The sequence below is a fragment of the Juglans regia genome, chromosome 11 (genome assembly GCF_001411555.2).
Source record: "Juglans regia cultivar Chandler chromosome 11, Walnut 2.0, whole genome shotgun sequence".
Lineage (NCBI taxonomy): Eukaryota > Viridiplantae > Streptophyta > Magnoliopsida > Fagales > Juglandaceae > Juglans > Juglans regia.
The window spans coordinates 32,149,606-32,271,439 of record NC_049911.1 but is presented as its reverse complement, the minus strand read 5'-3'; the positions used below and the strand labels follow the sequence as shown (position 1 = coordinate 32,271,439).

The 121,834-nt window shown below is 35.1% G+C and overlaps 8 protein-coding genes across 20 annotated transcripts; 5 read left to right on the top strand and 3 right to left on the bottom strand.

The window, feature by feature from the left end:
• The first annotated feature begins 5,763 nt into the window (after positions 1-5,763).
• On the top strand, positions 5,764-15,215 carry LOC108998895 (U-box domain-containing protein 35-like). 7 transcript variants are annotated; one of them, XR_001997397.2, is made up of 11 exons: positions 5,765-6,151; positions 7,174-7,434; positions 8,159-8,277; positions 8,363-8,484; positions 8,641-8,834; positions 9,701-10,008; positions 10,657-10,758; positions 12,497-12,925; positions 13,387-14,136; positions 14,610-14,909; positions 14,990-15,215. XR_001997397.2 is itself a non-coding variant. In XM_018975637.2 (10 exons), exons 2-10 carry the CDS (start codon positions 7,236-7,238, stop codon positions 14,790-14,792), a joined length of 2,406 nt encoding a protein of 801 aa, XP_018831182.1. In that variant the 5' UTR covers positions 5,764-6,151; positions 7,185-7,235; the 3' UTR covers positions 14,793-15,215. The 7 variants fall into 7 exon arrangements, 6 of the variants coding, with proteins under 6 accessions (XP_018831182.1, XP_035538849.1, XP_018831186.1 ...); XM_018975637.2 differs by having other exon boundaries at positions 5,764-6,151; positions 7,185-7,434; positions 14,610-15,215; XM_035682956.1 differs by having other exon boundaries at positions 14,610-15,215.
• A 1,363-nt stretch (positions 15,216-16,578) lies between these two features.
• Positions 16,579-19,045, bottom strand: LOC108998914 (putative kinase-like protein TMKL1). The gene is made up of 2 exons (XM_018975678.2): positions 18,105-19,045; positions 16,579-17,270 (listed from the first exon to the last, which is right to left on the bottom strand). The coding sequence occupies exons 1-2, from the start codon at positions 18,586-18,588 to the stop codon at positions 16,678-16,680; spliced, it is 1,077 nt and encodes a 358-aa protein (XP_018831223.1). The 5' UTR covers positions 18,589-19,045; the 3' UTR covers positions 16,579-16,677.
• Positions 19,046-24,847: 5,802 nt separating this feature from the next.
• Positions 24,848-29,842, bottom strand: LOC108998839 (acid phosphatase 1-like). Its single transcript, XM_018975553.2, has 3 exons — positions 29,105-29,842; positions 27,152-27,361; positions 24,848-25,268 (listed from the first exon to the last, which is right to left on the bottom strand). Exons 1-3 carry the CDS (start codon positions 29,515-29,517, stop codon positions 25,091-25,093), a joined length of 801 nt encoding a protein of 266 aa, XP_018831098.1. The 5' UTR covers positions 29,518-29,842; the 3' UTR covers positions 24,848-25,090.
• A 1,561-nt stretch (positions 29,843-31,403) lies between these two features.
• On the top strand, positions 31,404-34,913 carry LOC108998838 (subtilisin-like protease SBT4.3). Its single transcript, XM_018975550.2, has 10 exons — positions 31,404-31,526; positions 31,696-31,796; positions 31,906-32,003; positions 32,081-32,224; positions 32,315-32,417; positions 32,496-33,012; positions 33,131-33,453; positions 33,565-33,676; positions 33,812-34,025; positions 34,109-34,913. Exons 1-10 carry the CDS (start codon positions 31,449-31,451, stop codon positions 34,780-34,782), a joined length of 2,364 nt encoding a protein of 787 aa, XP_018831095.2. The 5' UTR covers positions 31,404-31,448; the 3' UTR covers positions 34,783-34,913.
• Positions 34,914-35,010: 97 nt separating this feature from the next.
• LOC108998836 (uncharacterized protein At3g06530) lies at positions 35,011-71,028 on the bottom strand. Of its 2 annotated transcripts, none has more exons than XM_018975545.2 (39): positions 70,720-71,028; positions 69,721-69,934; positions 69,513-69,608; positions 69,308-69,425; positions 69,061-69,234; positions 67,919-68,089; positions 65,667-65,722; positions 65,478-65,567; positions 65,242-65,390; positions 64,902-64,984; positions 64,672-64,800; positions 64,409-64,483; positions 64,000-64,168; positions 62,646-62,785; positions 62,435-62,527; positions 61,499-61,721; positions 61,149-61,246; positions 60,879-61,031; positions 60,591-60,747; positions 58,180-58,313; positions 57,902-57,983; positions 57,644-57,806; positions 56,343-56,418; positions 56,049-56,222; positions 55,892-55,957; positions 55,695-55,799; positions 55,411-55,500; positions 51,922-52,133; positions 51,593-51,803; positions 51,290-51,472; positions 50,430-50,525; positions 50,265-50,332; positions 49,827-50,175; positions 39,687-39,899; positions 38,325-39,011; positions 37,807-38,216; positions 37,103-37,343; positions 36,049-36,219; positions 35,011-35,511 (listed from the first exon to the last, which is right to left on the bottom strand). In XM_018975545.2, exons 1-39 carry the CDS (start codon positions 70,877-70,879, stop codon positions 35,281-35,283), a joined length of 6,510 nt encoding a protein of 2,169 aa, XP_018831090.1. In that variant the 5' UTR covers positions 70,880-71,028; the 3' UTR covers positions 35,011-35,280. The 2 variants fall into 2 exon arrangements, with proteins under 2 accessions (XP_018831090.1, XP_018831092.1); XM_018975547.2 differs by having other exon boundaries at positions 61,499-61,676.
• Positions 71,029-79,081: 8,053 nt separating this feature from the next.
• On the top strand, positions 79,082-84,748 carry LOC108998846 (WD repeat-containing protein WRAP73). Its single transcript, XM_018975567.2, has 6 exons — positions 79,082-79,483; positions 80,730-81,218; positions 81,617-81,838; positions 81,929-82,001; positions 83,155-83,265; positions 84,059-84,748. The coding sequence occupies exons 1-6, from the start codon at positions 79,367-79,369 to the stop codon at positions 84,427-84,429; spliced, it is 1,383 nt and encodes a 460-aa protein (XP_018831112.1). The 5' UTR covers positions 79,082-79,366; the 3' UTR covers positions 84,430-84,748.
• Positions 84,749-91,627: 6,879 nt separating this feature from the next.
• On the top strand, positions 91,628-105,902 carry LOC108998847 (putative lipase ROG1). Of its 6 annotated transcripts, none has more exons than XM_035682955.1 (11): positions 91,628-92,012; positions 93,499-93,558; positions 94,359-94,429; positions 94,599-94,841; positions 96,792-96,955; positions 97,077-97,132; positions 97,245-97,297; positions 97,387-97,507; positions 104,224-104,321; positions 105,329-105,455; positions 105,538-105,902. In XM_035682955.1, the coding sequence occupies exons 1-10, from the start codon at positions 91,925-91,927 to the stop codon at positions 105,398-105,400; spliced, it is 1,026 nt and encodes a 341-aa protein (XP_035538848.1). In that variant the 5' UTR covers positions 91,628-91,924; the 3' UTR covers positions 105,401-105,455; positions 105,538-105,902. The 6 variants fall into 6 exon arrangements, with proteins under 6 accessions (XP_035538848.1, XP_035538847.1, XP_018831119.1 ...); XM_035682954.1 differs by having other exon boundaries at positions 93,491-93,558; positions 105,553-105,902; XM_018975574.2 differs by having other exon boundaries at positions 93,491-93,558.
• A 1,010-nt stretch (positions 105,903-106,912) lies between these two features.
• LOC108998886 (ATP-dependent 6-phosphofructokinase 4, chloroplastic) lies at positions 106,913-120,231 on the top strand. The gene is made up of 14 exons (XM_018975625.2): positions 106,913-107,278; positions 107,553-107,599; positions 107,708-107,747; positions 107,891-107,953; positions 108,022-108,159; positions 108,629-108,787; positions 108,907-108,960; positions 109,062-109,130; positions 109,904-110,033; positions 110,181-110,221; positions 111,012-111,236; positions 112,134-112,182; positions 119,258-119,412; positions 119,722-120,231. Exons 1-14 carry the CDS (start codon positions 107,051-107,053, stop codon positions 119,887-119,889), a joined length of 1,566 nt encoding a protein of 521 aa, XP_018831170.1. The 5' UTR covers positions 106,913-107,050; the 3' UTR covers positions 119,890-120,231.
• Positions 120,232-121,834: the final 1,603 nt, after the last annotated feature.

Genomic DNA, 121,834 nt, shown 5'->3' with positions numbered 1-121,834 from the left:
GCTGTTTCATCCAAATTTGGACCAATATCCGGATTTTATACCTTGTTTTTTATTTTTTTAAATAAATATGTTTTTACCACTTTTAAAACGTTTTTTTAAAAAAATAAAAACTTTTCAACACTTTTTAAAAGGCTTCTTTATAGGCTTTTATGTCTATTATTTTTTATAGGCATTTTTTTATATAATGAATATTTTTTAAGCATTTTTTTAACCTTTTGTATTGCTTATTCAAAATTTTATAAAAATAAATAAATAATAATAGACATCAACATTCACACTACATTACATTGTTGTTTACAAGGAATAAATAGTGAAAAATTTAAAAGCAGCGGCAAAGAACTATGGAAGAACATTTGAAGTCGAGCCCTCTATCCCTTTTCATTGTGAGCTGTGGGAAACAAAGAACAGAAAATCAAGAAATTAGTAAAAGAATCATATCCCAACTGATATGCATATATATTAGAGAAAAAATGAGATAGTGAAAAAGCATAATAAGCACAATGGCAAGCCATGGAAGATGCATAACACTATCTTTCTCTTCATCTTTCACATCCCACAATTGTCTTCTCTAAAGCTCATCTCAGAGAAACAGAAAAAGAAATAATGGTGTGAAGAAATGAAGTTCATAGTTTGAGTCATGTGGACAGTTTTATCATGAATTTCACACAAAAATAATCATCTCAGTAGGTCATGAAGTTCACTTCTTGAGAACAGACAAGAGAAAAAAGAGATACCTGAATGAGACTAGAGACGAAGTGAGGCCTAATAAACTGGAATATGCATTGAGATTTCTTATCAGATTTCTCCAGACCCAGATCCAAACCAAAAAGAAGGAAAAAAAAGTTTAATGCACGCGATGGAGAAATAGAGAACTTCAGATTCTTGATATACAACATCCAAAGAAATGAATAGTAAGAAAAAAACTGAAATAAACTATAGGAAAAAAAATACAAACCCAAATCCAAACCAAAAAGGGAAAAAAAGTTTGATGAACAGAGCCCAACATCCAGAGATTAGAAGAAAAAAAAAACAAATAGAAAAAAACCCCCAAAACAAATCCAAACCAAAAGATTATCGAGAAATAGAAAGGACAGAACAAACAACCAAGAACAAATTCAAATCATTCACTATCAGCTATCTGAACGAGTCCGATATACAAGATATCTACGAGAACTTCAAAACCAAGACAAATAAAATCTATACTATGAAATTTCAAAAACCCCATAAAACGTTCAAATCTAGAATGACAACCAAGATTCACAAACCAAATGGTTATGGAGTCAAAACAAAAACGAAAACCCATATCTAATCAATCCATATCTACAAAAACAAACTCTCCCAGCAACCAAACACAAAGAACATGGAGAAATTTGAAGTGCATACAGACCTGCCAGAAAATGACAGGATTGGAAGTCTTCGCGAGAAGAGGCTTTTGGGTCTTCTTTGCAAAATCAAATCTTATCTTCTCGTTCTAGGATACAAAATTTGTAAATAAACAACAAAAAATATTTTTACTAGAAAAAAAAAACAAACACAAATACAAATCCAAACCCAAAGGAAGGAAAAAAAAGAAAAAGAAAAACATAAATAAGCCGACAAAAACTTAGATCTACAAGCATAGGAACTCAGATCTACAGAAACATTTTTGCTAGAAGATTTTAAAAATAAACTAACCCAAAAAGCAGATCTACAAACACAGAATCTCAAACCTACAAATACAAACTTAGAGAGAGAGAGAGAGAGAGAGAGGGGAAACTACCGAGTAAAGAGAAGAAAGTGACGTTAATAGACGATGGTCACTGCTAGTCACCGGTGGCGATGGATTTGATGAAGGATGCTTGGGTTTCGTTGGGGAGAGAGAGAGAGAGAGAGAGGAAGTGAGCGTCTGTTGTGAGATCGACGACCCAAACGAGAAAAGGGGAAACGTATGAGTTAAATACTACGAGTTATGCGTTTTAAATTTTAACGTTAAAGCCGGTTACGGATAAAACACAGGTTAAATACCGGATCTGTAACCTATCCAGGCGGATATAATAATTTTGTATCTGCTCGGATCATCCAGATTTCTAAATTTTTAATCGGATCGGAAAAAAAATCCGGTCCGAATGCACATCCTTAATATTGATCAACGTTTGACAGTAAGATAAGTAGGAATTAAGGGTTCTGAATGCGACGATATAAATGAAAGATGAAAAAGTGATGATCATAATCTAATTTATAGGGCGATAAAGTCGTGTACTTTATTTTCCATACATGGAACTCACATTTTGGTGGCCATGCAAACCCTAACATGACTACCCTAATCACCATATATATATATATATATATAATACGTGGCTGGCTATTGGCTAGCTTTCTTTGAAGGTTCTGAGGATTACCACCAATTAAAAAACAGCTGTCAATTAAGTACTTTGACATGATTAGATATAGAGAAATTTTATTTGTAATTTTTTGAGGATTGTATCTTCAGATTTTTTATTAAATTAAAAAAATATTATTTTATGAAAAATATTTTTATAATTTTAAAAAATTTTAAAAATAAAATTATTTAAATTTACATTTACATTACAATCTTCAAATAAGAATTATAGGTAACATTGTTCTAAATATATCGAACAATATTGACTTGAAAGTCTACATTGTACGTATATAGCAGTCAAGCACGAGTAGTACTAGTCTTTGAATTCAACAGTATTATTTATTCTATGGAACGAGGACCGATCGAGCTCATGTATTTAATTACTCGAGTATAGGTTTATTCATTAAATAAACCAGTAATTTAGATGAATCAATTGGGAAGAGACAAGTTTCTTAATATAATATGATACACCAAGTCCAAAATAAATTTGATCATAAACAACGATCGAGCGAGCAATGCCTTTGAAATGGAAAAGTCTCCTCTTGTCTCCGTCTCGTCGTCTTCTCGGAAACTCGTGCCTGCGTCGGATCAAACTCATCAGCTCCTAAAAGTTAACAAATTTCACATCAACTTTGTCGTTAAATTGATTAATGAAAAATGTTGAAAGAAATAGATACGTTTCGATCATCCATTCATTTTAATTTATTATTATTATTTTTTTAAATTTTAATATAAAATATAATAAATAATTTAATCTTTTTAAATTTAAAATAATAATAATATTTTATCATCTTAATTCAATTTAATTTAACTCAATTTAATATTTAAACACAGTTTAAACTGTGAATAAACATGTGGCTTTGAGGTCCTCTCAATTTGTGCCATTTAATTCGTTTATTATATTCTTTTATAAAAATTTTAAAAAATTATAATAATAAAATAATATAAGATATAAAATTTTCTGTTTGACCTAATATAAATTACTTACATCAGCCTACTGTTGATGTAAGCCTCAGCACACCAAGTGTTGTTGAGTTTAAAAAAAAAAAAAAAATATCACCACAGTGTGCGGAGAGTGCGGCTGATGCTCTTGACCTAAATGTGCAGAAAATGACATGAAACCAGAGTTAAAATTATAGTCCAATTGTCCAAAGGAACCTTTTGGGAAACATGAATCTGGGAATTGATATTGAGTTCACTTGCGGGAAGGTAAGTTTATATTCAGGTAGGAATAAATTTTCACAATCACTTTATACTTCATATTTTATGTTTTTTTTTAATTATTATTATTTTTATTAAATATTTATTATATAAATAATAAATATAAAATTTGAAATAATTTAAAAAGAATAAACTCAAAAAAAATATTAAAGAATCTAAAAATTAAAAAAAATATCGAGTATGAAGTGTGGTGAATGTTGTGTAGCAAAACTCTTTAATTAATGATATTGGTTTACTATTTTACCATCTAGTTATTTTTTTCTTGTTATTATTTGATTCTAGCTTAAAAATTTTAAAACATGACTTTTTTACATAATTTAAAAAAAAAGTTTAATCAATTAATATAATTTTGTAAATTAATTAAAAATAAATTCAATCAACTAATGTAATTATGTAAATTAATTAAAAATAAATTTAATTTTATAAAAATTGACTCAAAAAAATAAAAGAAGGTCAATTTTTATAAAATTAAATTTATTTTTAATTAATTTACATGATTTCTTTTGTTAATTCAATTTAATTTTTTCTAAATTATGTAAGAATGTCGTATAATTTTTAATACAAACTCAAAGAACAAAATAAAAAAATACTGAATAAAATAATAATAATAAAAAATATATAAGAATATCATTTCCCTTTAATACCACTAGCTAGGTATATTACAAAGGATTTGGACTTTGGGCAGCTAGCTGTCTGCATCTCCATTGACAAGGACGCATTCCCTTTAGCCAATCCTATCCTTCGGTCTTTGATTTTTTAAAACATACATATTTGCATGAATTAGAATAAATAATTTTTAGAAAAATGCTACCTGTTCATTCTATTTGTCCCCTCAATTTGATACCTTATATATTTTAATTTTTTTATTTGATAATTAAGGAAATAAATATTAGTGTATTGATTTTTTTTTTATTTTTTAAAATATTTTAAAATGATAAAAAAATATGAAAATAAATAAAAATAAAATTTTGAACTAACGGTAACACAGAGCGGTGTATTCTGAGCGGCAGATGATGCGAGAGAGATGCCTACTACGATAAATTAGTACTTATTATGGTGAGAATCGAGAAGGCCAATAAAAAAAAGGAAAAAAAATAGATAAATAATTTACATCCCTTAGCATTTTGTCAATAGAAATGATTTATACAATTTTTAAATAGATTAATCTCATACAAATTTTTGTAAAAAATCAGATCTTACCTTAAAAAAATGTAAAAAAAATTATTATTTATTAGGATAATCCATTTTTTTACAAAAAACACTTGTATAGAAATTGTTCATTTAAAATTTGAATCAAGCATTCCTCTCCCATCAAAGTTTTATAATCACACAACTTTTACGAGGCATTAAATTAGTCTGATATATGACCAAGTTTTACCGGTAATTTCAACGGTAGGGAACATAAATAATTGGTTGAAGAAAGGTATAGATGTATTTTACCTAAGAGAATATGCTACTTGTGTTAAAAGGAATTATGCGTTATTTTTTATATTTCATTTTCTCTCCAACATATCTTCCAAAGAAGGCTTAGTAATCAGATAATGAAAAGAGTTAATGACAACATTAGAGATTTTAATCAAAAGAATTCTATATATATATATATATATATATATATATAAAAGGGTTTTGTTATAGGTAAGTTATTATTCACTCACATACTTCATATTTGATAATTTTTTTCTTATTTTTTATAAAATATCAAGTGTTTATAATAAATAGCAGAAGATTTTTTTATAATATATTCAATTTTTCGAAAGATTTTCAAACCAAAAGTATATTCCTCTGAGTGGGACTACTCTGTCGTCTCACTCTTACCGTTGAGCTTACTGCCCAGTACTTTTTTTTTCATATTTTTATAATATATTTTAATATTTTTAAAAAATAAAAAAAATATATCAATACATTTAAAATTAATTCTTTAATCACTAAGTTAAAAATAAAAAAAAAAATTTTTTGACCAGCGGTCAAACAGTGAGCAAAATGAGAGGGCAAAATAGTTTTATTCTATTCCTCAAGCATCCCAAATGTTTCTAGAATGCGTAGCCTTGATTGATTCCACGGAAGTTTCACTGCAGTTTCTTTACATTCTTAAACATCTAGCGACCATGGATATGAGTCGAGTTTAATGTCATGGTGTCAGGTCTCAGTTCCCAAGGATGTACGTTCATGTACCCCACATCTCACGGTGCATGCAAAACAAATCAAGAAAATCCAAGCGTTGTGCTGGGTCAAAAATCAGATCAGATCGCATGAACTGCCAAAACACGTGATGTTAACAACTACTCCATTTTTTTTTGTAATCAGTTGTGAAAAATATATTTTTAATTATTTTATTTTAATTAAATTCCACGAATTATTAGGAAGTTTTTTTGCGATTAGTTTTCTTCAAGTCTAAATAGTTGAGAGTTAAATAGTCATTACCGTCTGGAAATGGGAAGATGGGGAATCTTGTTGGAAACAAAAGGAAGCCCAATCCTACAAGTTGTTGCTGGTAATTGGCAGAAATGAATTTCTTCTTGGGCAGTCTGTCACGTCATCTCAAATCTGGATTATCCAGTTACATCCATACAAGTATGTATGTTTGTTTATAAATGTGACGAAATTAGCTCCACTGTTTTTAATGTTTATATTTGTGAAATAACCGGTGACCGAAAATAGTGTTTGGACTTTTAAAATCGTTTTGAGGAGATGGATGGTGGTTGCGGTTTTAGTTTCTGTCCTGTTTTGAGGGTTTTAGCCGTTTCTGTATGTGTACTTTCTGGTTATTTTGTTTTGCATTCAACGTTTGTCATTTCATGGAATGTGGAATTGTGGATGCTAGTCCTTCTGGGTTTATAAAATTCTTCTTGTTCTATGAAGTTTGAGTAGTTTTTTCGTGGAATCTTTCTTCGGGGTTTAAAAATAGGAAAAAGAATCAAGACTGAACCTTAAACCTGTCTTTCCATATTTGGCTGCTATGTCATGAATTTTCATCTCTCTAGGCCATGCATAATAAGCTCTTGGGTTGTTGAATTTCTCTCGTTTTATCACGGAGTTTGAGTAGGAGAGCAGTGTTCTTTTGAAATTTCATCTCCGGGTTCTCGAAGTCAAGTATGTCACGGGAGAAATGCTCTCTCTCTCTCTCTCTCTCTCTCTCTCTCTCTGAAATTTGTGCTCTTTGAAATGGGGTATAAAGTATAAACGTAATAACATTCCATGTCTTAAACTTTTGTTTTCGAGCAATCATAGGTTTATAGCTTCTGGGTTTTATTTTGTCTGATGTCTTCTGTTTTTTATCTGCCGAGGAAAAAGTATATTTCAATTTTCGGTTCTTGGTTCTTACATTTATTTGCTGTTTCTATTCCAGCGACACGTTTTTTTGTGTGTTTCTTTTGTAAAATTTGTCTTTGACATACCATAGGGGCATTTGAAAAAACAAAAAGACAATTCATTTTACTCAACTGCAAATATCTCCGATGAGCAGTTTTTTTCTTTTTTTTAAGTAGATGTTCAGTTGTTAATCAATTTACAACGAAGGGAACCTTTATTCTTCAGGATTTTTTTCCAGTGCTAAAATTTTCTGAACACTTGCTTTTGATTTGATTCATGGCTAGGACTGCTGTAGGCTTTCCTTTGTTAAGTTGCAAAGAAACGTTTCTTAGCAAGGAGCACTGCCATGGATAAAAGCGAAATTGAAGCAGATGACAACCTTGCACCACTGCCTTCGTCATCTTTAGTTGTTGCAGTAGCCATCAACGGAAAAAGAAAAAGCAAATATGCAGTAAAATGGGCACTGGAGAAGTTTGTTCCTGAGGGAAAGGCTACCTTCAAGCTGATGCACGTCCGTGCAAGGATTAATTCAGTTCCCACACCTAGTAAGCTCTCTGCCTTTAAGTTTATATGTTCAGAGGATGGGGGAAATGTTATGTAGCATTTGAAAACTACAGAGGCATAAGAATTGTAGAAATCATTTAACTCAATGTAAGCGAAGCTTTTGATCAGTTTAAGTAAGTCATTAAAGTGATGCTTTTTTTTCCCACCTCGAAGGTTATTAACATGAGTAGAGTTCAGTGATTAACAATAACTGATATGAGTATCCATGTTACATTACAATAGATGCGGACATGCCTTTGTTTAGTTTTGATACGTTCATGTAAAATTTACAATTGCTTTTTGTCTGAAGGATAAATATAACTTCTTGATTGTATTTTTCTTTGGGATTTGAGGAAGAAGAAAGGGAAATTGCAAATATTCTTCAGGCAGTAAGCTAAGTTCTCAAGCGATTAGATGATTTTCCTGTCCTTCAAATTTACTTTCTCATGATGTAAACCTTTTGTTTTTTTTTAAGAAAGAGGACGAGACCCCAATTTTATTGAAGCCCTCACTTATGGTGAAGGAATAGAATTCCACCGTCAACCTAAAGATAAAAACATATATGAAAAACAAGGCTTATTATGTAAACTGACCCAGTATTTAACTTTCAACAGTGCAAACTTTAGAAGAACTACATTTTTCAATTTATTATGTGCAAGTAAAAGAAAAGAATCTATGGATTTCGCTTAGAAATTTTCTTCTGACTATATGACACTACCATTTCAGTGGGAACAATTCCAGTTTCACAAGTTCGGGATGAGGTGGCAGCAGCTTATATGAAGGATGTGGAGTGGCAAACAAGTGAAATGCTTCTTCCTTGCAAGAAGTTGTGCGCTCAGAAAAAGGTAATATATCTAGCATTATGACTTTTGAATTTGATCTAGAATAGATCCTGGAATAAGATCTTAACTTGCTTCGTTCTGGTTATAGGTGGAAGTGGATGTTCTAGTGATTGAATCTGATAATGTGGCAAATGCACTAGCAGAGGAGATTGCTAAGCTTGGTATCAACAAGTTGGTTATAGGAGCTTCATACCGTGGCTTATTTACACGGTACTTACTTCCCATGGTTTGCATCCTCTCTACTGTCAGCTTTTTATTTATAAGAAAAGATGGACATATCCCTCTAATGTTTTTGTCTATGTCTTTATAAACTCACTTATATTCATCTTGAGTGCTCTTATTACAAGATAACTTTAATGTTTGTAGGAAACTTAAAGGTCTAGCCTCGAAAATCTCAGTCCGCACTCCAAGATTCTGTACAGTCTATGCTATTTCAAAGGGAAAGTTGTCTTCTATACGCCCATCGAATATTGAAATGACTAGAAGCCTTAAAGATGACAGTAGCGAGGCAAGTTATTCTACCAGAAGTTCATCATGCTACACTTCCAGTTCACTGACAGGTATATGCACTTCACGCAAACTTCACATGGGGGAATAATCAACCATAAACAACAAATAGCCTTTAAGTTTCCGAAATTTCTCAGTTGGAGTCCAAGATTGAAGTGATCATAATTGAATTTAGACCTTTGCTTCAAGAATCTGTGAGTTGGAAAAAGATGTAGTAGTTTCACAAGAGCAAAGCATCATGCTTCCAAAATGATCTATTTTTACTGGTCATGCACCAGTGCAATGCGTGGAAAAAATGTTAATTTTTAATTATATTCTATTTTTAATTTTGTCTATAGCCTTATTTTGAAGTTGTTTGAATGTGGTATTGTTTTTTTTATCACTAATTACAATGAATTATATACATAGTAAAGGAAGCAAAATGTTATAGATGAAGGAAGACTCTTGGCCTTAAAAATTCCATGATATTTCAAATTAATTTTAAATATATTGTCTTTTCGCATAAAAATGGATGACATGAAAGAAGATGAAAGTTATAGATGAAACAATAGGAAGCATTCATGACCTTTAAAAATCTCTTACCTTTCAAATTATTTCAAATTTATACTCATTTAACACATGAATAGATGACGTTACTCTTTAGAACAAAGCTATTACTTCAAAAATTATATGTTATAGATTGTACAGATATTAAAAAAAAAAAACACTTATGTTTGTCCAATACTCAGAATAGGATGCCAGCAGTTCTAACTGGAATCTGGGATGCTTTTTGTCTATCTATTATAGAACTGAACTGTGGTAATCCATTGCTATTGCATGGGTTTTTTGTTTAGTTAATTAGATTCTTAGCTCCTAATAATATGACGATAAATTAGCAGATGAAAGTTGTGACGTCTCTTCTGTTTTCTGGCTTGCACAGACCTTGGTTCAGTTGCTTCCTACTCTCATGCTGGTTCTCCTTCCCTACTAATGCAGCAATTTCAAGCTCTTGCAACTATTAACCAGACCCTTCTTAAGACAGGAAAAAGTTCATTTGAAACCAGCCAGTCTTTAGATGTCGAGGAAGGGAAGGATGATATGAGTTCTTGTCCCACTAATGAAGATTCTGAGCATGCCATGCGTCAGGTCTCCATCTTCAAAAGCATGCCAACAGATAATCAGTCATGCATTTCTGATCAAGTTTCCGCCTCAGAAATGCTCACCGAGTATCCTTCATCTGAGACCCAGGTAGTCTTTTCTAATTTCTTTTGAATTTATATGGTGCTTGTGACTGCATCATACAAAAACTGTATTTTGGCATTGCTGACAAGTTACGTCTTTGAAAATGTTCATCTGATGGGGATGAACTTTGGATCTTGCTTGTGCTTTGGATGGAGATTATATTTTGCTTGTGCTTTGGATGGAGATTATATTTCTTTTGGACTTGAACTTGAACTTGTTCTGTGAAATAGCTTTAACATCACCAAAATGTTGGGACATACAAGTTTCATTAATGATTATAAAGGTCGTGCAAACTTTTTTTTAAATGCATGCATGCTGGAGTCATGAATTTATGAATATCTGAGGAATTATCGCTTTACCTATCTTTACCTGTGAGCTAGCAGAAGGCAGACGAAGATAGTCAATGTAACCGTGTGTGAATACTTTATGGTGATTGAGAAATGCACAATGCTCTCCATTGACCAATATGTAGTATTACAAAAAAGCATTTATCTAATCTTTGAGGGAAAAGTGTTTCAGCAAGGCTGGGTATAATATCCATATATCTGTACATGTATGAATGTGTATTGATTTCAGCATAGGTTGGCAAATTAATACAACAATCGTTTGTATTTCTGAAGTTTTATGTGGGTTTCCTTCCACTTATATGGACAGGAAAATATTAGTTTTGAGCTAGAAAAGCTAAGAACTGAACTCAGACATGCCCGAGGAATGTATGCAATGGCTCAAAGTGAGACAATTGATGCCTCCTTGAAGGTAAATGTTTGTTTTCTTTTATAGTTTTATTGACTTCACAATCCTTTAAACTGCTGTTTCTCTCTAGAGAATGATTTTCCAAGATCTTGGATTTTGACCAAATTGGTGAATTCTAGCAATGGATACTTGTTTGTGGTATTTTATTACTTCATCGTCTTCTCTTTCTCTGTCTTTCTTTCACCTTTCGTTAAAGATTCTAATTATGCAACCAGCTTATCTGCAAATATATAGAAAATAATGAGTTTCACAATGTTCAGCTATTTATGTAGGTGACCCCAACTAGTAAGGATTTAGAATTAAATAAGTTAAACTGAGTTGTTTTCCTCATTCAGGCTAATGGCTATCTGAAGTGAAATATAACACAATTTGGAACCAAACCTTGCCAGGACTTCCATCATGCCAGCACTCATAGCCTCCATTTGTTTTTTCCTTGCAATTCTAGAATTTCCAAATTGTTTGCATATATTGCAAATTATATCCTTTTACTTTGGGAATTGTTTGTGGAGCTTGCTTGACTGGACTCTATATGCATCAACACTATTAGTACCTATAGAAAGATGTCTGATGCAAGTCTGGGTCTACCTATCTAGCTTGCATGCAAATATACATAACCAATTATACCTTTCCTAATTTTTCTTTCTGCCAAAAAAAGCACCCTCATTGTCTCTGAATATGGTTGTAAGAGTTGGTCACGAGTCATATAGAATCAATGGATTCAGTGGCAATCTTCCTAGAAAACATATTATTATGATATTTCGGCTAATAAAGGGATCAAAATGGGCATAGTTTTCTTAAAAATAGATTGGAGGATTATGCACATAAATTCTTTTGGTTCTTTGCATTAATTCTGCATCATCAATCTTACTAATTGTTATACCTGTTCCTTCTCCTAGTGGTTATTGGCTATATGGAAAATGCTAGATGCCCCGCTAGGAGTTCCCGCTGGGTTCTAGCATTTTTTTATATGTATTATTTTTAGTTTTTTTTTTTTATATAAATATTTTTAATAATTTTAAATATTTAAAAAAAAATTACAATATTATTAAAAAATACTTTCTTAAACACAAAGTAGAATAAAAAATAATATTTATTCTACTTCGTGATTAAGGAAGTATTTTTTAATGATTTTTTTTTTTACTTTCTGATTAAGGAAGTATTTTTTAATAATATTTTAAATTTATTTTATTTTTTAAAAATATTTAAAAGTGTAAAAAAAATCTATATAAAAAATAAATTAAAAAAATACATAGAAAAGTACATGCTAAGCCCAACGGGGCTGTAGCATGACCATTTTAAATATTTAAAAAAACAAAAGTCATAATATTATTAAAAAATAATTTCTTAATCACGAAGTAAAATAAAAAATTATAAAAAATTACTTTTTTAATCACGAAGTATTTTTTAATGATTTTTTTTTTTTACTTTCTGATTAAGAAAGTATTTTCTTAATGATGCTTTAAATTTATTTTATTTTTTAAAAATATTTTAAAATATTAAAAGATCTATATAAAAAATTACTTCAACAAAACACATGTAAAATAATACTACACCCCCAGCAGGAGCCCCCAGCAGGGGCTGTAGCATCACCCTTGGCTATATTCTGGTTCACCATTATGGATGGGACCCAGTCTCTCCAATGGGCATTTCCAATTTTCTTATTTCCTGATTATCTCATTTCTTCCTCTCTCTAATGGACTTCACAAATGAAGTGACATGCTGCTGTTATTTCTTTGATCAGCTGATCAATCTGAATAAACACCGATTGGAGGAAGCAATGAAGCTCAAGGAGATCAATCTCAACGAGGAGATGGCCAAAGAATTAGCAAGACAAGAGAAAAAGAGGTATGAAGCTGCTGTAACAGAAGCCACATACGTGAGACAATGTGCTGAAAGAGAAGCTTCCCAACGTAAAGAAGCAGAGATGAAGGCTATTCATGATGCAAAAGAGAAAGAGAAACTTGAGAATGCTCTTGTGGGTCCAGTACAGCCATACAAAAAGATCACATGGGAAGAGATTGTGTCTGCCTCTTCATCCTTTTCTGAAGAACTTAAAATAGGGATGGGAGCATATGGAGCAGTTTATAAATGCAGTTTGCATCATACAACTGCCGCAGTGAAAGTTCTTCACTCTAAAGGGAGTCACATGACTAAGCAATTCCAGCAGGAGGTAAAACAAAATTGCTAGTAAAATGAAAAAAAGAAATGCTATTTCTTAATCACATACCTGCACACATATTATGTATATGTAAAGGTTTTCATTAAAAATTATTATTAAGATGTTTTGGGGCGTTAATTATTTATGTGCTCTACTGTACTCGAGCGATCTTCAGGGCTTCATAAAAGAAAGCTGTCCATTTCATATTGCTTTACTGTACTCGAGCGATCTTGTTCTCACTTTGCAATTCAATTGATTTCCAGTTTCTAATGGGCAGTCACTACTTCACCCAAGATAGAAAATAAAGGGAAATTTACAAACTTTCTTTGCTTCGTTCCTGTGTAATTAAGGGTCCAATTCATACTGTGCGCTGTGCAATTATTCTTCTAGGGTGTCAACTGAAAAAAGGGGGAATGTCGTGTTACTTTGACTGAAATATTGACTGAATTCTTTGTTTTTCTATTGGCTTTCAGCTTAAAATCTTGAGTGAAATTCATCATCCACATCTACTCCTCCTTCTTGGAGCATGTGTAGATCATGGTTGCCTCGTGTATGAGTACATGGAGAATGGTAGCTTGGAGGACAGGTTGCTCAGGAAAAATGGTACAACCCCTATCCCTTGGTTTGAGAGGTACCGAATAGCTTGGGAAGTAGCCTCAGTGCTTGCCTTTCTTCACAACTCAAAGCCAAAACCAATTATCCATCGCGATCTGAAACCGGCAAACATATTGCTTGACTACAACCTTGTAAGCAAGATCGGTGATGTTGGCCTTTCTACAATGCTTCGTTCAGATTCTACTTCTATGTCTACCTCATGCAAGGACACGGGGCCTGTTGGAACACTTTGCTACATAGATCCTGAGTATCAGAGAACTGGGTCAATCTCTCCAGAATCTGATGTCTATGCTTTTGGGATGGTGATTCTGCAGTTGCTGACTGCAAAGCCAGCAATGGCACTGGCCCATGTGGTGGAAACTGCTTTGAGTGATGGTCATTTACTGGAAATTTTGGACCAAGAGGCTGGGAATTGGCCAATTGAGGAGACAAAGGCATTGGCTGAACTGGGACTGAGCTGTGCTGAGATTCGACGTAGAGATAGACCTGATTTGAAAGATAAAGTACTTCCTGCACTGGAGAGATTGAAGGAGGTTGGAGAGAGGGCTCGAGACTCGATTCCCATAGTTCTATCCCCACCTAACCACTTCATCTGCCCAATTCTAAAGGTATGATTGTTTAATCTTCAATTAGCAATATGTATAGTTCCGTTCCTGTTTTGGGGAAACAAATATGCTAACCTTCTGGTGACTGAAAAGTAGCTATATCTAGGCAGAATACTGTCTACTAAACCTGGAAGCAACCTCATAGATGGAAAAAAAAGGGGACAATTTGAAAGAAATAGATGTTTCTCAACACACGCACACACAATGAAAGATGCATTCAAACATCGTCTATACGACCTCTTAATTTGATATTCACTAGGGCGTGCATAGATCTGGCTGGGAGAATACTTGTTAAAACAGTCCCCTTCCCAAATGCCTGCTTGGCTGCTTCTATTTTACGTTACCTTGAGGTTTATGCCATTTTTTTGGTTCCTCCAATCTCAATTTGGCATAGGGTCTTTTCATGTTTGCTTTTCACCATCTTCATGAGAGTCCCCTTACAATAATTTGGCAATGGTGTGTCATTTTTGTTACAGGAGGTGATGAATGACCCTTGTGTTGCTGCGGATGGTTACACTTATGACCGCGGAGCAATAGACCAATGGCTTGAAGTAAACAATAAATCGCCAATGACCAATATGCCATTGCCCAATAAGAATCTGATCCCAAATTTCACGCTTCTATCTGCGATTATGGAATGGAAGTCTAGAGACCAATAACATCTTCTATAAACTTGTCCGAATAACACTGAGATTTGCTGCAGAATTACTTGATTTTTCTGAGGTTGTCGAGTAGAGGAGTCCAGAGACACACGACATCTGCCTTGGTTTATAACGGTGCAATTTCTCAAAATAAGAGTTCTCTCACAGTTTCCAGGAAAGTATTCATGCTAACGCTTTCAATTGTTTCTTTGCAGAGTCCTTACTCCTTAGCAGAAAATAACATGTATTTATCTCAATCACGATAGTGCCCTCTTAGAACCTTAGAGCATTGAATGACACAGATGTTAGTATGCAGATGTTAGTGTGATCATGACGTTGTAGTTCTTACATGTTGATATTATGAGTGCATGTTTCGAAGGCAACTATCATTTCTTTACCAGGGTTTCATCTATCTTCGCCAGTGTTCAATCTGTCTTAGTTATCTCAAGAATATAAAAGACAGATTTAATTTATCTCACTCCCGATGGATTATTTCTTGGTTTCTTCCAATCAGGTGATTTCAGGATTAACCTCCACGTAAACCATCTTTTTCTTATCCTGTTTTTTCAGGAGGACGGTACTTATCCTGTTCGTCAACACAATTAAGAGGAAATAAAATGTTATTTATTATGATTTTAATTACAATCTTTTTCCATAATATTAACAAAATATCATAATTTCCTAAATAAAGAGTTATCTTTTTTGACCCAAAAAAAATCCCACTTTTGTCTGGGAAGCTTGAAAATCAGGAGTTCGGAATCTTTGGATACAGGTCAAATTAAAAAATTACAACACTGTCTATATATGATGCTTGTTGGAGGACACCTTACCCATTGCAGATTCCTCTAACGTCTGTCCCCAAGGCTAGTTTGTTTTCGGAGATGATATGAAATTAAAATTAAAAAATTGAATAAAATAATGTTAGAATATATTTTTTAATATTATTTTTATTTAAAAATTTAAAAAAATTGAATTATTTATTTTATTTTATATTAAAAATTGAAAAATTTGTAATAATTAGATAAGATGAAATGTTTTCTCAAAACAAACGAGACGTAAGTCTGTTCCTAAAGCATTACACTTAAACAATGAAAATATTCGGTGCGCATAGTTAGCTGACATATGATTGTTCCATTGACAACTTCAAAAGCAAGAATATCTGGAATGAAAAAAATCCACAGAGAGTCACTTAATGCTTTGATTGGTTGATTGGCCCCAGTGTTACAGAAGGTGCAGAAAGCACAGCTGACCAAAGTTATATCTCTTTTAATGGGTAGTTGTGGTTATTATGACATTAGTATAATCCCCTTCCCACCTCAGCGAGATCTTGATGTCTCCACAGCTAGACATTAGTATAAGACCATTCACACCCACCACCTCCTTTGCCAACTACACTCTTTGAGAGTTGAGAGAGAGAGAGAGAGAGAGAGAGAGGTATTTTGGTATTTGATTTCTTCGTAGGACCATACCTGTGAACTTTTTTTATATTCCACGAATAATCTGCCAAGTATTGGAATTATCTCTAAGGACAAAGTGCAACCCATGTTTTGAGAAAACCATGATAAAGCAATGTTGAGTCTGACACCGTCTTGAAATGGGCTACTAAACAAAGAGATAGACATCATACATAGAACTGCAAAATTACCCCCCGCTTCTAAGAGAAGCATTACCTAAGATTGAAATCTAACGAGCATAATCATCGATTCTATGATCCTTGTTGGATGGCCAAAATTTTCAACTATTTTGCTTTCGTTTATGTTTTTCCTATATACATCAATGCTGTCATCATTATCAATCACGTTGATTTTGGAGAAATTGATACCTCAACATGCATCCCAAAATCAACCTTTGCATTGACCTACCAGGGGTACCTAGTTTGATTCTCTGCTAAACGGCTAACTTCTTATTTTCCAATAGCTTCAAGCTTCCAGAGAACTTGCTTAATATTGGGCCGGAGAGAAGGAGAAGGAGAACAACAAGCCATAGCAAGCTGAAAGAGTTTGAGAATGCGTTCTTCAGTAACCCGGCTTCGATCCCCATTGTCGCTGCTGAGAAGTATTTCAGGACGAAATAAGTCTCCAATCCTATGTCCAAGGACAGCATTCCTCATGAAGTTGGGCAGATAAAAATCCTCATCAGGAGTTGGGTTCTCATTGATAGGCTCCCTCCCTGAAATTAGTTCAAGTAAGATCACCCCAAGGCTGTATATATCAGTCTCTTCGCTTGCATCTTTCATTTTGATCAGCTCTGGAGCCTTGTAACCCTCAGCTGCTGAAGCTTCAAGCATTTCTTGGCTAGCAGTAGCATTCAACAGAAGATGAAGGCCGAAGTCAGAGATGTAAGGATGGTAATTGCGATCCAAAAGTACGTTTTTTGACTTGAGGTTTCCATGGATTATGGGCTTCTGAAATCCTGTATGGAGATGTTCCAATCCCTTGGATATTCCCATTGAGATGCTATAAATAATGGCCCATGTTTGAGATTCACCATTTCCATCTGCCAATACGAAACAGAGGTGGGTCTGTTCAAAATTTTTGAATTTCAAATTAAAATATACATCACTCAGAAATTAACTCAGAAAATGATTGAGACTGTTTATGCAAGGAAAATACATTGTCCAACCAAGAAGAAAGTATACGTCAAAACAACGAAAAATGAAAGGATGACAGGGGACAAGGGGAACCAGCATTATCATCAACTCATTTTCAAGGGAAGAGGACATGAGAAACTGACAATGATCGGTACCGACATATAAATTATGCAGGAAAGATTCCAAATCTCTTTCCTTTTTATTTTTTTGGGTTAAAATGTGCATGATTCATCCAGAGAAAACAAATTCCATCTGGATTGAGGTAAGGACGTCTCATCAACACCCCCTTCTCTTTCCACACAAAAGAACAAAGAAAAAGCCCTCAATATAACGAAATTGACATCACCCTGATAATCCAAGGTATTAAGCTTAGAGAAGGTAAAATCAGGGGAATACGGGGACTGAAAATTGTAAAGAATCGTTTTCCAGGACACTGATTTGAAACTTGAGTCAGCCATTCGTTTTCAGTTTGATGAACTGCTCCTGTTTTATTTCCCCTTAATTTGCCTAATCTAAACCAGGGATTCGAGCAATCCAATAACTCAAATATCCGTTTATTGCAGGTTCTGTTTTTTAACCGTACAACATGGCTGAAAGCTTTATCGAACAGGATATGGGGCTTCAGTTCCCTCATATCCTCTAAATTTTACCTAAAAAGAAAATAAGTTTCTGACATCCAACTTTATTTCTTTCCTTTCCATCATTTTTATCAAAACCAAACCGAAAATGATATAGATTACCTCGAATGAATTCTGCCAAATTGCCGCGCCTGTAAAAGGGGTGAACAAGAAGCTTCTCTCCCCTCGTCCCTGCATAGAATCCCAGAAGAGGCACCAAGTTGGGATGCCTTACGCACCCCAGAAGCTGAATCACATCGTCAAATTCCATACCTCTAGCACTGCACACTGGCCTCAGAAACCTCAGCAGCCTCAACGTACTATTCTGCTGCATTAAGGCCTTGTACAGGGTGCCAAAGTTGGATTTTCCTATCACCTCCCCCGGAGCATCCAGTATGTCACTTATCGTTAGGTCCTGCCCGCCATGGAATTTTATCAAGTCCTCCGTCTGTGCCTCAACTCCCTGTTTCTGATCCATGTTTTCTATGTCTTCACGACCATTTTCTGCCGTTCTTTTGCGGTAAAAGAAGAAGAAAAGTACGAGAATCACCAACAAAGTTGTTGAAGTTAGTCCAAGAACTACTTTGATCATGTGGGTGTTCTTCATTCTACAAAAATTCTTGCTTTTGCGTGAGGCTAATGAGAAAACAGTGTGAAACAAAGCATTAGTAGATTCTTGGATTGTGAGATTGAGTAGGTAACAGGTAATTAAGATCCGGGTAGAGGGTGTCAGATCGGAAAGTGACAGAGAGAACGAAAATTCGACGCATTTATTGACGGGAAAAGATGTTCATACAGCTGGAAATACAGGATGAGAAGAAGAAGAAAGAACGGAACTTTGCCGGGGTGTGAACTGTGAACCCCGAAATTCTTCAGAACTATAAAATGAAAAACATGGTTGTCAATTAGTTACAGTTGGACTTTGAGATCCAAGGACGAGAGAGTCAGAGACACATTTTACTTTTGCAGTGAGGAGGTGAAAAACAAAAAAAAAAAAACAGAGCAAATATACGATTGCTGAGTGTAGTGGCTAATGAGACAGATCCGACCATGTGATGTTTCATCCAAATTGACTGTTTATGTTTTTGTTTATATTTCTTTGAATTTCTTCTTTCTCAGTAATTAAAGATTCATGATAGAAATGTGTGCTCCCTCTTTATTGGATACTTCGAGAGTACCACCTTCTTAATCACACAAACCTGGGTCCCACTTGAATAATTTATGATCAGATATCACGCTACATGAAACCTTGAATAATTACAAGTTCATAACCAACTCGTAGGGTTGTTTTTATTTTTTTTTTATTTTTTTATTTTTTATGATATTATTATATTACCTTATTTTGTCATTTTATTTTAACCGATTATATATTTAATTTTTTTATTTTACTTATTGATTAAAAAAGTGACTATTAATATATTGATGTATTTTTTTAATATCTAAATATGTTAAAAAAATAAAAAGAAAAAAAAATAAAATAAAATTTATACTAGTAAACACTTCCAACCGTTAAAGTGACGACATACTAACACTACTCCTTTTCTTTTCCTAGAAGTAATTTTTTTAATTATCATAAATACAAAGAAATGCATTTTGTATTGTTCTTATAAATTACAAACGATCTCCAATAAAATGTACTAATAACTGACACGTGTGTATATATTTATAACATACGTAACAAAATAATAATTATTCGTACATTTTATGAGTACAAAACTAGTACACTTTTTTTTTTTTTTTTGAAATAACAAAACTAGTACTGTGTTCGTATGTTGATTTTCATGAACTAATATTCTCTAACCTCATTATTTATAAGAGTTAAAAGCAATCCCTACTCTTTCTCCAACCCATCCCATGAACTGGATGGATATCAACAACCAATGATTTGTATCATTGTAATATTTTTAGATCTACAATGATTATATATACCATCTATAGTGGATATGGCATACTAATCTCTTCAAGAAGATTTCCATCATGATGTGAAAGGCTACTAATAATTGTCTTAGTGTTGACGAAAATATCATAATGGTGGGTGTCTTAATGGCCTCTAAGTGTAATTGTTATCAAAAGGGTCATATTGAGGACTTGAACCATGTGCTCTGCACGGGAGATTTCGCAAGACTCATTTGGCGTCTAGCGGCCACTCATCTAGGGGTTCATATGGCCTCTTTCTACACTTGGAATGATCAAATTAATTTTTGATTTCGTCGTGCGGGTATACACAGGTTAGAAGCATCTTTGGCCTTCTACCCTCTATTATTTCTTAAAAACTTTGGGAGAGGCGCTGTAAAGCCCAGTATGAAGATAAAGCTCATTCAAAAGAGTCGGTTTGGCACGCTATTAAACTTTGGCTCCGGCGCACCATGGACCAGATCATGAAAGTGTTTTCCCTCTCTGCCCAAGACATGGATATTTTGAACAGACTAGATATCCCAGTTTTATTCCCTAAGCCCAAGAGGGTCCGGGTGGTAAAATGGCACCGACCCCGTCAAAGCTGGGTAAAACTCAATACCGATGGTAGTAGTTTCGGGAACCCTGGCACCTCTGGCGCTGGGGGTGTTATTCGGGATGAGGATAGTAGATTACTTCTGGCTTATTCTGTTCCCTTGGATTTGGGTACCAACAATTTTGCTGAACTCAGAAGCTTATTGGAAGGTGTTCGCAGATGTCACGCGCTTGGATTTTATCGTGTCCAAATAGAGACTGACTCTCAACTGGTGGTTAATTGGATTGTAAAGAATAAGTGCCCCATTTGGTATTTGGAAGACTTCTGGGAGGATTTACAAGAACATCTTAATAGCCTGGAGTATACAGTGAATCACATTTTTCGTGAAGGTAATGTTGTGGCTGACTTTCTAGCTAAGTGTGGGGCGGAATGGTTGAACTCTGATTGAGCTGACATTCACATGCTGGGGCCTTCTCCGCATAGACAAGTTGGGTATGCCCTACCTGAGGATATCATAAGCTTAGTGCCAGGTTTGTTTTTCGTTATTTACTTGTCTCTCGTTGCTCTCACTTTACTTGCGTCTCTTTTTGTCTTGTGTACTTAGCTTTTTGCATGTGCCCCTCTTTGGCTTGTTCGGATGTAGGTTATGTATCTTATTTAAGGCCGTGTACTCTATATGGTTATATTGATTTTGATGCCTGGGTTCTTTTTTACTAGATTTAGCGCTTATGTAAATCCCAAGTGTTGTACTTGTAACCACGGTTTCCCTCCGCCACAAGTGAAAAAAATCAATAAAATTAGGATCCCGTCCTCTTTATAAAAAAAAAATATATAAATATATTTACATATATATATATATATATACCATCTATAGAAGAGGGTGTATTAATTTATAACTACTAATTATATAACTGTCCCTTAAGATGAAAATAAAAAGAGTTTCCAACCTTGGAAGTTTTGGCAATTTGGCATAAATAAAATTGAAGATGATGGCCATAACAAGAATGCACCATAGATAACTGTTTGGATACAGAAATACTTTTAACTCATCTCATTTTATAATTACAATTTTTTTAAATTTTTATATAAAATATAATAAACAATTAAATTTTTTCAAATCTTAAAATAATTATAATATTAAAATATAATATTCTAATAATATTTTATTTAACTCATCTTATTTTATCTTAGTGTCCAAATTAGCTCTAGATAATTCTTATTGTTCATAGTTCCCACTTTGGCTGCTTTTTAGGAGTAGAATTAGGGTGATTAGTCACGATCATGCACATTACAACTTCCACTAACACTTTTTTTTTCTCTCTCTTTTTTTTTTTTTTTACGTTGTTTTTGAAGGTTGGTGAGGATTTAAAGTATAAAAAAATCATGTTTTTTTTCTCCCCTTAAAACTATAACAATAAATAAATATAATCACTACGATATACCAAAAATTAGTATCCAAATTCTTGTCACGCAATTCCGTGATTTTGGAGATATTAATTTTTTTTTTTTTTTTGGTATTAAATTAAGAACCTGAATTTGTTTGCTTATAATTTATCTGTAAACATCACGATGCATGCATCGTTTTAGCTGACGATTATGAACATGAGTAGTTGTAAACGGTATTAATTATTATGATAATAATGTCAATTTTGTAATGGAAGATACAATTGACCAAACCAAATTTGATGGGAGGCGTGTGGACCCTAACCCTAACCCTAGCCACAACATGCGGCATGATGCATGATCGACTTGTCTCTCACAAAGTCTCAGTTCGGAATTTTAAGCAAAACGTACGTGTTTCCAGTTTCGACACGTACGTAAATATTCGACCTTTATCACTTCACATCACAACTTCCATTTGGGAAGCTGGAATACACCAAACGGCTAGCTCTAGTAAAGTAGTAACCTTCCGGCCAAGGCCCCCACTAGTACTGTCCGAACTCGGTCTCCGACCGATCTGATCAGGCCGGCCATTTTTATTAGCTTCGAAGCTGGTCAGCCGGAGTTGGAGGCATTTGAATTAGTTTGGCTGTGTGTAAAAGGAACAGTACCTAATGAAATGAGGCTACAATTGTGACACCAAGAAAATCAAAACACTAGCATTGTCTGGCAACCTGCAGATGGAGTACATGATATTGCATGGTGTCATTTATTTCCTGATCCGCTCCCACCCGGCCGGCACTACAAGAAAAATAGATTTTTGTGGCTATTTAATTGCGGTGAAAAGATTATTTGTGACTAAAACAGACTAATTATAATTATAAATAATCATTTCGTTAGAATTAACTGACCACAAATAAACAATTTTCTTATAGTGCCACCATGACCATCTTTGATATTGCCTCAAGCACTGATCTCTACCAATATCGTCGCCACTCTGATCTTATATTTTAGTTGATTAACGACATTATCTTGTTTACTATTCTCGTCATAATTACCAGTACTAATAATAATGGAGAATAACTTTAATAAAGATTTGGAGTAGCATGACCTTTTAATGGGGACCTTCCATATCAGTTTCTCACGACAGAATAATAACCTAAAGCCACATGCAGATCATGACCCATCCCATACTCGAAGATCCTCACTCTCTCTCGATTGCACATTAGTGCAAGCAGATAGAGGACAAAGAAAATCAATCAAGAATTATATATATATAGCTGTAATTGGAATAGATAGATAAGAGTAATTAACAAAAATGTACGTCATGAGGTTCAGATTCATATATATAATTCTGAGCTAGCTAGACTAATTTGTCAAGAGATCATGTGATCATCATCAATTATGCATGAGAATAGACATGATTTCAAGAAATTAGTATATATTGAATTCAGGAAGCACGTGGACTAAATGGAACATACAAAAATCTAATGTCATCCTGTCTCACAATATATATATATATTTTACGTACACACTTGAGATCAATTAATAATCCAATCACCTTTTTTTGGCCGATCACTTTATTTAAGATTACGCAACCAAATGCAAGAAGCATTTCAAAGAAATATCGTACCCACGCGAGCCCCACAACAGGGAGAAAAATGAAACATATCATGAATTATGAAAGGTTGTGTTTTTTATATTATATTTTTGTCACTTTTTGTTCTGCTTGTTTAGTACCCGGCCTTATTTATCAGGTATATATATATATATATATATATATATATATATATAGAAGAAAATAAAAGAACTCCATTTTCTCTTAAATATCATGCTAAAGGATTCAAACCAGTAAAGTCAGAGGTGGAATCCTAATCCCAGTCTGTCTAAATTTAAGAGAGACCAACATAGAAAATAATTATTAATAGAACTCATAAGACAGACTTTGGGGGGGCTTTAATGCAAAGGGACTAAGGAATGTATTTTTAGTCTTCATTAGTGGCAGAAAGTGCATGCATCAAAAGAACTAAAGAGAAATGGTCCGTATACAATGCTGTTAGGACGGGTAGAAAGAAAGGAAAGGAACCAATAGTCAAAAAGACTCGAGGTTGGTACCATAGACCGTTCCTCTTTAATAATTCAATCATCGGAAAAAGAATCTTCATGGCTGTACTCCCCTAAAATCCCATTGAACTTGAATACGTACAGCTTGATCCGGTGAGGATAAGGGTTAAAAGCCACAAAAATCACTTCCAAACAGAACGTGGGCAAAAAAGGCCTTAGCATGTGATCTTCTTTCTTGGTTTCCAGGAGAAAAAGGATAGAATTTACTACCTCCCATCTACCAATGGCACCTTCTAATCGGATTGTCAAATCGTGTTAACTGATCATGTTTATATCGTATCAAGGCATGCATATTATATTATATGAGTCAATCATAACCCGACTCATTAAGCTTATTGTGTCAAAATTTCAAACCCTAACATGACCCATTAATAACGGGTTCATAACCCGACCCATTAAGCTTATCATGTCAAAATTTCAAACCATAACATGACTCATTAATAACGGGTCATGTCGTGTGAATTCGTTTTGACCTGTTTATGTAAATGGATTGAACATACCCGAAATTAACTTGTTTGACATAGTTAAATTTAACATAATTTTATATAAATATTAAAATCACAATATCTATAAAAAAATATAAAACTAATTACAAATCCAAAATTACAATCCAAACAATAAAAATATTGAATTTCAAATTTCAAAAATTTTATTTTTAGATATAAGAGTATAATTGTAACTTTAACTTTCATAAACGGTCAAAACGGATTGGCCCGTTATCAACTTATTAAACAATCGTGTCTTAACGGATCAACACATTTTAACCCAAATCTGTTATTATCGTGTCGTGTTCATGTTAGATTAACGGGTTGTGTCACATATTGCCACCCATACCTTCAGTGTGTTTGGACTACTGGTACAAAAGACGTAAAATATGCGTAGGTATATGTATGATTGATTAAAAAAATATATATATTTATAATACGTGCACTCTTTTTGAAAAAAGTAAATGGTGTCAAAGCATGCAGGGAGTGTAATGAACATGGATTTACATCAAATTATAGCTTTCGCTGGGAAGAAATACCATCAATCGTCTAAGCCTAATTTGATCCCCCAATTTATACAGTTAGACATGAAGGGTTCGAAATGTACAGTTATATATAAAGGATTTGAAATTACAGTTACATGTAAAGGATTTGAAATGACTCTCCCCCCATCAGGGAATGTAATACATAGGATTTGGAAGCTTGAAAGAGCGGTTGGCTGTTGAGGAACCCAATAAATCGCTCCACTGGTCCCCAGAGTTCCCGAGAATCCTATATCCCTCTTTTACCATCTCGTTCCTCTTCTCCGACTTGTATATTGTGGCTAATTTTCCATGGTCCTCAGCGGCCCTGAAAATTTGAGAAACTTCAGATTCTGTGAAGATTATGACACCGGTAAAAAGTACTACACTGCCCTTAAAATAGAAAGTTTGAGTCCTTGACCATATGATCCACAAAGTAAACATAAAAATGGAAGATATCAAAGTAAGAATATTTTTCGTAGTTTTTCCTGTTTGCTATTCATCCCTCAAATATGAACATTATAGTCAGAAAGTATCAGCAATTGGATCCTTAACCAACAGAAGATACTAATCAAGATCTCGCATGGATATATAACCAATGATTGTAAGAGAACAGTGCAAGAGAAAAGACCAAACTTAAGAGAATACATTAACATTCTTAAAAAGAGGCGTTGGGTCTGTTTTACTCATACGATGCACAGTTTCAATCTGGAGTAGACTATAATCCATTCTACTACAATTTGGTCAAATAGGAGATGTAGCAAACTTTGACCAATATCCGACTATCAAATCTAAGATCAATAGCAATCCCCTGGCCTTTGGATCAAATTAAAAAGGGCTGGAGTCTGGCTAAGGCAGGTCAGGTTCAAATCTAGCATGCCCATTATTAGAATAAAATAACAGTAACCACCTTGGCAGACTTTGGAACAAAATGTTTAGCATCATCAATCATGTTATGAACCACAGGAAAGCAAATACTTAAAAAATTAAAAACATTCTGAAAATCATTCCAGTTTTGAATGCACTCAGAACCTAAAGTTGAACTAAGAGCTTTTGATTTCTAGTTTAGGGAAGTAGAATCATTAAAAATAATATTTCTTCCAAGATATTGTATAAATTTCATTCAAGATACATATACCAGAAGGAAGGGGACTGCATAGACATTGGTTCCAGCTCTGGACTACCTCATACACTGTAAATATAATCTTTCTGAAGAAAGCATATACAATGAGGATGTTAAAGAAACAAAGGAGGTTTCTGTATGAATGAATGGAGGGAAAAGTTAGTTTTGAACTCGACTTCTTAGTAAAGAAGAGGAAATCTGGTGTCCAGTCTGAAGCCAACTTCTGGGGGTTAAACAAACTTGGAATTCAAGAGCCAGCTAGACTAGAGGACATTCTATGGCATAGATTGAAACTTGAAAGAGAGTAATAAAGTTACTTAATCCATAGACAAAGAAGCTACTGCACTGACGAAAAATGGAAAGTGCCATTATAGGGCAGAAAATAATGACATTCACAAATAACTCATAATGGAAAGTGTCATTATAGGCATCATCCATCAGCCCTGTTTTCATACTGTTATGTAAAAATCAGGTAAGGTCATTATGCCTAATAAAAGTACAGTATATATCTCATTTGGTCTAGATAAACTGCTAGCTAGAATTGCAACTGTTTTTTTAATGCTAAGTAAAATTATTGCTCTAGATATCCCATTAGCTCAAATTGCTCAATACAATGATTTCTTATGTTCACTCAGAAAAAGCAACAAAAGCCCCCAAGTGTTAATAAGAAAACTTATTTTATTCTCCGTTCTTGTAAGCAATGGTATCATTTTTTTTTTTCACAGATCACCTAGCATGTATCCTTTAAACGCATGTATAGAAATCTCTTTAACCTAATATACATACAGTTATATGTCATAACTAAAATGCATTCAATATAAAATGGGATTTAACATTTCATGACTCTCGGCTAATAACAGGTGAGATGCTTCAATATACCCACACAAAAACACATAAGTACAAACATGCACATGCATTTGTTCTTAGATCTATGGAAAAATCTGAAAGGAAAATAAATATAGTATAGTTTCAAATAAATTCAATGGGTTAGGATCATAATTTAGCAGGCAGTTTATATATAGCAATAGCTGTTGCATCCTATCAAACATAACCACTTGCTTTTTTGTGTGCACAACGTTTCTCCTCACCTCAATATGAGCTTGTCCCAATTCTGAAATCCTGCATTATTCAAATTCCCAACAGTAATCTCCCTTTGCCTCTCACTGCGCCCAGTCAGCAAGAAAACCTTGAATCCTGAACCCAAAACCTCTTCATAGAGTTTCAAACTGGGTTCAATAGCAGGTGCCATCGCCTTCTCAACCCACTTATCAAACTCCACAGGATCAAAAACCTCCAAGCTGCAAAACCCAAATCAAATATCAATTACTTCTCATGCCAACCCATCACCACCTCAGATGTCAATTATTGCTCATAAAGGCCCATTAATAACAATACAAATAAATTCAGTTAATGCCCAAAGCCCAAATTACTAAAATCTAATCTTTACACCCTCCCCAACAAACATACAAACAAAAAAAGAGAAACTGGATTCGTTTCAATATAATGCAAACTCCACCTCTATAGGCTCTAGTTTTTACATATTTTGATTTCTATAATTCTCACAAATCAAACAACATTTAACAAATTTGATTGCACAATTTCCAAAAGATAGGTAAACCCCATCTTCCAAGAGATATCAAATAATAAGGGCAAAAACAAATCATAGCGGGAAAAATCAGCAAGATGCAACTGTGGCTGATTCATTCTCTTTTACAAATAATAGCATTCAATGGACTGTTGACTTCGTGAGAAATGTAAATGGTTGGGAAGCTAATGTTATTTCAGATTTTCTCAGCAGATTATATGAGTTGAAGATTGTCCAAGAAAGTGTAGATAAATTTTTGTGGATTCATGAAAGAAATTTCTGATTCTCAGTACACTCCTATTATAATGCTTTAACCTGCAAAGGTGTATGTGATTACCCCTGGAAAAGTATTTGGAAAGTTAAAGTGCCGAGTAAGGTAGCTTTCTTCTGTTGGCTGGTGTCTCATGACAAAATTCTGACAATAGAAAATCTAAGAAAGCGTGGTCTTTGTATTGTTGATTGGTGTTCTATGTGCAAGAAAGATAGCGAATCAGTTAATCACTTGTTTCTCCATTGCGGCTAATAGTTTGTGGAATGTCATTTTTGGAAGGATGGGTATTTCTTGGGTGATGCCAAAGGATGTGGTGAATTTACCAGCTTGTTGGAAGTATGCTGGGCAGAGTCTACCTATTGCAGCCATTTGGAAAATGATTCCTTCTTGCTTAATGTAGTGTTTATGGCTAGAAAAGAATGTGAGATGTTTTGAACACAAAGAATGGAACAAATTGGGGATTTTTTTTTTAAAACTCTATGTCTATGGGCTAAGGCTAATGTAATGAATGGTGATGATGTGTTGGAGTTAATCTATTTTTTTCTATCTTTTTAGTCACTGTGTATGTATTTCTTCTTGTACTTCTTGTGTATTCGGACTATTCGCATTCAAGGTAATAATATTCTTATTAATTATCAAAGAGGGGGGCGGAAAACAAATATCTATTATCCCAATAAATCTCTTTAATTAATTTGTGAATGGACGTGTAAAAGTGTTTAAACAAAAGGTAGAAGCTACAATTGTGGCCTATCATCTGGGAAGGTTTGTGGAGTGAGATGAAAATTTTATGTTTTGTTTTAAAGTTTATTATTATTATTTTGAGATTTGAAAAAGTTGAATTGAGTTTTGAAAAAATTAAATTGTTTATTATATTTTATATAGAGATTTAAAAAATGTATAATGATGTTAGGAAAATTTTATATCTCATCTCACCTCCAAATCCGCACATTAACCAAGAAAATAAGGTTTAGAAAATTAAAAAAAAATATTATTCTTATCATCCCCTCAATCAACCACACTGCAGGTGTCTGTGATTTTTATGGCTGTAATACACTGTTCTATTTTCTTTCCATTACTATTTAAGCAACCTAAGTTAAAAATAAAAATAAAAAAAAACCACTTTAGAATACGTGGATAACCATACAAATTGAAAAAAGAAGCAAGCTTTAAGAATCAGGATCATACCCATAGCCATGTTCAGCATAATACGGAAGATTCGAAAGCAAGGTCTCGTCAACATCGAAAACCCAAACATCCTTCCCATCCCCACTCAATTCCACACTTTTCGCGTAAACTCCTGCCTCCTTCGACACCCTCTGGATATCGATAGTGTACGCCCGGCCCTTTATGTAATCCTTCACATAGTCCGCACATTCCTGGGGAATTGTTTTCCAGGGGCTGAGATTGTTAGCCTCGACCGCGAATCTCCAACTGGTACACTGTAATTTGAGCTCCTCATCGAATTCCTTGAACTGATTCTCGATGTTCTCCTGGTATTCGAGGATCAAAGGCCTCGGAAGATGATGGGAATTAAGAGTTTCGTAAGAAAAAGCGAGGGAAAGCAGAGAGAAAAGAAGAAAGAATCTCAAGAAAGCCATCCTCGGGACGAAGAGAATTGATTATTTTCAAGATATGAAATTCTGGGTATCCGAGAAATCGATAGGATTTATTTGTAAAAGGGAATGCGTGAGGAAAACAAATTGAGAGGAGAACTCAATATATAAGCACATAAGAAAATACGTTTCTTCTGTAGGGAGAAGGGAGGAAAGGAAACTTGTTCGGAACAGTAAAAGCAAAGTTCTCTCTCCCTTGTCAGAGGAAGAGAGGAAGACGAGGTCGCGTGTGAGCAAAGCAACGAGGGAGTTTTCAAAGTCCGGTTTCATGTAAAAGTTGCATGTGTGATGTGTGTTTTGGGTTTAGGGGTTTCTGAAATGTGTTGAGTGCGCGATGAATAGTAGACTGATGTAAATATTTATTTTTGAATAAAATATTATATTTTTAATATTATTATTATTTTAAAATTTTAAAAAAAATAAATTATTTATAATAATTGTAAGAGTATTTAAAAAAATTATAATTATGAGATGAAATAGATTGAGAGTGTTTTTATATCTAAATAATAGTACCAAAAACAAAAGTCTACCACTGAATTTAAGCTATAATGTTAAAGTTTTCACAAATCTAACTAGTGAGATTAGATGAGATGATTTTAAATGAATTGAATAAAATATTATTTTTTAATATTATTATTATTTAAAAATTTAAAAAAAATTATAATGATGAAATGAAACTATCTTTATATCCAAACAGGACCTTAATAAAATATGTAAATATTCTAATTTATATTCCAACAAAAAGTCTTATTTTCGTTTTATTCTTAAACTAATCTTAACTTATCATTATAATTTTTTTAAATTTTAATGTAAAATATAATAAATAATTTGATTTTTTTAAATCTCAAAATAATAATAATAATAATATTAAAAAAATATATTTTAATAATATTTTATCATCTCAACTCAACTCAATTCATCATCTAAATACTGTCTTAAGATTACTTGGTATTTCTGACTCGGTCGTAGACTCGTAGGAAAGGCATTATCCACAACGGGATGTTATGTTTTGAAGTCTTGGCACAGCTGGTTGCACATAAGAGACACGTGGGTTTGTTTATTTATTTATTTTTATTGGCTTTTGATGACTGGCTATTTGATCTTGATCCAATTGATTCAGATGCTCCAGTTCGTTACCACCTAGTACAGATGAGAAATATCCAAATCTAGTTTCACTTGCCGGTGTCTGGGCGTCCCGACTAACCCGGGAGAAACAAATGGGTTTATTTCATTAGTAATAAATGCTAGATTGAACATAAATACCAAGGCAAGATTTGTACAGTCCATTGCCTATTGGCCTGCAAATGCAATGGCCACTGGGAAACCATGCAAGTCTTTAAAAAGACCTTTAACGTTCCTAAAATAAGAGGAGTTTCCAGAGCCGGCCAATGGATTATGAATGAAAGACAACATACGATGCATGTGTACTCTTGTGAACGTTTTATTTTTCATTAGCACCACTCCACTCCCCATTCTAAAAGTGAGAGGGAATAGGGAATATGTTTCCATATTAAAGAGAAGGAAGAAAAAGAGCGTGAGAGAGTAGAAACAAATTTCTCATCTCCACACTCTTTTGTTCTACAAATTAAAAGAAATCAGAGGTATTGGCTACTTGCTATTTGCCTATGTTGGAAATTGTCTTCCTCATTTCTTATTAAGCAAAACGAAAATATCTACCTACCAAGATTCAAGGCAACTCCCTTTCTTCTTTTAGTATTGAATAATGGAATGAGAATCACAAATTCATAAGCAACCAAAGGACAACATTAACATTCATGGAAGTGATGGGGATCCAAATGCTGTGGGAAAAGCCCTCCAATATTCATGTTCATTATAAATAACCTGAAATCTCATCCTCCATGAGACACCAAATTCACCTTCACCGGTCACTAAGGTCCCCAAGGAACCACACCAGAATGCCCAATCCACGACTACTCGCTCTTCTCTACCTCATAATAGCTTTTGTGATGCACTGCAATTCCCAAGAGCGGAAGGTACGCTTGAATTTCCTGTTGTGCTTATTCTAATAAGGTTTAGTGCTCTAAAATCGTACGCTTTTTAAGTTGAATTAGATGTATAGTTCGCATAATTTCACTAGATGCTTTTCACATGAGTGCATAGTGATTTGATGATCAACTCCTAGTTTCATGGTTTCAAATCCAGGTGCATGTTGTATACATGGGGGAAAAACCAAGGGGCAGAATTTTCGGGGCATCCACACCTTATGTCATGCACTGCTCCATGTTGGAAAAGGTTCTCGGAAGGTACTGCACAAATAATCGTTAGTATTCACTGGCTTCCATAATCGTTATAGCAAAGTAGTAGGGACTCATAATTAGGTGAATTTCTGGTTCTTGAAACTTTGAATTGCAGCACTGCAGCTGCAAAGGAGTCACTAATTTACAGTTATGGGAAGAGTTTTAATGGATTTGCCGCTAAACTAACAGATGAAGAAGTTGCAAGATTTGCGGGTGATATTGTCATGCATGTATTGAAGACCGATATGACTGTCTTAATTTGCATGAACTAAACTGGTGTTCCTTTGCAGAGATTGAAGAAGTGGTGTCAGTTTTTCCTAACACGATGTTTGAACTTCACACAACAAGATCATGGGACTTCTTGGGATTTACTCGATCCCATGTTCGACGTTCTCGAGGAGGACAAGACGTAATTGTTGGAATAATAGATTCGGGTAGAAATGTGGAACTCCAATATTTCTCTGTATTTCAGGCTCAGTTTTAAACTTAAAAAGGAAAGTTTTGAACTTACTGTTGTTCTACAGGAATCTGGCCAGAATCGGATAGCTTTAATGATAAAGGTTTTGGCCCTCCACCTGCAAAATGGAAAGGAACTTGCCAAACTAATGAAAACTTCACCTGCAACAAGTGATCAATCTGACTTCTTTGGCCTTCTTAAATCTCCTCTATAAATAATAGCTCATCAAAATTACTATTATCTTGCAGCAAAATCATTGGAGCTCGATACTATAACAGCCGAGATGTCTATTCTCCAGAAGACATCCAATCTCCAAGGGACTCACAGGGACATGGTACACATACTGCTGCAATTGCAGCGGGTATAAAGGTATCCGGAGCAAGTTACTATGGCTTGGCCATGGGGAATGCAAGGGGTGGAGCCCCAAATGCGAGACTATCTGTGTACAAAGTTTGTTGGTCTGGTGTTGGCTGCTATGCTGCAGATATCCTTGCAGCTTTCGATGATGCAATTGCTGATGGGGTCGATATCTTATCAATTTCTATTGGAGCACCATATGCATTTCAATATTGGGAAGACCCAGTAGCGATCGGATCTTTTCATGCAATGAAGCGGGGGATATTGACCTCAGCTTCTGCTGGAAATAATGGACCAGACCGAGCAGTGGTCCAAAACTACTCACCATGGTTACTAACTGTGGCAGCTAGCAGTATTGACAGGAGATTTGTGTCCCAATTGGTTCTTGGAAATGGACAGATATACACGGTGAAGTATTGTTCAGTAAACAACACTTTACTTTTGTCTCCTTTAAAATGGCCAAAAGCTTCAAGCTGACAAGTGCTTTTTTTTTTTTTTTTTTTGATGGTGAATCAACACATTATAGGGATCTGCTATAAATAGCTTTGATCTCAACGGGACCCTATTTCCTTTGACTTGGGGTGGAGATGCTACAAACTACTCTGCCAATTCCATCTCCGAAATCTCGAGTCACTGCTATCCCGGCACATTGGACTCCAAAAAGGTTGAGGGTAAAATTGTTCTATGTGAAGGGCGCTCAGATGGTTCTGCTATTATCATGGCAAATGGAGTGGGTGTCATAATGCCCAGTCGACCCATGGATAACTTAGCTGCTCCTTTCCCTCTGCCTTCCACACTCATCAGCACAGAAAACATTACTGAAGTATTCGATTACATAACATCTTCCAAGTAAGTAACCCCCTGAATCTTTTTTTCTAACACAATTGCTTATTAAGTTATATTTTTTTTTCATAATATTCAAAGTAATAACGATGATGATGATGATGACCATCTTCACAGTAATCCAGAAGCTACTATATTGGTAAGTGAGGAAGTAGAAGATACCGTGGCTCCCACAGCTGCCTACTTTTCATCTAGAGGTCCCAATCCGATTGCTCCCGACATTCTCAAGGTAAAGGAAAAGATATGAAGAAAAACTAGTAAACTGTAAATTTTTAGTTATTTATTTATTTTTTTATTTATCTATATATATATATATATATATAATATTTTCTGAATTGAGCTCTTGAATAATGATAATCATCAGCCTGATCTCTCTGCACCGGGTGTTAATATCGTTGCTGCTTGGCCTCCCATTGGACGTGCTTCAGTTTACGACCAGGATACCAGGAGTACCAAGTACTTTATAGACTCTGGAACATCAATTTCTTGCCCTCATGCTAGTGGAGCTGCAGCTCACGTGAAGGCTGCTCACCCAAGTTGGTCTCCTGCAGCAATCAAATCCGCACTCATGACCACAGGTAAGGTAATGAGAGAGGCTTTTTGTTTTTCATGTTTTGAGACATTGAGAGTCGTTTTAGCATTGTTGTTTTTTTCATTATAGCATACATGATGGACCCAGATAGGCACGAAAATGAAGAGGAATTCGCTTATGGATCTGGTCTCCTAAACCCTACGAAGGCTGTGAATCCTGGGCTGGTCTTCAATGCATCTACTAGTGATTATATCGATTTTCTCTGCCACCAAGGCTACAACACGACAACCCTAAGACTAGTCACAGGTGACCGCAGTGTCTGTGAAAGCACCAAACCTGGTAGGGGTTGGCATCTCAACTATCCTTCCTTCGCCTTAGCCATTGAAGATGGCCACAAGATCAGAGGCACTTTCAGAAGAACAGTGACAAACGTTGGCTCGCCAGACTCAACCTACTCTGCTTCCATAGATATACCAGATCCTCTGATCCACATCCACGTGAAACCGTCTGTTCTTTCGTTCTCTGCTGTTGGAGAAGAGAAAAGCTTCACTGTGAGGGTTAAAGGACCGTACCTATCACAAATGCCAATTATCTCAGGTTCTATTGTTTGGAGTGATGGTGTGCATGGGGTGAGAACGCCACTCGTAATTTACACAGTTCTCCCATCAGCATTATCCAACAGTCACTCACATCTAACAACAAAACCTTCGCCAACAAGTTCTTCAATATATCACAAAAGCAGAATCGTGAACCCAAAACGAGATCTGAGGCTATATCGCCCACATGTAGAAGTGGTACCATAAATAGATGCATCGTACCAATATCACCTCCCTGTTGTGCACTTTCATCTGTTGCAATGCAGTTCTGTAACAATTCGAGAATATTTACCATGTATATTCTTTAATAATCTATTTTCAAGTGTGCAGATTCGGGAAACTCAGTCCATTAAAAACTTTGTTTGTGATAGTTCAATAATAACAATAATAACTACAACTACGTAGAGTTTACTGATATAACAGTAGAGGGATTGCTTAAGGGATAAAAACTGCTTATATAGAACTGAAATAAGTATACATGAGGCAATTGCTGACAATAATTTCATTACAGGGCTTTTAACCTCTCAAGTAAATTCTCACTTCTCAAACCCGAGCTTGAGCTTGTTGGTTGTCCTCAGCCTCCAATAAAATCAAAATCTACAAAATTCTCTATTTTCCTAAGCAAAATCTACAATTTACAGCTTCCCTAGAAAAGTTCTACCAAAAGCAATGGCCTGAAAGCCCCATACTGCTACACCGAAAAGATCAGAGGTACTGCCGGAGGCTTTCACCACTCATGGACTCCATTTCCTTGAGAATCTCTTGTGCAAGAGATTTAACAGGTAGCTCTACATCCTCCAGCAATTCACCGAGGAAGGGGATGGTTTCAGCTACAAGTACTAGATACTCTTCTTTCAGTTTCTCCAGAAGATATTTAACAATTCTCAGGCCCAAAATTCGAGACCGCACTTTGTCACAACGAGTTTGCATCAAAACCTGCAACACAATTTGAAAAAGGAAAACTGAGAGAGAGAGAGAGAGAGAGAGACTGTTGTTCCAGGTAATTATGGAGATGAAGTCAGAGCCTCCAAGTTTACAAATTTTGTACTTCAAAAAATAATCCGACAACTAGGCAATATTTAAGGGAAATCTGCAGCCATTCGTCCTTCTCCAGCAAAAGAAAGGGAATTAGCAGGCGCAAGAACAATATCAATAACTAGTCAAAGGCATAACAATTATACTAATTTTGATAGGTAAAACTATAAAAGGCATGGCAATTATACAAATTTTGATAGGTAAAACATATAAAAGGCATGGCAATTATGGTTCAAAGGAATTACAGATATAAGATCACACAAGTTAGAGTAGACCTCTACCAGATTGTGAAATTAAAGACCCAAAAATTCTTGCATATAATCTTTAAACCCAATTATTTAAAGACCAATAACTATGGGTTCAAAAGCAAAAGGTTAATCCTTCTGGTGATAGGAATTGACAAATTGCTACAGCAAGAAAACTAGCTTGTAAACTTACTTCATGGTTCAAAGGTTTCCATAAAAGATCAGTCCCTGCAGTAACAGCCATTTGACCAACGCAAAGAACCAATAAGTCATCAACTTCCTTCACAGATGGTATGTTAGGATTCCCTTCGAGAGAAGCAGGTGGATCTATGATAAGCTGTGAGACAATGGGTTTCAACAGAACCTGCAAAATAGATGCCTAGATAAAATCAATACAAGGATATAACAAAGAACTAAAAAATATGTAAATCTTAAGAATGTAATTCCAGTAACTTCATATCTTTTTTTAATAAGTAAAAGATTTACAATATCTTAAGAATGAAATTCCCGTTACTTCTTCCGGTTTGCATCTTCATTTCAAACCGGTTTAGATAATGAGATGAGATGAAAATTCTGTGAATAGTAGTGAAATAATTTGAGTTAAGATGTGATGGACACCAAATATTGAGTTAATTTGAGTTCAAGATGTTTTATTGAGTTTTGGAAAATGAGTGAAAAATTTGAATACAAATATTATAAAGTTAAAAAATTATTTGAATATTATTTTTTTATTTGAAATTTGAAAAAGTTACTTGAACCACATGGAACCATGACCATGCAAGTCATTTTCCAGAAGAAGTGTGAAATCAAAACCCACATCCTAGCGGCTGGAAAAAAAACCTACTGAAAAGCATGTCACTTGAACTCGTGAACTGCAGTGAGTCTTGGTAATGGGAAAATCTAAGGTGCGGCTTGGATAGTGAGTTGAGGTGAGATGAAAGTTGAAAATTGAATAAAATATTGCTAGAATATTATTTTTTAATATTATTATTGTTTTGGGATTTGACAAATTTGAATTCTTTATTATATTTTGTGTGGAAATTTGGAAAAGTTGTAATGATTAGATGAGTTGAGATGAGTCTTGGATCCAAACCGGGCCCTTGCAATTAGATACAACACTACAGCAGTTATGTATCTATTAAAAGTGATATCTTTATTTGGAGAAGTAATATAAATAGCAGCTATTTATTTATTAAAAATATATTCCACGTTCTTAAAATTTCAGAGATAGTGGTAGAGTGACTAGCCTGAAAATTTGATTCAAGAAACTTAAGGCTCCCAGTATCATAGAGAAAGCATTTATGTAACGATGATATGACCAATGCCCTGAGATGCCAGTTGTTTTCCTCTTTCATATAATTGCCAGCTTCCTGAATCTTGGCCCTCTTTTTCTTCCGCATCAAACCAGAAGTTTTTGCATCTCCAACGTCAGTGAGATGACGTACACAACCCTCGAGCAAATATTTGTAGTAGGGAACAAATAAGGACCTGTGGCATAGATAAATAGGAATGAGATGATTGCTTATGTTAGCATAAGAGTTGCATACATGGATAAGAAGTTGAAATAATAATTGTCTTTTTAAGTGCAATCAAAGATTTTAATTGAAATAATTATTGTATGCCCCTCATACCATTGAAAGATGTAAGAGAACAAGCTAAAAGTCACAGAAAGATTTCAAGAATTTTTTTTTTTTTTTTATAAGATTTCAAGAAAATTTATCTCATATTAGTTCCGTATTTCACCCATATGGGTGGTTAACACCCAAAAATGACAGATTATTTGAACTTGGTACTCAGAAAGCTATCCTAAGTTTGTCCTCAAACAAATCAAGAGACAAAAAATTCAAACCAATAACATACAGATTGGTATATTAGTGGTGGGAAAGAAAAAAGAATAAGGAATAGAAACCATAAATAGAGTAGCAAGGACAAAAACAAGATGTCTACTCACCGATGATTTTCAGCAAGTTTATTCACGAGGCTGTAAAATGATATAGCCCTATCAATATTGATGCTTCCTGTATTTGCATTTTCCTCTACATCCGAGTCTGCCCACTCGATACTTCTAATAAAAAGAGGCTTGAACATGGTCTCAGTAAGTTTCATAGACAGAGAAATTGTTGCGTTGATGACACTTTTTTCTACAACATCTATATCCTGAATTGAAACAGGGTGTTGGCGGCGTAGATCGAGAGCAAGCAAGCAAAGGTCATAAATATTTGTATGGTATCCATAAATAGATGATCTATCCATCAAACGAACTAATTTTTCTAGCATTTCAAAACCAATTGCCAAGCTTGAATCTCCAGACTGAACAGCCTTAGAGTATATTTTTAGCAAAGGCGGAAGAACAAGTCGCACCTGGAAAAGAAAAAAAAAATCAGTTTTAAACAGATAAATGAACCGGAAACCAATTCAATGGGTTTTCAGATCAAAGAAAATACTAGATCTCTAATTAGGATGGCTTACCGGGATTTTCTCAGTGAGAAGCTTTCGGACGACATCAGCTTTCAATTTCAACTTTGGATCCGATCCTGATATGTATTCAGGACGAAGCACTAAGATTTCCATGATATCTCCAAGATATGGGTTTAAAAAACCACCCAGCTTGTCTACAACTGCCTCCAACGCGAGAAGAATAGACAGAGCAAGAGACTCCTTGGGAGTCGATACCGAAACAGGAGCATTGTCATCACCACATTTTGTTTTTAAATCTGAACGTGAAGAGACTTTGCCAGACATCTTTATGACATTGTCCATTATGCGAGGAAGCTCGGCTACTGACCTTGGCCCAAGCACATTTACCAAACCATTGATTGCACGAAGGCAGCCAGTGGATATGGCCAAGTTGTGTGAAGTAATACCTTTTGCAACACAGGTAAGGGACTTGCTAAAAATGGAATAATTAGCAGGAAACCTGCTGGCCAGGACTTCTAGTGCCAAAACAGCTGCCAGATTCAAGGAAGTATCTGAATCGTTGAGAGATTCATCAACTAAACGAATAATTTCGAAAGACATCTTTTCAAATGATTCAAGAGCAGTCTCATCCAAACGCAGCCAATTACTACTTGAGCTTGGGTTGAAGCCTCTTCTACCCTTACGCTTTGATTTAACCGAGTCATGACCCCTGATTGTTTCACATAGAAGCCCAAGAGCCTGCATTGAAGTAATACTCCATCTATGAAGTAACGAGATAACTATAGTGCACTTGAATGACTGAAGTCATCTAGGCCCATAGATCAAAATAAAGGATAATACTACCACTACTACACCAAAGCTCTTTTATCCAAACACAATCAAAGTATAGGTGCAAAATCGATACACTGTAATACTACCAGGGACACAGGAGTTTTATTATGGACCTACAGTAAACATTCTAAGCATTTATTCATGAAAATAAAAATTAAGAACCTCAAATACATTTTTTTAATAGGTAAAAACATTTCAGTCCTATTGTTGTCACTTTTGGTTACTATTTCTATCTTATTTTTTTCCATCTCATCGTCACAAGATCTACTTCAAATTAGAACCAACTTGAATTGTTTTACAATGGGTATCCCATTCTTTACAAACAGAAAAGGTAGCACGAACGCAAAACAAAGTCGCACTTGACTTTCAATTTATGTACTTGGAAATTGACACATTCAAATATTCAAAATGGTAAGAATGAAGAAAGAAAAAATTATATTTAGGCATGCAACTGATTTACAGTAAAGCATACTAAGTGCCCTCAGACCCCATAAGTCAACATTAATGATACTCTCCAAGCCTAGTTACAGATGCAAATCCTATTAAACTCATCATATACAAATGTCCCATCACAAGGTGTACCTTCCTTTTCACGTTTCCATCTGAATGGCCAAGCAATCTGATAATGCCTTTAAAGTATGCTGAAGGGATCATATGCATGGTAATGCACTTCAAGACAGCTCGCAGACACTCCTTTAATTCTTTCCTGATGACAACAATATATATTTCCTTCCGACTAGCATCCACAAGTTGTGAGAGAGAAACAACCTGTTCCATGAGCTCTCCTAGTGTTCTCTGCGAAATTAAAGCATCCATCATCATCATTGTAATTTTAAACTGCTTGCTACCATAGGTACCAACAACTAAAAAAATAGAAAAGGCTAAAAAAACTATATAGCAGCAGATATGGTTGAGACAGACGTCACAGTCTCAAATTGGCTCATTCAATCATATTCAGAACATATAAAAAACAAACTGTGTTGATCGCCCAACATGCAAAATAATTTCTCACCCAAAAATACAAAACATAAAGTGCACAAATCATCTAAATTTTGAAAACTATTCTCACGGCAATCCCAATACAGCCTACGCACCAAAACAGAAAAAGAAAGAAAAGGGATATCCACGAATATTATATGATCACCTTCAAGGAATGTTAGTCATAGACACCTTATCATCAAGAGTGCATCTAGATGCTTCAGCTTACCCAATAAGGGACTCATTTTGTACATATCCATGGAGTTCCATAAGCAACTGAAGAGTTAAGAACTGTGGCTTACAAATGAATTAGTTTTAGTTAGATCCCATTTGGGAAAGTAAGGTTTCCAAATATAGAATTTAAACTTTGAGTAAAGCACTATTATATCATTCCAGAAGCACAATTTCCTTTTTTTCCAATAAGCAACAAATTTACCAATGATAAAGAAGTACAAGTAGATTCGTTGGGGAGCGTAATCAGGTGTAGAAAACACCAACATAGAAGTTACATTCTAAGATTTAAAAGATCGAGAAAAAAGAAAAGTAGAACAGTTGCTGATGTAAAACTGTCGGAAAACTTTCCAGAGGAATCCTCTTGGACATATCTACTCTTTAAGTAAACCGGTGCGGGAGCCCTAGAACAATAGACCCCTTCCAGAGACTCACAAAAAGAGCAATTCTCAAATTTTTCTAGTCCTATTTTAGCCTCCAACACATTCTATCCTTGCATAAACTTGGAGTAATTAGAGAGCAAGACCAAGAAGGGATTAACTTTGAATCCCAATCTGTATTTGATCACAAAAATTGAGATTCAAGGTTAAGTGTTAAACGACCCTCTTTTCCTTTGATAGGTTAACCTTCTCATTCTTTGCCAAAATCCACCATAGTAAGAACTCAACTTCCATCCTACCCCACAAATAGGTTCCTTTATAAATTCTTGAACCTATTAGCCATAAAAATATAACTACTTAAATAAAAATCACATTTTATTTTCAAAATACTAATTGCTGTTCTTTGGGTGGGGGGGTTACACTTTAGATTTGAGGTAGGTTTGGGCTCTAGAGTTTGTTCGGCCAGTATACATTTTGGCAAAGTTTGTCTGTCAACAGCTGAATGTTTCAATCTGGTTCGAATCATGATTGCATCTGCAAACATTTTCCCGTGTTTTTCAGGTTTTAATAAACTCTTGTACCCCTAACTCATGCCAAACCCTTAGCTTATGAGGTATCTGACTTTTTCCTATTCTGCCTTTGTGACATCACCAGTCTACCAATAGCAGCATGCCAGTACTTTGGCACCATGTTTGGTGTGGTGCTTGGGCCCTCAAGAGTGTCAATGGACAGCTTTGCTGTCCATACTCCTTTCCATATTTATTTCCTTGATTTACTCTTCTGTACAATTAGCATATAATATTTGACAGATTGTATAGGAATAGAATTAGCATATACTTATTTCTTTCCATGAATAGAATTCTTTGTACAGTTTATATAATAAACAGAAATCTCAAGGCCAGATGATTCAGCCATTTCATACAAACCTGTTTCTTGACAGAGAGCACATTCCCTACTCTATTTCAGATTGCACATGATAAGGAGGCTACAGTGGCAGATTTGATGGATAGCTCTAACAGTTCATCGGAGTGAACGTCTAATTTCTAAAAGCAGCTCAAGATTGGTAATTAGGAACCATTGCTGATTTTTTCAGCTTTTTGTACACTATGAATATTGGTAATGCTGTGGAGGATAGGATAATATGGACTTTGGCTGGGAGTAGGAGATGCATGGTTTGATCCTTTTACAAGAATCTATCAGTTCAACACAGCAACCATTACTAGATTCGAAGATCGGGACCGTTCCTAGATGAGCTTAAGAGATTATCCTTCACCACACTATTTTCTTGGGTTGCTGTCATTGATTTTACTGGGGCTAGTTTTCATACTTCCCTTGTATCCATCAGTAGGTTCTAGCTTGCAGCTAGGTGTTCTCTTTGTATGCCTCTTGTGTACTAGGGTTACGCCTACTTTTTTTTTATTGGCACCAGGTGTCCGGAACAGTGTCCCGACTAATCCCGGGAGTGCACAGGCCCTCGGCAAGAAGTTTCCCGCAAGTGCACCTCGGGTAATTCAAGGAAAAAATCCCCCAGTCCGATGGCCCCTAGAAATTGTCTGCACCCAAGGGGATTTGAACCTTAGACCTAATGGGAGCATACCCCTAAGCTCAAGGCCTTTACCTATCAAAAGAAAGATTTGGATCTTAACATTCCACAACTGCCAGATAATAATAAAAAAAAAAGTTCATTCTATTTTAGGATGGTCTTAAATTTATGCAAACTGAAAAAAGGAAACTACGTTTTTTATAGTTGTAGAATCATGTCTTAAAAAATTGATGTAGCTAGCCAAAAATAACAAACTAACTATTTCAAAAATATGGAGCTCGTTTCTAAGTGGGATCTAAAAAGTATTCTCCACAGGCTACTATACTTACTTTTAAACACCAGAACAAGTTTTCCTCTCTAGAAAGAAAAATATATATTTGCATGTTATAATTTACCTTAATTTCTTTGACAAAAAAAAAATACGAGCCAAATTTATCACAAGAACCACCTCACAAGATTTTATTTCCAAACTTATTTTCAATGGCCCCACCACTTTTACCAAACCCAATAAAAACATATCACAAAAACTTTTTTTCCATCAAAACATACTCAATATGGGCCCATACTTTCCCAGAACCCCATAAAAACCAAAGATAGCTGCTTAAGACCAACTAACGATACTCACAATTCTCCAAAACGTTTTCTGTTGTGGGCCATACAGGGGCTGCTTTTCTCTAGTTACATGATACTGTCTTGTGACTTGTGGGGTCGAAATCAAGTTCCACAGTCAATTGCGTTTAATTATTTGTCCTAGTCTATAGAATGGGTTTCTTAAAACACTCACTGATGAAAACAAAGGTGTTTGTTTTATCGTTGGAGGGGGCAAAATGCATTCGTATTATTGAGAGGACTAGGAAGGTGACAAAAGAGATGGTACTAAGCTGGGCCAGTGCACGCTGGTTGGCAAACATTTTGGAAGAAAGCTCATTATCGGAGGGCAAGACAGATTTCTGCAAGACGTATCGTGATGGAGGCTATCTTTGCTCATCGTCGTTCTAATGCTTTCAGGCGTTATATAGAACCAGCAAAATATGGTAGTAGTGGGCATCGAGGACTTTTAGTGATCCCAAAAGCAATAAAGCATGTTCTGTCCATCATCCCGACATACAAGGCTCAAAGCATTGTCTTTCCTCCCGACAAGGGTGGCAAACAAGGGGAAGGCAAAGCAGGTCAAGTCATATGCAAAGGCGACAATGGGTGGCATAGGGAGGTGAAGTAGGGAAGAGCAGTCGGGGAGAGTGTTACCGTTGCAGAGAAGCATGGTCAGAGGTGGTCTGCTTAACGTCGGCTCGATAGAAAGCAAAGAGTAGAGTGTCTTAAAATGCTTGAAGGAGACTTGGGGATTTTGAAGAAGATGGTAGGAGTACTTATGTATAAATTGGATATTGGCCTGAGCCTGGGCACGGGCCAACCAAAGAACGGATTAGAGAATTTACATGGATGGGTACTTAGCAATGGGTCGAAACCCATCAAGCCCGATAAAGGTAAAAATAAAATTGGACTGGGCTGGACCCACTCAACTCGTGTACCCAGGAAGAAATGGATCCTAAAACAGGTTGGGCTCACTACCTTCGAGTGGGGCTCAACATCCGCAACCGTGAAAGGGCCGCTGAAAGACCAACAACTTTGGCCAAAGGTGAGACAGAAACTCCCGCGGAAACACCTAGTGCTATGTCTAACATTACTTTGCCAGTATCAACGTCAGAAAGTTAGGAGGTAGGTCCATATGAGACGGCGACAAAGATCCTCAAGCCACCAGCAAGGGCAGAGCATGGAGTGGCACAGAATCGTGCGCCAAGTTATCTAGGTTGATGACCATCTCTGTCGTTGCGAAGTTGACGGTACTGGCATCGGAAAACAAGCTCTTAGCCCAAATAATGTTGTCTGTCAATGAGGGCCAATGCACAGGCGGGGGGCCACAGAAACTTGCGCCGGAATCATCTAGGCTCATGACTAATAGCCTAGCTGTGAAGGTGACAATACCAGCATCGGAAAATGAAGTAGCTCAGAAACACTCGTTGGTCAACTCTGAGATTGAGGAAACGGAAGGGGAAACTCTATGCGCTGTGGGGGAGGTCCAAATGGAAGAAGCCTTGGTGTTATTTGAGTTTGATGGGGGCGGTGGGCAGCAACAATTTCCATAAATGGTTATTGAAGGGAGTATGCAGAGATGGGCAGGACAACAAATGATGGGGAACAACCTATTCCCTTAATCTCATTTCACCTCAGCGAATTAGATTGTTACTCAAAAAGTAATGGAGATCAAGCATTGTATAGGGATCACCTGCAAGGGTTTCAAAGATGAATTCATGGCATTACTCACAGCTATAGAAGGTTGGATACTCACATCCCAGCTCCGACCCATCTCACATTTCAGCCAAAACATAAGCGAGAGAACTCAAGAGGCTTACTTGGGCAATAAACGAAGTAGTAGGAGGGAGGAGCTCAAACCGGGGGCGCCTCAAGGGAAGGGCAAAGATGGTCTCTTTATGAAACCAAAAGTTATATCATGGAATGTAAAGGGGCTGAATGGGAGTAACGAGCAGCTCCAAATTAGAAACTTAATCCGACAATGGAAGGGAGATATAATTTGTTTACAGGAAACTAAGCTGGAATTTATCACTAGAGAAATAGTTTGAAGCGTATGGAGATGCCATCATGTTGGCTGGTCGTACTTGCCATCTTAAGGAGGTGTTTTAGTTATGTATGATAAAAGTGTAGTGGAGAGAATGGATGAATGTGTAGGAGAATTTACCGTGGCTTGCTCCTTTAAGAATATAGAAGATGAATTAACCGTGGCTTGCTCCTTTAAGAATATAGAAGATGATTCTGAAAGACAATTATTGTGGGAAGAATTGGCGAGGCTCCTTAGTTGGTGGGAGTTACCAAACTGTATCGGGGGGGACTTTAATGTCACCCACTTCCCAAGTGAAAAATCGGGTGCGTATCACATTTGCCCCACTATGAGGGATTATTATGACTTCATTTTTTAGCATGATATTGTGGATATTCCTTTAATTGGAGGCACGTTCATATGGTCCAACAATCATAAACACCCATCTTGGTCAAGGATTGATAGGTTTTTGGTAACTCCAAATTGAGAGTTACATTTTTCCAAATGTACTTCAAAAACGACTACCGATCATTTCCCTATCATCTTAGACAGTGAAGAAATCCAAGGGAGCACAAGGTATTTTAAATTTGAGAATATGTGGCTTAAACTGACGGTTTTGTAGACAAGATCAGACAATGGTGGTTGTCATATTGCTTCCAAGGTTCTCCAAGTTTCATAATGGCAAAAAAGCTAAATGCGCTGAAGAATGATTTAAAGCAATGGAGTTGGGAATGTGGCCCACCAGAGGTGCTCTCTCTTGGAGGAGCTACAGGGTTTGGAAGGCGAGGAGGAGGCAATATCTCCCTAAGAGTCAAGTAGTCACGAAACTTAAAAGAGCAACATTGATGGAGGAGATCTCTTGGAGAAAGAAAATCAAGGGCACAACAGCTAAATGAGGGAGATAAGTGCACAAAGTTTTCCATTGGGTGGCTAATTCGCATACAAAGAACAATGCAATTGAGGCTTGGATGGTAAACGGTGCCCCTTTAATCGGACCAACTAGTCATCAAGAACCACATTGTACAATATTATGAGTACCTCCTCTTAGAACAGTACACAAGGAGACCAAAAGTGGATGGATTAACTTTTAAATCATTAGAACAATAGGGCTTAGGGTGGCTTGAGAGGCCGTTCGAAGAAGATGAAGTGCGTAAAGTGATCCATAGCATGGCTAGTGACAAGGTTTCAGGCCCTGATGGTAGGTTTGTACAGAAACCAATGGAACCGATTGTCGCCGATGTGAACCGGCAGAGAACCGGTCGGCCGGCGGTAGGAAATTGATGAAACTGATATTGGTCAGTTTGGTCCCGGTTTGAACCAGGTTCAAACCGTCGAACCAACCGATATAATATATATATATATCTTAGGTAAAACAACGTCGTTTGTTTTACATGTATAATTTAGAAAAAAAAAATAGAATGAAATGACGGGCGTCGTTTCAATTTAGGGTTTCTAAGTTTTCATCTCATCGCGATGCCGAAGGGACACCAACTGCCGACCGGGATAACGCCGAAACTGACATCGATGATTTTCTCCCCCTTTACCGGCCGGTTTTAAACATGTATATAAGTGGTCGGTTCAGTTTCACTTTTGGATCAAAACCAAACCGAAACAGTCGATTTTCACCCCTACCTGATGGTTTAACATGGGCTTCTTCCAAGTTTGTTGGGAAGTGATCAAGGATAATCTCATGAGGGTGATTCAATAGTTTCATACTACTAAGAAGTTTTAAAAATATCTACATGCTACTTTTTAAAGCTCTCATCCTAAAAAAAATGGGGCCCGTGAATGTAAGAGACTACCGCCCTAATGAGTTAGTGAATGTAGTGTACAAGATCCTTTCTAAAGTCCTAGCGAACATATTGAGTGAAGTGATGGAGAAGTTAATTTCAAAGCCTCAAAATGCGTTCATCAAAGATTGACAAATTCTTGACTTACCATTAATTGCCAATGAAGTCTTGGACAAAAGACTTGAATCTAAAGAACCTAGATTATTGTGCAAACTAGACATGGAGAAAGCTTACGATCATCTCAACTGGAACTTCTTGCTCTATCTTCTTGCAAGATGTGTTTTGGAAAAATGGTGATTATGGCTCTATTGATATTTCTCATTTGCTTTTTTGAAGCCGTCTCTAGATTGAGAGTGAATCTTGCCAAGTTTGAATTGGTGCTGGTGGGGGTTGTTCCCAATGCGGTGAATTTAGCTCACCTCATGGATGTAAGGTATCTTCTCTACCTATGAAGTATCTTGGCTTTCCATTGGGTGCTTCATTCAAATCGCAGGTGATTGAAAAGGTGGAACATCGATTGGCTTCTTGGAAGAAGTTATACTTGTCTAAAGGGGGTTGGCTTACTCTTATCAAAAGTACCCTCTCTAATTTACCTACATATTTTTTGTCTTTGATCCCGATCCCTCCAAAGGTAGCCAATCGTATTGAAAAGCTACAACGAGATTTCTTGTGGAGTGGGATGGGACACGAGTTCAAATTCCATTTGGTGAACTGGTCAATTGTTTGCACACCAATATCTTTTTTTTATAAGTAATAAGTTATTTTATTGATATAAAGATAGGCATAGCCCAGGTACACTGGAAGTATACATATGAAAGGAAAGCGCCCTATTTTTGTCATCCCTGCAGCTTTCCAGATTTTGTATGGAACGCATGGCGTAGCTAGGACCTTCAAATCATGTTTGAGCCTATGAAAAAACCAAATCCACCCTAACTTCATAGAGAGGAAAGCCAGTGAATGAATGAATGAAATCCGTTGAATGAAGAAGTCCGCTTCATCTCTAAATGGCCACTCCTTCACAAAGAACTCACTGCCATATACCCATATACCGAGAAGCAGGTCTTTCAGAGCCTGCACTCAGAGAGACAAGCAAAGAGGGGGCAAGTAACGGAAACCTCTGCCCTTGCCTCAAATAGTAAAAAAAGAAGTCTCTTCCGAAATTATCTGACTTCTTACTCAATTGAGTGACTCTGTTCTAGCAAAGGCTAGAGGTTCTTCTTTGATCTCGAAACAACGTTCATGAATGAATGGTGGATACACGTTCCATGCCACGTAGTCTAAAATGCTCCGATAAAGTGTAGGATTAAAAAAGGGAGGACTCTCCTCATAATATCGTTTACAAGGACGTGCTAGAGAAGTAGATAGACGTTTTGAATTGAGCATATTACTTCGCTCACTTTAAGAAATCCGTGGCATCTGTTGTTAGGTTCAAAAACCAGCCACTGAATCGTTAAAAAGACTTATAATAAAGGATAGTCTTTTTTATTGATATAAAGATAGGCATAGCCCAGGTACACTGGAAGTATACATATGAATACACCTATTTAAGAACTAGAAACAATTACAAAGAAATCATGGAAGATGAGACCATTCAAATCAAGAGCAATGACCCACAAAAACAGTCTTCCAAAGAAATCATGTGGTACGTGAACCATATGGGGTGGGTTTGTGGAAATACATTAGAAAAGGGTGGGAGACTATCTTAAGCCATGCACGTATTGAAATAGGTGATGGTTCTAGAGTCAAATTTTGGCACAACAAATGGTGTGGTGAACAAAGCCTCAAAGAAACATTCCTTGACGTTTTTTACCTTGTACAGGCGAAGGATGCTTCAATAGTTGATCTCTTGTTCTTCTCTCACGGCTCCGACCTCAATGTAATGTAGATTTTACTAAGGTTGAGATTGGGAGTTGGAGGTTATCAGCAAGTTCTTTGCCTACTATATTCTGTCAGGTTGACTGAGGGAACCATAGATAAGATCAGCTGGAGCCCCTCCATAAAAGGTAGATTCGCAATTAGATCATTCTACCAAGTTCTAACTAGCTAGGGCATGACATCTTTTCCATGATGAAATATATGGAAGAACGAAAACCCCTCTAAATGCAGCTTTTTTTGTTTGAACAGCAGCATTCCTACACAAGATTGTTACTACAGACAATCTGAGGAAACTTCGAGTAATGGTGTTGGACTGATGTTGCATTTGTAAGAAAAATGGAGAATCAGTAGATCACCTACTTCTAATTGGGAGGTGGCCAGGACCTTGTGGGATGATTTTGTTGTGGGATTGGATTATCCTGAGCCATGCCTCGTAGGCTGGTGAATTTTCTGGCAAGCTGGAGAGGACTCCAAGGCAATCCTCAAGTGGTAGAAATATTGAAGATGGTCCCTATAAGTATGTGTTGGTGCATTTGGACGGAGCAAAATGGTCCCTATAAATACATTATCCTATTAGGTTCCATGGGTGAGTCCTAAGGGCTCTACTATGGGGTAGTTCCCCCCGTCATCAAAAAAATAATAATAATAACAATAATGATAACTTGAGTTAAAATTACACATCTTACTAATAGAATTTGACAAAATTCATAATAGTAATATATAAACAGTAAAATATTTTTTATAATATTTTAAGATATAAATAAATTAATTTATTATATGGTCTATAATATAGGATCCACATGATACAAACCTCAATAAATAATAGCCCATTAGCTTATCCAAAATGGTCCATTAAGCCTAATTTAGACCCAATAAAATTATCAATATTAAATCCCTAATAATATTGGGATTGGATTGTTACATTCCTTTTCTTATGAATATAATTCCTGATTACCTATCAAAAAAAGGATATCTAAACACAGAATGGAAGCCCCAATGGTATAGATATATAAAGCAAAGCAAGTCTTTGATAGGTGACGACTGATGCTAGTCAATTTTGGATTAGTATTTTGGGTCAGTTCGTTTTCAAGAGGATTTACCATCCCAGCCCTCAGGAAATTAAACTATTATGTGAGCCCTGAAATATTGAATGGCGGTATATGTAAGTGAATAACAGGATAGCAAAGTACAATGAAAAGTTGCAGATGATGACATAATGTAAGCAAGAGGTTCCTGAAGAACAAATCCAAGGCCTTCTGAACAAACAATTAATGATTCAGAAAGCTATAGTAAAAGCTAAATGATTCGTACCTGAATATCATCTGAATCTTCCCCTGATTCAAGCTTGACAGCGAACTCTGGACCTTCCATTTTATGTACAGTGAATTGCAAAGCAAATAGCAATTCCATAAAAAGTTCTTGACACAGATTACCTTTCCCTATTTGTTGAAGCAGCAGAACAAGAGCTGGAAGCCATATCAGGCATGAATATTGCTCACAAATTTGAAATGCAAAGTCATACTCCCACTCTTTGTGCATCAATACTGTGAAATTCTCTGAATAGCACAAGTTTTTAAGGCAAGATAATCCTTTCCTTGAAACCAATGAACGGAATAGAAGAACAAGCAATGAAGCCAGGCTACTATGTTCTCCCAGAGTCCTGTGGAGGAGCACGTCAACTTAAGCAGGAGATGAAGAACCAACAAGACAACTAGAGTTATAAAAAAAAATTATAAAAACTGATGCTACCTTAATAAGTATACAACAATTAGCAGCCTTCTGTGCTCAGCTACTTCAGGCAGCACCTTCAAAAAAACCTTAAGGAAAAACTCAACCAAATTAGAATACTATCCTAGACATAATTATAGCAAATGGAGCAGAAGAGATGTTGACAGCTAAAGACAGATAGTTTACTTGAAGTAATTTGTCCACGTTGTGTGTCTTAGACAGCCAATATGGAACCAATGCAGATATAAGATCCTCAAATACACGCTGAGAATGATTGTCAATCTGCAGACAGATTAGAAAGATTACATGATTAGTACAGATCAAAGATTTAGGGGAGGTTTGGATAGTGAGTTGAGATGAAATGAGATGAAAGTTGAAAGTTGAATAAAATATTGTTAGAATATTATTTTTTAATATTATTTTTGTTTTGGGATTTGAAAATGTTGAATTGTTTATTGTATTTTGTGTGGAAACTTGGGAAAGTTGTAATGATTAGATAAGATGAAATGAGATGAGTTGAGATGCTCTCTCAATCCAAACAGCCCCTTAGTCATCCCAGATAGGATGCCTTCCAATCATTGTTTTACTAAATGCCATCCCCTCTTCCTATACACAAGGAGTGAAGGGTGAGATAATAGGTACAATCCCATATGGATGTGTAAGTTATGTTTTCCAGTAGATTTTTTTCTTTTTTCTTGTAAAGAGAAGGGAATTTCATTTAAGAACCTAAGGGAATTTAATTAAGAACCTAGGTGGAGTAAGCCAGAGCTGGCCAACCAACCATACCTACTTTATTCTACATTATACATCAGGCAACTAAAACTGTTAAGGTTGAAATTGAAAGCTTGTGAACTATCTAATATGCTGTTCAAAAAGTCCCTAAGCTTTCATAAAAGTTGTATTTTTTCCTCTATATGAGTGCCAGGGCTATCCAGGAAACGGGGCATTGATCCAACAGACATACCATGTTTAGTCACAAAATTAAAATAAAATTAGCATTGTTACATCGTAACCTATGCAAAAAAAAAACAAATATATCAACAAACCTGGGATACAGTGGATTCTCCAATGATACTAAGAATATCTAGTATATGCTCCAAAACTTTTTCTGGGACGACCTTTGCTACAGAGGAAATAAGTGAAAATACATGGTTACGGGTGACTCCATCTTTTGCAGAATTGGCACACTCCACCAACAACTTGATGTTTGTTTCATGTATGATGTCACCCTGCAATGAACATGAGCCAAGCAAAATTAAAAAAAAACAGGAATAAATAATGGGAGAGTAGTAGAGACTGTTAGCATCACCAAATGATGTTTTCCAAATCCAGAAAAATGGGTGGCACACCTTAAGTGGAACAGCATTGACAAGTGAAGCACAAATATCTTCCAGGATTACTAACAGTGTCTGCTGAATGTAACACATTGCGCTAGACATGGCCTGAGAAATGTTGGGTGATACTTGGATCACCTTTTCATCCTGGATAAGAGTGCCTTGTATCCATTCATCTGAAAAGACTTTGCCAAGAAGCTTAAATAAGAGTCCTACAAGAGAATCCCTGCAACCAGTAAATTGAATCAATTTAGTCTGAGAAAGTACTATGCATCAGCATTTGCTCCAACACCACCAGCAGAATTTTACTAAATCCAGAATTAGAAACATTCCAAAAAGCAGACCTGTTTACAATGTCTTTCTTCAGTAGCAAAACATCAAGCAGAGAGCTAAGTAAAGACAGTGCATCTCCTCCTTTGCATATCACGTTATGAGGAAGGTTTGACCTACTACGCTCAAGTAACTTCTTCTTCTTCTTTCCATATGCTGAACTAATTATGAGACTTTCCTGACTGAGAATAAAATTGAGCATCTGACCAACAGAGGAACAGGATATCTGCAAAATCCAAAGGGAATCATTTTCCTTCACATCACTAAAACAAACTAAAAGTAAATTCCCTCCAAAAAACTCGCCAGCATATTTAATTAGATTTTTTCTTTTTGATATATTCAATACAATATAATAATCAAAAAAGTAATAATCAAAAAATAGAAACAAAGCAACATCTAGCACACTCACTCTATATAGCATGCAAGACGATTATGTTGCAATTATAGAAAAGTTTACAGCACTTAAGTTTAGATCGGCAAGATATGAAACCATTCCCTTTTTTTTATTTTGATAAGTAAGAAACTTTATTGATGCAATGAAACTAGGCACAGCCCATGTACACCGGAAGTATACAAACGAGACACCTAATTACATTCTAGAAAGTTGAAATGAAAGCAAGAACTCATGGGCATTCCCTCCCTTTAATACAATAGCAGCAAACCATTGGACTAAAGAAAATAAAATAAAAAATCCATAATTCCCCCACAGTTCTCTCCTTGTTGTTGAAACACCTCTCATTGCGCTCCATCCAAATACACCACAATAGACACAAAGGAACCATCCTCGATGTTGCTGCTAGTTGAGGGCAATGATGCTTCCTATTCCAACATGCTAAGAGATCACCACACTCTTGGAAATGACCGAAGACAACCCAGCTCAACTGAAAATACCCGCACATAATTCCCTTGCCACCTCACAATGCAAAAAAAGATGCTCAATTGATTCACCATTGTTTTTACACATGTAGCACCACTCCATCACAATCACACCATGTTTCCTTAAATTATCAGCCGTCAAAATCTTTCCTAGAGCTGCGGTCCAAGTAAAAAATGCAACTCTAGGGGGTACGGGGACTCTCCAAATACCCTTCCAAGGAAACCCATTGGGCTGGTGTGCTGCCAGCACCTTATAGAAAGATTTAACTGAGAATTTCCTGCTCCCCGAGTGTTTCCACAACATGCTATCTCGCCCATTTCCACCTATCTTCTTGGAATAAAGAAAGCTGTAAAAAGTCATTATTTCATCCACCTCCCAATCCTGCGCGTTTTGGATAAGATCATATTCCAATGTACATTACCATTAGCTCGACTCATTACATCCCAGACAGCTGCTTGCTGATTTGCCGCCAATCTGAATACTCCAGGAAAAACAGAAAATAAGGCTCTCTCACCACAGCATACATCGAACCAAAAGGTGATTCTTGTACCCTTTCCCACCTCAAAAATAGTGTGTTTTATGAACACCTTCCACCCTTTTGTAATAAATTTCCAGAGGCTCACCCCATAGTTACCCCTACCCTACTTGGAACACCAACCCCCCCAATCACAACCATACTTCCGATCAATAACCAATCTCCATAGCGATTCCCCTTCCGATTGGAATCTCCACAGCCACTTCCCAAGGAGAGCTTTATTAAAAAAGAATAAATTACTCACCCCCAAGCCTCCCATCTCCTTCGGGCAGCACACTTTTTGCCAGCTCACTAAATGGAATTTCTGCGCCTCTCCCATGCCTCCCCACAAGAAGGCCCTAAACATTTTTTCGATCCAATTGGCCACACCCACCGGTAAAGGGAATAATGAGAGAGTATGTAGGAAGATTTGAGAGAGTACTTTCGATGAGAGTTAGTCTCCCCCCCTTTTGAAAGGTAGAGCCGCTTTCAACCCTCCAATCTTCTTTCTACCTTTTCTACCACCCCATCCCAAATATTTTTTGCCTTGAAAGAGGCTCACAAGGGTAATCCGAGGTATTTCATAGGAAGAGAGACCACTTTGCACCCCAACAACTCTGTTAGATGATTGATATTATCCACCACCCCTACCAGGACCAATTCCGACTTTCCCAGGTTCACCTTGAGCCCTGAAACGGCTTCAAAGCACAAAAGAACAGCCCTTAGAGCTTGAAGCCGTCCATTGCTTTTTTATCAATGGCAAGATATGAAACCATTCTGAAACACAAACAATCCTATTTCCTTTTGGATCGTGCTTTTGCTCCTAATATATGTGATCTTTCAAGCCCAAGAAAACCAAAACAAAATGGTCCCTAACTTCAGAATTTTAACATTGAATAAAATTCCTTAAGATTTTTGTGTGGAAATATGCACCATGGACAAAGAAACAGGGTGGTTCAGCAATCTCGATATATTTGTTTTTTTTTAAGGAAACAAACAAAGATAATGTCTAAATGAACAGTAACAGTATGACAATCCTTTTATCGGCACAGATTCCACGTGTACAGGCTTCTTTCACATAAGCATAAGAAGCAAACCCTCAGATAGCTAAATTAATTTTGAGTAGTTCTAGGATGTGTGGTTAAGCTGGCATAAAAAACTAGCCTGAAGATCAAGGGAATAAAGGGCTCTGAGTACCCATCTATTTCATCCAATCATTAAAAATAAATCCACATATTGTAAATCAACATCAAAGTTAACCTACTGTGAGGAAGCCAAAATTTAGCAGAATGGGGTTAGCATGGGTAATGCCCATAAGGGAGGTAGATCTCTTTCCAAGTTGTAAAGGTTTATACAGCAATCCACAAATTATAACAGTGTGGAAGATGGCCACCATGTCTTTTCTGGTGCATTTTGAAGGAGAGGAATGGTCGGAACTTCGAAGATCAAGAAAGGAAAAGGATGAACTTAAACGTCTTTTTTCAAAAAACAAAATGCCTTTGAGCATTAGCTATAGATTTCAATGGACTAAGCTTTCATGATTACCAAGTATCTACTACTACCTCTAAACTAGGTGTCCTCTCTTGTATAGTCCTGTATATCTGGGTTACGCCTATACTTTATTATTAACAAAAGTTTTTATAGCTTCTCAAAAAGAAATCACAGTCGACTCTCCAATAAAAGTGATTTACAGCTAATTTGATCGAGCTTCGGACTTTTCGGAACCTTTTTGCCCATAAACTGGCAGTAAGAAGGACTTCAAAAGCACCAAGATTTCCTTATCCGTTTTGCTCATCAGAGATGAAGCCTGACTCACCTCATTCAGGCACGGAGTTCTCATAATAATTTTTTTTCAATATGTTAATTTCCATTATATTCTTATGAATACTAATTCATTTTCTCCTCAGAGGTTGGTCATCATGATCATACTAAGAAATTAAATTGCATTCTCCTTCAGAGCGTCAAATAACAGTCCAAAATTGAAGTGGAAGCTTAAGCAAAAGCAAAAATGTTCTACCAACAGATTTAAAATACTTGATAAGTGGTGCAATAACAAAAATTGCTGAAGGTAGTCCAACAAAGAAAAGAAACTGATAAAAGCAAGAGACAAACATTTAACCGCAGGAAGGCATCTCTGGTTGCATTTTGTACATCACCATTAGCATGCCGAAATAAGAACACTAGTTGATAAAACAGACTCTCCTGCTTGGAACAAAAAAGCAAAACGACAGATTTCAGCCATAACAGGAATAAAAAGTATTTTATATTAAAAAAAAGAGCATCGGAGACAACATACATTGTTGTTCCATGATTACATAAAGTAGTTAAAGAAAAATATTGAGAATCAATAGGATTTTCAAGCAATACATGGGTCCCTGTTAATGAGTAAAAGTCACCTGTACATCATTCTGCAACCCATTGTAAAGATGACCATTGAGCTTTTTTAAAACAGTGATAATAGGCAGTATAACAGCTGGGTCTTCTGAAGCCATGCTGTCCAACTGAAGAGTCCAACACCAGATGTCATTATATCAAGGCAACAGAAATATCCAGAATATAGGAACAAATCTTAAACAAGTTGCAACCAACTTACTCGCAATGCCTTCAATAAATAATCTTCAAAAGCATATTCATCAAGAAAAGAGCTCGAAGCACAGCTCTATTTAACAAGACGATGAAATCCAAATTAAACACAGAGAAAGACAAAGGGAAGCAGAAACTCACAAACATTAGAACCATATTTAACTTACCTCCAGAAGAAGACATAGGATCTCAATCTCATTTTTCAACAATTTCTGGCAAGACTTGTCCGGTTCAAAGTAATATTGACTGCGTCTTTCCAACAGTAAAGATAAAAAAGACTTGACATCCTTAATGTGCATAACAGCACTGCCCATTCCTTTGAGTAAAGATAGAATCATTAGCTGCATATGACATTCAAGTCCCATTTAATTTTATCTCCCCCCTACTAAAAGCATCTAGAGAAGGTCTACATAAATGAAAATAATAAACAGGAATTATGGTGATAAAAGATAGTGTGAAACCTTCCCATAATCAGAAAGTTTGAGAGCAGAACCCAAAATAAAGGCAAGAATATTTTCTTTTGTAGATTGATCAAACCTGTCAAAGAAGGTTGGGGAATAAAAAACTAGGATTAGAATATGCTTATTAAAGGACATTTAGTTAAAAACTAAATACTCGGAAACTGTTCTTGAAGGACAGAGAAAAAAATGATATGATCATTTATAAAAAAAAATAATAATAACAAAAAAAAAAAGTACTCCTCAAAATATTATTGATAAAAAAGTTCATTTAAAAACCATTACAAATGCATGATGAAAAAGTTTCTACTTTCCAAGCAAAAAATCCATAAGATGTAAAAAGAGGGAGAGGTGGAGAGAGAGAATTTCAATTATAAGCTCCACAGCTCAAAAGGCGAAAGGCATTATGAAGGAATCAGACACACGACGTGAGAAATATTAATGAAGATCATACCTTTTTTTTTACAAGTATTAATGAAGATCATACCTAAGATCAACAGATGCAACATAGTAATTTGGCCACAAACAGATGAACTAAAGCAACCAACTCACATTATAAAACCCCAAGGCAGCTGCTAACTAGACATCACAATCCAAATTGTGCACACTTTTGCTCCAAAATGATAAACTTGCCAAGACTTCGTTTTATCCTAGTTGCATCTTTTTATCACGCAACATACAAGAATCTTAAAATAATTGAATATCAAGTATTGGGGCAGGCTAAAAAAAAAAAGGAAACAAACATCAAGAGAAAAATCCAACCCCCCCCCCCCCCAAAAAAAAAAAAAAAGTTATCAGAGTACTAGCAGAAGAGGTGCCTAATTGTCCACATCCTCAGACTCATACACATTCTTTTTTTTTTTATATAAGTAAACAATAAGACTCATAAACATTCAATCTATATGAAAACCAATACATCCCTTAATCAAGAAAATTGTTAATTTGTACGAAAAATGTTAGTATAAACCATATCAACCCCTCACACTAGAAACTACCAAAATTGTTGTAGTAAATAAAATCAAGCAGTATCCAGCAAAGGAATACAATGACCGTATTCTTTCATGGGAGAAGTACTTCTGAACTTGTATTGATGAATAACAACAATGGGGGACCTTCGATTTAAATCTTAAATTTTGGATGTTAAGCATCCTTAGTCGCACACATATCAAGGAGAACAGTAAAAAGAAACCGCCAAATAAATAATTCCAAAATCCAACCGAAAAGGCAACAAGATAAACAGAAAATACATATATATATTGTATAAACTAAGTTTTATATAACAACAGCATTTCATAGGTACCTACCTCTGTTGAATACTTTGAGGCACTAGAAGGCTACAGGAAGATGAGCTAAGCAAAGATTCCAACAATGATGGCAAGAATTGTTTGTCTGATAGTATAAGCCTTTTTTGTTGAACCATCAAGCCCAAAAGTTCACCAAGAAAATGACTCCAAATACAATTATTCCCTGCCAATGAATAGATTGAGAATATGACCATACTGGAGCAAAATATAGAAAGAACATATAACAACTTCATTATGAGTCTACGACAGCAATGATACCATTTTTCTTGCTAGAAAAGTCTGCACGAGCCCATAGTGCATAGAGTCCTTCAATGCAGTTCATTGCAGCAACCTTTATATCCTAAAAGGAAAGACAGTGGATCCTAAGGAATCAGAACCTAATAATACGCATGCATTCAATGAAACAACTGCAGAAGGTAAATAATTGACTGCTACAGTAGAAATATTTAAGAAACCCTTCCTAAAATCTAGAAACTCAAAGTTGCCACAGCAATGAAAATAAATGATACTAAATTAATGGTAATTGACATTGATACCTGGTTATCACTGGTCAATGGGACAAGAACTGAAGGAAATTCAGCAAAAAGTTCAATTGGCAATCTATCTTCCGAATGAAAGCAAAGGAGTGCAAAACAGCGGAGACTCTCAATTTTGACAGCAACAGGAACACCTACAAAAAGGAATAGCCAGCATAGCATCAATGTGAAGGCACATTGATTCAAAATAAAATATTCAAAGAATCAGAAAATGCCTCAAAAATATAAAACTTCCAGAAAACAAATTATCTTCATCAATCAAATGATTGACTGAAAAAAGGGTTAAATACTAAAAGGGTCTATGCAGTTTGGCCTTTAGATAAACTACTCCCTAACTTTTAATTTTGAACTTTTTCACCAATGTACTCTCAACTTGGATCATTTTGATCCGTCCGCTGCACATCCATGAGACCCAATAATGGAAATGGAACCCACTCATAAGCCACATCATCACCAATAAAAATGCACTGCGTGTTGCAACAAATAAAATTATAAAATATCAAAAAAATTTAAAAATTTAAAAATAAAATAAAATTTTAAAAACCCAAAAAAAATTTAAAAAAATATATTTTTGATTTAATAAAATAAACTTTCAGATCAGAAGCGGGAGGTTCCCCTCCCCTCCCCATCAAAGGGATGGCTTGGCTTTTTTGTTTTTCAAAAAATTTTCTTGCAGGTTTTTAATATATTTTATTTTTATTTGTTGTGACACTTGACGCATTTTTATCGGTGATGATGTGGCTTATGAGCCACGTGGTGAGGGTTCCATTAATGGGTCTAACGGAACAACCAAAACGATCAAAGTTGAGAGTAATAGATAAAAAGTTCAACAACTAAAAGTCAGAGAAAAATCTGTCTGAAGGTCAAATCACTAGGACTACTTTAATAGTTAATAGAAAAAATACAAAAGATTGGAGTACCAAATAACTCATAGAAAAAACTCAATCATTAAATATCCTGCTAAAAACCTGCAATAAGTGCACTAAAAAAATGACAACATGCCCATTGGCCTTCATTTTTCTCCAAGTAAAAACAATGATATAGAGAGTGTTCAATTTTGGATGATGCATGCTTTTTCACATCTTCATGTTTACTAGCAGCAACAGCGTAGAAACTGAAAAAAGTGAAGTACTAAGGAATTCGACTTAAAAAAAAGGTCCATAAGCCCAAGAATATTGCAAAAACAAAGTAGTTATACCAACTCTCTCAAGCGCTGCATTCATATGTCCAGGAAGTCATTTTTATGCCCATTGATTGGATCACGACTCAAAAGATTCTTACTTTACCTTTCCTGGAGTTTTGGGTTTTTGTATTTTTTGTAGTTATCCTCAATATTTTTTAATTTTTCAGTTTTCACCCTTTCTACTTCCCCTGTACCTAGGGGTGTAACCGGTCCGGTCCGGTCCGGTTTTGGACAAAATCTAGGACCGAACCGGTATGTACCGGTTTTGTATTTTTCAAAACCGATTACGCCCCGATTACCCTCCTAAACCGGTACTTCCGGTTTTACCGGTTTCCGGTCCGGTCCGGTCCGGTTTTCCGGTTTTTTTTAAATGTAAAAAACATATAATAAAGTGTTAATTCTTATTATATAATATTATTAAAAATTTAATATATATATTATGCTTAAAGCATATGATCAATTAAATTTTTATCTTTAAGATTAAACTTTTATTTTATAAATTATAACAACATTATCTTATATATAATTATATTAACAACATATGATCAAATAAATTACAAATGTTCATATTTAAGATTAACATTTTATGTTATTATTTATAAATTATAATATAAAATTTTTTCATATATGATATATAATTATATATATTATATATAAAAATTTAACATATAATTATATATTATATATATAAATATTTTGTATAATATATAAATTAATTTTTATATTTTTTTTCCAACCGGTCCGGTTCGGTCCGGTCCGGTCCCAAAAACTACGGAACCGGAACCGGACCGGAACCGGCCGGTTTTCATAAAATAGGAACCGGTTCCGGACCGGACCGGTTCAAAACCGGACCAACCGGTCCGGTTCGGTCCGGTCCGGTCCGGTTTTCCGGTTTCCCGGTTTAAATTTACACCCCTACCTGTACCAAGCTTGACCCTGTGTTTTTTCTCACTCGCTCGATTACTTTAAAAAAAAAAAAATCATGGTTCAACACATGTTGAAGGTTCGATTTAAGCCAGAAAGTTCTGTATGTACAACAAAAGAGGTAGATATAAACACCAGGAAAGGCAGCAATAACAACTAGAACTGAAGAATGGGGAAAAACCAGCAGTGAATAAGCAAGCCAAGGTAAGCAAATGATAGAAAGAGCAATGGTGACAGAGAATGTTATTTGAGGTGAATGGAAGAAGAAGAAAGCAAGTACTAAAAGGAGAATCCATATAAGCACCTTCTTCTGTAAAAAATCTGGAAAGAAAATTTGCAGGAGCTGTCTTGCACCTAGTGACAAGGTAATTAATGTGTTCCTTGAAAACATCCTTAAACTGAGAGGTAGCAAAAAAAATGAACAAATCTTGAAGCCTGAGAACCCATTTGTCATCAGCATCCTGCAATGATCATAAATATTCATATCCAGCACTGAAAACTTAAAAATCCAGCAATGATGTCAATGACTACTCACCAGAGCAGCCTTAGAAGACAAGAAAAATAAACAGCCAAGGAAAGAAATATCACTAACTGTCAAGTCATCTCCATGTACTGTTGATATCAACTTCTCCAGTAACCTCCAAAATATGCAAATCAGGATCTTTGTATTTAATGCTCTGAGATTAGAATCAAACATCTGCTCTAAAAATCTTTTGCAATCCCAACTTAGAATTTCTGGATTGAACTGTTAATCAAATAAGGAAGACAGACCAAACCACCAGAAAAAATTAGAATTCAACTCCATCAGGATGAACACAGAATCTAAGAACAAAATCAAACTGCTATTAATTTTCTTTCCTACCTCTTCCATGGAAACATCAACCACAGACTCCAATGCTTCCAACTCTCTCTTCAAAACTGGATAGCAAGCTTCAAACAGTACTGAAAATTGACCACTTTCTAACAAACAAGAAAATACATAGCTCAGAATCCCGATTCATCAAAAAAAGCATTATACATGAAAAAGTAGAGAAGAACACAGCCAAAGAAAAACCAGTCTTGCAAAATTAAATAAGAAAGACATGCATCAGTTACTTGATAGAAGAGTAAACATCGCAAACCAGTGAGTATGCTGTGGAACGCCACAGTGATATGGAATGAGTAGCATTTGAGTACTTGCAGGAAAAAAGTAGAAGTGGAGAGAGAACATACTATTATGCATCATAAATGACTGCATCAGCATTAAAAAGAAGAGTGTCTTCGACGACTCGAAATCATAACTGCTACTGACAAGCCAAGCCAAGTTTTCCTCAGTGTTCATCAAAAAAGTCTCCGCCAAACTCGCAATCGTCTTCATGTTAATTGAAGAAAGATTTCCAGGTTGCGATGTCTGCACTTCATATGCAACTTCATGAAAACTAACCATACAACTTTCCTAATGGGAGAAAAAATAAATTAAAAGAAAAAAGGGTAAAAAAAGAAGAATATATATTAGATGAATATGGATCAGAAAAATTGTATATTACGCAAGTAGAATGGTACCATGGGGATGTCTCAGGAACCCACCCCAGCCATGAGTCCATATTATTATGAAACACAGTCCAAGCCCAATGAAATGAAACTTTGAAATTGAGTAGTTCTAGATACGGAATGTTTTTTTGACACAGGACTGTTCTCTTGATAGACAATTGTTCTGTCAAAGACTTTTGACACAAACATTGAGTCAGACACATGTTTCAAATCTCCAAAATTGGTCAAGCCTATTTATATAAAGCCAAATTTGTTATGTCTTCTTGTTTTGGAAGTGGACTAGACAAAAGTTTGGAAATAGAATATCAAAACACCCATAGTCCTTCACTATTGTAGGCTTATATATCTTCTCATAGACAAAATTGAATACAAACAATAAACGAAAACGAAGCATATATGCAAACACATATAGAAACTCCTTCTCTTGTCTTTTAATCACCACTTTCTAAGTCTTGCAACACACATGCACAGATGAGTCGATATTTTCCCTTATACGTGGAGAGCCAAGAATAGTTGGAACATTAAAATTACCCACAAACTCTTCACACAGGTGTTTTGGCAAAAATAAAGACAACTGTCATAATGGAGTGAACAGAATCTCACAAGTATATAATTTACCTTTTTTGTTCTGGAGGCACCAGAAAGATCAGAGAAAAGTGGCCATTTTACTTCCTTGGCTAATTGTAAAGCTTTCAAATTCAGTATCTGTGTCTGTAGGTAGTAAGATAGAAAAATCAAACACCAAAGACAGAGAAACATAAATAATATGCTACATGGAAACCAAAAAAAATCAACCACCAAACACAGGTTCAACACAAAAAAACAAAACCTTTGGTAGAATTAAGAGTAGAGGAAACAGCATGGCAGAAAATGTCTTCAAGCCATCATCATGATGATGGAAGTTTGAGTTGGCATTATTCAGGCAAGCAACAGCAACATCAGCAGCTAGATTAGTTTTATCTGATGAACCTACAAATGGGAACAGAACAAGAAATGAGACATGTAGGTTCATAATGAGCTAGCAAAGAAAAACTTTTAGTTTTTAATTTTTATTGTTTTGAGTTCCAGTCTGCTAGACACACCACCAATGAATTTCATCTTTTTAAGAAGAGTGGATCCGGATAAATCTGTGGAAAACTACTTAAAGACTTCCCATGAGAAACTTCTCTGATTAAAGAACTTCTACTTTAAGAATCTCCAAAACCCAATTATTAAAGAGCCTATTCTGTTCATCCTTTTTCTCTATGAGTAACCATTCTGTAGATCCTAAATGTATAGCTCCGTTGCTTACAGAAACTTTTCCTCAACGGTGTGCAAAATTGTATAATTTGATATACAAAACTATGGAAGAAAATAAAAGCATAAATTCATTTAGACCCCAAACATGTCCAACTTAGGGATGCCAATTTTTTGGCCAGAAAAACCATGCATTGCAATATCTTTCTCAGCATGAAATACCTACAAAAAAATTTTATCCGCAAACAATATTTTATTGATGACATAACTACAATATGAGTTGACTCCGCCTACACTCTCAATCGTACTAATTATTGCACCTCTATCCAGTCAATTCGTCAATGCTTCCTTAATTAATTTCTCCTCCAAAAGGGAATCATAATACCTAGCAATCTCTTGTAAAATAAGACATGATTCACCAACTTTCTAAAAATCAACAAAGACACGTCAATTGAAAACCACAATCCTGACGTAAGCCTTCTAAAAGCAATATATAAGGAGGCTTTTTAGTTCATATTTGTATCACGGTCTAACAATTGAGGAATTGGGAGGGGGACCACAGCTACTATCAAAACTAGACACAAATAAGAAATAGAATCAAAACTACCGATCTAGGCAAGTGAGTCCAGAACATAATAGACCGCCCATGGAAAGCCAATGAAATTAGCATCATATGTAGGCTTTACCACCTTTCAAATCAACATTTAAATCAACATTTAGACAGATGTTTTTTGGATACATAAACATTTAGACAGATGTAAACAGGAGCCAATTCACTATGGTGACACTGAAGTCCAAAACCTAAAATTAGATGCCAAACATCATCGAGTGCATAATGTCAGCCACCAATTATAGCAGAAGAGAACCATATCAGTGCACTGGCTGAGATAGTGAACATATAGAACAAAACAATTCAGGCCAGATCATTTATTACATGTCAAACTCACCCAACATCAGAATGCCAATGCATCTTTTAAGCACATTCTGCAATTCTTTAAGAAGATCATAAGAAGTAATCATATCCGACAATCCATCTAAAGATAGAACTGCCTGAACCACAGTTAGATCATCATCATGAAGCTGCCGTAATACAGCATCCTGAATAGTTACAAGGCTCTGGTCCACAAGAGAAAAGAAAATTATGAGCAAAATATTTTGAATCTGGAATCAGTATACAGTATACAAAGGTATAATACATTGTTATGTGGAAATGATTTCAAAAAACCCTCTTAACCCCCCCCTCCCCCCCCCGGGGGGGCCTTTTTTCTCTCTTTGTATGCATGGCACAATGGAAAACACATGCACACAAGAAATGTATATATCACGTGCATATATATGTCAGAGACTAGAAAATACCTGCGAATCAACAGCTTTGGATTTAAAAAACCCAGAGGATTTTAAACCAGACAATGTCGCACATCTGACTGCAGCCTACACCACATTATAGATGGATAAAAAGACACTACAACAAATATTGATAGGAAAAAATTCTGATAAAAATAAAGTAAAAGCATTACCAAAGCAAGCAATCCCAAACTTTTTTTATTGGTAAAGCAGCATTTTACTGTTACTGATAAAAGAAATAGGCATAGCCCAAGTACAGGAATCCGATATAATACCTTTGGATGATGCAACGCAAACCAAACTTTTGAATCTGATATACCAAGTGACGTATCCAAGTTTGCATCCAGCACCTTCCCCAATATCTCATATGTCGATTCCCCTTTCTTAGATTGCGGTTTAGTATCCTATTAACAAATTCCAAGAGATCAAAGTCTTGGAATTACAGAGAGAAAGAGAGGGGGGGGGGGGCACAAAGAGAGGGAGAGAGAGAATATGGTCAAGAAACCTCAAGGAACTTGCAAACTGCTCTTCGCAGTTCAGACGGATAATGCTGGCTAACCACTACCAAAATTTTCTTTGCCCATGTTCCTAATGAAAATCCAAAATCACGGTGAGAAATAAGAACTAACCAACTAAAGATGGTTGTACAAAATAATAAAACCTCGATGATGTAGCTCTAGGATCAGATAAAAGACAGGCAACCTACACATCTGAGGATGCCTCACTCAAAGTACATCCCATAATCTTGCAGAAATTATGAGTAAATGAAGATGAAACATAAAAAAATCCATGTGTGTGAATATATAATATACATGTGATGTAAAAGAAAAACAAAAATAAGGTACCAGATTCAGATAATGCTGGATCGCCAACTTTTTTAGACAATTTCAAGCATGACAATAGCACGTTGCTGACCAACTGGAAAACTAAATGCTTTATGGGGACTGTCTCTACTATTGATACCAAAGCCAGATGGCACAATTCATCAGAAGAGCTGCAAATGAATGATAATCAGTAACAAATGCTGAATATAAGAGTTGACATCAACAGGGATTATTGGGAATGACAATGGACTTCCCACCTGAAGTCAACCAGAACCTCCATAAGCATAGAAAGGAATCGATCAATATTGAACTCCTTAGACAATCCCATAAGGATTACAGCCAAATCTCTACAAATGGGAGCATGAAAAAATTTTAGCAAATACAAATGAGAAAATAGCCTGTGAAGTATGTCATATCCTCAAAAATGTTAAAGGCAGTAGGACTACCTTATATCCTTCAGAGTCTCCAATGCCTTCTTTGGGAACATATCCAGAGATTGCATCTGACAGATTTCATGAAAACTAAAAAATGAGGGAAAAAACAAAATACATGTAACATAATATATATATATATATATACACACACGCATACATACATCATACATATATAACTGTGCAAGTGCGGCAAAAGCCATTGAATGAGTTAGACGTCTTTGATGCCATTGAACAAGAGAGAGATCTAGCCATTGAGAAGAAAGAGAAGAGGGATACAACTATTAGGCCCGGTTTGGATGCCTAGATGAGATACAAACTATATCTCATCTGGATTATACGGCAAGTCTCGTCTGTCTATCCAAATGGCAAGTGAGTTGTTTTTATTTCATCTCTACGTTTTGAAATTAATAACCGACATAAACAGTAAAAAGTGAAGTGAACAGTGCAAAAGCACTATTTTCTTCTTTGATTCTGGAAGTCCTCTTTTCTTTTTTCCCCATCCCATTTCGAGACCCTTCTTCCTCCTTGTTCACGCCTCTTCCCCTTTCCTCCCTGTTCACACCTCTTCCCCTTTACCGAAATCCACCATTTTAATTTTTGGTGGGAATATAGAGTAATTTCGGCCAACATTAAAAAATATATATTTTGAGATATAAATTTATTTATGGTATATTTTTTAATTAATTATAAATATTACTTTTTATTAATATATTCATAACTATTACCCAATAATTATAAAATGATTTCAATCATTAGTGGGACCCACCCCTTTATCAAATCCCAAAAAATAAAAACTATCTCATCTCATCTTACTATTCAAACACACTTTTTTCAAAACCATTTCATCTTATCTTAACTCAAAAATCTCACTACTATTCAAAATATATTACCTCATCTTAACTCAAAAATCTCACTATCATTCAAAATATCTTATCTTATCTGAACTGCATAACCAAACGAGGCCTTAGAGAATATAACAATGATTACTCTCCTTGAGAAAGTACAAGATAATAAAAAGATATTAGTCTAAACTATAAGATAACAACTAGAGATACACCAATAAAAGTGAATTTATAGAGGGGTACAAATCAATAAAACCATCAGATGTTGTAAATCAAAACAGGAGTGCAGCAACCATGGTCATCACATCCTCCAAAACAAGTGAAAATAATATCTGACGTGCATGTTATGCAAGTAATCAATAGCAATTGAAAGGCTAATAAAGGAGCAATACCAACCCTCTTGATAGAACAAGAAGTTGATAATTGCTCCTTTATTTTCAATAACTCGTATTACAAATATGTCAATGATTTACAAATTAATTAAGCAGAGTGCTTACTTTAGTAATTAAGCAGAGTGCTTACTTTAAATCATGAGAATCAAACCATCCAATTGATGGGGATTCCTTCATGTATTTAATTGATAGGAAAATAGTCCAAGTAAGTGGAATATCGGCATAGAATGAAGAAAGGCATAATTATAAAGACAAGAATTTGATGCTTGAAACCATACTAAGGTCATTGTGGAACTACGAATGAAAAAAAATTAAGTAAAACCTAATAAAAAACACAACCTATAAAAAAAATAAAAGAACACATAAGTAAAGAAACCTTTTAAGTCACCTTTATTAATTCTTTTTAAGGCAAAGCAAGTTGATTCTAAATGTAAGGATGCTGACCTGTTAAAGTTAGTTGTCATGCTTTCCAGTATCTAATATTGTCAGTCTCCAGAAAATATGTACTTAAAAAAAAGCATCGCACTAGTAATGTCATAATTGCTTCAATATCTATGCATCGGACAATGGGCAACTAAAAGAACCCTTTTTTAGGGGCATCACAAGGGTGTTGATAATTGAGAACTTTGTTGAAAGAAAATAAAATAAAATGTCAAGAAAAACTCCCATTGATTTCTACATGCGACATATCAAATTGACAACCAATTCAATGGAATAGGATGTACAGTTGAGGATCTCAAGCAGTCATTGATTTATAAATCACTTTTAACAACATATTTGCAAAATAAAATAAGCCATCATAATATCATTTGTTTACAACAATAAACAAAAAGGTTTCATATAATAGTAATTACAAGTATAAAAGAATGAAATGAAAGTCTAATTTGATATACACATAACACAGTGAAAAACCAATGTAACATAAGAAGATTATCACAACTTAGTAAAGGATACTGCATAAGTGCAAAAAAATGACTGATGTTTCTAAGCTTATGTAACCGGAAAGTTAGCTGCCTACAAAAATGATCACCTGAACAAGGTTGATCAAAGCCATAAGTGACAATCGAAACCATTGCAAATCAGCTGACTCTTTTGCATCCTCCCGAGCAATCTCAGCAATTGATCGAATCAAACTCTTGACAAGTTTAGGTGACAGAGCAACTTTATTTGCAAGTAAACCGACAATCATCAAAGCACCCGCCTACATATAAAACGGTAAGAGTATACTTGATATTATGAAATAATCGTCATCTTCATCCACAGAACTAGAGTTTTTTTGTGGGAGGTAGGAGGGGATAAGAAGCAAGCCAATCAAAAGTGGATCCACCTTGCCTTAAGGCAAGTATGCAGCCAAATTTAACAGTCACATGAAGAAGAAGAAGAAGAAGACTACATTTGCAACTAAGAGACCAACACAGTGAAATATTCACAATATTGAAAAGATAAGAACAAATGCCTGTAGTAGAATAGATGACTTATACTAAAGTGTTCCTTTCAACAGAACCAGCATAAAATTTTGCTAGCCTTGTACAAGCTACTGGAGTAGCATGTTTTAGTGATTGACTGCAATTGCATGTCTAACAGGAGTGGGAAACAGTCAATTGTCTTTTGCTTCACAGTGATACCTAGAATTCTTTGTGATTCTAATTGGATCTGTTTGGGTTAAATAGGGTTACAACTTGACAGTTGGTGGATCTATTGGCATGCTGGAAAGGTCAAGCCAATAATTTTCATAGTGAAACATTATGGAAATGATTGCTTTGTTGGATGTGGTGCATTTAAAAGGAAATAAATAATCAAAGTCTTGAATAGTGAGTGGATGGTAGAGGATCTCGAAGATTTATTCCTTGATTCCCTTTATTTTTAGATGAATGTTTATTTTTGCTCTATTTCTATTTTAGGCTTTCTTGCTCTTTTTTCATTTTATGTTTAGTTGCATCTTTGTATACTCCATGTATATTTGGGTAGCACCCTCATGGATTTCTCTTAGTAAAATTTTAACTTGGTAATAAAGAAATGGAGATGTGGAAAAAAAATCCATATATGTTGATTAGAACTAAAAAACCCAAGATGATGATGAAAGCTCCAAATCATTGCCTTGCATTAAGCAAAAAGATGCTTAAAATAGCAGAATCTACTTGCATATAAGGATATTGTGCCTTTGAGCCTCACCCTGTGATCAGGCCCTCTTCTTTTGCCAGGCTGAAGTCCAGAAAATACAAATGGAAGGATTCTCTTTACAATGTCATCATCCAGATTTGTAATAGAACCCACAGCCTCAACAACAACTGCTGTGCAAAAGCTGATCATGAACCTTGAAGGCTGATACTTTTTAGATGGAGATGCCTGTAGTAAAACAATTCAATAATATGTCTCTAGAGTAACTAAACAATAAATTACATCAGAAGTGAAAACTCACATAGTTGCAAATAGCCTCTAAAACCCCGTTATCCCGAATACATTGCTGAACTATAACCTTTCTAGGCGGTGGTGCACCTGAGGCTTTCACACCATCAAGAAACTTCCATTTAGTGTTTCTACATGCCAATGAGTGAAAATATCAGATTCCCTTAATAGGACTTAAAACTTTGTAAAATAACGTGTAATTATCGTAACTTCCTAACCTTGTGTCAATTAACATCATTATTCGAACAAATGCATGGGTGTCATGGTATGGCAAAGCACATAAAATCAACTCCTCAAAATTGAAAACATGAACCCTGCAAATCCAATATATGCCACATTAAGAACATGCATAAAAAATAAATAAATAAATAGATGAGCAGTACAGCACGAATATAATGAGGCAGCAATGGTTGAAGAAGTGCTCACACATATCTGCGTATCAAGTACTCAAGTGTCTTTAGCGACGAAGGAAGTTGAAAATGACCCGATAATAACCGTAAATACGAACTGATTGAAGCATTAATACGATTGTTTAACTCTATGGTCATCACCTCTCTATCCAATTCTCTGCTTCTATGGCTGAACAAATCATTCTTGTAGTTTCTGAAACGCTCATCTATGCCTATAAGAACCTCCAAACCTGAAAAATCAAATAACAAATACACAATAATAGCTATCTGAAACTAGGACAGTAAATGGAAAAAAGTGTCCGTACTCTTGACTTCAGCTGAGTAAATTATGAGCAATAATCCAAAAGCTATTAAAATGAAACATAATTTGTAAATTTATTTTGGTAGCTCAAATTATTTTAGTAATGTTTCATTCGCAAGGAGCTGGATGAGAAGAAACTCTCATGTCCGGTTCTGTAATAAAGATGGAATTGCTCCGAACACCGCGGGATGAGGCAAACTTTGCTCTAAAGGAAAGGGCAATCCATTTCGATAAGAAAAAGACCAATAACCGGCTGCCGGAGAGAACTCCAGAAGAAGGTGGACGTAGGAAGAGGAAAGATCGAAAGAATTAGAAGGAAGGAAACTCTATCGACCGGTCTCGGAAGCACAGGTTCGCAAATTAGGATATGAAGAAGCGATCGCATTAGAGCCCAAACCGCAAAAGGAAGGAGATTCGACTGAGCCTAACAAACATAAAAATTCCTATATTTATTTTCGCAATTTTTTCATATAACAAAAGCTGGATCTTGTATCATTGCGTCCCAATCTTTCAACCAACTCAAATGAAAAACTTTCACTTCCATTTTCTTTCTCGAAAGAAAACCTTCTCCATACAAAATTCTTCATAGCTTCAACCTTTCCCAAGCACATGTTACCGGTTAAGGGGAACAAACTACTAATATCCTCTACAAACATATTTTCCAAAGAGCAAAACAGGAAAGACTAGAGGGAAATTCGACTAAATTGAGCAAACCTTGTAGCGCCGTGGCCAGTATGGTATCAACATCGATGTCGGCAGCTTCCTTGGGATCGAAGAGAATAGACGGCCGAGTGAAAGGCCTCTTAAGCGGCTGCGATTCTCCCTGTCTGAACGACTTGATTATCTGAAACTGCGCGGCTATGGAGGTAGCCATTAAATTTAAGCAAAACAAAAAGAACAAAGACAAAACTGGAAGAAGAGCCTTCGGAAGCTGCCGGATAAATGAGAAATCCTCGATGGCGCAGGGGAGAGAAAGAACCGCGCTCGGGTTGTGTGTGTGACTTAAACCCTAAAAGCAACTCTTTAAATGCAGGGTTTTGTTTGTTTTGTTACCAGGTTTTTGGCCCAGTCGGCCTCTTAGGGTTTATGTTTTTAGTCCGTCAATCTACGCCCCAAAAAATATTTTCCGTTATTTTATGTTGAAAATGATTGGCGAAAATTGTGTAAATCTTTTTAAAATATTTTTGAAAAATAAACATTGAGAGGTATTTTGTATTGTGTTATGTACGCGTGGGTATTCATAAATTTTAAATCTTTAACTTTTTTATTTATCATTGACTACTTGTTACAATTTTTTTAAATTTTTAAATAAGATACAAAAAATAATACTATTTTTTCAATTTTTAAAATAAAATTTATATTTAAAATATAAAAATTATATTTACAGTCATAAAATATGCAAGCGTCACACACACATTTTTGAAATTGAAAATTCTATACACCATACTATCATCCTACTTTTATCTCACTAAATATGATGTGGCATATTTATCACTATTAATTGATCGTTTATTACTTACTCATTTATCATCTAATAGTGATGAATATGTCATCTACCACTTAATATGATCAAAATAAGATGAAAATGTTGTGTATAGCATTATTCAATAAGCGCGCGCCACTTGCACAACCCATAATTATATCTAGCATTACTTTAAAAAATAATATTCATACAAATTTTTAATTTTATAATAGTTTTATTCAATTTTTTATCAATATTTTCCTAAAATTCAATAAAGTAATTTAACTCAAATTATTTGACTAGTATTTAAAAATATATTGAAATATTTTAAATATCCTAATGAACCCTTAAACGTGCCAATGAGGAACAAAAGGATGAATACATGCAAGTGTGTACGAGCATATGCACTAGGCTTCTGATTTCAAAAACGGCAGCATTCGAAATTTGCATGTCAACGTGCATTTTCTTGAGAGGAATGGTACTCAGCTACCTACACCGCACAGGATTTGTGTTTTATTGATTTATTTTATTAGTACTAAAATAATTAAATTATTCTATTCATTATTCTCGTACCATGTACTCGTTAAAATAAAATAAAAACTATACTTGTTAAAATAAAATAAAAAATAGAAAAGATAAAAAATAGAAATAGATATATAATGTAAAGATGATGAATATAACTATTATTTTCTCAAATTCCGTTTAAATAGTGAGATGAAATAAAATGATTTTATATGAAAGTTTAAAATTAAATAAAATATCGTAAAATATTTTTTTAAGATTTTAAAAAATTGAATTATTTATTATATTTTATGTACAAATTTATAAAAAATTATAATAATAAGAAAAGATGAGATAAAAATATTTATGTATCTAAACGATACCTAATATATTTATAGATTCATGATTGAGTTCTTGGTTGTTGATCGACCTCGGTCACAAACAGCAACAAGTAGTGTTTGAACGTACTGTACCATCTCAAGTTCTCAACAAGCAGTGTTTGTGTCAATTTACTGTTTCCCCTTGCAACTATTAATTATTAATGTTTTATTATGATGTAAAATATTTTATCATTTTATTTTGAAATTGAAATTGAAATTTTAAATTTAATAATTTTAAATTTTGTTAATTACACTTAACATTTTTCTTTCATAATCCATTCTCCTAATATTAAATGAATAATAGAATCATAAGAGTATTGACAGTGACTTAGGTCCAAGTCCAAATTTTAGTTTTTTTGAGTTAAAATTCCTGCATTAGACTAGTCAAATGAATATTTGTAAAACTTTGAGTTACATTAATTTATTGTCATTATGTGGAGAGTCACTGTAGAATGACCAAATTAATATTTTATAATTTTCTCATCCAACTATATCTCTCTTTTAATATTAATACAAAATATTAAATATTAAATACAAGTGTATTTACAAAATATTAAATTTTAATATTAATACAAGTTTATTTACCAAATATTAAATTTTTTTAAAAATTATTAAAATATATAATATTATATTGCTATTTTGATTTTAAAATAACTAATTTAATATAGATTAACCTCTTTACAAATTTTAAATATGGTCAAAATCTCAAATTCTAATAAAAATTTAGACTTAATAATGACCAGCCAATACTCTAAAAAGTAATATATAGCTTTTACATTTTAACGCAATGTCATGCAATGACAAAAAGTGAAATTAATAAGCTTACTAATTGCATTTATCGTAAAAAGTAGCGTGAATCCACTGGTCTCACAATGGGAGGTATTTCCTCTCCTAAATTTTTCCATGATTGAGCAAATTACCTGTATGGACAAGAGTGTCAATACAGAAAAAAAAAATGTTCCTAGACTGATTTTCTTAGGGTCATACCTTTAACTTTACATATCAATTTTTAAATTGTTTATTTATTTGAAGTAAGAGATAATTCAAAAGCGATGAAAAGCACAATAATAACAAAAAAATTTTACTATATACAAGCAAGTTTGCATACCAATCTGAATATTAATGTTGTTGTTTTCATATTCTAAATTCAAATTAATATTGTTTTCAATAAAATCTACTTTCTGACCAATCATATTGAATGAGTGCGTGTATTAGTACGCAAAATCACTTACAATTAAATTTTTTCATAACAAAATGAGATGTAAATAGAATTATTTTTCATTTAAAATGGAAAAAATCAAAGGGTACGTCATACGTGTACCTTATATTTCTGAAAAATATAAAAAATGTTCTATATTTTGTATTTAAGTCAAATGTTCAAATACTTGTATCAATCAAGCTTAGGAGAGTGGGGTCGAACTCATAATCTCCAATTTGGAGATGTGGATGTTGTGCCACAGGGTCACAGGCCGTTGTCAATAATCTCACAGTTTAGACCTCTATTATTTAAATGAATGGAAAATAATAACGTGAGAAATTAGATATTGTAGAGAACACTAGATTTCCTTAACAATACAATCCAAACAACCATTAATGGAAATCTTCGTATCAACCATTTCCACGCCAATTTGGCTAATTCCCATGGGATGTATAGAATAAAAAGAAAATCATATTTATAATTTGTATTAAATAATTTAATTAATTCAATCAGAAACTAGTACCATATATTTATCTATTACTAGCAGTAGGCAACGTCCAAGGGACGTTTGCCTAATTTTCTTTTTTATTTTTTTTTATTTAGTGATTGAAGAAGTATTTTTTTAATAATTTTGTGAATTTTTTATTTTTTTTAAATGTTAATGATGATTAAAAAAATATATGAAAAAAAGGAAAAGAAAAATAAAAAAGTGAAATATACATTCAATGTATATTTTTAGGTTACTTCTTCATTAGTTGTAACAGTTCTTTTTAGTTAATTAAAAATATTATCATATTTAAATTATGTTAAAACTCTAATTATTTATATTGTTATACTTTTTTAAAAATATTTAACAAAATTTCATCATTTATTTAATATTCAGTAAAACTTTATCTTTTATTTAATGATGAGAAATTAGTATTTTATAAATTGAAGTTAATTTTAAGTGTATGATATAATATTTAAAATTTAATTATCTATTTTATGTTAGTTTAAATCAATATTTAAATTTCTACTGTTAGATTAAATCTGAAAATTAAATATGAGGGGTTGGAATTTAAAACTCAAAAACTAATATTTTTTTCTACTTTTCTTTTTTTCCTCTCTCATTCCTCACACACGATTGTGGTATTACGTTGCACATTGACATTCACAAAAAAAAAAAAAAAAAATCATAATTACTGTTTATAAACAGTGACAAACGGCAACAAAATCATGCGAAAAAAAATTCTTTACTGTTCATTAATGTTTATAGATTAACAGTAATGAACAGTAAATTATACGCTCTTTTAAGTATAGACAATATATAAGTGGCTGTATAGACAATATATAAGTGGCTATGAAACAGCTCAAATGGAAATTATTATTTTCTGTTAACTTTCTGCTAAATCTTTAACAACGTCAACTTGCTGCAGCAACCTTCAAAACAGTGATTCTTTTGTCCTTTAGTCATTATTACTTTTTCACACAGTTTTTACTTTTTTCGTTGAGTGTTGGGATATTTTGCCGGTTATGTCTACACCATTTTCATGAATTTTCATTGTATACTGTCTCTAAATGTTTTTTCTCTTTTACAAGTTGTCAGATTGTGATATTGGTGCGCTAACCGCAGCTAGTCATGTTTTGCTAGTTATGTCTACACATTTTTATGTTTTTTCTATGCTGTCTCTGAATGCTTTTTTCCAGGTTGTCAGATTGTGATATTATTGAGATTTCTAGTACACTATCGCAGCTGGTCTCTATATGATGCATTTTCTCTTCTGTAGATTGGGTGCATGAGTATAGGAAATTATGCCTATTACATTTTTTAATTTTGAAAAAAAAATGTAAAAAACAAAAAGGGTGCCCGCTACATGAGAAGAAAAAAAAAACACATAAAACATTAAAAAAAGTTGTAAAAAAAAATCATTCAAAATCTAAAAAACATATAAAAAAACACAAAAACTATTAAAAAAAATATCCTTAATCAGTGTATAAAAAAGCTTCATCATTACTGGAAAAAAATTGAATCCATACATCTATTCTGCTCGTTCATGGTCCTGTTATTACACTTTCCTATGAAGTAAAATAAAATACATGTCAGAGAAATTTTTAAGTAGAACACATCTAAGTGGATAAAAAAAACTGTACAAAAAAACTTGACTCCATTAATGAAAACAAAAAAAATAATCACGCATGGTTTTAGGAGTTTTTTTTCCATATATAGTTTGTGAGTTTTTATTTTTTCATGTCTGGCTTAGTTGGTTTTGTTGTTTTTTATATGTGATAGGTCGCCTAGGAGGAGAGGGGATATTGCACTTTAAAAAATAATATGTTTTGAGAGGATAAACCAAGCCACTTGACATCTATACAGCCTAATATTTTCATAAGTGAAACCAAATCACCTAATATTCCGAAACTGAGGATCAAGCAAATTATCATATGTGAATAATTGATTAAAGTGTTCATTTTTAGCAGTATTTAGAGGTGTTCATCTTTGACAGTGTTCGGTATTCATCTTTGTTTATCCGAATTGATTATAATAGGTGTTCATCTTTGGTAGTGTTCGGTGTTCAATCTTTTTTGTGTATTTAACTTATCATCTCTTATATTTTCTTCCATCTTTTTCTTTTACTAGTTTTTAATATTTATTGTCGATTTATTTTCAGTTGCTTTCCAATTGTCTAAAGTGTTTTTGGCTAGAGAGTTTCAAAGCATAAACTTTATGGCATTTGATCATTGTGAGTGCATGGTTATTTAGTATAATATTTTATGAAGGTCAATGCAATGTTTTTTCTATTTTATTTTTGCTATAAACCTCAACAGATGTTTATATCTTTGAAGATTTTAACCTCAACAGATGTTCATATCTTTTTCCTTTTCTTTTGTTTGCTATGTCTCCAAATTTATTGTTTTTTGTTTCATCGTTACTTTGTTTTTCTATTATGAATATATATTTGAAGAGATGGTGTGCATATATCACATATTATCTTCACCAAAAAAATGAGGATATACTAACAGCCAAACATGTGACAATCCCAGAAACACCAACTTCATTTTATGAAATGAAAGTTCCACACCCTCAACCATTCTGCTATTCCTTTCATTCCAAAGCAAAAATAAATATCATTGGGCATCTATTTGCCATTCTACTCAATTGATAAAACAAATATTAGTAAATTTCACTCTCAATCCACATTAAAACCAAAGTGCTAATCTGAAACTAAAAAAGAAAAAGAAAAAAGTTGAAAAACTCACGTTTTTACCCATCAAAACTCACTATCCATTTGATAAAAATAACAGGAAATAAAACATATATCTTCCCCAACTATTCAACATCCAGCCAAAAGGTTATATCTTGTTCATAAACAAAAATCGAACTATTATATAGACAAAATCTTCCATACAAAATTTGTTGTCAGTGTACTTCAAGAGCAAACCATGGATCAAATTATCCATTTAAAAACATACAAAATAAAAATAAAAAATTAATACAAGAAAATATAACTTTGAAACCACCAAAAACTTAAAAAAAAATTAAAAAGAATGAGAAATAGAGGGCATATTTAACCTTTTGGAAGCAATGTTTCGCAAACTGAAATTCATGAAATCCATGATAGAGATAATCACAAAAATCCTAAATTTCGGATTAAAAAATAATAAAACAAATACATTGTATCATCTACCACATTTGACATTTCAAAGTAATTTCAAAAACACAAAAACAACTTACCATGGGGAATCGAAGATAGTGAGGGTGAGGTGAAGCCGAGGGTCTATGCGTGATAGCACTAGTAGGCTGCGTCTAGCTTATGTGCGACGATGGGAGAGTGACACAGGCAAGAGTACCGCGGCAGCGGCGGTAGAGCAAGGCAGAGACGAGAGAATGAGGCGGCACGGCGAGACAGAGACGAGAGAGTGAGGCGAGGGAGTTGAGGAAGGAAGTGAAATGGAAAATAGGTGTGCGGCGCGCGCGGGGGAGGGGGGAAGGAGAAAAAGATAGGGTTTTTCCTTATTTGTGACAAAACGGCAGCGTTTTGAATGAGGGGCTTGGATCCCCTTTGGCACACGGGCTGGGCCCTTCACACACACCCCCAGCCCAACAATAATAAAACTTACTCAAACACTACACACAACCTCCCAATACAGAAGGCCCAATCCGAAAATCAAGATAATATATAAGAAGAAAATACATTAATACAAAATACACAACAATTTTTGCAATAGTAAAATAAAAATAATAAAAACGATAATAATAATAATAAATTAAGATTAAAGAGCCAATAATAATATAAAATATTATTAAAATTTTGAAATTTATATCATATACTATTGTGACGCAGGAGGCCCAATCTGAAAAATAAAAGTAATATATAAGAAAACACCTAAATACAAAATACACAATAACTTTTATAATAATAAAATAAAATAATATAAAATACTAAAGACCCAAAATAATATAAAAAATTATTAGAAAATTAAAATTTATGTAATATATTATTGTGGCATAGAAGTCCCAATTTGAAAAACCAAAATATATAAGAAAACACTTTAGCACAAAATATACAACAACTTTTGCAATAGTAAAGTAAAAGAATTAAGATGATCATAATAATAATAAAACCTTGCATTCAAAGAACATGCATAGCAATTTAATTAAGAACATTGCATTCAAAGATTTGTGTTAATTTACAAGACATCAATTTTTAGCATATTTGTTATTTAAATTTTTATTAATCATGGAAGACTATTAAAAATTTTCTTTGCATGAATATATGCCATATATAGAAAATCTTATGGCACAAGTTTCGCAAAAAGAATGGATGATTGAATTTTTAGTAAACCCTAATCGACTCAACCAACAGCATCACAAGAATTTTAATGTCGTCTCTATTGATGCAGTACAAGATGACACAAAATTATGCATCATAGTAAAAATATCAAATGACTCATATTTTGAACTAATGTTTTATTGGGTTTGTTGCTAAAACTATCAATATTATAAATGTGTGTTGGTTTATGTTATATTTTGAACTAATGTTTTTGTTGGGCTTGTATTAAACTTATCGTAAATAACTTTGCTAAAACTATTGATGTTATAAATATGTGTTGGATTATGTTATATTTTGAATTAATGTTTTTATCATCTAATTTATGCAAACATGCAATTATTATACTCTAATTAACTATCACTACCCTTAAATATTTGTTAGATTTTTTTTTTCTATATGCTTCAAATTATTGATTAAATTCAATTTTTTTATAAAATTTATACTATTTTTTCAAAATAATTATTTTGTCAAATTAGGCACGTTGTTTTGACCTGGTATCATTACAATTCTCTGAAAGTTTAATACAACAATCTTTTGTATTGTTTTGATTAAGAGATGATTTTAGATAAATTAAATAAAATATTAATTTTTTAATATTATTATTAATTTTAAAATTTTAAAAATAAATTATTTATTATATTTTATATAAAAATTAAAATAAATTATAATAATAGGATGAGAAGATTATAAATTATTATCAATCCAAACGAAGGATTTATGAATTATGAGATCACTCAGAAAGCAAAAAGGTAAAAATAAAAAGATAAATCTGTTTTCGCAGAATCTCCCTCAAATTTGAAATCACACTCCCAAGTAAGGAAAATGATGAAACTCGAATCCTAGAGTGGAGATACGGTCCTCGCACAGATCTACCACTCGCCTCTGAAACGCTCTGTACTCCAGTTGCAGTGTTTAACTGAACCATGGACTAGAGGTTTCATCGCACACATTGTGTACTTGCCCTCGGCATTGGATCTATGAACTTGACAATCCTCTGACTTAATAGAAGATGGAGTTCACCGAAGCTTACAAGCAGACGGGGCCCTGTTGCTTCTCGCCCAACGCACGCTTCATAGCCGTCGCCGTCGATTATCGCCTCGTCATCCGGGACACTCTCTCCTTTAAGGTGTGTTTATATGCATATTTTTTTCACTGAATTTAAATGTAATTGGTGTTTTGTGTAGTGGTTATATGGCTGCTGCCTTCAGATATAATCGATCCCTTCAAGACGAATGAAAATCGATTTTCTGTTTGGTTTCTGGGACAATGTAGGTGAAAATTTAGATGATAAATTCATTTTTTGATCTGCGGATCTCGGATAATATGGTATTTGACAGCTTAATTTAAGCTCAGAGCCCTGCTTGGCTTAGCCAGATAATATTTTTACCTTCTATAAAAAGAGAAAGAGAGAGTAAGAGGATGGAGTTTGTGCGTGTGAACTGATGAAGTTTTTAATCGCATGATGTCTGAACTTGCATGACCATTTACGAATTGCATTGACATTATGCAGCGAGTTAAAACCTGATTTGGGTCTGAGTATGCAATCTTACATCATTAGAAGCGATGTCTGGTTTAGGAGTTGGACATCGGATGTGAACTTCTTAGGTCTGTATTTCCAAAACTTCAAATTCTATAGTACGATGGGATGGTCTTATAAGTTGATAACTCTGCATAAGTGAACAAAAGGTGCAACGGGAGTTTTCTGAAGAATTGAAATTTGCACGTGGCGAGCTACACAAGACAAAAGTAATTAATCTTTAAAACGTACTTCTGTTGATGCCCTGATTTAGAGAGCGCTTTTAATTTCTGAGGATCACGGTAGCAATGGTTTTAAGAACTACCACCATTATATTAAATCGTGAATTAAAATTGATTTATTTTAGTGATCTTGGTCAAGGTTTGGAAGTTCCAAGGTCATCAGACTTACCAAGAGCAGACTACTTTGATTCAGTATCTCATTTGTACACATTAAGGAATTCAGTCTAGTTTCTGTCTCTTATTTGCACATGACAAAAGGTTCTCTTTTGGAACTATCTAATTGGATTGTCAAATCATCACATGCGTTTTTCGGAGCACACTTAGTTTTGTCATAGGCATTGCAGAGAATGGTAATGATTAAGGGAAAAAAAAGTCTTTCATCACTCTGAGTGACTAGTTAATTCATTGTGTAACAAATCTGTAGTGGTAGTAAAATAAGCCCCCTGAGAGTGATTATGAATATTAATAGTAAATGCTCAGAACTGTTCCTGAATCTTTGCTTTCTACGAACTTGTTCATTGCAATCAAGAATTCCCCTGACTTGTTGATTGAGCATCTAAATGAAATTTGGATTGTATCTAGGAGATGAATCTATCTTATAATTTCAAATGCAGGTTGTGCAGTTGTTTTCATGCTTGGACAAGATAAGCTATATTGAATGGGCTCTTGATTCTGAATACATTCTTTGTGGTCTCTATAAAAGACCAATGATACAGGCATGGTCATTGACCCAACCTGAATGGACATGCAAGATAGATGACGGCCCTGCTGGTATTGCTTATGCCAGGTGGAGCCCAGATAGCCGGCACATACTTACAACTTCAGATTTTCAATTGCGGTTAACTGTTTGGTCACTAGTGAACACAGCATGTGTGCATGTGCAATGGCCAAAGCATGCTTCCAAGGGTGTTTCTTTTACCCAAGATGGTAAATTTGCAGCAATTTGCACACGACGTGATTGCAAGGACTATGTGAATCTGCTGTCTTGTAATTCATGGGAGATAATGGGTGTTTTTGCTGTTGACACGTTGGACTTGGCTGATATTGAATGGTCACCAGATGATAGTGCTGTAGTTATCTGGGATTCACCTCTTGAATATAAGGTAATGATTGATATTGATTGATATAAGGTAATCTACTGTCTTTTTAATTGTTTTTTTTTTTTTAATGTATAGCGACCACTTTTTTCGCACTTTATATTCTATGGGTTCTGTAACTAAAGTTTGAATATACTGATTGATATTGGTTGGATGTAGTTATTCATTTTAAATACAAATGCCAGGCTACTAAATTGTTAAAACTTTGAACATCTTTTTGCAACTATTTAGCAAATAAAACTTGTCGCATAGGTGACTGGTAGTGCATCTATGCTACCAATACTCAATTATCTCCTATTTTATGGCTAATTAATGCATTAAGATGTTTGTTTATTTTGCCGTTTTTATTTGCAACTATTCTTGCTGAAATGTCAATAGCTTATGGTTGGTTTTGTTTGATACAGGTTCTAATTTACTCTCCAGATGGGAGATGCCTATTTAAGTATCAAGCATACGAAAGTGGACTGGGTGTAAAAAGTGTTTCATGGTCTCCTTGTGGCCAATTTCTAGCAGTGGGTAGTTACGACCAGATGTTGCGGGTTTTAAATCACCTAACTTGGAAAACTTTTGCTGAATTTATGCACTTGTCTACCGTTCGTGGTCCTTGTGCTGCTGCTGTGTTCAAGGTATTTTTTTTTTTCATTCCCTCCTATGCTGCCAAAACCAGTGATGGTCGATATTTTGTACCTATCTCACCTTGTCTCATAAAATTGCAGGAGGTAGATGAACCATTGCTACTTGATATGTCTGACTTGTGTTTGAGTGACGATTTTATACACAATAATCATGGTAAGCATGAAATTCGTTTTCTGAAAAGTTACACCGCTATTCATTTCTATGCTTGTGGCCTCTTATTTCATCACCTCCTTAATTCGCAATCTGTTCTGAATAAAAGAGTCGCACAACTTATTAATAAAAAAATTGTACACTGAAACAGCATTAACAACATGTTTTATAGGCTCAAATCAACAACTAAAGGACACTTGTATTAATTCCCAAAATCCAATATACAATTGTCTAGGCTTCCTTTTTATGCTCCTCTTTGGATGCTCTAATTTAAAATAAAATAAAAATTGCCAGGTTGGTTGTAGCTGGCCAGCTATGAATCATGGAGAATGCATTGCTAAGATTGCTTAATGTCAGTGGGGAACATGAAACTTGGAGTGAATGGTTTTAAATTGAGAAGGCAATGTTCTGTTCATAAGGCAGCAAGTTTAATTGGAGTAATCAAATCTGGCACATGTGGCAAACATGGATGGCCTAAAGCTATATGTTCCATATTCATCCAAATAACTGAAATAAAGCTAATGCATTTGGAGTCTTTCAGCACTTTTTAAGCCACCCCTCACCATAAAACTCTCACTAGCACCAAATAATATATCCTCGGTATCATTGGCCTTCAGCATTGCTATATGGTATAGAAGAGAATCAATACATGCACCTCCTAACTTCCACCGGTAAAGAAGTGGTACAGCTGCCTCCAAGAGAGTAAGAGCAGGTGCCCACTTCATTAAGCAAACAATAAAACTAGGAAAGACGCCCACACCTATAAATTTATTGTGTTTAAAGATCTTTAGTGGTGGGGAGGCCCTGGCTGCCCCCTATTCGGGCATCGCTTGAAACGAAGTGATATCTTTAGTTTTGTGGCATTCGAGAGGGTTTTGCTTGTGAGGGACACTAATTTGCTTAAACTTGATTTTAATGCCTTAAGTGTCTGAATTCAGAAAGGGAAATAAAATATGTTATTTACATATGTAAGTAATGTTTCCTACTTTATCATAAAATCTCTCTTATTGCTCTGTTTTAAATTGTTCTGCCACTTTTTAAATACTGTACCTCTTTAGGTTTCTACATAATAGATTCATGAGTTGCTACTTGGTATAAACAATTGAATTTTTCAATCATTTGATGAGGCCTTTTCCCCGTGTTCTTTATCTTAAAGACAATGCTTCAGAAGGACACTTCAGAGTTAGGTACGAGGTTATGGAGTTGCCCATCACTTTGCCTTTCCAGAAGCCTCCTGCAGACAAACCCAATCCTAAACAAGGAATTGGTAAGCATCTTCTTCCTTGTTTATTATATAGTTGAAATAAATGCAAGTTTTTATGATATTCATTTGATGCAGTAGTATCAAATCTAAGGATACAGTGTTAGGAGAGTGTTGTAAATCGGGCTGACTGTGTTCAAACAGTAGTCTCATAAATATATTTAAAATATGTATCTGTAAATTAAGATGAATATTCCTATATGCAATTTTAGTGAAAGTTGACATTGGAAGATTCTTTGGCACTATGGTTGTTAGTGATGAACTTTCAGAGTTTTGGGGTTCCAGATTCTGGGATGCAATTTTGAGGTTTTTGTATGAAAAGCACATTATTGCACTACAGAACTTGAGCAAACAGTCTCGATCGCCTGGGGATCAAACCCAGATAACCAAAATAGACAGTGGCTGACTGGTTGTCCAACAAGATAACAAGTGGCTGACCAGTTGAAACATGTAGCGTGGCAAGCAGTCAACTGAAAAGCAATGGGAGTAGCATTGGAATTCCTTGCCGGCGGTGGGTAGTACTTTCTGCTATCCGGAAGGGATGTTGATAACCGGTTTTCTCTGCCGATAAATGGGTCCTTTATTTTTTCATCAAGGATTAATGAGTTCTTTGTTTATTTATAAGATGTATTAAGATATAAGCAACTCGAAGGCAGAACTGTCTGGTGAAACTTCCTGCCTAGAATATCAAGTTTGGATATGGTTTAATAGTGATGTAAATCTGTTGGCCCTGTATGAAGGTTCAATATACACTATACAGTATGAACCATATGGCTTAAGCGCAAGTTTTTTGTTGCAGGTCTTATGTCATGGAGCAGCGATAGCCAGTATATCTGTACTCGCAATGATAGCATGCCAACTGCTCTCTGGATATGGGACATTTGCCACCTTGAACTTGCTGCTATCTTAGTGCAGAAAGACCCTATAAGAGCAGCAGCTTGGGACCCGACATGCACACGACTCGTTCTTTGCACTGGAAGCCCTCACTTGTACATGTGGACCCCTTCTGGAGCTTACTGTGTGAATGTCCCGCTACAGCAGTATACCATAGCCGACCTGAAATGGAATTCAGATGGTAGCTGTCTTCTCCTCAAGGATAAGGAGTCATTCTGCTGTGCTGCTGTGCCTGCACTTCCAGAATCTAGTGATGAATATGGTTCAGACGAGTGAGGTTTGTTTCTTCCTCTGGTATAGATGACTCGGGCACCTTCCATCATTTGAGCTATTCTGATCCCTCTCTCTCTCTCTCTCTGCATTCTAACATACCCAGTTTGGAGGCTTTCTATGTGTGGTAGTTAGGAAACATACTGACAGTCTTGTAGTTGCTACTATGACTTTACTTCGACTAGTGGTGCCTTTCTTCTTGTTGGGTTGATGGGAGTGTAGATGTATTTGTTGTTATGTAATTGGGAGTATAATGACATACTTTGTCGGGAGTACTGTAACCATCCCTGTATTATATATCGGATCTTTATCTGTTGGGTCTTTATGTTTGGTATCATTAGCACATTGCCACTCTCTTTGGCAATTTATCCTTAGAGTAATATAAATATATAACTGTTCTAAGATATTCTTAGACTATTTTACTTCTCTTCACAAACTATTCACTATTATTTCACTACAAGCAACAAATTATTTCATTACTATTTACAAATCATCTTATATACTCTTAGCATCCAAACAAAACTTTCTTCTATTCCTCCAAGTCTGTTAGACTCGGGATGTGTTAGTAGCATTTGCATGCTCCTCGAGAAATTATACAACCTGGATTGACATGTACAATTTTACACTGATGAAATGGCCAAACGATGTACAATTTGGGATGCTACAACCTATAATAATTTCTTTTTTTCCTCCAAAGGTAAAAAAATCCACTCTAATCCCTTAAATCTATTATATAGTCCACCGCATCATTTGACACGCCCAAGCTGCCCTGCTGTACCAAGAGAACTAAACTGAGTGTCAGTCCCATTACTAGATATATCAGACACGTGGCAATGATCCAGCGGGTCCAGTTCTAGTTGGGCCTAAGCTGATGCTGTGCTATACATTATAAGTGGATAACACCACGAACCAAATGACAATAAATTAGGTCAATAATTACGGGAATATGGACACTATGTATTCTGAAGTGTCTGCATCTCACGCTGTCGTTTTCCGGCCGGTTACTGCATTATCTATTCAATTATGAAACCCCCGATATACAAAACAAAATAGATGATAATAATTTTGTAAATATAGTAATGCATGCACGACTTGTTTTTCCATTGAAGGTTCAATTATTGGATAGAAATGGGAAATTTGATCATGGGCCGGCCACCGCCTCTATTCCTACGTTTCTGAAAGAAAAAAAGTAGTCATATTGCTTGGCTGTACACGCTTCTCGTCGACTTTAATTTCATTTATGTTAAACCAATGATGTACTAGGAAAATAATTTTCTAGTAGTCATAAAGTATGTAAATGTCGTGTAATTATTTTGATAAAAGTGAATAAATTTAAAATCTACGTAAAAAGATAATAATTTTAATAATAAATTTTATTTTTTTAAAAATAATTATATAATATTTATATACTTTATAATGGACTAGTCAAAAGAACGTAACTGAAATGACGATCACATTTTTTGTTGACATTTATTTTGTTTCTCCCAATGTGCTTGAAAAGTCATCCTTTCTATAGTTATGATCGTATGGATGGAGATACTATCTACAATAAACTATTTCTTTGGACTAAAATGTTACAAGGGGTGACTCATATAATACACACTCGTGGGTCCATGACTCTTTTGTTTTTTTAGTAATTATGTGCGTCCAACCAATACACAAGACAGTATTGTTTACAAGGTGTAAGAGGATTGAATAGAATATAAAACATTGTAACTTTCATTTTTTAAATTATATTATTTATGTACTACTTTAGCTTTAGATTTATCTATTGAAATGATTGCAAAATCGCATTCCTCAAAAGAAAAAATATACTTATTATTCTCACACCACATATTATATATAATTTTTTATTTTTTTTCTTATCAATTATATAGTATATAGATAATGAATAAAATAATTCAATTAATTTTAAAAAATAAAATAAAATAACAACTTAAAAAATAATTTAAAAAATATAAATAAATACGGTGTGCAGAAATTATGAGTAATAGAGCTTTTAAGGCATTCCTTGAGGGGAGAAACATGTCACGAGAAACGCGAAATTGGTTATAAGAGTTAGGCAACGTACTTTCATTTTTATTTGCGGAATATAACATATATGTTTAGCATTTGTGACGAATCACATGTTTTGATTTGATTCCTATTCGGATTTAGCATCAAAGTAGTGTTTACTTTTATTTGTATGGGTTGAATTCATGCAATCCTGCACAACTATTCTTTGTATTCTATGTATTCGATCCTTGTCCATCTTTGATATCCACAAAAATGACAAATTGAGAATAAAATATTTAGGTGGTGTGATTTGATTTGAAATATAAAATATAAAATTAAAATCATATAAATTAAAATTTATCGTGAATAGTATACCTTATAAATTAGCTTAAAATAGAATAAAGAGATGTTTACAAAATGAAATGATATGAACATTTTATAAATAATAGTAAGATAATTTATGAATAATAGTGAAATAGTTTGAGTTAATATTTTATGAAATTTTAAAAATGAGAGAAAAAATTGAATAAAAAATATTATATAGTCGGAATGTTGTAATAATTAATTTGAAAATATTTACTTTTTAGTAATGTTTGGGAAATAAATGAAATGAGATGAGATGAGATCAAAATTATTTCCAAACATCCCATAACTTTATATATCCTGTATAATTGTGAAGTGTTTGTTTGGAATTGCGGTGAAAAATATAACTTATAACTTTAGAGCTTAAGACTTATAATCTAAGTAATAAGTTATAATATTAAAAAGTTATTTACTGTTTAGTACATATGTTTAAATCACTTTCAAACACGTCATATTTATTTAGAAACAAATTAAAAAAGTAATTTATAAGGTATAAATGATGATTATTTGTATTTTTAAAAATTATGATCATATTCTTAAAAATTGAAAGTTATAATTATTTGAGAGTTGTATGGATATTTTCGTCAATTAACATTTTTTTAAAATTTGAATTACATTTTATATTATTTAAAAAAGCACGTTTGAATAAATGATGTTTTAAAAATATTTTAATATGTAATTCCCAATCAACATAATTTTTTTTTCTATTAAACACTTACTCCAACTGCGACCCCAAATAGGCCCAAAGTACCTTAAAAATTATAAAAGGATATCCATCAATCTGAAAGTATATTGCCACTTAATTCCATCACCATAACCTACAGTACCGGAACAAATCAAATAAATTAAGATACAGTGGAATAGAATGAAATGATTTATAAATAATAGTAAATTAGTTTATGAATAGTAATGAAATTATTTGAATTAAGATTTTTATGAAATTTTAAGAAATAATATAGAAAAAGTTGAATAAAAATATTATAAAATTAAAATATTGTTGTAATATAATTTTATTTTGAAACTTGAAAAACTTAGAATTATTTTTTTGTATTTTATTCACACCTTGTTTGGTTACGTAGTTTATATAGGATTAAATGAGATGTTTTATTAAAAATTGAATAAAATATTATTATAAAATATTTTTTATTTTGAGATTTGAGAAAATTAAATTGTTTATTATATATTATGTGAGAGTTTAAGAAAATGTTAATTATTTATGAGATGAGATGCGATGAGACAGTTTGATTTTGTATAACAAAACTAATCTCAAGAGATTTTAAAAAATTATAATAATTATATAAAAAATTAAAAATTTGAAATTAAAAAAAATATTTATATTTATAATATTTGTATATTAAAATAGATGAGATGTATTGATACGGGAATCAGGCCGAAGTAAAAAACATAAGGAAAATCTAAGCGTCTCGCTCCCAGCTCCTGCTGCTTGCATTGTTTTTATTTTATTTTATTTGTTTTGTTTTGTTTATTAATTCGTAATTAAGGAAATATTTTTTAATGATATTTTATTTTTTTAAAAAAAATATATTTAAAAGTGTTAAAAAAATGAGAAAATATATTTACAATTATGAATTGTGTAACTACTGCGTAATCGTTTTGAAAAAAGTGAATAAAACATCGGACCCATATGAAAAAAATTAATTTTTTAATAATGGATCTCACTATTTTTTAAAATAATTACATGATATTTACATAGTTAACAATTGTACGTATAATTATTCTAAAAAAATACATGTAAAAAAATCAAAAACACATGAAAATAATTAGTAGAAATAAAGAAAATGATATTCTTATTACTGATACTTAAAATTCGATGTTATTGTTAAAATTGTTTATTTGATTTTTTAATTCTTATTTTTACTTTTTGATTAAAAAAATATTTTTTAATAATATCATATTTTTTTAAAAATATTTAAAAGTATAAAAAAATACATATAAAAAAAACAATAAAAACAATTATATCTAACGATACTCTCTACGATAGTTGGGAGTAGTGAACGTAGCACTGCCCAAAATATAAATCAACGAACCAAAACAAATCAAATAAATTTGAAATAATTAATACGTCGAATAGTCGGTGACGTGGGGGCCAACTAATTAACCACTCCCAAGTACAGCACAGCACACCGTCTGGTAGAATCAAAGCACTAAAGCCGCCTTCACCTAAAGTTCAGTTCCTTAACCTCTCGCCACGTGGTAATTATTTATATCAGTTATGCTATAAGAATTGTTCATGAGATATTATGTCACGTCAGTTAATATATTAAATAAATAAATAAAATAAAATATAAATAAAATATAATTGAATAAGAAAAATAAAGAGTAAGGGCGCTCGAAAAGAACGCGTTTAAAAAATACGAAATGAAATCTAACTCTAATGCCCTCTAGCGTCTTAGAGAGAGATAGTGTCGATGGTCGTCGTCGTGGATATGAGCATTGTTGATTTTGGTTCAGCTTAGTTGAAGTTTTATTGTTTTAATAGATCCTAGATACTTTCTAAATTTGTTATTTTGGAAGTCAGTTTTATTGCCTTTAGCGACATTTTTAGTGCCTTAGGTTTAGCATTTTCATTTGGACTTTTATTCGAGTTTTGAAGGAGAACACACTGTCAAGTTTCAGGCTCTTGTTCGTGAAAGAAGGATCAAACATTCTGATATAGAGATTAGAGTGAATAAAAAGTACAGTCTGATAAAGCCTTTAGTAATTCTTTTTACTGTCTTTGCATGTAGTAAATTAGTGACTATGGTTATTGTTTGTTAATTTATATTATATGGGACATTCTTTCTGCTAGGATTTTCTTTCCACAAATATGTATGCAACTTGACTATAAAGGCCATGTTTATGAAGGGTCAAGGATTCCACCATGTTCAAGCACTTTGGCTTGGGATAATTTTTTATTTTTATCTGAAGTAAAAGCGTTAATTGATAAGCTTGGATGTTATTTATTTTAGACTTTTTTTTCCCGATCTATGTTTCCTTGATGACCTGTAAGTATATGTTTGCTCTATCACTTCGGGTACGTTTGGGTGTTGAAAAGTGTTGAGAAGTGTTGAGAATGTTTGTGAATAGTTATGAGTAGAGATTGGAGTGAATTTGTGGGTCACATTGAGAGTATTTTGAGTTGTTTGGATGTGTGAAGTATGTTGAGTTGTTGACTTTTGAGTAAGTAGTTAATAAATGTGTGGGTCCCATAAATATTATAGTTATTTTATTTTTAGTAATAAATATTGTAGTGATTTTATTTTACTTTTATATATAATAATGATAAATAGTATAATGATTTTATTTTTAATTTATATATAATTGTGATAAATATTATAATGATTTTATTTATATATATATAATAGTTATAAATATTATAGTAATGTTATTTTTTATTTATATATTATAGTGATTTTATTTTTAATTTATATATAATAGTGATAAATATTATAGTAGTTTATTTTTTATTTATATATAATAGTGATTTTATTTTTTATTTATATATTATAGTGATTTTATTTTTTATTTATATATTATAATGATTTTATTTTTTATTTATATTTAATAGTGATAAATATTATAGTGATTTTATTTTTTATTTATATATTATAGCGATTTTATTTTTTATTTATATATAATAGTGATAAATATTTTTTATTTATATATTATAGTGATTTTTATTTATTTATATATTATAATGATTTTTTTTATATTAAATAGTGATAAATATTATAGTGATTTTATTTATTATTTATATATTATAGTGATTTTATTTATTATTTATATATTATAATGATTTTATTTTTTTATTTATATTTAATAGTGATAAATATTATAGTGATTTTATTTTTTATTTATATATTATAGTAATTTTATTTTTTATTTATATATTATAGTGATTTTAATTTTAATTTATATATTATAGTGATTTTATTTTTTATTTATATAATATAGTGATTTTATTTTTTATTTATATATAATAGTGATAAATATTTCTTATTTATATATTATAGTGATTTTTTATTATGTATATATTATAATAATTTTTTTATTTATATTTAATAGTGATAAATATTATAGTGATTTTATTTTTTATTTATATATAATAGTGATAAATATTTTTTATTTATATATTATAGTGATTTTATTTTTTATTTATATATTATAGTGATTTTATTTTTTATTTATATATTATAGAGATTTTATTTTTTATTTATATATAATAATGATAAATATTTTTTTGTTTATATATTATAGTTATTTTTTATTATTTATATATTATAATGATTTTTTTTATTTATATTTAATAGTGATAAATATTATAGTGATTTTATTTTTTATTTATATATAATAGTGATAAATATTTTTTATTTATATATTATAGTGATTTTATTTTTTATTTATATATTATAGTGATTTTATTTATTTATATATTATAACTATTTTTTTATTTATATTTAATAGTTATAAATATTATAGTGATTTTATTTTTTATTTATATATAATAGTGATAAGTATTATAGAATATTTGTGAATAGTTATGAGTAGAGATTGAAGTGAGTTTATGGGTCCCATTGAGAGTATTTTAAATTGTTTGGTATGTGAAGTATTTTTAAAAGTACTAGAATACTTGGAAAGTATTGAGGACACTTGGTCACCTAAACACAGCCGAAGGGAAGGGAGAGAGAGAGCAAAAATTCAGTGTGATAGAATATATGAAACGCAACGTTTGATTTGTACACGTGGATGGACGGGTACGCAGGGGCGTTCCCTGCCGGTGCAAATAGATAGACTTTTTCTATTTATATATATATATATATATATATAGCCACTTTATATAGGCCCTACCGCTATAGTTTCCTTCGCTCCAAGGCCTCCGTCCCTCTCATTTTTTGTTCCCACCCACCAACCTTTCACAACCATCTCGTTTCTCCTCGCTTTCTCGCACTTTCTCCCCCTGATTTTCCTGAGAATCTCCATCCGCCCCAACACGGCTCCTGTATTCACCTTGTTCCATTGCCGAATCCCTATCGGTTCTTAATTTATCTTGGTCAATGCACTTTAGCTGAGGTTTGCTGAGCGGTGGATTCTACAATGGAAAACGGCGCCGTAGAGAACGGAGTGTGCTCCTCAGAATCGGTAAATGGAGGCCGCGAATTGTGGAGCTGTAAGGACTCCGATTCTTCTTCCGCCGATCATCTCGTTGTCATGGTTAATGGAATCCTCGGCAGGTCAGATTCTTTCTATTTTTTATTTTTTTGTATCATTTTTAGGAGCTGGAATTGCACGGGGTTATGCTCGACGGTGGCTTAATTATTTTTTCATTCGTTTAAAACATTTTTGGAGTCTTTATGGTGAATGGTCCGTCTTTTCCTTTTCACTCTTGTTTCTATTTTTTCCTTTGATGTTGGAACTTGATTCCGTTACTGTTTGGAAACCAATAATCCCAGAACTTGAGAAGATTTGTTATGTTTCTATTTTTATTTTTAAATTATAACTTCGAATTTAATATGTTTTGTGTATTATTTGCGTGTTATTTTTGGATAATTTTTTTTTTAATTTATATAAAAGTATCAAACATGTACTTTGCGTGTCATTTTTGGATACTTCAACGTATATTCTTTGATTTTGTCCATTTTGGAAGGGAATTTAATTTTGACTTATGCAATTCGTGAAGTTTTCGTCATTATTCTCGGAGCAAGTTGATAATTTAGAACATGCGTTAACAATCTAAAGAAGTTTGCGTAATAGTCGAAGTTTTTGGCCATTTTTTTTTCTTGCCAATCATTTTGTAAACATTTTGGCTCTTTTTATTATACTTTTTTTGTCTCGAGTTATACATGGTCGGGAGCTGAATCGAATCACCATCATCGGTTTGGAGATGTACTGAATGAATCAAAATGATCACACTGAAGTAAGAAACTCAAACCATACCTGCTAGTGGTTGGTATGAAATGGTCTTGTCTGTCGATTAGGGCAGTGACAATGTCGATTATTTTGAGCAAAAAAATTATTCCTATGGCCCTTCAATCATATTGTTTTAATAATTTATTTACATCTTTAAGCCTTTAAACTAAAAAAGCATTGTTCTTATTAGATTATTAATAAATGAGAAAGAAAAAACAAGTATTGATATTTTAAATATATAACATATCCAATCTAAATTTCATTTTCGTTGGTTCCTGAAAATCCAAAAAGCCAAACCAACCTGTTGACCCAAGAAAAAACAAAACCAAACCTGTCGGTTTGGGTTGTGTTACTAGGGTCGATGATTTAAATGCACACCCGAATCTGACTCCGCACAACTGTATAAAGTGACTTGCTCTTTGAATTATAAATCTGGTTGTTTGTCCAAAAATGCATGGAAAGAGGAAAATCAGAAAAGAATATAGAAAAACATTGGGAGTAAATGAACTTGATGACCCTATTTTTTTTATAAGTGTTTGATGACCATATTCTCAATTCTTTGACTGGAATACATATTTGTGTTCAAGTTTTATGAAGAGAACCATTGAATACTCATTCTACTCTTTCTTTAGGTGCTGGTTAATAAATCAGAGGAAGAAAATCATGTAGCGTAGATTCCTTGAATTGGAATTCATTTACTTTCTGTTTCTTCTTATCTTTTCTTATACAAAAATGCACTTCTCATCTGGGAACTCTCAGTTTTGTTGATTGCTGATAGGGGTTTTATATTTTTTTTGTGAAGTGCCACAGATTGGAAGTTTGCAGCAGAGCAGTTTGTTAAAGTGCTTCCTGATAAAGTGTTTGTTCATTGTAAGCAATATTTTTTTTAATATATATATATATAATGCTTTCAATTTGAAGAAAAAAAATCATTTCCGTCCTCTTGTGGAGCATTTCGTGGTTTTAATTGAAAAGTATTTTCATATCATGCTTCTAATTGGAATGGAGGAGTAATAGAAAAGTTATAATAATAATTTTTTCCGTATACTAGAGTTCTGAGTCCTAGTGCCTCCTGTCTCCTGCCTCCCTATGCCTCCCAAATTTTGGTGTTCAGCATGCTAGATTGCTTAGTCCCCGCTGTCTCTTTGGCTCTCAAAATCTCAAATCCTATCACACCCTCTTGTTTCCTAGAAAAAATGCATTTTCCTCCATTTTATGTTCTTATTTTTTCTTTATCATCGTTTTGCATTATGGAATTTCAGTAACACGTCACTGCACTCGTTAGATATGTAATTGGTGCTAGTAATCAGATTGTTCTAAAGGCAATAGCATGGACTGCTGTATACCGAAGTTGGTCATGTTCAGACACGGATACTCTCTTGTCCTTGGATTATTCTTGAGGCTTGCTGAATTGGCTTTTAAATTTAGTACTGTTCTGATTAATATGGGATTGGGTCTTAATGTTGTGCTTCAAATTGTTTGACTTGTCAAAAGTTTGATCCTTTTGGTTTTTCATGCCCCTTTATTGATTCTGATGGTCAGAACTGTCTTGATGCATATGAAATTGATAGAATATTGATATTTTAAGTGATTTGCTTTTCGAGATGTCTTGCAGCCTTGAAAAATGTTTGCTCATATTTTACTTAAGTTGGTTAACTTTGTTTTTTCAGGCAGTGAACGAAATGTGTCTAAATTGACTCTAGACGGTGTGGATGTGATGGGAGAGCGATTAGCTGAAGAGGTTGGTAGTATCGTTAGAATTACAGATATAGAATGGTTCTACCTGATATTTTGAAATTAACAAAGTCTGCTTACTTAGCTGACAACAAGCTTTGACTATGTATTTTTTTTTTGATAAAAAAGCTTTGACTATGTATTATGTCATCATTAACAGAACATTTTATTTCTAGGTCATTGAAGTCATCCGAAGAAAGCCAAATCTACGTAAGATCTCCTTTGTGGCACACTCTGTGGGAGGACTTGTGGCAAGATATGCTATTGGGAGATTGTATAGACCACCTGAGAGGGAAAATCTGGAGGATTCATCTTCTAATAGATCTGAAGAGGATTCAAAGGGTACAATAGGCGGCTTGGAGGCTATGAATTTCATCACATCTGCTACACCTCATCTTGGTTCAAGGGGTCATAAGCAGGTACCATATCCGTTTGTATTTGGTAAGAAATGTGTTCATTATGATTTTTAAATTCGTTGAAGTTAATTGTTCAAAAGTTTGTCTTATCAGGAAATAAGATTTGTTGTTATTGCAGTGCTATCCCAACTTGGGGGTTGGATGGGGAAATTATAGTTTCACTAATCTGCCTGGGGAAGGATTTGTGGAGATTGCATAATTCCTTGTTTTGTTTTGGTGGGGTTCCCTTTGATAGTTTAGAAAAGTTGGATCACTGGATGATGGTTTTCTTAAAAAAAAAAAAAAACTGTTCAAGGTGTCAATTTTTATCAATGAGAAAGTTGAGATTTTTTTTATACACAGAAAAGCTGAGAAATATTTGCTGATAGGTAATAATAGAATTTATTCCAAGTAAATAGACATAGTCCAAGTACACAGGATGTATATAAGCGAGTACACCTAGATACAAGCTATAGCAAAATAGAACTAAGGCAAAACATTACAAATATTCCCATCCCTTACAAGGTTCTTCACCTAAAAACTTATAGTGCTAAAGAAAAAATCCCTGAATTCTCCCATAGTTTGTTTGCAATCTTCGAAACACCTCCCATTTCTCTCTAACTATAAGCACCAAAACAAACACAAGGGTATCATCCTCCACATTGCTGCAGTGCCTCCACATCCCACTAAACCTTGCCAGCTAGCCAAAAAGTCCACCACACGCAAAGGCATCACCCAAGCAATGCCTACCCTTGCAAAAATCTCGTTCCACAGCTTTGTCACCACCTCACAATGAAGGAAAAGATGGTTAACAGATTCGCCATCTTTTTTACACATAAAACACCAGTCAATTACAAATAATCATCTTTTTCTCAAATTATCCGTGGTTAATATTTTCTCAAGAGACACCAGCCAACAAGAAAATGCACTTTACTAGGCACCCTTGCTCTCCAGATACATTTCCAGGGGTATATTTTATCACCATGACTATTTAAGACCTTGTAGAAAGATCTCACTGAGAATCTGGAATTATAATCATGCACTCATTGCAGCCTATCCTCCTTATTCTGATCGATTTCGTATCATATAATTTTACAAAGAAATCAGCAGCTTCACACCTTTGCTCTCCAGCTGAGAAATTTTTGTAACTTCAAAAGTCATTGGCTCCTCGGCTGGGCATGGACTGAAGTACGATATACTATCAAACCTTAAGTGGTAGTCCATTTTCAATACGCAGTTAATTTCCATTGTAATTGTTGACTTGTTTGGGGATTGGGGGGATTGACCTTTAATGTTACCCTGGATATGTTTCCTTTTGACATATTCACGGTTTTAAGTTCATTCTTGAAAAGTAAAAAATAGGCTTGTCTTTGTAAAGATTAGCGAGGCAGGTTGTGGATTCTATTTTTTTTGGGCTGGGGTTATGGATTGCATAGTTGTGGCTTATAACCACTTTTGGGTTTTTTCATTTTTATGTTCTATATCTTAAAATTTAAAGGAGCATTCCGTGGGAGAGAGCTCTAAGAATGACTACTTTCTTGTTTATGACAAGAAATTCATCGACTTTAGAAGCTAGATTGGATATGTTTCAACATTGCTTTGGGTAATTAATTTGACTTTCCCAGGCAGATTTCATGGACCATGGAGCCCATGAGCAAAATGGAAGCTGTACATGGAGGAAAGTTTGTAACTTTCTTGTTTTTGGTGTTGGTGAACAAGTGTGCATGTCTTTGTGTTTTTTATTTATTATTATTATTTTTTTGTCATTATTGGGGTTTTGATGTTCGTGTTTTAAAAGTGTCAGGGAAAGGATGCAGCATACGCACAAGTTTTTACAATAATTGGGTCGCGAGTGGGAGCATCCATTTTTTGTTGGATGCTGTGACAGCTGTGTTGATATTCCTTATTGTCATTTTTTATTATCTGAGATTGATTTGACCAATTTATTGTCGTTTAAAAAACTGACTTTTGCAGGTACCATTTCTTTTCGGTGTACCTGCTATTGAGAAACTTGCAAATTTTGTTATTCATTTGATATTTAAGAGAACAGGTCGACATCTTTTTATGAATGATGATGATGAAGGAAAGCCTCCGTTGCTTAAACGCATGATAGAAGATTATGGTGACTGTTATTTCATGTATGCTACTTGCATCCATTTTATTATACTTATATCTTGAATGATACCAAGTTTAATGAGATGCCCCATCAGTTGATCTAAGTATGTACTTGATAGGATGAAAAAAAAACTTATCATGCAGGTCTGCATTGCGTGCATTCAGGCATCGGGTTGCTTATTCAAATGTGGGCTATGACCGTATCCTGTTTTCACAGTCACAAGTACTTTTTCCCCTCTAAGCTAACATGGACTTTCTCGAAATAAACTGTCTATTTATCTTCATTGTTTTCCATTATGAAACATTGTTAAGATATCGTGGGCTGGAGAACATCATGTATTAGGCGTAATAGTGATCTTCCAAAGGTATTGTTATCTATTTGAATTTGTTTCTGTGGCTAGATGCTATATATTCTGATTCTAATTTAATAACTTAGCCTTTTTTTGGTTATCAGTGGGAGGATACTCTTAATGAAAAATATCCGCATGTTGTATATGAAGAACACTGCAAGGCTTATGATGATGAGCAGTGTGAGCCTACTTCAATTAAAGATGGTGGCTCTGACAAGCTTGAAGGTTCGTGACTTCACTCTGGGAAAAAGTTCCTGTTCTTGTTCTCTATACTAATTGCTTTTTAGTAACTAGTTCACTAGGTTTGTTAATAGGCTTCCTTTTCAACCGACCATGTGCTATTGACTATTATTTCCGTTGATATCTATTTGCATCTTTTCGAATACAGCCTTTTATTTTCTTATATCTTGTGTTTTTAGCAAGTTATAAATGTGCAGATAACTTAATTTTAAGTTAGGATCTTTTTGACAAAGCTGAAAAGTAGCAGTGAAACTTTTATGCTATGCGTTGAAACACTAGTGTAAGTTTTAAATTTAATGAGACTGTTTGATATAATTTAATTTTTGAATTTCTAAAGACTACTTTGTCTTGTATATTGCGTATTGAATTTTGATGAGAAAATATGGTGTTGTTTGGGCACCTTCATCTTTGGACAGCTAAGGTCTATGTTCATGGGGGCATCAGTGAGATTCGGAGTATTAGATACGGTGCCGTGAGCTTGTGCACCCCCGGGATTAGTCGGGACTTTATCCTAGACACCCAGTGCCAATAAAAAAATATTGGATAGAGTGAGTGCAAATACTTGTTGAACAACTTATCTGGTTCTCAGATGAGGATAAAATGAAGAATGTCTGTTGTGATTATTTAAAAACCTTTACAGCTGAAGGTATAACTACACAAAATCTATTTCTGTACCCTCTCATGTGATAATGTACACGGAGAGGGGGAGGAAGGTTACTAAGGAGATAATGCTCAATCTTGCTAGTGCTCGGTGGATGGCAAACACTGTAGAAGAATGTTTATTTTCAGGGGGAAGGAAGGTTTTTTATAAGACTTATAGGAATGGAGCTAAAGCTCTCTTTGCTCATAGGCGCTCTAATGCGTTTGGGCTTTTCTTGGAAGTAACAGACTATGGTGGTGGCACCGGTGGTCAGGGTCTGTTAGCGATCCTAGAAGGGATGGAAGGCAAGGGCTGGAAGCTGCTGTCTATGGAGATGAAGACTGCTTTGTCAATGGGGGTTGTGTCTATGCAGGCTCCTATTTTGACCCCATGGCTGGACAGAGAGGGAGATAAGGGGAAGGGAAGGAGAGGCTGTCATATGCAGAGACAGCGTTGGGTGGTGCGGGTAGAAGAATGGAAGTGTATGGAAAAAACAAAAAGGGAGTGCTTGGTAGGGAACATTTGGGCGAAAATGCAAGAGATAGCAGAAATGTTGTTCTTGATATGGTGAGTGGGTCACTGTCAAACGTCTGTGCAGTGGAAAGTAGAATGCAAGAGGCTCTGTTTTATTTGAAAGAGGAACTTATCGGGGTGAAGGAGGAACTGGAAACACTTGGGAATGAATTGGGAGTTCTGACTTTCAATATAGAGAAAGGCTGGGGCCTGGGCCTGGGTTGGGCTGGGGCCAAGGCTTTGGGTCTCAAAAAGGGAGGAAGCCTTTCAGACCTGTTATAGGAAAGACCAAAGTGGGGATGGGTTAGAGAGGCCCAAGTCGGGTGAGCTGGAAGGTGAAACAGGTTGGGCCCTGTTTTGATATGGGCTCAACTTCTGGGTCCGTTACGTGTGAAGTAAGGCTTGAGGCGTCTCTACTGGGGGTTAGGCCAGAGAGCCACCCATTATGTTGAGTGGGCTAGAGGTCGTGTCTGGGCCCGCAACCGCTCCTCGGCCCATGGACACACTCCGGCCGGAGGAGATCCTCACCTCGACGGCGACGACAACTTGCCTAAACGCCGGCAGCGCCGTCGATGTCATCTGCTCTCCGCATACTCAGATCTACCCCATGGATCTTGGGGAGCAAGGGGTTGGGCCGTTGGCCCTCGCGGTGGCATAGACTTCGCCACCGACCTTTTCTGGCCTGCCTCCCGCCTCCCTGACGGCGACAAGGCTCTCGGCGTCGACCCAGATCTACCCCATGATTCACGGGGAGCTAATGGTTGGGCCGTTTGCCCTCACGGTGGCACAAACTTCGTTGCCGGCCTCTTCTAGCTTGCCTCCCGCCTCCCTGATGGTGACAAGGCTCCTGGCGTCGACTCAACCTATCAAGATGACGAAGACTACAGTTTTTTTTTTGACTTTGGGGCTCGTGGCGGCATCTTTGCCGCTGGCATCTGCTGGGATGCCTCCCTCCACCATGGAGGCAAAGGTAGTGGTCCCGGTGCAAGAGTAAGTTGTTGGTCTGGGTTTGGAGTCGTTAGAGGACCTTAGTGTTTTTGAACACGCTGGGAATGAGCAGCAAACAATGACGGGTTCAGAAGGTGATATGGGGGAGTCTATTTTGGCTAGATCTTTGGTTTTGTTTGCAGATAACGGGGATGGGGAGGATTGTCCTACTCCTCTCAATTCTTTTCATCCCAACTCAGATTGGGTAATCAAGAAATCAATAAATATTAAGCACTTGGTATGGATCTCTTATGGAGATTTTGAAGTTGAATTTATGGCTTTACTTACAGTCGTAGAGGCTGTGAATGTTCAATCCAAATCTAATCAATCCTTGAGTCTGGCCAAAAAGAAGGAAAGAACTCAAAAGGCTAACTTGGGCTATGAAAGAGGACGAAGGCAAGAAGAGCTCCAATCGGGAGCGTTGCAAGGAGAGGGGTAAAATGGTTGTCCCATGAAACCAAAAATATTATCTTGGAATGTGAGGGGGTTGCATGATCTTAATAAGCGGTTCCAAGTTAGAAATTTACTTCGCCAGTGGAAGGGGAATATCATATGTTTACAAGAGACTAAGTTGGAAGCTATTACTAGACAAATCGTTTGCAGTTTATGGAAAGGGCAACATGTCGGGTGGTCTCACCTACCATCAAAAGGAGCATATGGAGGAGTTCTAATTATGTTTGACACAAGGATGGTGGAAGGGGTGGAAGGGGTGGAGGAGTGTGTGGGTGATCTTACCGTTGCATGCTCTTTTGTTAATCTAGAAGATGGCTTCAAATGGACATTTGTTGGTGTTTATGGCCCAAATATTGATTCGGAGAGAAGATTTTTGTGGGAAGAATTGGCGAGAGTTATTAGTTGGTGGGAGCTACCAAGTTGCATTGGGGAAGATTTTAACACATCACGCTTTCCAAGCAGAAGGTTGGGTGTATCTCGTATCACTCCAACCATGAGAGATTTTTCTGATTTCATTTCAGAACAGGAGTTTGTGGACATTCCACTATCAGGAGGCACGTTTACCTGGTCTAATAACCGAGAATTTTCATCTTGGTCAATGATTGATAGATTTTTGATAACTCCTGATTATGAGTCTCACTTCCCGAACGTAATTCAAAGAAGGTTACCCCGGCTATGCTCTGATCATTTTCCCATCACTATAGACTATGGAGGCATCCAAGGGGGCAAAAGGTACTTTAAATTTGAGCATATGTGGCTTAAAATTGACGGTTTTGTAGACAGGGTCAGACTTTGGTAGACTTCCTACAGTTTCTACGGCTCCCCAAGTTTCATTATGGCTAAGAAGTTGAAAGCGCTGAAACAGGATCTGAAGCAATGGAATAAACAAGTTTTTGGCAATGTGCTTCAGCAGAGGCGTGCACTTGTGGAGGAGTTACAGGGCCTGGAAGGCGAGGAGGAGGCCAGAATTCTTTCTGAACATGAAAAAACTCGTAAGAGGTAGGTAGTAACGGAACTTGAAAGAGTAACTTTGATGGAGGAGATTTCATGAAGACAAAAATCAAGAACGCTTTGGCTAAAGGCGGGGGGATAAGTGCATTAAATTCTTTCATAGGATGGCTAATTGCCATAAGAGGAACAATGCTATTGATACACTGATGGTAGATGGGGCAATTTCTTTGGATCAGATGATAATAAACAACCATATTGAACGATATTATCAACAACTCCTATCAGAAGAGTACATTTGGCGACCGAAAGTGGATGGTTCGTCTTTTTCTACATTAGACCAGCAGAGTGCAGGGTGGCTAGAGAGGCCATTTGAAGAAGAGGAAGTGAGTAGCGTAATTAAAGGTATGGCAAGTGACAAGGCTCCCAGTCCGGACGGGTTTACATTGGGCTTCTTTCAAGCTTGTTGGGAGGTGGTCAATGAGGATCTTATGCAAGTTTTTAATGAATTTCATACTGACACTAGATTTGAAGAGTATTAACGCCACCTTTCTAGCCCTCATTCCCAAAAAGGTGGGGGATGTGAAAGACTATCGCCCCATCAGTTTTGTGAATGGGGTGTATAAGATTCTGTCCAAAGTGCTAGTGAATAGATTGAGCTTGGTGGTAGAAAAACTAATTTCAAAGTTGCAAAATGCGTTTGTCAAAGGTAGACAAATCTTTGATTCGGTACTTATTGCAAATGAGGTTTTGAACGGTCGTATGAAGTCTAGAAAACCCGGGTTACTTTGTAAGTTAGACATGGAGAAAGCTTATGACCATGTCAACTGGTAGTTCTTACTTTACTTACTTGATAGATGCGGTTTTGGGAGAAAATGACAGAAATAGATAGAATTTTGCATCTCTTCAGTTTGTTTCTCTATATTGGTAAATGGTACACCGGTGGGTTTCTTCAACTACTCTTGCGGCTTGAGGCAGAGAGACCCGCTTTCTTCTCTCCTTTTTTTATTTGTCATGGAAGCTCTTAGTAAGATGATTAAGGGCCTGGTGGACGGGGGGTTACTCTATGGATTTCCGGTGGGGAATGGCGAGCTCAACATCTCGCACCTACTATTTGCCGATGGCACTCATCTTTTGTGGCGCACATCTTGGTCAGGTTCAAGTCTTGAGGGCGCTACTCCTTTGTTTTGCTGATGTGTCAGGGTTGAGCATCAATCTTGCAAAGTCGGAAATAGTGCCTGTGGGGGCTGTCCCCAATGTGGAGATTTTTGTTACTACCTTGGGATGCAAAATATCTTCTCTTCCTATGAAGTATCTTGGCTTACCTTTGAGTGCCTCCTTTAAATCTGAAAGGATTTGGAATGATATGGTAGAAAGAGTGGAGCGTAGATTGGCTGCTTGGAAGAGGCTATACTTGTCGAAAGGCGGTAGGTTGACTTTGATTAAAGGCACTCTTTCAAACTTACCCACCTACTTTTTGTCTTTGTTTCCTCTTCCCATAAAGGTGGCTAACCGCATTGAGAAGTTACGAAGGGATTTCTTATGGAGTGGATTGGGGGAAGAGTTCAAATTCCACCTGGTTAATTGGTTAACAATTTGTACCCAATTTCTGGGGAAGGGTTGGGGATCCGCCACTTGATGAAATTCAACCAAGCTCTATTGGGTAAGTGGTTGTGGATGTACCAAAATGAGACGGAGGCCTTATAGAAGTCTGTTATAGATTCACATTTCGGGGAAGCTTGGAGAGGATGGTGCTCGAATGAGGTACAAGGCACTCATGGAGAGTGGGGTTGTGGAAAAACATTAGGAGTCTTTGGGGGACCTTTCAAGGACATGAACATTTTGTTGTAGGCGATGGTTCGCATGCTCTGGTTTGATAAATGGTTACCGTCTATGAGATACTTTCACTACTTTCTTTGCGCTAGCTAGAGAAAAGGAGGCATCGATCGCCGACCTTCTGGTCTTTTCAAATGGCACCCCTCAATGGAATATTGACTTCATTAGGGCAGCCTAGGAATTGGAGTTGGAGTCTATTATGGAGTTTTTTGCGGCTTTATATTTTGCAAGTATTTCAGGGGCACAGGAGACAAGATGCTTTGGAATTATTCTAAGAAAGGTATTTTCTCTGTCATTTTTTTTTTATCAAAAGCTTACGAATTCCGGAATGTCTGTGTTCCCGTGGAAGAGCATTTGGCAGACGAAAGCTCCTTCAAAAGCAACTTTTTTTGTTTGGACAACATCTTTGGACAAGATCCTCACTACATATAATTTGAGGAAACGATGGGTTATTGTCCTAGATTGGTGTTGTATGTGTAAGAAGCATAGGGAATAGTAGATCATTTGCTTTTACACTGTGAGGTGGCCAAGGTTATATGGGATGATTTTTTCTCAAGAGTTGGGTTGACTTGGGTTATGCTTTGTAGATTGGTGGATTTCCTCGCAAGCTAGAGAGGACTACACTGCAAATCTCAGGTAGCGGCAATATGGAGATTGGTACCAATATGCATGTGTTGGTGTATTTGGAGGGAGAGAAATGCTAGAAGTTTCGAAAATCAAGAGAGAACAATGGATGAGCTAAAAATTTTCTTTTTTAAGTCATTGTTCTTATGGGCGGGGGCCATAGTTTGTAACGGACTTAGTGTCCACGATCTTCTTCTCTCTATTGTAACCTCTAGCTAGGCATTCTTTATGTATACTTCTTGTGTACTTGGGCTTGGCCCATTTCTATGAATATAATATCTTTGATTACCTATAAAAAAAAAAAAATGTACACCTTCTCCATGTATAAATATTGGAGCTTCATTTCCTACGGGACTTCACGGATATTTATAAATGTGTTACAGTGCATTAACTCTGGTCAGTCACTAAATGTAGTCCGGATCTAAGAATTGTGTACTTCTGTAAATTTGTGGACTACCCAAAACCTGATGCATGTGTTTGGATCTGATGCTAGTTTAATTTAGAAAAGTTGCTGCTATGATCCTGTTTCATGGGGGTCATGGGGGGAGGGGAGATTACCCCATTTTATGCATGAAAACACATTAGGTTGTACAAGGCTAAGGTGTTTGCTCCTTTTCTGGTTACAACATTGTTTCCTCATTTTACTCTGTTGGATGCTATCAATTTTTTTTCAATGTTTTCTCAGTCTTACATTGTGCAGAGGAACTGGTGACCGGCCTATCTCGTGTTTCATGGGACAAAGTAGATGTTAGCTTTCACAGCTGCAGACAGAAGTTTGCTGCTCATAGTGTTATTCAGGTAGCTCTCTCTCTCTCTCTCTCTCTCTCCAGTGCACCCAAACAAACACAGACCGTGAGCATATTCAGTTTATGTGGGTATGTGTGAATGTCTAGGTATGTCTATTCGCATTTTTCTGTAGGCTTTTGAGTTGTGTATTTACCTGTGTATTTTCATTTTTAATGGTGTTAGTTTTTTATATACAGCAATAGAATTTCTACAATTGGCAAGCTTTTCCCTGATTTGTCCTCTAAATGACTCAACTGGATTTTTATTTATTTATTAACTAGATTACTTGCTGTGGGAAGCCAATATTAACCACAAAGTCCACGTTTTCTACTTCTTAAAAGAACTTTATTCCACCATCTCCATCTATGGCTATATTATATATTTCTCTGCTACATGTTTTGGACTGCTTGTGTGGATAAGCTGGCTGTTTCATACCATAAACGGTTCTCCGGTTGATGCTGCTGAGATTATCACTGTATACTTTATTTTAGAAACTGGCTTTGGTCAGTAAATTACTAGGCTTCACTGGGGTTTCTGAACAGGAGTTTTTACTATTTATCCTCCTAAGAAAAGGTCACTTTATCAGAAGGCTTCATCTGTTTTAATTGAGAATGATGACATACTTTAGGAAAGTTGAAACTACTATTTTTCTTGGATGCAATCAGCTACAACAATATTTGACAACAAAACTGTTCATTTCAACTGGTTTATATAATTCTAATGCAACCAAGGTGTGAGTTCTTTTGAAGCACACTGGGAATTTAATCCTGAGTTCATGTACAGGTATCCCCTAATTATTTCCATCGGTGCTCCTAACAAACGTTCTGCTGTTTCGATAGTATTGTTACTTCTTGATGGACTGATTTTGCAACGAGGTCTCTCTCACACACACACACACAAAACATAATTTCTGATGAGTTGTTTATGAATCAATGAGGTTTCACTGAAAACTTCATAAAGAACCGTAACATACTGTCATCCTTCTAAAGGAGCAAATTCCCACGCTTTGCATTTTACAGGTCAAAGACCAAAGTATGCATATAGAAGGTGCAGATGTTATACAGCATATGATCGATCATTTTCTCACCTAGAAGCCGGATTCCTAGATGTATACACACCACAGACACGGCTGCAAGCTTCCTTAAGGTTAGAAGCTACAAGTTGATGTGCTGCTAAAAATCACAAACTTCTGTCACACTAATTTTTATTTTTTTTTCCCCTCCTGAAGTTCCATTGGTTGTAGGTTGAAGGAATTGATTCTATCAACACACGGCATGGTCTCGCATAAATTGTGACTATGCAAGCAGTTAAAAAGAAATTTTGTTTTCTTGGTATCCTTGCAATGTATTTGTACAGACGCTCCCAATAAACAGAAACGGTACATTATAGAAACATATGTATTGGTCGATTATATTCTAACACTTGCAGTAACTGTTGTTCCCATACTTGTGGGGATACATGCCCATTATTTTGTAGGGTATCAAACATACTTGAAGCGAAGTAGATTGGATCTAACTTGCTCAATTAATGTTGGAGCAAGGTCTGAATTTGAATTAATTATAAGGGTAAATACATGAGTTGATTGAATTTGAATCCTTGTTGTCTCCATATATGAATGCAAAAGGAATTTGACTCCAAAATTATTCGGGCATATTATCGCCATTACGAAATCAATATAGATATCAGAGTTGTGCAATGAACGGCTGGATACTCATTCATCAGATCCAACCGCTTGATCTCTCTCGCAGTCATGTTCATGAAAGCCCATCATTAACAATACTTGTGCATGCCCATTAGAATGGTCTGAAACAAAAAAGTGCTTAAATGCTTAAATACTCATAAAAGTATTTTAATAATAAAATTAGTTTGTTTGGTTGACACATATTAAAGTATTTTTTAATATACATTAAGTTAAAAAGTATGTTTAAAAAAAAAAGTAATTATACTCTTACACTTCTTTTACTATTTTTTTCTTTTTGAATCTGGATTAAAAATTTCAAAACATAACCTCTTTGCATAATTTTAAAAAAATAAATTTAATTAACTAATGTAATCATGTAATTTTATTAAAAATAAATTCAATTTTTTAAATTGACCTTCTTTTATTTTTTGAGTTAATTTTTATAAAATTCAATTAATTTTTAATTAAATTACATGATTAGTTGATTGATTGAATTTATTTTTTTTTAAATTATGCAAGAATGTCATCTTCTGAAATTTTTAATCTAGATTTAAATAGTAAAAGACAAAAATAAAAATAGTTGGATAGTAAATGATCTTTAAAAAATTAAGTGACATTTTATGTCATTTCTATCTTAAAAAACATTTTTTCAAATTTTTAATAAACAAATATAATATAAATTTTTAATAATAGCGCTTATTTAAACTTTGTAACAATAATCCTTAAGCTAATAGCATTTATCTAAAAAAGAACATAGGAATAAAAGCGGAAACGGATATTATAGGATTTGTAATTATTTCTTGTTTTTGAACTCCAATTTCAAGTTGGATTCAAATCCGATACAGATTGCCCAGCAAAACGCATCTCCCGCGGATCAGAAACAGGGGTCGGTTACTAAATACCAACGGTAAAAAAGGAGAAGCACAAAAAAAAAACCAGCTTAGACAAGTCAGTTTATTAGCGCACTCTTGACTGGAATCCAACCATATTATAACGACCCCTTCTTCCTTGCTTTCGGTGTTCAAGCGATCGCTACGATCAATTCTCTCTTGGGTTGTCGATGGATCTTTTACTTTATCCATCTTCAATTTCCTTCAAATCTCACGCCTCCCCGCCACGCCCAAATTTCCCCAACTTCAATTCCAAGAAATCCAGGAACTTCTTGCGGAACCCGCTGATTTGGCGCCAAAACTGTCGCATCAGGGCTCAATCCTCCAATGGAACTGCCGGCGACGGCTTTGTTCTCGAAGACGTCCCTCACTTGACTGATTTCCTCCCCGGTTTGCTGGTAACTCTATCCTATAATTCTCAAATTTTTTTGAATAGCGGGGCTTCTTATTCTTCTTCTTTTTATTCATTTTCTTTTGTTTTACCTAATCTGAATTTTATGTATATTTTAATGTTCTTTACAAAGAAAATTTTTGTGTAATACGTGATTTATATTCTTATTTTCGTCTGCCTCTTAGATTCCGTTGTTCGTTATTTCTTTCCAACTTTAATAAAGATGTATTTGTTTATATATTTCTGATTCAAGCTATGTTAATATATATATATATTTCAAGTCTTATCCGAATCCATTGCAAAACAGCAAAGCTTATGCGATCGTCAGGTAATTTTACTTCTACACGCAGTTTTTTGCTACTTTGTGTTACAGTTTAAGTTAACGATCCTCTTTGTTCTTTGGCCTTTATACGTTATGATTTTTTTGTTATTTCAGGCAAACTTTTGTAACCCCGGAAGATGCAGTCGCAGAAAATGTAAGCGCCGCATTTTTTCATACAAAAGAAAAGGGTGAATGATAGAAATATTACATTATTATCCCTCTAAAACTAGCGATATTTCATGTTTGCATTTCCAACTTGTTGTGATAGTTACCAAGTTAATATGAAACTGCCTCCAGATTGTCGTTCAAAAAGATAGTCCGAGAGGAGTACATTTTCGGCGTGCAGGTCCTCGAGAAAAGGTATTTTCTTCTTTCATATCTGTAGTGGGATCACAAACAAAGCTGATAAGGGGTTTGTCTAATGTTAGGTTTATTTCAAGTCAGAAGAAGTGCGTGCTTGCATAGTGACATGTGGGGGTTTATGCCCGGGGATCAATACAGTGATTCGAGAGCTGGTATATGGCTTGAACTACATGTATGGAGTTGATGACATACTTGGGATTGAGGTGAGATTAATGTAGATTAAATTACCCAGTTGAGTAATTGTTACTTTTTTAAGATTCAATTTCCGCATGACACTTATTTTGGGCCAAGTAAACACACGATATTTTCTCACTATGTGTAATGTCAAAATTCACGGCAAGTTAATTACCTGACTGTTTAAATACCTTTTCTAGAGGTTTCATTTTCGTTATCAAAATTAAGAACTAAGACCTAGCTCTAGTTCTAGAGCTGCCTTCCACATTATTGTCTTTCAGTTGTAGTTTTTTTTTTCACAAGTTAATACCATTCTTTCGCAAAGGTAAACCCGGCCATCAGGGGAAACACATCAAAGTGTTTGGTTCATTCAGTGGTGATCAATTGAAAGAAGACGTGGAGTTGGTTTTATGAATTGCATTCATGATAATCATCTTTCACCATTTTCAGTATTAGCAGTTAACAGTTATCTGCCTCCCCTTGGTACTGTTGAAACAGGGAGGATACAGAGGCTTTTACTCTAAGAATACTGTGAGTTTGACGCCTAAACTTGTCAATGATATCCATAAGCGCGGCGGCACCTTCCTTCGAACTTCACGAGGAGGCCATGATACCAATAAGATAGTTGATAACATTGAGGACCGGGGAATAAATCAGGTGGACATATGATACTTTTTCCTGACTACTTGGGATGCTTGAGTTATTGATGGATTGGAAAAAAAACCCAATAAGAAAGGAGTTTGATATGAGAATTTTGATCTTTTTTGGGGCTGTAGGTGTACATTATTGGTGGTGATGGAACCCAGAAGGGAGCAGATCTAATTTTCAAGGTGATTTGTTTTTATAACATGATTTGCTTATATTCTTCTGCTGCTTGTCAATCTAGATGTGTTCAGTGTCTGATGTATAACATGAACATATTTTTATCAAGGAAGTTGAGAAACGTGGCCTTCAAGTGGCAGTTGCTGGGATTCCAAAGACAATTGATAATGATATTGCTGTAAGTTATTTTGACCAAACCGTATTTGGGTAATTATATCTTCTGCCACTCGCCAACAACGATGTCAAATGAATAGCTGAAGCCATAGATCTAGAGTTCCAATTCAAATGGTTCCATTAAATGAATGGGTTATATAGATTTTTCTTTTAAATTCTCTATGTCCTGTGGCCATAACTATTTGAAGGTATTTTCTCTTAATGGTGTGCCCAAAGAACAAGTTACTGTTAATGGTGAATTGATCCTTGGATATCCTTTGACTCGCGAGAAAATGGATTGGAAGAAGAGAATGAAATCTGCAATGTCTACTAAAATTTCCCTTTACATTCTAGCCTTTTCATATTTATTGGCCAAATCTTCTCTAGTTCCATTTGGCATTTAAGCTCAGTTTCTCTGAATCTTCTTGAAAAGAAAAAGCAGTTCACAAGCAACTTCTCTGTGGATCCCATAGCATTATTTCCACTATGGAATTTTCTTTTCCTGTTTTTCCTCCTTCCATTTTTTGGGTCTCTGGAACTAGGAGCCACGCACAGATTTTTTGTAACCCAAAACACAACACGGTGAGTCACTTTTGTGTGTGTAAAGAAACACACCCACACACACATTACGGGTTGATCTATTTTCTTGGTAGCTTTATGCAACACCCAGTTCTAAGTAGGATGGTTTATATAAGAAGATGGGTTTCTCCCAACTGGGATGCCCCTAAAAAAAGAAAGAAAAAAAGATGGTTTTCTTCTTTACAATCAAGTGTCATAACTTTGCATGTTTGGCTTTAGGTCATAGACAAATCTTTTGGTTTTGACACTGCTGTTGAAGAAGCTCAGAGGGCCATTAATGCTGCACATGTGGAGGTTGAAAGTGTGGAAAATGGAGTTGGAATAGTTAAGCTTATGGGCAGATACAGTGGTAAGTTTGGTCGGACTCGATGTGATCTGTGGAAATTTATAGGACAGCGAGTGTTATATTTTTCCTCCTTTCTTCTGACCTGAGAGAGAGGGAGCTGTCCTACTTATATAATCTTGCCATAAAGCTTGACGAACATTCTCTTTGCAGGTTTCATTGCCATGTATGCAACTTTGGCAAGTCGAGACGTGGTAAAACCCTAGTCCCATCACAAAGCAAATGATCATATACCTTTTGATCTTAAGGGTTGCTGCATAACGCTTTATTGCTATTAAATTGCATCATGTTAAGAGATGAATGAATCTGAAGTACTTATAAAAAAGAAAGAAAAGAAGAAGACAGATGATTAAATCTGAAGCAATTATCGAGGAAATAACATCTACTGATGATAAACTTCGCTGAAAACACAAGGTTAAGATATTGATCTGATTTGACAAAAAAAGATTTATCGGCTTTGTTGACTTAGGTTATCTGACCTTTAACCACCAAAACTAAATCTTATTTATAATGTGAATCAATGAACTTGAAGCAAATTTTCGTTTTTTTGCTCTCTTACATTTGCTTTTCTTTACTTGATTTCCTGTTTCACCCTCTAGAAATAACCGGCAATAATTGTTACAAATTGTAACTAACAATTTGACCTTTTTTTGTGTTGGGGATAGTTGTAGCTTGTGTAAATAAGCGGTTGCATCTTCATTAAAGTTTGTGGAAATAATCAAATAAAGGAGATCCAACTTAGTCAACCTTTAATTAGTACAGCAATTTATGTTGTGGGCTCATTTCCTGTTTAAGAGGTGGTGGCATTTTTTACTAATTAGAGCTTATTTCCACTTTTGTCTCTTTTTAACACATTTCTTTGCTATTTATTCAATATAGTTTTTCTCTAGTTATTGAAAGGTAAGCAAATTATATGGTGGTTGTGTTTTGCTTTCATTTTATAAATGGTTTGCAAGACTAATGGTAGGCTATGGGATATAACAGGATTGTTGTTTGATTCCAGAATCCCCATTCTATTTGGAGGGTCGGGGTGGACTTTTTGAATTTGTTGAAGAGCGACTTAAAGAAAATGGACATATAGTTATTGTTTTAGCAGAAGGAGCAGGGCAGGATTATGTTGCCCAGGAGTTACATCCAATTGATGAGAAAGATGCATCCGGAAACAGGCTATTACTAGATGTTGGTCTATGGTTATCTCAAAAGATTAAGGTGCAGCTAATAATTTTAAATTCTTGTTTGGCTCATGTTTTTCATCTTCATTTGTGACTTTCTTCATGACACTTATGGGCCACATATGTTGGTATGCAGTATATAGCAGTCGTTATCAGAATTCTTTTCTTTACATATATTATTGACATCCAACTTTTAGTATTGAATTTGTTGCCTATCTTGTTGGAATTTTACATTCACTTTCAAAAACTGATTCAACAAAAGAAAATATATAACTCTAATTCAATGATCGAGAATCTATAACTTCATACTCCCTCAAAGAAACAATTCCTTGGGATCACTTCCATCAATGTTGGAAAATTGGTTATGATTTGGCATGAAGTAGCTGCAGCCTGCCACTTTTTGTGCATTGCATTTCAAGTTCAGTAACATTGCTGCACACACTAGAATCATGTGTAGATCATTTTCTTATATGCTCTGGCGTGAACTGGGTTCTGGATACTTCCTGCTTATTATCCTGAATATTGGAAGCAAATGTTTATCCTTACCCATCTAACATAAAAGGAAAGCCCAGCGTTTCTTTTATCTTGTATCTTTTTTATTTTTCATATATCCAAGAAGACTTAAGACATAGGTATGAAAAGGAATTTTTTTTTATCTTTTATCTTTTTTATTTTCCATATATCCAAGAAGAATTAAGACATAGGTATAAAAAGGAAAAAATGGTCAGATACTGCAACCGTCGTGCACTTCGAGTCAACCTTGCATCTTTTCTTTCATTTGATGCATAATTTGAGAAAAGTTTTGTTGCTTCCTGCATATTTTTTTATATGATTTGACTTTTGAGGCATTTTTCTCGATTTAATAAGTTGGAAATGGTGTTTCTTTTGCTCTAATATCTTTTATGATATTAATTACGTAATGTTTGTGTTACAGGATCATTTTACAAACGTGAGGAAGATGGCCATAAATATGAAGTATATAGGTAACTTCCAAAACAGAGTTTGGATTTTGCTTTACTTTTTACAATGCACTGGAATCTTAGGATTCTCATTCTTCTAATAGTTCTCGTATAGTCATAGATCGGTGTGGAATGTCAGAAAATACAATTTGCCTGTCAAGGGTTTATATTTTGTGCAAGTGTGGAAGTCAGATAACTAATAGCCATGTGTAAAAGATAAAAACAGTCATCCAGAAAATTGTTAGGAGGAACTCATCAGAGTTTAATAGTAGATATTGGAAATTTGGCTTACTGAAGTTTTAGTAATTTCTTCTTAGCAAAACATGGTTTCTACTAGGTTATGGCAGAAAATACCGTGCCTTTTCTCATTGTGTCTTATATTTCTCTACAACAGAAATCTCACTAGCCACTCGTGACTTCCATTATTAAACACATTCTCAAGATTTCTATAGCCAAACCATATGCATAAACAATTGTCAATGCTACATGTGATAGTTTTCATTGGGTGGTATGCCTTATTTTCGTTTTGTTGAGACCTACTGATAAGGTTTTTGTACTTGGGCAAAACTTACTCATAAGATTTTTATGTTTCTTTTTCATGTTAAAAGCATCAGTCATGTGATCTCTCTTCTGTCAATTATAGTGAGAGCTATGCTTTAATTTTTGCTGGGGAGTCGGGGAGTAAGAACTTTTTCTCTCTCCTCCCTATTCTCTCTCCATGCACTCTTTCATTTTTTTCGTAAGTTGGCTAGTGATGTTGTTCATGGGTGCTTGATTGAGTGATTCTTGCATGTATGGGAAGGGAACTGGTTATGTCAAATGCTGTTATTATTGAACTTAAGGCATTTGAGGTAGTAAGAGATGGATGACGGGTGCTCATTACTGAAAGGGGGTGGAAGTCAGTGAAAAATCTTCGCTTGAAGTTAGCCATTGGACGGTGGTTCACTAAAGCGTTGGAGGATTGCTTGAAGGTGGGGAGAAGGGAGTTTTATATAGCTAACTGTGAATGAGACAGGGGCTTCATAGCTCAAAGGTGTTCCAACTCCCAAGGGGTGTTCATGGCTTTGGTGGAATACAAACAGGGGGGTCGGCAAAATTGTATTCTCATTCCTGAAGACAGAGATGGGAGGCGGTGAAGAAAACTGGTGGAGGTCTTGAGGGAGGCTAGTAGAGAAGGTCGTTTTGCTGGGTTGACACCACGAGTGACGATGGCAGCGACGACGGCAGCTCAACTTTGGCCCGGTCGTATATGGTGGTCTGCAGAAACCAAGGGAAGACTATGTTTGAGGACTTGTTGCTAGCTCCGGCCTGTAAGGTGGTGTCGCCGTCTCTGTATGGGCTCAGTGTAGTGGGGGTGGTGGCATGGGAGTTGTTGGCCTTAATAAGAAAAGTCTTCTTTGGGCTTTGTCAAAGATGCAATCGCAAATAGTTGAGTTGCAGAGTAATATAATCGGTTTGATATGGTGCGTAGAGGAGGATAAAGGGGTGGGGTCGAAACGAAACGGTGTGTTGAGGAGGATATAGAGATGGGGTCGAAACGGTGCATTGAGGTAGTAAAGGAGGTGGGGATGGGCTTGGGTCAGGGGGATGGGCTCGTTGGAGGGTTTCATAGGGGGATGGGCTCGCTAGAGGGTGAGGGGGATGGGCCGGGCATGGTGAAAGGCACGAAACGGGTATGAAAGGCTAAGGCCCGAAAAGGGAGTTTCGGCATATCGGGAGGCTTGGGGGAGTCTGGCACGACGGCACCACCTCTTGACTCGATGGCGCCACCACTCGCACAAAAACTGTCGCCAGTCCTCGGCAAGTCATCTGGTGGTGCGTCGGAGCCGGCGTTGTCACCAGAGGAGGAAGAGGGAGAAGTTATGGTTTGTAATCCGCTTGTGTTTGTGGTGGCTCTTCAGGCGCCGAAAGTTGAAGGGGGAATTATGGAGAATAATGCAGGAGGTGAAGGGCTGGAATACGTCTGTGAAGAAAGACTTGTCGTTGCACAGGGCGAGACGCAGAACACGTCGGCAAGTCCTGGGCTTCCACAAAACACGTCGACTAGTTCCTTAGCCGCCACAGAACTGCTGATGGAGGGAGAACAGTCGTTTGCAGTTGAGGATATTGTCGTTTTGGAGAGTGGGAATGAGATGGAGAAGGGGGAGGTGGAAGGGGAATGATCGTTGATTCTTTTTTAGCCTTCTGGATCAGAGGGCAAGGAGTCTTCAGGGGAGGACCCTTCTCCAATAAGTACTATGCCTCCTTTACCTCTTGATTGGGTAATGAAAAAGGTGGAGGAATTGCAGAGTTGTGTGGGGATTTCGTGTGAGGGCTATGTAGATCAATTTATGGCACTGTTAATAGCCATTGAGGCAGACCATTACCAACAGGGAGTAGGGTAAAAAAGAAATAGGGAGTTGAAGCGGCTAAATTGGTCTATCAACTATGTGGCAAGAAGGGGAGTGCAAGCCGTGGTAGGAAGAAAGGGAGGGCTGGAATAGTTGATAAATGAAGCCCAAAATTTTGATTTGGAATGTTAGGAGGTTGAATGAGATCAATAAACTCCTCCGAATAAAATATTTATTAAGACAATAGAAGATGAACATTATTTATTTGTGGGAAACTAAGTTGAAGCGTATCACAAGAAGAACTATACGGAGTATATGAAGCTGCCAGTATGTAGGATGGTCATACTTACCTTTGAAAGGGGCTTCGGGTGAAGTTTTAGTTATGTGGGATAAAAGGGTGGTGGAGAACATTGATTAATTTGTGTGAGAATATTCGGTGGGGTGTTCCTTTAAAAATTCTAAAGATGGTTTTGTATGGGCCTTTGTTGGAGTTTATGGCCCTAATTTGGATTTCGAGCGGTGGTTGCTTTGGGATGAGCTTGTAGGATTATGTACTTAGTGGGAGGTTCCATGGTGTATTGGTGGAGATTTTAATGTGACAATATTTCCAAGCGAAAGATCGGGGGAGGGGCGACAAAATCATGCTATGCTAGAATTCTCGAATCTCATATTCGAGCTGGAACTCATGGACTTACCTCTCATGGGAGGTGAATATACTTGGTTTAATAACCAAGCCTGGTCAAGACTGGACAGATTCCTCATATGTCCTTCATGGGAAATGCAATTTCCAGATTTATGTCAGATAATACTTCCTTGGTTATGCTTTGATCACTTTCCCATAATGTTAGACTGTGAAGGAATTCCAGGGGGTAGAAGGCTGTTCATAGTTGAGAATATGTGGTTAAAAATGGAGGGGTTTGTGGAATTGGTTAGGCAATGGTGGAACTCATATCAATTACAGGGCACTCCGAGCAAGGTGTTGGCTGGAAAATTGAAAGTTTTGAAGATGGATTTGAAGACATGGAATGAACAAGTATTGGGTAATGTACATTACAAAAAAAGAATCTCCTCCAAGAATTTCAAAGCTTGGAGGGTGTAGAAGATGAGAACGATCGCAAAGGTCAAGTAGTCTCAGAGTTAGAAATGTTGAGTCTAATGGAGGAGATTTCGTGGAGGCAAAAGTCAAGGGTATTGTGGCTTAGGGAGGGGGACAAATGTACAAAGTTTTTTCATAGAGTTGAAAACTCACATAAGAGGTTTAATGCCATAGAGTCCATGACCATAGATGTCAGTTTATCTTCAGATCAAGTAGTAATAAAAGATCATGTTGCTGAACATTACGAACATTATGCATGGAGGCCAACATTAGATGGTCTAGCTTTTGAGGTCATTGATCAAAATAGTATGTCTTGGTTGGAGAGATTATTTGAAGAGGAAGATGTACGACTAGTAATCAGAAAAATGAATAAAGATAAAGCTCTGGGCCCGGATGGTTTTACTATGGCATTTTTTCAGACTTGTTGGGAGGTGGTGAGAGAGGATTTTATGCAGATTTTTCAGGAATTTTTCTCTTTTGGAAAATTTGATAAAAGTTTAAATGCTACTTTTTTTGCACTTGTCCCTAAAAAGGTTAGTGCAATAGAGGTGCAAGATTTCAGGCATATTAGTCTTGTGGGCAGCGTGTACAAGATACTCTCCAAAGTACTTGCCAGTAGGATGAGCACAGTCATGGATAAGATTATTTATAAGTCTCAAAATGCCTTTGTGAGAGGTAGACAAATATTGGATTCGGTTCTTATAGCTAATGTGTGTTTAGACAGCAGGCTTAAATCGGGAGTACTGAGTATTTTATGTAAATTGGACATGGAGAAGTCATATGACCACGTCAACTGGAATTTTCTGTTCTATTTATTACATCAATGTGGGTTTGGGGAAAGATGGAGGGGGTGGATGAGGCATTGAGTGTCAATGGCTTGCTTCTCAGTTTTGGTAAATGGTGATCCTGTGGGTTTTTTTAATAGTTTGCGGGGGCTACGATAAGGCGATCCACTATCACCACTCTTATTTGTCCTTGTGATGGAGGCTCTAAGTAGAATGGTATTGGCTGCTGTAAAGGGGTTTTTTTTTCCAGGATTTTCAGTGGAGGCTATCCACCATGGCTCCATCACTATTTCTCATCTTTTGTTTCCAGATGATACGTTGCTGTTTTGTGAGGATAATGCAGGACATATTCAATATTTGAAGGCTATCTTACTTTGTTTCGAAGCGGTATCCAGGTTAAAGATAAATCTTGCTAAAATGGGGATGGTTGCGGTGGGTGATGTAAGAAATATTAGAGGGTTGGCCAACATATTGGAATGTGTGGTCTCTTCTCTACTGTTGAAGTACCTTGGTCTCCCTTTGGGAGCAACTTTTAAAGCTAAGACAATTTGGGAGGAGGTGTTAGAGAAATTAGAGCGTAGGCTGGCTGGGTGGAAAAGGTTTATACTTATCGAAAGGGGGCGGACCGCACTTATTAAGAGCACTCTATCCAACCGTCCCATGTATTTCTTGTCTTTATTTCCCCTTCTAGCGAGCATTGCATCTAGGATTGAAAAACTCTAACGTGATTTCTTGTGGAGTGGACTAGGTGATGAGTTTAAATTTCATCTAGTTGGATGGGATAAAGTGTGTACTCCTATGAGAGATGGTGGTTTGGGGGTCCGTAATGTGAGGGCCTTTAATAAGGCTCTATTAGGGAAATGGTTGTGGCATTATAATCACGAGAGGGAAGCCTTATGGAAAGGGGTGATTGATGCGAACTATGGGAATGCAAGGGGGGCTGGTGTTCTAACGAGGGTAGGGGGCATATGGTTTGGGGTTATGGAAGTATATACGGAAAGGTTGGGGGGCTTTTTCGAGTAATACTAGGTTGTGTTTGGGGGATGGCAGTAGAATCAGCTTTTGGCATGATGTGTGGGTGGGAGATACGGCTCTTAAGGTTGCTTATTCCAATATCTCTAGAATTGCACAAGAAAATGAAGTTATGGTGGCTGACGTGAGGGCAATTAGTCATGATTCACAGGAGTGGAACATCAACCTCACTAGGGAAGCACAAGATTGGGAAGTGAGTGTTTTGGTGGATTTTTTTAACCTACTGTATAACACCACTTCTGTTGTTACGGTTGAAGACAAGATGGAATAGTGACCTTCTAGGAAAAGGAAATTCTTGGTACACTCTTTCTCTGACACATTTACAGTTCAACCTAGGCCCAATTTTCCTTGGAAAAACATATGGAGGAGTAAAGCACCTCCCAAGCTTGCGTTCTTTGTTTGGACAGCAACTTTAGGGAAGATTCTAACCATTGATAATTTAAGAAGGTGTGGACTTATAATTACGGACTGGTGCTATATGAGCAGAAATAATGGTGAAACGGTGGATCATTTACTCTTACTCTTACATTGTGACTTTGCACGGGACATATAGAATTATTTCTTCAGCAGTATGGGATTAGCATGGGTAATGCTGGAAATGGTGGTTGAACTACTAGCTAGCTGGAGAGGAATCACAGGGACACTACTGATTGCAGCTGTGTGGAAGATAGCTCCTATTTGTATTCTTTGGTGTATTTGGAGCGAAAGAAATTATCGACATTTTGAGGATCATGAACTTTCCTCGTAAGAGTTTAGGAATTTTTTCTGGAAGACTTTATTTATGTTGGCCATTGATTTAGATTTAAATGGTCTCAGTTTCCATGATTTTCTTGTAACAGTTTCAGTTCTTAATTTGGTATACTCACATGTATACTTCCGGTGTACCTGGGCTGTGCCTTTGCACGGGACATATAGAATTATTTCTTCAGCAGTATGGGATTAGCATGGGTAATGCCGGAAATGGTGGTTGAACTACTAGCTAGCTGGAGAGGAATCACAGGGACACTACTGATTGCAGCTGTGTGGAAGATAGCTCCTATTTGTATTCTTTGGTGTATTTGGAGCGAAAGAAATTATCGACATTTTGAGGATCATGAACTTTCCTCGTAAGAGTTTAGGAATTTTTTCTGGAAGACTTTATTTATGTTGGCCATTGATTTAGATTTAAATGGTCTCAGTTTCCATGATTTTCTTGTAACAGTTTCAGTTCTTAATTTGGTATACTCACATGTATACTTCCGGTGTACCTGGGCTGTGCCTATCTTTATATTAATCAAATTTCTTCTTACTTATAAAAAAAAAAAATGCTTTAATTTTTGCTATGTTACAAGTATTGCACTAAGCTCTCTCTCTCTCTCTCCAAATTATTCCTTCTGATTTTTTATATTGGTGCACGTATGCACATATGGCCTTGACAATGTTAGCCTTTGACTTGTTAGATAATGTTTTATCAGACGCGAAATGATTCATGGTCATAGTACACGAATCTAGTGATTGCTGGAATCTGATGTACGGAAGTATACATCATTAAGTCCATAGCGTGCTGTTGCTGATAGCTTTTCCTAGAGGGTTTTCCGCTTCGGAAAACCTTATGTCTATATCTTTTCACTTTCCATTTATAGACACTTTAGTCCTTCTGTTAATAAAGCAATAGAAGCTTGTTATATCTGTAGCTGCTCCTTCCAAGGTTCTCTTGTTTTTAACTGCTTTTGACATTTTAATTGAGTTGCATTGAAGTCTCTTCACATTTTCAGCAACCAAGATGGGACCAACTCTGTCCTAATCCCTTGTATAAATATATATTTTTTTCTAAATTCTTAATGTTTTAATTAAACTTGTATGCGTTTTCTATACAGATCCAACATACATGATTCGAGCTATTCCAAGTAATGCAGCAGACAATGTCTACTGTACTCTTCTTGCTCAGAGTGCTGTTCATGGGGCCATGGCTGGATATACTGGTTTCACCGTTGGACCCGTGAACAGCAGACATGCTTATATTCCAATTGCTGTAAGCTCTTCGTCGCCTCACTTCTTAGTGTTTTTTTTTTCCTTCCAAATTCTCCCTTGTAATGAGTCAAACTAACAACGATGGATTTGAGCTAAGAGCTTTATTCGCGATTGTTTTCTCCCTTTTATCTGAAATTCTGTACATCTATATTTATTTGTGTGAATTTTTCTCCCAGTTGTATGCTCTTAGTGCGCTAACACATGTATTTTGTTCTTCCACAATTTTTTTTTTTAACTACTGTAGTGAATTTTCATTCTGTTATATTGATAACTTAAGCCTTATTATGAATGGCATGGCGTGATTTTGCAGCGTGTGACTGAGACACAAAATACAGTAAAGCTGACAGATAGGATGTGGGCAAGACTTCTGGCATCAACAAATCAACCCAGTTTCTTGAACAGCAATGAGGTGATCCCAGAAAAAGCTGATCAAGAGACTATGGAAGTAGTGAATGACATGAGGATCACCTCAATCTAGATACTATGAATTTGGGTTCATAACCAAATTAATCAGCTTCATTGATTCTTACACTCATGCTGAGAGCTCTTGATCTTCCAATTCTGGCAAGGTTCTTTGGTTGCTCTCCTGCATGGGGAATCTCAGTGAGTATAAAACCACAAGGCATGGGTGATTAAGGCTTGGCTTTTATGATTGGTAGATTAATTCTTGGCTACATCTTTAGCTTTTATTAAGTCTTAGCTCAAATATCGGTTGATTATAAAGCAAGATTATAAATGACTGCGTAGCAAGATTTCTTAGATTCAAGTGATGCGAATGTAGCTTGACTTAAGAATAAAGCAAAGCACGTTATGCTGCTAACGGGAGGCCAAAAAAAAAAAAAATGGTACACGTTTCCTGTCTACTGCACCTGTGCTATTCGACACTAGTTGGCTGATTGTTTTCTTTTGTGTTGGTACAAAGACTAAAGGAGTCCTTTCTCTGCTACCTGAAGTTTGCTGCAAAGTGCAAAGGTAAGTCTACCTCGACTTGGCCAATTGGCCGCAATGAACAACAGGTAGGAGTCTAGCATCTACCAGCAAACGTTCTTTCAAAGAGATGCCAAATTGATGTTTCTCAATTGCTTTTATCTCGAAACTTATTGCGTAGGAAATAAAAAATAAAAAGCTTGAAAGCCTGATAATTGTTTTCCAAAATTTCTTTGACTATTATTATCTACAAGCTTTATAAATGGCTAGAATTTTGTGTCTGATTGGAGTAGAATGAGATGATACACTGACAAACAAACGAATGTTAGTTCCTACATAAATTTCAATAGAATTATGGATTATGACTTTGTGGGGTCTATTCCTACCACCAGGAGGTGTAAGCACATTGAATTTCAAATGCTAGTTGCATACTCGCTGGCACATTGTCCAAGTTCAAAGCCCATCTCTATCCCTCATTTTCTTGTGTTTTGTCTGAATATCATCGTATTCTTTGTTGGGATGTCGGCAATAATTATGTAGGCTTGACACTGTTCTTAGCCCATATAGGCGGGGACCGACTTTAGCCATTCATCTACCTCCATAAATTCGAGAGCTGCCGCATTTCATCAGCCGTTACAGCTATGTTGTTGACATAAGGCTGGCCCCAGTTTACAAATTACATCTATGCTGATATATGTCTGGCTCTGTTGACTTTCTTGTCACCAATAGTTTGACCTTTCCTTTGTCCCTTTTTTTTTTTTTTTTAATCTTATTCATTTTCCCACTTGAACGCAAACTTTCTTTTAACGAAAACAGTGTCACGTTATCATATTTGTGGACCTGGTATGTGGAAAGGTAAACAAATAAAAAAAAATTAAAAATAAACCTGAAAATCAGAAATGAGAAACCTGAGCCTAAAAATAAGTATAAAAATGCAAACACTTAATAAAAATATTAGTATATCCTCTTATTTTATTCTTTTATCTTGATTGTTTATGTATTTAATTTTTTTTTAATTTTTTTACTTACTGATTAAGAAAGTGACTGTTAGTGTATTGATATTTTTTTTATTTTTAAAAATATTTAAAAATGTTTAAAAAATATGAAAGAAATAAATAAAAAAATAAAAAAGATAAATTTTACCTAAACTGCACGTCCAGGGTTACTGCTGGACGGTAGCTTAGCATCACTCAACACTTAAATTAAGGAAAAAAAATTCTTAAGGACTAAAAAGTAAATTTAAACATTCGGTAACGATTTTTAAAAGGATGTAATCAAGAGATTATTTATTGTATTTTTATTCTAAAGTCTTTATTCCACTTGTTGTGAAAAATAAAATTTAAAATTTAAATATTATAAATTAATTTTTATCATTTAAATAATGTGAATGGTGTGAGGTAACATGATAATAATAAGCCAAGTCATTTATTATCCCTTAACCAGTACACAGGTTCAAGTCTGAAACAAAAAAACCTATTAGACCAAAATCTCGACCA

Excerpts from the sequence above, each read along its gene's own strand:
- LOC108998895 (XM_018975637.2), top strand. The coding sequence starts at position 7,236 with ATGGATAAAAGCGAAATTGAAGCAGATGACAACCTTGCACCACTGCCT. Across the intron at positions 8,278-8,362 it reads AGTTGTGCGCTCAGAAAAAG|GTGGAAGTGGATGTTCTAGT; the intron begins GTAATATATCTA and ends TTCTGGTTATAG. Across the intron at positions 14,137-14,609 it reads TCATCTGCCCAATTCTAAAG|GAGGTGATGAATGACCCTTG; the intron begins GTATGATTGTTT and ends TTTTTGTTACAG.
- LOC108998914 (XM_018975678.2), bottom strand. The coding sequence starts at position 18,588 with ATGAAGAACACCCACATGATCAAAGTAGTTCTTGGACTAACTTCAACA. Across the intron at positions 17,271-18,104 it reads TTTGGCAGAATTCATTCGAG|ATGGAAATGGTGAATCTCAA; the intron begins GTAATCTATATC and ends TCGTATTGGCAG.
- LOC108998839 (XM_018975553.2), bottom strand. The coding sequence starts at position 29,517 with ATGGCTTTCTTGAGATTCTTTCTTCTTTTCTCTCTGCTTTCCCTCGCT. Across the intron at positions 27,362-29,104 it reads TATGCTGAACATGGCTATGG|CTTGGAGGTTTTTGATCCTG; the intron begins GTATGATCCTGA and ends TGGGTTTTGCAG. Across the intron at positions 25,269-27,151 it reads TGGGACAAGCTCATATTGAG|GGCCGCTGAGGACCATGGAA; the intron begins GTGAGGAGAAAC and ends TCAAATTTTCAG.
- LOC108998838 (XM_018975550.2), top strand. The coding sequence starts at position 31,449 with ATGCCCAATCCACGACTACTCGCTCTTCTCTACCTCATAATAGCTTTT. Across the intron at positions 31,797-31,905 it reads TTGGAAAAGGTTCTCGGAAG|CACTGCAGCTGCAAAGGAGT; the intron begins GTACTGCACAAA and ends TTTGAATTGCAG. Across the intron at positions 33,013-33,130 it reads GAAATGGACAGATATACACG|GGATCTGCTATAAATAGCTT; the intron begins GTGAAGTATTGT and ends AACACATTATAG.
- LOC108998836 (XM_018975545.2), bottom strand. The coding sequence starts at position 70,879 with ATGGCTACCTCCATAGCCGCGCAGTTTCAGATAATCAAGTCGTTCAGA. Across the intron at positions 65,391-65,477 it reads GAGGTTCTGGTTGACTTCAG|CTCTTCTGATGAATTGTGCC; the intron begins GTGGGAAGTCCA and ends ATTCATTTGCAG. Across the intron at positions 50,526-51,289 it reads GAGAATCCACTGTATCCCAG|ATTGACAATCATTCTCAGCG; the intron begins GTTTGTTGATAT and ends ATCTGTCTGCAG.
- LOC108998846 (XM_018975567.2), top strand. The coding sequence starts at position 79,367 with ATGGAGTTCACCGAAGCTTACAAGCAGACGGGGCCCTGTTGCTTCTCG. Across the intron at positions 79,484-80,729 it reads GGGACACTCTCTCCTTTAAG|GTTGTGCAGTTGTTTTCATG; the intron begins GTGTGTTTATAT and ends TTTCAAATGCAG. Across the intron at positions 83,266-84,058 it reads CAATCCTAAACAAGGAATTG|GTCTTATGTCATGGAGCAGC; the intron begins GTAAGCATCTTC and ends TTTTTGTTGCAG.
- LOC108998847 (XM_018975573.2), top strand. The coding sequence starts at position 91,876 with ATGGAAAACGGCGCCGTAGAGAACGGAGTGTGCTCCTCAGAATCGGTA. Across the intron at positions 94,430-94,598 it reads GAGAGCGATTAGCTGAAGAG|GTCATTGAAGTCATCCGAAG; the intron begins GTTGGTAGTATC and ends TTTTATTTCTAG. Across the intron at positions 94,842-96,791 it reads GTTCAAGGGGTCATAAGCAG|GTACCATTTCTTTTCGGTGT; the intron begins GTACCATATCCG and ends TGACTTTTGCAG.
- LOC108998886 (XM_018975625.2), top strand. The coding sequence starts at position 107,051 with ATGGATCTTTTACTTTATCCATCTTCAATTTCCTTCAAATCTCACGCC. Across the intron at positions 107,748-107,890 it reads AAGATGCAGTCGCAGAAAAT|ATTGTCGTTCAAAAAGATAG; the intron begins GTAAGCGCCGCA and ends AACTGCCTCCAG. Across the intron at positions 112,183-119,257 it reads CATAAATATGAAGTATATAG|ATCCAACATACATGATTCGA; the intron begins GTAACTTCCAAA and ends TTTTCTATACAG.